The following is a 136,945-nucleotide window of genomic DNA, read 5'->3' on the forward strand; positions in this document are numbered from 1 at the left end:
CTTCTTGGTTTTCATGAATCATTTCCCATCTGGGGGCGTGTGAGAGAAATGGAAACAGCTCTGCCAGCTGGATGCCCCGGCGCCAGCCGCAGTGCAGCGCCTGTGGTGAGAGCTCTGCTTGCGTGCTTGCAGGGGTGAGGACGGGACCCCCGGGGACCCCACCAGGGGCCCCCGAGGGCTCGCTCCTTCCAGCCGTGTCCCTGTACCTTCGGGGTATCATGACTTGGAGTAAAGGAGCCCCAGCTGGTCCCGGAGCTGGAGCTGGGGCTGAATGGAAAGGAATTTGGCGTTGAGTGACCTTGCCATGACGGCCATCGAAGGTCTGTTTGGACCTCAGCAGAGAGGTGGTTAACAGAGAGCCCCCGGTGGCCTGTTTGTGATGAGCTCCAGGAGTTCGCCCGAATGCTGACTTTTCCTAGTGACAGGATACCAGAGCTGACAGGTCCTGACAAAGTCAAACCTAACCACCTTGGATGAACTGGGGCCCGGACCGGGGGAAGGAATTTGTCTCAAGTCTGTCCACTGGTGGAAGAGGTCAGGCTAGTGGTTATTTACGGACAGCTTACCCCTTCGCCCACGCAACCCTGTTTGACTATTATTATTCCCACCTTCCGGAGGGGTAGCTGAAGGCACAGAAGGGAACGTAACTCCCCACCCCCCACAATGATACACTTGTGAGCGGTGGGTAATAGTTCATGCCGAGCCGTCTCACCCCAGAGCTCACGTCCCGACTTCCAGACCACACTGCCTCTTGGAGTGGAGTTACCGGGTGGCTCACACGCGCTCGTTTGCTTCTTCCACTCCGCAAGTGTGTGTTGAGCCCCTGCCGGGTACCAGGAACGGGGGACTTGGGGGCATCCAGAGTGGACAGAGGCTGGGCGGCTGGTGAGGGCCCCCCCCCTGCGCCCCATCTCACCCGAGTCTGGGTTCTCAGAGGACAGCGTCCGCCCAGCACTGCGGTCCCAGCCACGCGGCCGTGAACTCGGATGCCGGGCTGGGCAGGGAACACGGCCGGCTGGGGCCGTGGAGAGTAGGCATTGGAGCCCATCGGAGCAGGGCCCCCACCACCCAGCTCCGGCAAATTCTCGCCACGTGGAACCACCTGCCTGCTGTTGCCAGTCCTTCTGATTTTCCAGCAAAGCTGAACATCGTGTTTTTGCAGGAGATCTTCCGTTTCTTCAGAGTTGGCAACTGGAACAAAACTACAAATTAAGAAAAAAAAAACAAACCTCAGAAAACAAGAACGAGCCACCGGTTTGTAACCTGCGGATCCTTTCTTCTGCTGCCTTTCTACAGGCCGGTTTCCGGTTGGATCAGGTTCCGATTATCCCGCCAGGGCCACCTCTCCCAGGAAGCCCCTTCACTACCTGCCATGGAAGACCATACCCCACCCCCTGACTGTAGGGTGTCACCCCCATGCTGGACTGCCACCTGGGAGTAGTGGAACTCGCATGGGCTTTGACTTGGATAGATTCCAGACGGCTGCTGTGCGGCCTTGATCAAGGCGCTGGCCCTCTCGGAGCCTCTGTTTCCCGTCTGGAAAACAAGTAAAGTAAAACTATACTCACTAGGTTTTTGAAAGGACTAAATACAGTAAGACAGAAGCTCAAGTCAATCAGGACTAGGCCAAAATGGAATTTATGGGCCTAGCAAAGTGCAGAGTCCAGGATCGTGCACGGCTTCAGGAACGGTTGGATCCAGGGCTCGCACGGTGTCCTCGGCGCTTGGTCTGTTCATCTTAACTCTGCACTCCTTTGCGCTGGCTCCTTTCAGAGGCAGGCTAGTGTTTGTGGTGCCACAGTGGCTGCTGCCAGCAGATCCGTAGTAACTCGGTTCTTTGAGCACTCGCCCTCTTCCCCGCAGGTTCCTCCAACGCCCCAAAACGGCCACTCCTGACTGGCTGGCCCTTTACCCTTCCCTGCACCATTCACTATGACTGGCAGATACGCATTCTCCGAAATCGTCTCATCCTTTGCTCCTTTGCCTGTGCCCGGATAATTGATGTCTGTCACTGTTTCGAGACTGAGCTACGTGCCTTAGTAAATGGCCACAGGGGACACACACGGAGACCCCCAAGACGTGCCTACGCATGCACACACGTAGGTCGGCGAGAACCCCACGCTTCTGGCCAAGACTCTACGAATCAGCAGGACAGGTGACTGCAGCCCAGCGAACGGCAGGGTCATTACATGGTGGCATTGGTCACTGCACCCCCCAGTCCCATGGGGTGACACAATGGGCCCAGACGGTGACCGTGCAGGCGGTGGGGTACCCAGCGCGAGAAGAACTCGGGGCTAAGGGCCCAGCACCTTCACACACACACACACACACACACACACACACACGTCTTACTTGTCTGAAACTGGGGTGCTGGCCTGGGCCACCAGCAGTTCAGACGGGCACTCTCCAAACTTACACGCGTGTGCCCGTCACCTGGGGCTGTCTCTGATGCAGGAGGTCTGGGGTGAAGCGTGGGACTCTGCCTTTCTCCTTCTCCTTCTTTTTTTAATGTTTACTTATTTATTTTGGGGAGTGGGAGGGGCAGAGAGAGGGGAGGCAGAATCCCAGGCAGGCTCCGCGCTGTCAGAGCAGAGCCGGACTCAGGGCTCAAACTCACGAACCGCGAGATCACAACCTGAGCTGAAATCAAGAGTCGGACGCTGAACCGACTGAGCCGCCCCGGGCGCCCTGGGACTCTGCATTTGTAATAAGCGCCGCGTGATGCCCTTACGGTTGGTCTGCGGACCACACATTGAGAAGTAAGGATTTAGGTGACTTTTGAGGTTTCTTTTAATTTTGAGATTCGGGGCAAGACCGGGAGAAGAGAATAAAGAGCCAGTGAGAGGGGCAGGGGCAGGAAGGAGCAGCGAGGAGGGAGGAGGAGAAGACTGCTGAGGAAATAAAGGCAGGGTGCCAGGCTTACAGGGCCCTCCCACCCATATTCCCCCAGCGACTCCCTCCACAGACCTTCCCCTCCGGTCTCACCCTGCACTGGGACCCCTTTCCTTGGAGCCAGAACACCACGTGTTGTTTCCCCGGGGTCCTACCTCCCTAAATGGAGCCTCCAGCCCCGCAAGCGGGGGAAGTGTGGGTTTGAGAATACACAGGACACCCTGGACAGGGGCCGGAGAAGGGAGGGTGAGGGGGTGCCCGGCATAGACCCGTGGCAGTGGGCTCTTATCTCCCACCACCGTCCTCCTGGAGGCTTTGAGCAGGGCAGTCCCACCTGGGCCTGACTTTTCGAGCCAGGAAAGGAGGGCCCTGGACCCAGTGGTCTGGGTGCAGGCTTTCAGCTCCGAGGGCCTGCTGGAGACAGTGGGATGGGAGAGCTCACTTTCTCCAGCCCTACACAGGGGACCTGGGTGCAGATGGCTTAAACTCCCCGCCTTCCTCATTAGCATCACGGGGGAGGGGGCGCAAGTCCCCTACCAGGGGACAGCAGGTGGCGGAGGGGAGCCCTCTCTGCCCACCCCCCTCCATCAGCAGAGGCCTCCCCTTCTGCACCGTTTTTGCTGGTTGCTCCCTGCCCGGGAGGTGGCAGGACAGCCTGCAGGTTATTTTTTAAACCATCAATACCAACACGCCTTTTAAAGCTTTTTGTTAGATAGAAGAGTGTAAGAAACTTCCGTGTACCTGTCATGCAGCCTCAACAATCAATAACTCATAGGCGTTACTAATCTATTTTTTTTTTAATGTTTAGTTTTTTATTTAGAGAGAGAGAGAGCAAGGAGGAGTACAGAGAGCGGGAGAGAGAGAATCCCAAGTAGGCTCCACGCTGTCAGCGCAGGGCCCGACGCGGGGCTCAAACTCATGAACTGCGAGATTATGACCTGAGCCAAAATCAAGAGTTGGATGCTTAACAGACTGAGCCATCCAGGTGCCTCTGCTAATCTATTTTTTAAATCCAAAATGCACGAATCCGGTGTAAAACTCTGTTGGATGTAAGACCCTTTCCTCCTCTCGCCCTCTGGCCCGGGAGCAGAGGCAACCACAGATTAAGAATATTCTCTGCATCCGTGGGCCCATGTAAATGTGCGTGTCCTTTTTATTTGTTAAAACAGGGCCTGTTTATTTTATATAAAACTTACACAGCTTACTCGCTTCGTGTCAGTTGCCATTCCAAGTATATTACAAAGATGAACTCATTTAATCCTAACAGCCTTACCAGGTAGGTGCCCCCAAGCACAGAGAGGTTAAGGAACCGCCCCCAACATCACACAGTGCTAAGTGAAGCAGCTGGGAGTCGAATCTAGGCAGCCGAGGACCAGAATCTGTGCTCTTAACCACCATTTTCTGCGGCCTCTCAACTTAGGCTATCTTGCCCTGGGTTTTGTTTTCACCACCGATTCTGTAACCCATTCAACAAACGTTTATCGTGTGCTCACTTTGCAGCAGGCACGGTTCCCCTTGCGGGGGATCCAGCACTAAACGGAAGGTCAACATCTCTCTGCCCTCCTGGAGTTTACATTCTGGCTGGGGAGACAGAGAGCAAATAATATAAATGGGCACCACGTCGATTTGGTGGTGAGTCGTGCTCAGGGCAAAAATCCAACAGGGGAGGCGGGGTAGGACCGGTCAGGAGCCGGCAACTTTACGTAGGTGGCAGAGAATGGGACACTGAGTAGAGAAAGGCCCCGACGGGAGTGAGGGAGCCCCGCGGGTCTCTGGAGGAAGAGCTTTCCAGGCAGAGGGAACAGCCGGTGCAAAAGGCAAGACAGGAGCATGGGGTGCTGCAGGCCGAGCGAGGCAGCCCTCTGGCTGGGGTGGGAGGGAGGGGGCACCCCGTAGGCGCGGAGGGCGCAGAGGGCAACGGCGTCTTGTCTGGAGAGCTTTGCTGTTTGCCGCGCGTGACACGGGGCTCCGCGGAGGGTTTGATCTGACAGGTTGTAACAGGCTCACCCGGCTGGCCGCGGGCTGGAGGATGGACAGCAGGTCAGAGTGGAAGCCGGGAGACAGTCAGGCTGCCCCTGCAGCCCTTCAGGCCGGAGGGAGACGTGGCCCCGACCACGGTGGTGGCCACGGTGGGAGCCGGACGGTTGTCCCGTCACCTCCTGCCCTGAAACAGCCGCCCGTGGACCCTGTCATTTATTCAACCAGCCTCCAGACAACTCGTTGGTTATTTCCAGTCTTTTGCTGTTCTAGACTGCGCTGCAGTGAATACTCTCACACGTGTATCTCAGTGAAATTCCTAGAAGTGAAATCGCCAGACAGAAGGTCATGTGCATGTTTTTTAAAGGTTCCCGGCATATACTGCCCTTCACAGATACACCAGCAGTGCGTGGGAGAGAGTGCTCAGGTGATAGCTGCCGGCCGTGGGCTTGGGGGACCGGGGTGCCAGCGGGGAGATGTCGTGGGCGCTCCTCATTTGCCCCTTGGGAGGCCAAGGTGCCAAGGCAGAGTCTTTTTTTTTTTTTTTTAAGTTTATTTATTTTGAGAGAGAGAGAGAGAGAGCATGGGGGTGGGACAGAGAGAGAGGGAGACAGAGAATCCCAAGCAGGCTCTGGCTGTCAGCGCCGAGCACGACGCCGGGGGCTCCCAACTGTGAGATGGTGACCTGAGCCGAAATCAAGCGCTTACCTGAGCGAGCCACCCAGGCACCCCAAACAGCGTCTTTACAGAGGCACAGCCAGAATAGGTAGGCAGGTGCCTCGTCGGGCAAGTACCAGGGGGGGATGGTGACAGCTGCACAGAATAGAGACCCGCCCTAGGGGGCTCGAGTAACAAAGAGGCATAACAGGGGGTGCAGAAGTAGGCCGATTGCAGGAGCAGTTGATCCCTTGTCCGCTGATGTCCCCGTCCCTGAGATGTTTTCCAACACCAGCCCGTTCTTTGGTTCTCTAACACCAGCTAGGTGTCCCAACGGCTCAATTCAGTTCTAAAGCCACCCAGAGTTAGCCCTGGTCCCCACAGATTGAAGACTTAGTCCCACGAGACCGTCCCCACTTCAGGGGGGGCTGGGGGGGGGCTCCGTCAGTGAAGCGTCTGATTCTTCATTTCAGCTCAGGTCCCTGAGTTCAAGCCCCGCATCTGGCTCCGTGCTGACAGCACGGAGCCTGCTTGGGATTCTCTGTCTCCCTCTCTCTCTGCTGGAGACCAGTTGCATGTCCTGGGGCACCCGTGTTCCTTCTCCTCGGCTTCTATCATTTGGTAGAATGACTCACAGGGTTGAGGAAAGTGCTTTACTTACAGTCACCGGTTTATTATAAAGGATACAACTCAGAAATAGCCAGATGGAAGAGATGCACAGGGTTAAGTACATGGGAAGGAGCGTGGAGCCTCCGTGATGTCTCCGGGTGCGCTGGCCTCCCGGCATCTCACGTGCTCGCCGACCAGGAAGCCCTCTGAATCTCGTTCGAGAATTGTTGAGGCCACTTCCTGAGTGAGAGAACATATTTGCAGATCGTGTATCTGATAAGGGATTAATATCCGAAAGATGCAAAGAACTCATGCCGTTCGATAGCAAAAAACCCAAACAATCCTATTAAAAGGTGGGCAGAGGATGTGCCCGCAGAGCACACAGGTGAATGTGGATGCAAAAATTCTCAGCGAGATACTAGCCAACCAGATCCAACGAGACATTAAAAGGATTATTCACCACGATCCAGTGGGATTTATATCTGGGATGCAAGGCTGGTTCAATATCCACAAATCAATCAGTGTGATACATCACATTAATAGAACGGCTATCATCAGAAGGGCAGCAGGTAGCGAGTGATGGCCAGGATGCGGAGAAAAGGGAACCCGGGCACTGCTCTGGGGCTGTAAGTTGGTGCCGCCACTGTGGAAGATGATATGAAGGTTCCTCAAAAAACTAAAAGTAGAAACACCATATGATCCAACATTTCCACTTCTGGGCATTTATCCAAAGAATGAAAACGTAATTGTGAAAAGATCCCTGCACTCCCATGTTTATGACAGCCAGGGCATGGAAACCACGGAAGTGTCCACGGACAGGTGATTGGGAAAGAAGATGTGATATAGATACACGACGGAATACCATTTACCCATATAAAAGAATGAATTCTTGCCGTTTGTGACAGCATGGGTGGACCTCGAGGGCATTGTGCTAAGTCACGTAAGTCAGACGCAGACAAATACTGTACGGTCTCGGGGCGCCTGGGTGGCTCAGTCGGTTAAGCGTCCGACTTCAGCTCAGGTCACGATCTCGCGGTCCGTGAGTTCGAGCCCCGCGTCGGGCTCTGGGCTGATGGCTCAGAGCCTGGAGCCTGCTTCCAATTCTGTGTCTCCCTCTCTCTCTGCCCCTCCCCCGTTCATGGTCTGTCTCTCTCTGTCTCAAAAATAAATAAACGTTAAAAAAAAAATTAAAAAAAAATACTGTACGGTCTCCCTTCTCCATGGGATCGAAACCAAAGCAGACCAAGCTCAGAGACACGGAGGACAGATTGGTGGTTGCCAGAGGGGTGGGGGGAGGGGGGAGGCGAAAAGGATGAAGGGAGACAGAAGAGACAAACTCGTAGGTGTAAAAGAAACAAGTTCTGGGGGTGAAATGCCCAGCGAGGTGACCACAGTTACCAATACTGTATTGCATATTTGAAAGGTGCCAAGGAAGTAGATCTTAAGTGTTTTCATAACAAGAAAAAGGCATTCTGTAACTACGATGAATGCTACCTGCACCTGCTCTGACGATCATTTCGAAGTGTAGACAAATACCAAGTCATTACCTTGTAGACCCAACACTAATGTCATGTTGTGAGTCAAATATGCCTCAATTTAAAAACCTAAGAATCTTTGTAGATCTCAATCTCCAGCCCCCCCCTGCCCTCCCAGGAGGTCAGTGGGTGGGGGGGCTGGAAGTTCTGACTTTCTAAACACTGGGTCTCCGGGACCCTCCCCATTTTGAGGCTATGTAGGGAGCCCACCGGAAGTCACTCATTAGCAAAAACTCAGGTGTGCTAGAAAGGGGCTCCTCATGAATAACAAAAGACGCTTCTATTACTTGGGAAGTTCCAAGGGTTTCAGGTGTTCTTTGCCAGGAACTGGGGACAAAGAACAGGTATATTACTTATTATGCCACACCTTCCCTCTGCTCTGCCTACCAGCTTCGTTCTAAAGGGTGCTTCCCGAGGAACGTGGCTGCTTTCCACAGCAATGACTGCATCCTTTCTTACTCAAGTCCTGAGATCAAAGTCCTTTTCTTCCTTTGCCTGGCCTGAGTTGGTCAGGTGTCTGACCTTGACCTCCTCCGGAGGGGAATGTCAGGTGCTGATGAAAGGCCAGGTCCATGATCCAGTAATTGGGGAGGGGGGTGGTATTGCCATAATCGGCTTAGATTCATCTGAGCCCATACCTGGAGCTGACGGCAGTCTCAGCTTCTGAATCTTACAGGTCCTGGGAGGGAGGTGTCGCACCTGAACATTGTTCGGTTCTATTAGTGGGGAGGAAAGGGGTAAGGGGATCCAGGTACCATCAGTGTCCCCTGTCAGAAGCAAACACATAAAAAAGGTGTCACTCTTGGGAACGCCTGGGTGGCCCCGTCGGTTTAGTGTCTGACTTTGGCTCAAGTCATGATCTCATGGCTCGTGAGTTCAAGCCCCGCGTCGGCCTCTGTGCTGACAGCTCGGAGCCTGGAGCCTGCTTCGGATTCTGTGTCTCCCTCTCTGTCCCTCCCCCACTCATGCTCTGTCTCTCTCTGTCTCTCTCTGTCTCAAAAAATAAACATAACACATTTTTTTTCAAAAAAAAGGTGCCACTCTTGACCGCCTTCCCCACTTGACTCAAGAAAGTTTACAGTGCTTCTCCCAACCTACTTCTTTTTACGTTTTATTTTGAGAGAGAGAGAGAGAGCACGCGCGTGCAAGCTAATGAGTGGGGGAGGGGCGGAGAGAGAGAGAGAGAGAGAGGGAGAGAGAGAATCCCAAGCAAGCTCTCGCCTCTTTGCTGTCTGTGCTGAGCCCAGCCTGAGGCTTGACCCCAGGATCCGAGAGACCGTGACCTGAGCAGAAACCAAGAGTCGGATGTCTAACCAACTGAGCCACCCAGGCGCCCCTCTCCCAACCTCTTTTTATCAAAATCTTATCCATGGTGGAGTCAACCTGTTACCTTTAAAAGGTTCAGCAGGAGGGACCTCCTGGGGAGAATGTGCTCACCTGCCCCCCAGCCAGCTGTACCGCTGATGCTCCCCCAGAAACCGCTCTGCAGACAAAGCCGGGAACCCAATCGGGAGCCTCACTGGCCGGACCCCAGTTCCTCCAGCTGCAAAATCACGGGCTGGACTGGGTTAGTTTCCCCCATGGAAGTTCTTTGCTCTTCCTCTTCAGCGCCGACTTAAAAAATAGAGCGTTACCAACATCGTCTAAGCCCCTTCCTTATCCCTTTCCAGTTATGCCCAAAGATTATCCCTGATGCGTCTTCTTTTTTTTTTTTTTTTTTTTAATGTTTATTTTTGAGTGAGAGCAGGGGAGGGGCGGGGAGAGAGGGAGACACAGAATCCGCACCAGGCTCCAGGCTCGGAGCTGTCGGCACAGAGCCCCACACGGGGCTTGAACTCATGAACCCCGAGATAACGACCTGAGCCGAAGTCGAACGCTTAACCGACTGAGCCACCCAGGCGCCCGTGCCACTAACGGGCTTCTAACACTGCAGTTTTGTCTGCTTTTTAAACTTTATAGAAATGAAATTATACAGTATGTACCCTTTGGGGCTCGTTTCTTTCCTCGGCATCGTGACTACATACTATAGCGTGTAGTTGTGGTTTGTTTATTCTCATTTCTACATAGTAATCTACCCGCTGAGCTATTTTGTAAACATAAAAAGTTTAATGAATGTTGTACGGTTCTCTGTAATCAGCAGGACAAATGAATGAGCACGCCAGATTTCTCCGCTTTTGCCTGGGATGATAGCAGCTAACCGGTTTACCCTGGTTAGTCCCGGTTATCGCACACCGGTGTATATGGGAAAAACTAGGAAAATGAACGAGTCATCACACAATGCGTGCAGGCTTTTCGGCAGATAAAATCTTTCGAAATGGGAATCGTAGAGAAAAAGAAAAACAGAAGTCTTCATGATCGAAATATCAGGGCCCTTACTGGCCAGTCAGTCGATTTGCATTCATTCATGAAATATACAGCAAGTGCCACGTATATGCCTGGTATTCAGTCTCTAATTTTGTTTTTTTTTTAAATTTTTTTTTTAATGCTTATTTATTTTTGAGACAGAGAGAGACAGAGCATGAACGGGGGAGGGTCAGAGAGAGGGAGACACAGAATCCGAAACAGGCTCCAGGCTCCGAGCTGTCAGCACAGAGCCCGACGCGGGGCTCGAACTCACGGACTGCGAGATCGTGACCTGAGCCGAAGTCGGCCGTTCAACCGTTCAGTCTCTAATTTTGAAGCCTCCTTCCTCCCGACCAGTTGGTTGGGTCTCAGCATCCGGTGACGAAGTCGGTGAGGGTGGCAGAACCTGAGACATTATTATCTTTGCTAGCAGTTCTTAAATTTAATGAGTATAAAGAGTATAAATGAGCTTTAAAGAGTTAAGTGACTTTTGTTTTTAAGTTTTTAAATTTATTTGGAGAGAGGGAGATAGACAGTGCATACACCTGTGAGCAAGAGTGGGGGTGGGGCAGAGAGAGAAGGAGAGAGAGTCCCAGTCTGCTCAGTGTAGAGCCCGACTCCGGGCTTCATCTCACGAATCATGAGACCGTGACCGGAGCTGAAATCCAGAGTTAGAAGCTTAACACACTGACCCACCCAGGTGCTCTGAGACTTTCTTTTTTCTCATAAGCGAAAGGAAGAAAAGAGAAACACTTTCCCTTTAACCCTGCTTCAACTAACCACATGGGATCTGCCAGAATATATTCTCCTAGACCTGTGTGTGCAAATCCATGTTTCTTTTTTTATATATGTATTTTAATGTTTGTTTATTTTTGAGAGAGAGAGAGAGAGAACGAGCCGGGGAGGGGCAGAGAGAGAGGGGGACAGAGGATCCAAAGCGGGCTCAGGCTCTCTCAGCAGAGAGCCCGATGTGGGGCTCGAATTCACTAACTGTGAGATGACCTGAGCCAAAGTCGGATGCTTAACCGAGTCGCCCAGGTGTCCCAATCCATATATATTTCTAAAATGGAATTATTTTATATCTCTCTTTCCACAACTTTCTTTTTTTTTAATTTTTTACTGTTTATATATTTTTTTAATTTTTTTTTAACGTTTATTTACCCTTGAGATGGAGAGACAGAGCATGAACGGGGGAGGGCCAGAGAGAGGGAGACACAGAATCCGAAACAGGCTCCAGGCTCGGAGCTGTCAGCACAGAGCCCGACGCGGGGCTCGAACTCACAGACCGCGAGATCACGACCCGAGCCGAAGTCGGCCGCCCAACCGACCGAGCCACCCAGGCACCCCCTGTTTATATATTTTTGAGAGACAGAGTGGCGGGGGGGGGGAGGGAGGGACAGAGAGAGGGAGACAGAATCCAAAGCAGGCTCCAGGCTCTGAGCTGTCGGCACAGAGCCCGATGCGGGACTCGAACCCATGAACTGGGAGATCACAACCTGAGTTGAAGTTGGACGCCTAACCGACTAAGCCACCCAGGCGTCCCAACAACCTTCATCTTTAAAAATAGATTTTATTTTCTGGAGAAGTTCTAGATTCACAATAAAACTGAGGGGAATGTGTGGAGAGCTTTCATATTCTCCCTGTCTCCGCACACCCGCCATCTCCCGGACTCCGGGAGTGCTACATTTGTTGCAACCGATGAACTTGCCCTGACACATCATCATCACCCGAAGTCCGTGGTTTACATTCAGGCTTCGTGTTGGTGTTGTACATTCTAGGGGTTTGGACAGAGGTACAATGACATGTATGCACCATTATAGTTGTCCCACAGAGTAGTTTCACTGCCCTACAAACCCTCTGTGCTCTGCCTGTTCATCCGTCCCTCCTGCTAACTCCTGGAAACCACTGAACTTTTTACTGCCTACATAGTTTTGCCTTTTCCGGAATGTCATATAGTGGGAATCACACAGCAGGGGGCCTTGCCAATTACTTTCTTTCACTTAGTAGCTTTCATTTTTCACTAACAGTATGTTGAGCATGTGTTTCCATGTCAATAAATATTCTTCGGAAGCACTGTTAGTTGCTGTCTAATATTCCACCGTATGCTACATATTAACTTCTCTCCTGTTTTCAAGGTTTACTTTTATTCTTCCGTGGTTTTTGTTTGTTTTGTTTTTGTGTGGTTCTTTTTTTTTTTTTTTTTTTTTGCTACTAAAAATAGTGTTGCAGAGGACAACCTTACGGGTAAATCTCTGACCACAACTTAATGATGCCCTTAGGAGAAATTCCTAGGTTTGGGGTTGCTCCTACAAAGGTTTTCTCATTTCAAGTCTTTTGATATGTGTTGCCAAGTTGCCCTCCAAAAAGGTCACACCAATTTATATTCCAACCAGGAGGGTGTGTAGGGTATATCCGCCACGCTCTCGCCAACCTGGAATAGGATAGAGATTTTTAATGTTCGCCAACCTAACAGAGGAAAAATGGTGTTTGTTTTCATTTATATTTATTTGGGTATTAAAGTGTTGTGGCTTTTTCATAAAGCATATCGGCCATTTGTCTTTCTTCTTTTGCAAATTGCTTTTTGAATGCTATTTCCCATTTTTCTACTGGGATGAGCATCTTTATAGTATAGACTTATTATACGTGTTTCTCTCTTAAGGGTCGTAACTGCTTGTAAAGCCCCTTTTTTTAACGTCAAAAAATTTTTTCATCGACGTGCCCCCCTGATGTCTGCTATACCTTTAAAATACTAAATAAATGAATGATAATAAGAACTAATTATTTATAGAGTGCTTATTGTATGCCAGATACTATGCTATGTAAAACGGCCCTAGGAGATGGGTCCTGACATCAGTCCCATTGGACAGGGAAAGGAAGGTAGGAGTGGTTAATTTCTCCAAGGTTATGTAGCTTGTAAGTGGCTGTGCTGGAATCCGTTGGTGAATAAAACACATGATGACATTCGGCTTCTCCGAGTTCAATAACATTTTAATATAAACTTATCGTTTGTTCATCGTAAAAGTATGTATATACATTTACAACTCTGTCTCACGTGCAAGTTCAAGGCGTATCATTTATTCTCTCTATAGGCAGTGCTTGCTGGGCATTGAATTCAACAACTCCCTTAATAATTCCATGCTCTCCCCCCATTGCCCCCGTGATTTACCGTTAAGAACCATGTTGGACCTTTTATTTCTTGAGAAGGGGAAACTGAGTCTCGGGGCAAGGCAGGAACTTGCTCAAGGTCACCTAAAAAGTTTATGGCACAGCCAGGACTGAAGCTCAGAGCGGGGGGGTGGGGGGGGGCCCAGCCCAGGTCACCGCATGACTGGGGCCAGCCCTCTAATGGCCTGTCCCTTTGTTATGGGACGGAACAACACAGGATGCTGTCAGACCTGGACAGCAGACCTGTCAGATTCTCGTGGTGCCAGCCTCTAGGGAAACCAAGTGGGCACAGATTCCCAGTCCTCAGGCCACGCTGGCTGCCGGGCATTCCAGGACCCTGGCATGCCGCCAAGGGTGAAAACAGAGCTGCTGCCTCCTGAGTTGCATTCTGCCCCCTCCTCTTGGGTTTGCATCTCATTGCTGGGTTTGCAACATGCCTAATCTCTGCGTGTGCAGACTCAGAGGAGCCAGCTGAGAGGGACCACTGCCAGCAGCGTGGAGTCCTCCGTGAGGCCTGCTGACCACCCCTCCCCCAAGCCCCTCACTGGGCAAACGGGTCCACAGCAGGCCGCGGAAACAGTTGCTGGACCTTCCACTGGTTGCAGGCTTTACAGCGCCCGCTGAGATGGGCCCAGTGAAGGACACCAACCTGTGGTGTTCTCTCTCTCTTCCCAAATGGACGGCCTGCCACACGCCATCCTCTCCCTCCCCCACCCCACTCCCACGGCCTCCGCTCCAGACACAGAAGGGACTTGTAATGCACCTCAGTCACGCAAGTGAGGCTCGGTTTTGGTCCACCAGGCGGCTGGACTCCTCTAAGAATGGAAAGAACTTAATCGTGCACTGAATAAATCAGTGTCAAATAACGAGTGCTCTGTAACCCATCACGTTTCCCTTTTTGCCGTAGCTGCCAGGAGGCTCAGAACCGAATGCGCAGCTGGATCGCTGGCCATCTTATGATAGATTCTTGGTAGAACCGGCCTCAGTCGTTCTCCATGAAATCTGTGTCCTGTTTGAGTATGTGTTTGTGTTATAAATCATCACGATTCTTTTCCCTGATGAAGGTGGGATGTAAATGAAAAGTAAGACATCCCAGGAAATGGCTAGAAGACCTCTCTACTTGGAGAGACAAATGAATGTTTTCCTCAGAGGGGATAGTTTTCCATTCAAGATGCAGGAAAATGTCTGCATGTCTCTTCCTCCCCACCCCCATGCCTGCTTTCCTCTCTTCTCTCCCTCTTCCCCTCCATCCTTGATTCTCTTACTATTTCCTTTTCCCTCCTTCCCCACCCCCTTTCTGGCCTGTCTTCCCCCCATCCCCCCTCTCTCTTCTTCCTGCTCACCCTTTGCCTCTGGGTGGCCAGTTAAATACTAATACCCTTTACAAACGCGTAGCACTTGGCCCCTCCCAAGGTCTTGCCCCAGCCTTTCTCTCATTCATTCCTTATGGGGATAACCTGGCAATTATGATGATTTCCATTTTACCAAGGAAGACGCCAAGGCCTGGTGCGTTTAAGTGATGTTCCCATGCTCACCGCATACACCTATGACTTCCTATCAGGTTCGGGTCCAGGACTCAGGAGTCCAATTCCATTCCTACTCTCCACTGTACCTACCTCACTGCCTCTCAACGCCAGCCTCACCCATCGGACCACCCACCTTGCCTAGCAGAGATCACTGAGGGAGCACCCCAAAGAGACGAGGATTCAAGACAATAACCCACCCGCCCTGTCTTCGCTTCTCAGATCTCTTTCAGAGTTGAGATTCTCCAGGGGGCCAGCAGGACACATGAGAGGGGGCTGGTGAATCGCGACATGGGTCGCCGGTCGTTAATTCCTTTGGCAAATACTGAGAATACGCTATGTGCTGGGCAAGGCTGAGGCCAGGATAAGGCAAGCCAGGCACCCAGGGCGCCAGATTCAAGGACACGCTCATTTTCAGATGCCGTTCCTGCAAGTGCATGATCCTGAGGGTGGGTGCCTCCTTAAAGTTTATGCCTTAGCGCATTGCTGGTCTTTCCCTAGCTCTTCCCTGGTGCCAGACACGGTGATGAGTGCTGGCAATTCACTGGAGAGCAAAAGTGCCTGCCTGTGTGGAACTTACCATCTGTTAGTGGGAATGAAGTATTAATTAAATAATGCTGCTGGCAAAAGACTGTTCCAAGGGTGACAAGTGCCCTAAGGAAAAGAACATGAAGCTGGAGAGGGTATTAAGTCGGTGAGGGGGCGACAGTGAGGGCTGAAGGATGGGTAGGAGTTTTCCAGGTGTCCGGCAAGCGGAGGACCCAAGTTCACAGGGTGGAGGTGGCATACAGGTGGGGCTGGCGGAGGACGGAAGGGCCGGAGCAGGAGAAATGCAAAACGGTCCCAAGCAGTCTGTTTCTAATAGAGGGCCAGACTCTGCAAATGATTGACTTAAACAACAACAACAACAACAACCCAACCCAATAGAGGGAATTCAAAGCCACCCCTTAATGAGGTCAGTCAATACCCCCCTTCCCCATCAGCTTTCTTCATGTGCAGATAACGCAGGGACTGCGCCTGGCCCCCTCCAAACTCATCTTTGTCCATTTCATACAGCAACGTCTGGGACGGAATCTAACACGGGCCACATTTTCCAGGGGAACAAATGGGCACACAGGGGAGTTGGATAACCTGCTGTCTCAGTCTATTCAGGCTGTCATAACACAATGCCATAGACGGGGTGGCCTAAAGCACCAGACATTTATTTCTCGGGTTCGGAGGCTGAGAGGTCCAAAATCAAGGTGCAAGCCGATCAGGTTCCTAGGGAGAATTCTCTTCCTGGTTTGCACACTGGTGCCTTCTCACTGTCGTCACCTGGTGGAGAGAGAGAGAGAGAGAGAGAGAGAGAGAGAGAGAGAGAGCGCACTCTGGTGTCTCTCCCTCTTCTTATAAGGGTACCAGCCCTATTAGATTCGGGTTCCACCCTTAGGACCTCATTTAACCTTTATCATCTCGCAGGCCCAGTCTCCAAAGTCATGTGAAAGGCCATGGCATCAACCCATGAATTGGGGTAGGGGAGCATACAAACTTTCAGTCCCTTACACCTGCCCAGGGTCACGTAGCCAGTCAGCGGGACTTGAACACAGGCAGTGCCCCTATGAGGACCCAGGCGTCTAACCACCAGACTTCACTACCCCGCGGTGTGTTGTGTGTGAATATCGCCCATCCGAGTGAGAAGTGCTCCTCAGGGCAGAAGTGCTCAGTGAACCTTTACCAATCCATAGGACCTTATCCTTCTGGAAGAGGCTGGGCAGAGGCCTGAAACATAACGCTTGGATCTGGGGGTTCTCCTGTTTCCCAGTTAACTCAGCAGGCCCCAGGCTCCAGTCTAGATTCCATCAGGAATGGGCCGGGCGACCTTGGGCAAGTCCCTTGGCATCTTCCCGCCCTAGGTTCCTGCCTCAGCGACCCTCAACCCCTGCCCCCTGACGGGTGGCTGAGGGCCCGCCACCAGGCATGGAGCCCCCCCCCGCCCCCCCCTCCCCCGCAGGCGCCGGGTCCCCACCCTAGGCCGCGCAGGTGGGGAAGGGGCGGCGTGCAGGGATCTGTGTCGCTCGGTTCGCCGCAGGCCGCGCCGCAGCCGCGCGGAGTCCGCGGCGGCCGCAGGGAAGGCGCGCGGGGGGCCGCCCGCGCCGGTCGCCCACCCGCTTCGCTCGCCCGCCACCTCCGCTCCCGGCCACCGCGGACGCCCGCCCGGCGTCCCCCAGCCCGCCGGGCGCTGCACCCCCTGCCGGGCGGGCCCCCGGCCGCCGCCCCTCCCGGGCGCCCGCTGCCTCCCGCTCCCCGCGCGCCCCCCTCCCGGCCGCCAGCCAACTGCGTGCCCCCGGGGCCGGCAAGAAGCCACATGCCCCCGCAAGGAATGCCGGGCCTGGCGGGCGGGGGGCGGCGCTGGGCAGGGCCGGGCCGGGCAGGGCAGGGAGCTCCCCGCCGGGAAGGTTGGTGAGAGGGAGAGAGCGGCCCGCGCCCTCCCCGGCCCCCCCGCGCCGCCCCTGCGCCCGGCCGCGGGACCTCACACTTTCCCCGCCGGACACGCGGGCGGGACGCCGCGCGGGGCCGCGGCGGCGGGCGGGGGTGGGGGGCGGCCTGGGGGCCGGGACGGGGCGGCTCGGCCCGCCCGGGCAGCCCCCGCCCCCTCGGCGCGCCCCCCCCCCCCCCCGGCCCCGCCGGCTCTGGAGGAGGGGGCAGGCCGTCGTGTTTCCCCGCACCCCTCCCAGCAGCCGCCGGCTTTGGGGCCCCGGTGGGGAGCAGGGGGCTGATTAGCGGAGGAGCAGGGGTGTGGCCAGCGGGGCCCCGGGTAGTGAGTCACACACGCCGCTTGCCCAGTCCCGGGCCGCGAGCGCGGTCCCAGCCTGAGCCGCGCACCGCCCTGGCCCGAAGAGTGTCCCCGGGCTTGGCATGAGGACCCAGGGGTGCCGAGGGAGGGGCTGAAGCCCGGCGCGGTGGTGGAGGAGGGCGGTAAGCGGCGGGCTGGGGCGACTTCCCTGGAGAGAGCGGGTGGGGCTCGGAGTCAGGGCTGGCTCGCCGGCCCACACCGGGACCCCCAGGCCCCGCCTGTACCTGCTCTGAGCTGGCAAAGCGGGCCCGGCTGCATTCCCTGGCAGCCTCTGGGTGAGGGGCTGCACAGCCAGGCGCTGGCGGCCCGGTTCATCCTCCAGCCCCACTTGGCCCCAGCTGGACTTGAGTCGATCCCTCCCCAGCCCCCCAGTGCAGACTTTTGTGCGGAGGCTCCTTCCTGTGGATTCCCCATACCCTCTGCCCCTTGGCCTTGGGGTCCGGGCTGCGCTCTCCAGTCCTGCCCCCTGGCCTGAGCTGCCCCTCGTCCTCTGACCCCATGGGGCTGGTGGCTCCAGTCTTCCCCAGGACCAGCCCGGGATAGAAATGGCATTTCCTCTTGGCCGAGCTACAGCTGTTTTTGTTGTCTGTGTTCTCCAGCGCTTCCTCTGGGGATGGCAGGGAGGGTAACCAGACTCCACGGGACCCCCCGCTTGCCCTCTGTGACACTCACCCTTCTTCCCCTGTCTCTTTGATCTTCTTCCTGTGCTGGTCCCGCCTTCGCGTCCCCAGGACAGAATGACTGAGAACATGAAGGAGTGCCTGGCGCAGACCAAGGCGGCCGTGGGGGATATGGTGACCGTGGTGAAGACAGAGGTCTGCTCCCCACTCCGCGACCAGGAGTATGGCCAGCCCTGGTGAGGCCCTGGTGTGGGGACAGGAGAGGGAGAAGTGGGGAGTCGTTGGGCTGGGTTGGTTGGAGGCCCTGGGGAAGAGTTCCCACTCCTGGCCCACCTTCCTGAGCCTGCTCTGGGCCGCTCCTTGGAGCAGAGGGGAGAGCGCAGGCTCTAGAAGGCACGCAAGCAGGGACCCTAGAAGGCCTGGCTGGGTCCAGGTCTCGGATCCTACCTTTTCGCTGTCCCTGCACTGAGTGGGCGGCCTGGCTGGGGTTCCTCGGCCCATCCCGCATGCCCGTGGCCTCCTGGCCAGGGCCACGGCTTCTCCGCCCCCCAGCCTCCCGCTCTCTGATGGCTTCTTTGCTTTCTCCACTGGCCCCTGGTCTGGCCAGCTCTAGGAGACCAGACCCCTCGTCCATGGAAGTGGAGCCCAAGAAACTGAAGGGGAAGCGTGAGCTCATCATGCCCAAAAGCTTCCAGCAAGTGGACTTCTGGTGTAAGTGGAGCTCGAGGCTGTTCCTGGGTTGCTCCTCCCTCCCCCCCGGACTCCCACCCTCCACCCCAGCTCTGCTTAGGGAGTTTGCAGCCGCAACTGACCAGAGGCGTTCGCCTGTCACGTATCAGACACGGGTCCCGGATTCAGTTTAGCCTCACCATTAACCACTGAGGTGGCTGTTATGGGTCCCATTTTCCAGGTGAAGACCCCAGGGCTTGGTGAGGGTTAAGCACCCTGCCTGGGGTCCCACAGGCCACAGAGGCATGGTTGCAGTTCAAACCCAGACCCATCTGACTCCAAAGCTGTGCTTGAAACTTGATACAAAGGGAGCTACTGGCTTCCTTCGCACTGGCAGGCGTGTCCTTTGAGCCCCCGGGGAGGGGAATGGGTTATTACCGCTGAAGACTCTGGGGCCTGTGGCTGGCTGGGGCGGAGCCAGGGCCGGGACTCCCGAGTCCCCTGCGGTGGGCTTTTCACGGCCCTGTGCCGTCCTCAGGGTGGGCTTCCCATCAGCCCCTCAGCCTCTGCCATGGAGGTCCTGCCTCCCTGCAGCAACTGAGGCTCTCTTCGCTCTTTCCGTCCCTTCAGTCTGCGAGTCCTGCCAGGAGTACTTTGTGGATGAGTGTCCGAACCACGGTCCCCCAGTGTTTGTGTCCGACACGCCGGTGCCCGTGGGCATCCCAGACAGGGCTGCCCTCACCATCCCACAGGGCATGGAGGTGGTCAAGGAAGCCAGTGGGGAGAATGACGTGCGATGCATAAATGAGGTCATCCCCAAGGGTCACATCTTCGGCCCCTATGAGGGGCAGATCTCCACCCAGGACAAATCGGCTGGCTTCTTCTCGTGGCTGGTGAGTGTCCCCTGGGCTGTGCAGTGGGAGAGGGTGCTAATGAACATGGAAGGAAGCCAGCAGGGGGAGCCATACGCTGGCCCAGCCAGGCCCAAGAGCTTTTTTTCTGCCATCACTCCGGGATGCGTGCATGATGGATCTTGCTACCCCCTGGCCCTGGCTGAGTGGTTGTGCTCCTTGGTGGCCGAGGGCCATGCCAAGGAGCCCGTCAGGCGGTAGTCCGCAGAATCAGTGGTAGGGCTCTAGGGAGCCCATGGGACCAGCCAGCCGGAGAGAATTCAGGGTGATTTTCTCATGATTCTTCATGTGTGGGTCTGGTAGACCGTTCTGTGAAATGGACCAAGGGTTCACCTCAAGCCCTCCTCCGGAGCGGGTGACTTGGGTCTGGGGGCTGTGGGAATGCAGAGCACGACATTCAGCTGAAAAAGCAGTGATGCCAGGGGCTGGACCGGGTGCCCGAGGCAACGTGGTCCCTGCCCTCGGGGAGTGGACGGTCTGGCGGGGGAGGGACAGGGATTGAACAGGTACGGGCACACGTGATCATTGCTACTGAAGGAGGGAAGATGAGACATTCTAGTTTCAGAGGGAGACGGTGGAGTTCATGGTGCTGATGGATTTGGGGCCTGGAGCCCAAGTTCATTACGCCAGCCAGCTTTGCTATTTCCTATCTGGTGTGACCTCGGATGAATCATTTCACTTCTCTGTGCCTGTCCTGTAACAGAATAATCACAGTTGACGGTGCGACACGATGGGTCAATACTATAGAGTTCTTAGGGCCGCGCCTGCCTTTAGGAAGCATGCAGTGAATATCAGCTATTATTATTGTTGTTGTTGTTGGCCTACTCGAGGGGTTTGGGCGGGATTTCCTCTAGCTTGAGACTTGAAGCATGAGTAGTAGTTAGTGGAAGGGGGGTGGGAGGATGCTGTATTCACACAGGTCGGCTGAGCGAGAGACGCATCTGGCAGGTCCGTGTGGCGACAGCGATGAGCCTGACAGGCAGAGTGGCAGGAAATCAGCAGGAGAGGGAGTCAGGGGCCAGATCACCCTACATTTCATAAGCCAGGGTAAGCGCATGCTCCTTCTGCGGGCCATGGGAACCTCTGAAGATTGTCGGGCAGAGGCGTTACGGAATGGTTAGGTCAGGTGGCAGAACGCAGAATCAGGATGGGTACGGGCGCCTTGCTGGGGAGGGGGGGGGGTTTCAGGTCAGAAAAGATGCTGGTTTCAACTTAGGTGCTACAGGCAGGCACATTTGAGAGAGACTTAGGAGGGAGAATCAAGATCTGAAGTGGAAGGGATTATTAGGGACACCTCTCAAGCATCCAGCTTGAGCAGAGTTGGAGGAAGGTGGGACCGGTAGAGAAGAGCAGGCTAGGGAGTAGGAAGATCGATTATCAGTCATGAAATAAACCGTTCCTGTGGGTCTCGTTTGTGCTAAGCCCTGAACTGGCCTCAGGGATACAGTGATGGGCCAGATCAGACACCAGTTCTGCCCTCCTAGAGCTTATTGTGGGGAAGCCGGAATGAATCAAATAATAAGGCAAATAAATGTAAAATAATGGCTCAGGTGAGGAAGAGGCAGTGAGGCTAGGAGAGAAGGGAACAACCAGAGGAAGTGATGTGGCCAGAGGTCAAGGAAGGCTTCCTGATAGTTGAGCTGTGACTGAAGAAAGAGAATGCCCACCAGATGAACAGGACAGCATGTGCAAAGGCCCTGTGGCGGGCGAGAGTATGGCATGTTTGCGCAACTAGGTCATTGTGCCCGGAGTGGAGCGAACACAGGGGCCTGGAGGGGGAGACGGTCTTGGATGTATAGGGCCCGCTGAGCCAAATTGGGACTTTTGTTCTTTATTTTAAGAACAATGAGAAGTTTATTTATGTTTTGAAAGGGTGACTTTGGCTGCAGGCTGGAGAACAGATTGGGAGCAGGGGGCATGGGTCAAGAATGGATCATTGTCTGAGTCGGGGATGGTGGAGGCTTGGGTTAGGGTGGGGCAGCAACATGAAGAAAGGGTGAACTCGTTTGTGAACTATTTCGGAGATGAGCGGGGTTGACTTGGAAGTTGATTGATTGGCCTAAGTAAGTGAGAGGGAATTGGCGAAAACGAGCCCTTCAGTGTCCTGGTCTCAGCAGGTCGGGAAGGTGTCCGTCTCTGAGAACTGGAATATAGGCGGGACCTGGGTGGAGGGCAAGAGGCAGTTTTAGACTCAATGACTTTGGAGTGACATCAAGGCACCCAGTGGCCATGGCGACTAGGCAGTTAGCAATACGGGTTCGGAGCTTGGAAAGGAGATTCGGAGATGTCACTTCACGAACCACCTGCACACAGGTATCAGCGGGGCTGGGAGTGCGGAGGGCCGCCCCCAAGGAGAACCGATGGACGAGAGGCGGAGAGGGCCTAGAATGAGCTTTGAGGAACTTCGGTGGTTCAGCCGTCCAGAAGGGGAACACGATCCTTGCAAGGGAGACTGAGGAAGTGCACCCTGAGAGGCGGGAAGGCCAGAACGGTCAACAGGGTCAAGTGTTTCTGAGAAGCCAGGCAAGAGAAGGACTTGAAATGGTCCACTGGGCTTAGTGCCAGGGAAGTCACCGGCCACTTTAGCAAGACCTGGTACTCCAAGACCGAGGTTCCCGACCCGGGGCGGTTTGCTCCCTTCCTCCCTGCCCTCCCCCCACCCCCCATCCGGGGGACATTTGGTAACGTCTGGACACATTTTGGGCCGTCACAGCTTGGGATGGGGGCTATGCTCCTGGCATCTAGAAGGTAGGGGTCAGGGGTGCTGCTAAACCTTTCGTAATGCAGAAGACAGCCTCCTACAACAAAGAGCGATCTGGTCTCGGGGGTCCAGAGTGCTGTGGTGGAGAAGCCCCGTCAGAGCACCACCCGAAGGGAACCTTGGGAGAAGCCGGGTAACCAGCATAGGCACTTCTTAGAAGCTTGATTAGAGATAAGACAAGTGGAAGAGAGACAGGAGATACGAGGGTTGGCTGCCGGCAGGCACGGGGGGCGGGGGACTTTGTTAAGAGAGAGACGTGAATGTCTTTGAAAACCCTGGTGGGAGGGTCCCACTGAAGAGACGGTTGAATATCGAGCAGAGGTGAGGCGTGATGGACAAGCTCTCCTATCTCCCGAGAACGTTCAGATGGAGACGTTGCATATGGAGGGGCGATGGGTCAACATGTCTTCTGTCACTGGAGGGGTACCCTAGAGGCTCGGAGCAGACGGAGGGAAGTGAGCATGGTAGGCCAAATAATGGCACCCTCAAGATGGCCGCATCCTCATCCCCGGATCCTGTATGGATGTCATCTTAGAGGCCAAAAGGGACTTTCCAGGCGTAATTCAATTAAGGCGCTTGAGGTGGGGAGATTATCTTGGTTTATCGGGGTGGGCCTCGTGGAATTACAAGCATTTTTATGGGAGGGAGGCAGGAGAGTCAGAGTCAGAAAGACAAGATTGGAAGATGTTATCCTGCTGGCCTTGAAGATAGAAGAAGGAGCCAGGAGCCAAGGGACTGCATGCAGACAGCTTCTAGAAGCTAACAAAAGGCAAGGAAGTAGATTCTTCCCTCAAGCCTCCAGAAGGAACTCAGCCCGCTGCCGACACCTCGATCTTAGGACTTGTGACCTCTGGAACCGTGAGATAATAAACGTGTGGTGTTCGAGAACCACCGTGTCGTGGCAGTTTGTTAAGCAGCGCTAGGAACTGAGTGCAGTGTCTGGGGGACATCTGCTAACACGTGCGGAGCTGTGGAGAGAGCTGGCCTGAGACGGGAGAGCGGCGAAGGTGAGTTCGGGGGGCGGGGGGGGGGGCGGTGAGTCGAGCCGGAGATGCCCGTGAGGTGCTCAGGTGAGCCATCCTGGGGCGCACCGACGCACATGGGTCAGCCGAGGACAGAGGCCTAGGTGTAGGGGACACCAAGCGTGTAAACGGACGCGGCTGAGGCCCCGGGAAGGGACAGGCGGCGGGGGACAGGGCTGCAGGGAAGTGTGAGGCCTGAGAGCCGCTGTGTTCGGGCAGCACGGGGGTCTTCGTGTCCTGGGCGCAGGCAGTTTCACGGCAGAAGCCACGCTGCTGGGGCCCAAGGCGTGAGTGGGAAGTGAGGAGACGGAGCCAGCAAGGGGGGCTGGCTTGTTTTCAGAGGTCTGGCCGCCTGTGAGCCACGATGGTGTGCCAGCTGTGTGCCACATTCGTCCTCACAGCAGGTTGCTGCCGTTCCGGCCCAGATGAGGGAACCCGGGACCCAAGAGGTCATTAAGTAGGCAACCCCAGCTCCCACAGCCCACGCATGGTACGCGGCGGGTTCCTTCAAAGGTAGCGCCTTTCCGCGATGCCAGGCTCTAAGTAGCTCCTCCGTGGGGACACGTGGCTGAGAAGGGAGCACTCAGGAGCTCTGGGGGCAACAGAAACGCATGAGGTTTGCCGCCTGTTCTCATGGAGCCTGGGGTCCGGCTACCAGAAGCAGGGACTAAGGTGGATGGGAGGGGAGGAGGCCTATGTCCAGCCGAGTAATACCGAGGCAGAGCATCGTTAGCGATGGTGCTACCACAGAAAGCTATAGGGCCGGGGAGAAGGGGAGCTGGTTTTGACTGGGCAGATCGGAGAGGGGTCTTGAAGGATGGGTAGAAGTTCAGCAGAGGAGAAAATCTAGGGCCATGCCCAGGGAAGGGCTGTCAGGGCCCCCACCTCCCACCATGAGAAGCTGCACTTTGGGACAGCCCGGCTGGGCAAGCTTAGCGTCTCTAAAGGAGGCAGCTTGCCCGGGTTTGTGGCCTGGCCTGGGTCTAGGGTGTGGAGAAAAGGGGGAAGAAGAGGCAGCCCTGGAGTTTGCGGGCTTGTCTTAGAGCAGCTCTAGCAGTCAGGAGTGGGCGTGGCCTGCAGCGCAGGGACCAGGGGCCGGCAGTGTTGCTCCCTTGGATGTTCCTAAGGCCTGGGAGCCGCGAGCTGTGGCATATGGATGGGTGCGGGAGGGAGTGGTTGGAGGCCGCGGGGCCATGCGGAGGCTTTGTGACCCAGTGAGGTGAGAGGTGTCGAAGGCTTGGAGGGAACAGATGTGCAAAATGGCTCAAGAAAGCAGGACCTGTGTGTGTGTGTGTGTGTGTGTGTGTGTGTGTGTGTGTGTGTCCTCAGTCGGGGCCTCAGTCAGGGAAAAGCCGGAGTGAGAAACAACTGCCAGCTCAGTTGGTGGGTTGGTTGAACGGAGGGAGGGCGGAAAAGTGGGGTGAACCACAGCACTGATTTTGGACCAGGATCTGGAAGCCCCCACATCCTAAATAAACCGCATTCATTTGTCAAATCCTGTCTCAAAGCCGTACTTGATGTCCTTTCTTGACCTCCTGCCCGCCTTCAGAAGCTCTGGCCCTCATCCAACACAACGCATTTCCGTCCACGACTCCTCAGTGTGTGCAGTGTATTCTGGTAGAAGTAACGATGGGGCTCGTGATGAGCGTGGCTGTTTGCGTTTCTTGAGCACCTATGACGTTTCTGGGCCTGTGCTCAGCACTTTACAGCAGACCTCATTTGATGCTAACGTTACCCCTTGTGAAGTGGGTATTCTACCCATTGTACCAACTGAGAAAACTGAGGCCTGGAGAGGAGAAGTTCTCCTGCACAAAACTCAACAGCTGGTGAGCGGCTGAGCTGGGCTTCCAAGCCAGTAGTCTGGGCTCCGGAACCCACCCTCTTGTTCTTCCACCTGGCCCTTCTCCGCCTTCCTTATCTCACCTGTTCCTACCTGCTGGCCTTGGTTGACTTTCTTCTTCTCATCCTTTCTGCCCAGCACTGGTTCCCTCTCCTTCTCCCCTCAACACGGAGGAAAGCTGGTCCCACTGTGCCCCGTGTGGGGACAGGGCCTGCATTCAGATGGACCCAACGTTCATTTCCACTTTGCATCTCTCCATGGCCCGGCCTCCTCTGCAGGAGTCTTGCCATCACTTCTGGCCGTTTGGGAAAGAACTGCCCTCGTCCTCTGCTTTCTCATCTCACTGGAGACGAGAAACTCCATAAATCATTGCCAGGGTTTCCAGGCTGCCCTCAGACACCGAAGGCCGGAGACGATGCTGCACGCGTGAGGTGTTTGGGAGTGCCGTGCAGCCGTGTGGTTTGGTAAAAGGCCGAAGAAAGAGGAAGCCAGCACAGCGTTTTTATTTACATTTTTCACTTAGAGCCAGTCTTGTTCCAGAAGGGATTTAAGGTAGCCTAGCAGGATACATAAAATATACCATTATAGCATGTTAAAACTGGGAGAGACAGAAGAAAGAAAAACAAGGGTGGAGACCCTCGGCGGAGCCAGGAAGGAGGCTAAAAATGCATACCACAATGACCCGTATATGCACTTTTAGCTGTATGGGGTCCGAATCTGGCAGCCGCTGGGAAAAGGCAAGCCTGGTCTGCTACCAGGGCATTCTTTCCATGTCGTGAACAGTCCCCAGATAGTTCCTGGGGAGGTCCCCCTTCTGGGTACTGATACTGGACGGCAGGTTTCCTGGCGGCCCTTAAAGAGAGGACACTGTTTGGTGACATTGCTCACCTACTGTCATGCAGCCTTTCCACCTGCCAGACCCCTACTGGACTGGCTGGGTGGGGGGGGGGGAGCAGAGGTGAAAGGGTATTTCAAGTGTTTTCCGTTTTGAGTTCCATCATAAAATGGAGAGTTATTTTGAAACTTGAAATTGGACGTGCAAAAGCTCGTGACACAGCCTCCAAAACAGAATCCGAAAAGCCCTGAGTGATGGGGACAGATGGAAGCGTTAGCAGGCGGTTGCAGTGCCTCGAGATGTCAGCGGGAGCAGGCAGGTGTTACCAAGTTTAGGGGAGCTCAGAGAAGGAAAGAATAATGGGCTTGTCCAGGAAGACAAGAAGGGACATTTGAGACAGGTTGCCTTGCGTGTGTGTGTGTGCGCGCGCGTGTGTGTATGAGCAGATGCTTTTCATGCTTGTTTGTTAATTTCTATTAACTCTTTATTTTGAAATGTTCAAGCTCTGTAGAAAAGCTGTAAGAATAGTATAATAAACACCCACACACCCAGCATCTAATTCATCCATTGCTGACATTTTATAACAATTGCTTGAATCTGTCTCTCTGTATGCCTACAGGCACACGCACACACATGCACACACATTCTGTGTTGTTTTGTTTTGTTTTTCTGACCTGTTTGAGATACGGCTATAGACCTCAGGCTTTTGGGCCATGCATTCCCCATCTCTGCCACTCAACTCCGCCACTGCAGGGCGAAAGCTGCCGTAGACGGTACATAAATGAATGTGTCTGTGCACCAATAAAACTCTATTGATGAACACTGAATGTGCATGGCGTACAATTTCCCTGAAATTGGAATTTCATATAAATTTCCTATAAATGAAATGACATGAAAAAACTTTTTTCAATCATTGAAAAATGCGAAAACCATGCTTAGCTCACAACTGTATAGAAATGGGGCCGGGGGGCACCTGGGTGGCTCACTCGGTTAAGCACCTGATTCTTGAACCCAACTCAGATCTTCATCTCAGCTCAGGTCTTGATCTTGGGGTCGTGAGTTCAAGCGCAGCATGGAGCCTACTTAAACAAAACAAAACAAAACAAACAGGTAGGGGCTGCATTTGAACTACAATCAGTGGTTTGCCAACAGACCCCTGCCCTACATAACCACAATATAATTGTTACATTCAGGAAATTTAACCATGGATACAATACAACACTCTGTCAACTGCAATCCTTATTCAGATTTTCCCAATTGCCCTGGAGAAATGGCCTTTACAGTTTGTTCCCCCATCTAGGACCCACTCATGCATTTAATTGTCATGTCTCATTAGTGTCCTTTATTCTATAACAATTCCGCTGCGTTGTTTTTTTCTTTCAGGATATTGACACTTTTGAGAAGTTCTGGACAGTTGTCAGCAGAATGTTGCACAGTTTAGATGTGTCTGATTGTTTCCTCATGATAGATTCAGATTATAGATTTTTGGCGTGAAGGATGTTGTGTCTGTCTCCCTGTAGATAGCAGGAAGCTTGTGAGGTCAGTTTGTCTTATCTTTTACCCAGTGGTTTTAGCAACTGTTGATGATTCTTGCCTTTATCAGTTATTATTTTTTTTTATTTTTTTAATCTTTATTTATTTTGAGAGAGAGACAGAGTGTGAGCAGGGGAGGAGCTGAGGGGAGGGAGACACAGAATCCGAAGCAGGCTCCAGGCTCCGAGCCGTCAGCACAGAGCCCGATGCGGGGCTCGAACTCACGAACCGTGAGATCATGACCTGAGCCGAAGTCGGACGCTTAACCGACTGAGCCACCCAGGTGCCCCCGCCTTTATCAATTATTCTCCATGGTTTAAAATGATTTGCATCCTACATTCTTTATTTACTATGTGACATCCTTCTGCAAAAAGAAAAAAAAAAAGTATTCAACTTTCTCCTCCACCCCATCGCTTGTTTTGGTTATTTTTAGTACTGGTATGGACTCATGAATCCTTTTTTTTTTCCTTCAGTGTGTTCCAGTCCATTCCTGTCATTCATTTTGATGTTTCAATTGCCCTAGATTTGGCCAGCGGGAGCCCGTGCAGACGGGCTCCTTTTTCCTATTTTAGTACTTCCCTTACTTTCCAGTGCAAAAAGATGTTCTGGCCATCTCTCCTAAGAGCCCTAATTTGTTTTAGTGGAAATCGTGTTCAGAAATCAAGATCCCTGGGCACTAAGCGTGTGTGTGTTGCTACTGGGGTCTCCTTGCTTCTAGGCCTGAGCTAGGATTAGAGGAATGAGTTGCAGGGAGTCAGGGACTGAGGCAACACGGAATCGCCAGCCGCGGGCACAACATGTACAGAGGTCCAGGGGCACGGGTCATGTGGAGGGGAAAAGGTAACAGGTTAGAGCCGAAGTACAGAGCGTGCTCAGAAGGAAAAGTGGAAGATGATGCCAGAGAGAAGTTGCTTTGCTCATGTTCTGAGATGCTATGCATCTAAAACACTATCCATTCAATATCAGCTTTTCCAGGAATAAAAGTGTGCACCTCAGTCTTAAGATTCCTCTTACTATCAGAAGCATTAAATGGGCTTGCCTTGTATGACGTTTTATAGATGCTGGTCGTTTGGTTATCGAACCACAAAGCAAACCAAAGATTCCCGCCCCCCCCCCCCAAATATGTGATCTGCCGGTGAACCCGCTTTGGCTGGAACTGTCTGTAATTCTCAAGATCTATTATTTTGGAATAAAAGTAGAACATGGAACACTGCTCTGAATAATGCACTGAAGGGCCGCCCGTGTTATTCCAAGTGGCAAGATCTCATTTCTTCTTATGGATGAGTAATATCCCATCGTATATCCACACCACATCGTCTTGAGCCCCCTATCCGTCGATGGCCACTTGGGCTCCTTCCACGTCTTGGCTCTTGTAAATCATGCGGCAACTATCTCTTCACATCAGGTGTTTTCATTTCCTTCTGGTAAATGCCCAGGAGTGGGATTGCTGGACCGCGGGGTAGTTCTCTTGTTAAGTTTTTGACGACCCTCCAGGCTGTTTTTCCATGTTGGCTGCACCTCTGTCCATTCCCAAAGCAATGCGCGGGCTCCCTTTTCTCGACTTCCTGGCCGGTCCTTGTCACCTCCCGTCTTTTTGAGCACAGTCCTTCCAACAGGCGTGAGGGGATATCACGTTGTGGTTTTGATTTGCATGTCCCCGATGGCTGGTGAAGTCGAGTACCTTTTCCTGTACCTGTCGGTCAGGTGACATTTAATGTTCGTGGGGTCCCAATGTGACCTTAATTGCACTCTGATGTTGTTTAAAAAGGTTTAAGCAGAGAGCTAGAGGAAACATTTCTTACAGCTTTGAAACAGCTGTGAATCCAACACAGACTTGCAAATATCAAACGAACAGACCTATGCAAACATGCGTAACTCAAATGAGTGAAATCATTGTTATATGTGCGATGATGTTGTTTGTTGAACCGAAATTGCTGTTGCCAGGGTGATCGTGGTAATGACTATAAACACCCAGGTTCTTTGGCGTGTGGTATGTCTGTGCTTTCGTGGGCTCTGTGACACCTTTATTGTCTTTCTTCGTCTCTGCTTGAAATGCTGGGGAATCCTTCAGTGCGGTTTGATGCCTTGACGTTTCTTACTCTTTTCTTTACCAGAATGCATCCTGTGCTCATCAAGTTGGTGCCTGTCCTTTTCTCACTAGCTCATGGCCAATAGTAATGATCGCTGTTACCTGCTCGCCTGTTACGGTGTAGCAGGCTACCTCCAAATTCGGTGGCAGAGAACTGGGGTTGCACCCTTTTTGTGTCAAGCGCCAGACCGTAAATATTTTAGCCTTTGTGGACCTCACGGTGTTTGCCACAGCCACTCGGTTCTGTCACTGTAGCCGGAGAACAGTCAGAGGTGGGGGGTATGCTAGCAGAACTTGTCACGGACGCCAAAATTTGAATTCCAGACAACTTTCGCGTGATGAAATCTTCTTCTGATTTATTTTCAACCACTGAGAAGTGGACCGCTCTTAGCTCGTGGGCCATCCAAAACAGGTGGCGGACTGGACTTAGCCTGCAGGGCCAAAGTCTGCCGACCTGTGGCGTAGAACAGCCATCATTTGTCCTTGCTCAGGTATCCTGGCTGAACTACGGGGTCTCATTTATTCTGGCGTGTCTGCCGGTGGACCGTGGGCGGGCTGATTTAGTTGGGCGCGGCTGGTCCTCTCTGCCGCAAGCCACTGGGCCACATCGTCTCCTCAAGGGGAGCCAGGTCTGCTCCAGGCGTGTTGGTTCTGGGCCCAGACTGAAGGAGCAGGTGCTCTCTGGAGAAGCTCTCCTCCTGGTGAAGGCGGAGGTGGTCCCAGAGGCAAGCCCCACCCCCACCCCCACCCCCCCCTTTCGCAAGCACATTCCCGGTCTTTGCTTGGTGTGCGGTGACATCCCACCGGCCAAATGAGTCATACAGCTGAAGCCAAGGTCAAGGAGCGAAGAAGGACAGGCCACCTGTAAGAGAGAGCCTAGTGCGGAATCACATGGCCAAGGCCGATCGAGAAGGGCGGAACCGGGGCCAAGAATTCAGTCTACCACAGGTGCCCACCCAGTTACATGCACAGCAGTCTTTGGGCTGGAACTCTCATGGCGATTCCCGTATGTTGATTTTTTGAATGAAAACACTGAATTAAACACTCTTAGAACTTTTAGATCCTGAGAGCGTATCCAAAGACCCTTGTTTGAGAGAGATGCATTTCTAGTAAACCCCCTGATTTTAACAATAGGGAACGTAGGGTTTTTTGGTGTTTGAAAATTCCTTTAGGAGCAGTCTTGTCGGAGCCTGATTCAGCACCCTTAAGCCCCAGTGGGTCCTCAGCAAAAGTTGTGAGGGAGGGTCGGGTAGATAGCAATACCTCTGACAACCCCCGCAACAGGTGCTGTTCTTCGGGCACTAAAGGATTTGTGTGACCTCATTCTGTGCCCTCACAACCTTGCTGTCAGATAAATACGCTTCAGCCCCCTTTCTACAGATTGGGAAACTGGGGCTTCAAGGGCTAAATTTCTGGTCCAAGGCCATACAGCTAATCATGGGGCCAGGACTTCAAAACTGGATCTTCTTCTTCTTTTTTTATTTTTATTTTTTTACATTTTATTTATTTTTGAGAGAGAGAGAGAGACGGAGAGACTCAGAGCACTAGTGGGGGAGGGGCAGAGAGAGAGGGAGACACAGGATCGGAAGCAGGCTCCAGGCTCCAAGCCGTCGGCACAGAGCCCTGCGCGGGGCTCCAACCCACAAACCACGAGATCATGACCTGAGCCAGAGTAGGACGTTCGACCGACTGAGCCACCCAGGCGCCCCCCAGGGAGTACTTTACAAGCAGATGGTATAAGGTGGTTTTCTTTATCTTGTCTGATGGCTGCCCGTGAGCATTTGGCGGACTTCTTACAACCGCGTCATTGAGATATGAGCACATACCGTGCAGCTCGCCCACCCAAAGTGTGTCATTTAATGGTCTTTAGTAATTAACCACTGTTTGCCTCCACTACCGCCAAGAGTTGTGCAACACTCTCATCGCCTCATAGAAGAAACTCTATCTTTAACTGTTACCCCATCTCCTCCTCTCCCACCCCCCCCCCCTTCCAGCCCTCACTAGTTTACTCTGTCTCTACGGATGTCCCTCTGTCTCTACAGATGTCCCTATTCTGGACCTTCGCATGAACGTGGTCTTTTGTGACTGGCTTCTTGCGCATAGCGTCATGTTTTCAGGGTGCCTCCGGGTTGGGGCAGATTATCACTGCGTAGCATGATCCTTCCTTTCACTGGCCTTTTTCGCCCCCGTTGCGCGGATAGGCCACATTTTGTTCATCCGCTGCCCTGTCGATGGACAGTTGGGTCGTTTCCATCGTTGGGCTATTATGAATGATGCTACCCTAAACATGGGTGCACAAGTCTCTGTGTAGACCTACGTTTTCGTGTCCCTTGGGTAATACGTAGGAATGGGACTGCTGGGTCACACGGTAACCCTATGTTTAATCCTTTGAGGATCTGCCGGACCACTTTCCGGAGCAGCGGGACCATTTTACATTCCCACCGGCAGGGTGCGAGGGCTGATTTCTCCACATCCTTGCCCACACTTGCTGTTAGCTGACTTTTTGACTCCAGCCATCCTCATGGGGGTGAAATGCTCTCTCATGGCAGAGCTTTGGTTTGTTCTCTGCTTTTTTTCTTCCTACCTCTCGTTCATGTCTCTGGTTATTGGGGGGCGAGCCGCCCACGACGGCCGTGCTGGTTGTGCTGTGGACGACCCGGTGGGTGCTTTTCACATCAGCTTCCCTCTGCCACGTTAACCTGGAAGATCCTTCACATCTGTGGTGTATTTAAAGTTTGTTTCTATTGAATCTCTCCGGCTCAGACCCATTCTAATGTGCATTTTTGCTGCCTCCAGGTTGAGCAGATTCTGGGGGGGGGGGAGGGGGGGCTCTCTCCCACTCTTGCCCCAGAGCCCCTCAACTTAAGGCATAACTAACAGGATTCAGGCCAGCCTCCCGAGGCTGTCAGTCCTTGCCCGAGGGCTCAACCCACTGGTTTTGCCGATAGCCAGATATTACCAAGAAGAGTGAGGCCAAGTGTGTTCAGGGGGTAGTTGGTCCTGAGGCTGGTAACAGGGCCGGGGGGGACTTTTACAGGCCGAGCAGAAGGACTTGGGTGGGGACGAGCTTTCTGGGTTGGTTACGGGGCTCCGGACTCAGACATTTTTCCTTGAGGGTCGTGCATCTTTGGGCTGGAGCTTGGCTTGTTGTCTCCGAGCGCTGGTTTTCTTATGCATAAAATGGGGATGCACGGTCTATCGGAACATGACCTTCTGCGTTGTGAGCCTTGATGCCCGTTGCGTGCAGGTGCACAGCAGGCAAAGAGCAGTTCACAGCTCTCTTTATTATCTCCAGTAGCGCCTCGGGGTTCGTGGGGGCGGTGAGTGGAACGATAGTATGTAAAACCTGGATGTGGAATTCGAGATTGTATGTACACATGCCCCATTTACCACATCTCCGGGGCCTTTTCTGAAATTTGATAAAAGAGAGTTTTAGAACAAGAAACGGAAGCACTAATGCTACTATCAGTTAAAAGGGGATGGGGGCAGGTTAGATCCTGGTTCTTGACCAGCCTGACTTAGGGAGTTGTACTCATGTATACCAATATTCACGGAATGCTGTGCACATTTTAAGGAATCTCCCCTTCCCCTTGCCAAAGTCCATCCGTAGGCACCAGGTTTGGAAGCCGGGGCCTGAATAATCTCAGAGGCCTCCTTGCAGCCGAAGTACTCAGGTCAAGTTCGGGTTCAGTCTGGCCTCTTTTTCGCTCTGCCACTTCAGTTTGCTAGACTGGGAAGTGGCTGGAGAAGAGAGCCGACGCTGTCTGCCTCCTGGGGTTCGGGGAGGAGCATCTGAGATGGGCAGAGTGCCTTGTCAACTGTGAATAGCTTCATAAATCATTTTTGTAACCACTTTGCTCTAAGGAGGTGCGGGGCTGAAAATCAGAATGTTTTATGGATTCCATGGGTTCCTGGAAAGTTGCAAGCAAATCAGGTTTTTGAAAATCTAATCTGGGCAGCAGCCGGTGATGACACCACTCAGAGGAGCCCAGCAGTGAACCCTTGACTTCGGCAGACCTTCTGCCACCAAGCAGAATGCTCCCCTCTAGTAAAATGCAGATCTTCACTGGGCAAATCTGCTCAAACCAGCAGCAACACTGGAAATTCAGAGGGAGCCCCCAGGACATTCCTGGCGGATTCTGATGAGGTCATTAGAGGGCATGAGGTCCATCTCGGTGCGTAAGAGGCGGGCTGTTGTTTGTTTGAACGAACTCCGGCTTCCCCACACATTTCCTTTGTGGCCACAGGCAAATCGCCTGTGAAACGGAACCTCGGTTCCCCAGTCTGCAAAATGGGGGTGATGATCGTAGTAGCTACTTCACAGAGTTGTGAGAACCCATGAAAAGGTGGGGCAGGGGTCCTTTGCACAGTGAAATTGCTTTCTGAATGACAGCCCGTGGCGTTGCGTTGCTGATGTCTTTGTTAATCGTTACCATAGTCAGAAATCGCACTCTGATCCATATCGACCATGCTTGCCCCAGGGGGCCCAAACTCTGGTTTTGTATTATTTTCTGAGGATCTGTCCACATAGAATCATACAGGCTGAGTTTTAGACGTAATTTTATTTATTTATCTATTTATTTTATTTATTTATTTTTTATTTATTTATTTATTTATTTTTAATTTTTTTTCAACGTTTATTTATTTTGGGGACAGAGAAAGACAGAGCATGAACGGGGGAGGGGCAGAGAGAGAGGGAGACACAGAATCGGAAGCAGGTTCCAGGCTCTGAGCCATCAGCCCAGAGCCCGACGCGGGGCTCGAACTCACGGACCGCGAGATCGTGACCTGGCTGAAGTCGGACGCTTAACCGACTGCGCCACCCAGGCGCCCCTATTTTATTTATTTTTGAGAGAGAGAGAGAGAGACAGAGAGACAGAGAGTGTGAACGGGGGAGGGGCAGAGAGAGAGGGAGACACAGAATCCGAAGCAGGCTCCAGGCTCTGAGCCGTCAGCACAGAGCCCGACGCGGGGCTCGAACTCACGGACCGTGAGATCATGACCTGAGCTGAAGTTGGACGCTTAACCAAGACGCCCCTAGGCAGAATTTTAGAAGCCGTTTAGGCCAGACTTCCACTCTGGGGAAAATCCTTTCTTTAGTCTTCCTAGTGGTGGGTCATCCATCTTCTCAAATACTTCTGGTAACAAGAGGTTCACCACCTCACGAGGGCGCTCGTTCTGTTGCAGGACTGTCCTGCCTGCATATTCCTTGTGCCCCGTTCAGACTTGTGCCCCTCTAAGTTGTCCTGGCCCTGCTCCCTCCAAGTGGTGGTCTTTCCCACGTTTGATGATCTCTCTTTCTCTGGCTTCTTCTTTTCCAGGCTAAGGAACCCTCTCACCATGCGGGTCACCCTTCTCTGGTCAGGTCTAGGCTACCAAGGTCCTTCTCATATCACAGTGTTCAGAGCCCGGGTGGTTCCAGGAAGTGCTGGGTTCAGAAGGGCCAAGGAGTTGACCTTGTGGGATAAGGCGAGGGAGGACACTGGGGGACCAGCCTCCTCGGGGGTTGGTCCTGAGCATCTGGCCCTGGCTGGCCATTCCTGGACCATCTCAGTGTCGGCCTGCTCTCTCCTGAGGGTGGCCTGGGCTGCTCAGTGACATGTGACACGGTCCACAAATGCTGTGTGATCCTTCCCGCTCCTGCTCCTTCCACCTAGGACACCCTTACCTTCCTCTTCTCCAAGACCTCAGCTTAGATTCGCCATTTCCCAAGAAGGGCCTCAACTGACTCCCACATCCCGACTCCAGCTCTGAGTTCTCTTTCCACAGATTTCCCCGCCACAGTGCCAACCACCGGGTATCACAGTGGCCTCCTTTCTGTATCTCCCTGGACTGTGAGTTTTGTGAGAGCAAGGACATCGTCTCCCGGGATCACCGTTTTCTCCCCCAGAGCCTGACATTGTAGCTACTCACTCAGTGATATTTGTTAAATGAATGAATGAATGCTTGGTTGGAGAAAACCCTGACTGGTGGCAGAGAGAATGCTGGAAACATCCCTCAGCAAACCTCCAGATCTGAAGCCAGCCTGAGGGGGCCTCCGGCAGTCCCCTCATCCCTCATAGCTCCCTCCGGGGGCCTCTCTGCCCAATTGAAGGCAGATCACAACAACTCCACGTTAACCCAAAGACCTCTGCCGGCCGAGAAGTAATGGTAACTAACAGTTGGGCTCTTCATTCGGAGACCGGAGACTGTGATGACAGTCACGACCAAAATGCTAATAGCGACCCTTTACTGAGTACCTCCCACATCAGTCATTACAGTAGTGCTGCAGGGTTGGGTTGTACCCCATTTTACAGATGTGGAAACTGAGGCAAAGCCAGTAGAGTTGCCTGCCCAAGACCACTCACTTGTAAATGATGAAGCTGAGATTCTAGCTGATCCCTCTGGCTCCAGGGCTCTCACGGCCCACTGGTGCCCCCGTTACTGGTTGCAAGGGCCTTGAGATGCTTTTCTTTTTCCCCCAGGAGGGAGAGGAGAGTCAGAAAATGATAACGTAGGGGGATGAGTACTATGATCACGGGCAGGGTTCTAAGAAATTCCAGGGGGAGGTCCCTGAGGACCAGGGCACCATCTGGGGAGACTCTGGGGGGCGGGGCAGGGAGGGGGAAGCCTGACCTGCGCCTTTTCTCTTTTCATCTATCTGAGGATTTGAAACCACAAAGACAGTCCAGTCTCATAGAGAAATAAAGCAAAAGCCTCATCCTGCTTTCCTCTTTCGTTTCCTCTAGAGGTAACCAGAGCTGAGAGCTTGAAATGTATTTCCCAGACTTTCCGTGCACACGCAAACACACGCGCGTGGTGTGCGCTAGGTAACGTGGGGGCAGTTGTGGTCAGGTGGGGGGAGGGGGGACGTGTGCCGATCTCCGTGGTGCAAATGCTCCCACCGTGGCCGCTTTCGAGGTACCAACATGAAGTCGCTGAACCAGGAGGTGGAAAGAGACGCAGTAGATGTCCGTTTCCCTCAAGAACCCAGGTTATGGTGAAACATAAAAATGATTAGGAAGTGGCAAGCCTTGAATATTTATTACCTTTGAAATAATATTTATTGAAGTGTACATTTCTATCGCTTAATTTCTTAATTTTTTTTTTTTAACGTTTATTTATTTTTGAGACAGAGAGAGACAGAGCATGAACGGGGGAGGGGCAGAGAGAGAGGGAGACACAGAATCGGAAGCAGGCTCCAGGCTCTGAGCCATCAGCCCAGAGCCCGACGCGGGGCTCGAACTCACGGACCGCAAGATCGTGACCTGAGCTGAAGTCGGACGCTCAACCGACTGAGCCACCCAGGCGCCCCTCTATCGCTTAATTTCTAATAATGGCTGTGGTTCACGACTGGTTCGTGAAATTCTGGAAAGTGTAACTGTCAGCTCTCGTCAGTCGGTACAAGCCAGCTCTGACACAGCACTCATTTCCTTTTTACTAAAATACTGACATTATATACTTTTTTTTTCTTTAATTCACTTTTTACTTAAAAGGCCCTTCATCCAGGGGCGCCTGGGTAGCTCAGTCGGTTGAGCGTCCGACTTTGGCCCAGGTCATGATCTCACGGTTCGTGAGTTTGAGCCCCGCATCGGGCTCTGTGCTGACAGCTCGGAGCCTGGGCCCTGCTTCGGATTCTGTGTCTCCCTCTCTCTCTGCCCCAGCCCCTGCTCGTGCTCTATCTCTCTCTCTCTCAAAAATAAATAAACATAAAAAAATTTTTTTTTTTTTAAAGGCTCTTCATCCAATCATTCATTCATTCAACGAATATTCTGCTACGTGCCATGTGCGGTGTTAGCATGTGGGGCCAGGCCACCATTAGGAACGAGATAGCCACGGGCTTTGTCTCCATTAGCTTGTGGTCTAGCGAGGGACAGAGTTCATAGCCATGCTGACAAATAAACGCCGTCGATAACAAAACCTCACCCTGCAATCAGGTCTTTAAAAGGAAGTGACAGGTGAGGTCATAGAATTAGTGCTGTGAGGGACAGGCCTGTGGAGGTCAGGAAGTGGCAGGGGAGAACCTACTTTAGGTTCAGGTCAGGAAAAGCTTCTTCTGAGGAGGTGACAGAAACTGAGACCCAAAGGATAAGAAGGGGCCAGTCGTGCAAAAATCAGTGGGAAAAAGGTACGAAAGAGTATGTTCCTTGGGTGCCATATCTGTAAACTTCACAAACATGCAAAACGGCTCTGTGCGTTGTTTCTAGAAAACTCCTTGTGTAGTGAAAATGGCAAGGCTCCCTACGCACTTCGGGACGGCGGTTAACCTTGGAGGGTGAATGAGTTGGAGGCAGAGACAGTCTTCAGCTACATCAGGTGTTTTCTCGAAGTGAACCAAGTGGGGACAGATGCGGCTGGCGGTCACTTATGTTGTCTCCAGCCGACGGGCACGCGGTTTTCAGCTGTGTTCCTCCTTATAATTTCCGAATGCTTGAAAAATTTCATGAGTATTAATTTTTTAAGAGTAGGCGGTGAACCCTACCAGTGTCAAGGCTCACTGTGGCTGTAGCTCGTGAAGGGAAGAGGGAGGTCCATGCTGGGGAGGTAGGCGGGGACCAGGTTATACGGGTCTCGAAGACCGTGGCCTCGAGTGCAAATCTTAATGTAAGTGTTAATGTGTGATACCCGCTGAGTGACGTGATGGGATTTACATCCACAAAGATTGCAGTGGCTGCTCTGAGGAGAAGTAGTGGAGAGTCGAGTCAAGGACGGCATCAGGGAGGTTAGTTAGGATCTCCTGTAGCTGTCTGGAAGAGAGCTCACGTCTCCCACCAGCATGGCCATGGGACGCCATGGAGTCAGAGGGGCGGTCTTGACATCTGCTGCCAGGATTTGCTGAGGGATTGGATGGGGGGGCATTGAGAGAGCAAGAGGTGAAAGGTGACTTTCTTTGTCCTTTTTTTTTTTTTAAACACCCTTTTCAAGGTCTAATTCACACACCAGACAGTGTACCATTCACTGCTTTTTGGTGGGTATCGCTTTCTTTTTGAAACCCGCGTGGATGGTGGTTTCAAACACAGCAAAACCTCGGATGGCAAGTAACTTGTTCTGCGAGTATTCCTCAAGATCGGCAAATGTTCCTAATTCGTTTTAACTTGATAAACAGATGATGTCTGGCGATACAAGTCATATGTGACACGGAACGTCCCCTGATCACAACTGAGCCAGTGTTCCTGAAATTTCGCTTTGATGTACGAGTGCTTTGGCTTACGAGCGTGTTTCTGGAACGAATTATGCTTGCGAACCAAGATTTAGTTGCTGTGATGACGAAAATAGGGGAGGAACGGGTTTGGGGGTGGGGCCTGGGGGGAGGGTACCTTGGGGGAGGTAAATTTGAGGTGCCTAGGAGATAGGAGATATCCAAGGAAGGGAAGTCACATGGGAAGTCAGGTATTCACACCTGGGTCTTGAGATAAAAATTGTGTGTAGTGAACAAATGAGAGTCTAGAGATAGATGTGAGTCCAGAGTGAGAGTGTAGGTGAACAAGGTGTGTGCGGAAGGGGCCGGGGGACTTCTAGTCAGATGCACTGAGAATTCACACTTTGACCAGCCTGACCCTTTTTTCCCCAAACACTACAATGAGAGTCTAAGAAAAACAAACAAAGATGAACCCCTCCCCAAGACTAAAGCTCCAAAACGAATGAAGCAATGTTAAAAAGACAGCCTCTGAATAACAAATGACTTCACACCAAAATAAAAATTATAGAGTATTCTGGAAATGAATTTAAAATAACCGTTTAGGGACGCCTGGGTGGCTCAGTCGGTGGAGCGTCCAACTTCAGCTCAGGTCATGATCTCACGGTTCGTGAGTGTGAACCCCACATCGGGCTCTGTACTGACAGCTCAGAGCCCGGATCCAGCGTCAGATTCTGTGTCTCCCTCGCTCTCTGCCCCTCTCCCACTCACACTCTCTCTCTCTCAATCTCTCAAAAATAAGTAAACATTAAAAAAGATTAAAAAAGAAAGAATAAAATAACCATTTAGGATTTGTATCAGGAATAGGCTTGACTCTGAGTAACTGAGATTCAAAATAACAGCAGCTCAAGCAAAATAGGAGTTACATTTTTCTACTATGAATACATTGAATACATTTTAGGGCCGATGCGGTGGCTCTGCCTCAGTAAGTCCCCAGGGAACCAAGCTTGATCCCAGCTCATCACTATCTCAGTGTTTGGATTATCCTCATAGTCTGGTGAGTTGGTGGCTAGAACTCCAGCCATTACGTCTGCATTCCAGGCAGTAGGATGGTGGAAAGGCACGTATCAGCTGTTTTTTGAAGTTTTCAAGAAGCTGACACATGACACTTCCAACTACATCCTATTGGCCAGAACTTAATTAATGGAGAAGCCAAGAAACGTATTCTGTTATTACACGTAGCCAAGTGCCCAGTTAGAATCCAGGGGTTCTGTTACTGCGGACGAAGGAGGCAACAGATAATGAGGGATAACAAGCAGTCTCAGCCTTCGGATCCCTGAGGAAATGAAGGATAACACCCACTAAAAAGAACAAAACAGTGGATTTTTGTTTGTGTGTTTGAATTTCAAACCTCTGCTCTTCGAAAGATATCATTAAGAGGATGAATAAACAAGCCTTCGATTAGGAGAAAACATTTGTAGGTCGTATGTCTGATGGTGGACTTGATCCAAAGTATATTTTCAAAAAACCCTCAAAACTCAATAATAAGGAAAAAACAACCAATTTCAAAAATGGGCAAAGATTCAAATAGACCCTTCACCGGAGAAGATATGCAGCTGACAAGTAAGTGCACAAAAAGATGTTCAACATCATTAGTCATCAGAGAAATAAAATTAAAACCACAAGGAGATACTGCTTCATACCTGTTAGAATGGCTGAAATAAAAAAGACTGTTCATGCCAAGTATTGGCAAGCATTGGGCCAGCTGGTGGGTCCATAGGCTGGTGTATGGAAATATAAAATGTTGCAGCCACTTTGGAAAACAGGTCAGCAATTTCTTAAAAGTTAAACGTATACTTTCCACGTGACCCAGCCATTCCACTGCTAGGTATCTGCCCACAAGAAATGTGCGTGTCTACAGAGAGATTTGTAACTGGATTCTCATAGCAGATTTATTTGTAATAGCTGAAAACTAGACACAACCCAAATGTCCATCAGTAAGTAGATACAAAGGCAAATTGTGGCACATCCAAACAATGAAATACGACTTACCAGTACAAAGGCGTGAACTCGGATGCGCCCATCAATATGGACAAATCTCAGAATTGTGCTGAGCGAAAGAAGCTAGACATGGCTGCTATTTGACTTCATTTGTGTAAAATCCTAGAGAACACAGAGTAATTTTTAGCGACAAGAAGGAGCTTGCTGGTTGCCTGTGGACTGGGGATGGGAGGTATGGAAGGGGGCAGGAGGGGAGGTTCTGGAGCACAGAGACACTTAGGGGTGATGGATATGTTTGTTTTCTTGATTGTGGCAGTGGGTGTATACATTTGTCAAAATGTATCAAATGGGTACATTATATGTCCATTATACTTCAATAAAACTGTTAGGAAAGGAGAAAAGGAATGTGACATTATGAAACAGAGGTGGAATGACCAAAAGGTGGCTACGAAGATGCTGGGAATGAAAAGTACTCATGGCATTAAAAGTTCTCATTTAGAAAGGAAGACAAAAAAGAAAGGAAGAAGCTTCATATGTGGATAAATTCTCAACTAGACACAGTCAAAGAGAGAATTAGTGAATTGGAAGAGAGTTCTAAGGAATAGTCCCAGAGCACTGCCAAAAAGAGAGAGAGAGAGAAACAGAGAAAGGTAGTTAAAAGACATGAGGAATACTCCTAAATATGTTTCCTAGAAATCCTACCCGAAGAAACTGGAGACAGTGACTCAGAAGCTGTATTCGTGAACGTAAGAGTTTTTCAAAATTTTCGAGAATTGAAGAAGTAGGTTTTCATCAAGTAATTAGCTCCTCAAGTAATGAGAATTCTAAGAAAATAAATCTCCACTTCAAAACCACAGAGGGAGACTGCAGAAAATCAAAAATGAAGGGCAAGTCTCACATTTTACCATAGATGGCCGATCCACAAAGGAACAACAATACGTTGCTGAACAGCCTAGGGGCAGCCTTTTGGGCGATCTTCCAGGTGCCGAAAGAAAATAAAACAACCTGCTTAGAATTCCATACCCAGCTGAACTCTGATTCAAACGCGATGAGGAAATAGGACATTTTCCAGGAGAAAAGAGCCCGGCCCAACCCTGAGTCTGTTGAGGATTTAGAGGCTGGCAAGAGGAGGAGCCCTCTCACATCACAGGTGCTCAGTCATCCGGTGCTGGCCTCTGTGCCTCACAGAAGCTAGAAGAGAGAAGGGGGGCTGGATCCAACTTTCATGGTGGCCGTGCGTGGCTACTGGAAATGCTGCTCGTTGGCCCTGTTGCTGGGTCTGTTATCAGCACAGGAGAGGAAGATGGGATTCCTGGCCCTAGCTAGGGTTTCATCCTACAGCAGTGGGGGCATTGTAGCAGGAGGGCAAGAGGAGGGGAGGGGAGGTAGCAGATGGGCCAGGCCCCTGACCCTGGCGTGGGGAGGAGCCCAGGGACACGAGAGCCTCTGCAGGGTGGCCCCTTCTAGACTCTCTCTCTGTCTTCCAGATTGTGGACAAGAATAACCGCTACAAGTCCATAGATGGGTCAGACGAGACTAAAGCCAACTGGATGAGGTGAGTGCTGCTCTCTGCTGCTGATTTCCCGGGAGCCTTGCCCAAACTCTGGAGAGGAAGCCAAAGGAGTGTGCTGGGCCTCTGCGGTCCCCAGCGGTGGAGGCCCCTGAAGGCCCTGGGACTGCCGTTTGCAGGGTTTGGGATGTGTCTAGTTCTGAGGGACCCTCTTGCTTCCCCGGCCTTCCATCGGGGGGCTCTGGAAGAGGCCGGTGGGTTACAAGGACCCCTAGAGGCTTCACATTTGTCCCTGTGTCTGGAGTACCCAGGGCCCCCAGCTCCGGGCAGCATTCCCACCAAGGAGGGGCCCCCCTCCACCCAGGATCCCTCTCAGAGGGCAGACTCCTGACATAGGGGTGCAGGGCTCATCCCACTACAGCTGCCAACAGTTGTTTAAATGGCCTCCGTGGGAAAGGAGGCTCCCAGCACAGTCTCAGCTCAGTTTTGGATGGCCCTTGCTGCCCAGGCGTGAGTACTTTCAAGAGTGGTTTTACAGCGGTCTGGTGTTGGGGACAGAAGTTTGTGCCAGAAGGATCCTTAATGGCCAGAGAGAGCAGGAGACTGGCCCAGGGTCACCCAGGGGCGGCTGCACCAAGCCTCTGGAACCGAGGACCCAGCTCACGGCTCTCCTTTTGGTTCCGTGCCGTTGGCCTGTGCGGTGTGCCGGGGCCCGGCCCAGAGGGGTCTGCGGGCCATGTGAGGGGTCAGACTGGTGTTGGTGCCTTGACCAGAAATGGTGACAGGATCTGGGTTGGGAGGGAAGGGAGGTCTCGGATGGCCACACGTGGGGACACAGTGGATCGGGCCTCTGTCGGCGTTTGCGCAGTTGTGTGACCCGTGGCGGCTGGGGGGTGCAAGAGAGGTTGTGTTTGGAGGGAGGGCAGTCAGAGACCTCCTGAGAGGGAGTTTGCCATATTTAAACTCTGACACCTTCGAAGCAAACAGGGAGAGAAGGTGGTTTGCTCTGGGGAGTCTATGATGAGGTCTGCTGTCCCCTTCCCTGGAGCCTTACCGCCCCGCCCACCTGTGCTCCCTACCCGGGAGCCATCGATGGCAGATGCAGGGAGGATGGCGAGAGGGGCTGCGGTTTACCCTCTTTGGAGCACAGTAGGATTTGTTCTCTTATTGTCGGAGGAGCTATTCTCATTGCCACTTAACAGGTGCAGAAGCAGAGGTGCCCCGGGGACAGGTGACCCCTGTGTCACAGTATAGGGATGCACGCTCCCTCCCTCCAGCCCCCTTTCATGTAATCGGGTCAGCCACTGCCCTGAAAGTGCTCCAAGAAGGCCCTGGACACCCTCCTAACTCCTTCTCCCCGACCACTGGGCACCGGTCAGCTCGGCACTTGCATAGGAGACCCCGTAACTGGGCGCCCTCGATGGATTTGCCCTCCCAGTCCTCCCAGGACTCACACCTTCCACCGTGGAGATTGGTTTTTACCTAATAAAGTTGTTGAATGAAGAAGGCACAGACAATATGGTGCGAGGGCCCAGATCAAAGAGGAGGGGGCCTTGGAGATGGGCCTTCAGAGGGGCCACGTTTTCATTTGAGGGCACTGTGACCAGAGACACGGAAGTGGGGACCAGACCCCTGGCCTGGGCTCCTATTCCCTATTGCTGCGTCTGGCTCTAGACAAGCAAAGGAGAGGGTGTCTGGGCGCAGTCTAGTGTCAGGCCTTTCTGCACCGCTGCTTTCGAGACTCTAGAAGCTTTGCCGACGGGCTGGTTCTGTTCCCCGCCCCCCCCCCCCCCCGCCCTGATCTTTCAGCCTGGGGGCAAGGCTTTCCCACAAGCCCCAAAGAAAGACACCATCTGAACTAACTGAGCGATCATCTGATGCCCCTGAGATTCTGACTTAATTGGGCTGGGGAGGAGCCCACAGTTATCGGTCTTTTTTAAAGCTCTCCATGGGGATTCTGATGTGCCGCTAGGGTGGAGAACCACTACCCTGTACTGATCTTCATGCTACAGTGGTAAACTGAGGCCCGGGGCAGGGGGAGATCTTACTCAAGATCACGAGGACGCTGGCAGAACCAGGACTTGAATCCGCCCCTGGACTTCTGGGCCGGTGTTCTTTCTGCTCGCGCACGGGGCCCAGCCAAAGCATGGCCTCCTGGACTCCGTGTGGGGTGGGTTCAGCTACTGCTCTCTTGCCGGCATGGGGTCTGTCCGATTCCCATTCTGTCCCAGCTGCCGGCCCTGTTGCAATGCACGATGGTGCCAGGGTAGCCACAGGTGGTGCCCCCGCCCATCTCATCTAAGACTCCAGGTGTAGGTTGAGGTTGGGTACGTGGTTTGTTGCCGTGGAGATGTCCCTCTGGTGGTGGTTGGAGGGGAAAGCCGGTTCATCCCGGGAACCTGCCTTCCCCCTTAGGGTATAGCTTCCTTCCGCTGTATAGCTCATTCCGCTTTGCAGACGCTTTCACTTGTACTGTTACAAGCTAGGGGCTCGTGGATGATTGAATGGAGTTGGTTAGTGTTTTGAAACACTTAAGTGGTGGGCCGGGAAGAGAACGGGCGTCAACGTAATGAGGGTTGACTTGGTGGCCTCCCTACGCCAGGTGCTCTACATCCGTGTCATCGGTGGTCTGGAACCGGGGGCTGTTTTGCTTGGGGGCACTTTGGGGTTGTCACATCAAGCCAGGGAGGCTGATAAACATCCTAATTAGCCAGGATGTCCGTCCCACCCACCCACAAAGAATTTTCTAGCCCCAACTGCCAATAGTGGTGAGACTGAAAAACCCCCATGACTTCCTCCTGGCTGCCCTGGGAGGTGGCGCTAGAATCACGAGCCTCATTGTCTAGACGGGGAAGGGGGTGGGCACCAGAGGCTCAGCCCCTAGTTCCAGGTCTGTCTGAGTGCAAGGCCCGGACCACGGTCCCTGTCTTGGCCGGGTAACAAAGCCCCGACCTTCCTTTCGCCTGAGCTGTGGCGTTCTGGGTAGGTGACGCGGAGAGGTAAAGGCTGAAGGATCTCTGTGCCCCTAGCCTCCTGCTGTGGTTTTGGGGGCAGCTGGAGGAGTGAACGGGGCTCCAGGTTCCCCTCCGTGTGTCGGGTTCCTCTCTTGGGTTGCTCTTGCTCAAGCGGCCCCTGGCTCCTCTGTGCACGTGGAAGCCAAGGTCACTCCTGGTCTCCATCAAAGGGGAACTTGTCTCCCGGTGGCTGCTCACGGGCCGCTCGCGTCCTACCCACGAGCTGCCCAAAGGTCACCGCAGCTCACCCCGAAACGAGCTGACCCCAGCTGGAGGGGAGCCTACACCCACATCCGGCGGAAGGCGGGGACGGGGCCTGGGGAGGACTTGGAGGCCGGGGAAGGAGACAAAGAGAGCCGCAGGGCAGAAAACGCTTTCTGTGACCACACCCTAATCGCTGGCATCGCCCGGCGAGGAGATTGAAACATCCCCCTGTTTCAGTACTCTTCCTGCGAGCCATCTGTAGCGACCTTGGCCCGGTCCGAACCCCAGTAAGGACCCTTTCTCCCTCTTCGGGGCCTTAACGCTCTTCGTCACTCTGCTTTCCCCTGTCTGGTGACAGCCCCGAAGGTGGGGTGGTTGTCCCTCCTGACCCGGCTGGGGAGACAGGCCGGGAGGGGCTGAGCCAAGCGCCCCGGCTGCCGGGGCCAGCCAGGGCCACCCAGGGCCACGGCAGGGCCCGACACCGGGCCGTCCGGCGCGGGCCGCGTTTCCACCCACTCCGCCGCACCTCTGCTGCCCGCCTGCCCTCTGAGGAGTAGTGGAAGGGGCCTCTCGCTAGGAGGAGGGTGTGGTGGTGGTGAGCAGGCCAGGGTGCCCGGGTGCCTCCTGGCTCCCCAGCTGGGGGCCGGCAGTTAGGAAGGAGGAGGACCGCCCGCGCTGACGGTCATTTACCCAATTGTGCTTTGTGGGATATTCAACCCAAGGAATGTGGCGCCCCTGACTGAGCGCAAGAGGAAGCCCAAGTTCTCCAAGGAGGAGCTGGACATTCTGGTCACGGAGGTGACCCACCACGAAGCGGTTCTCTTTGGGAGGGAGACCATGCGGCTGTCCCATGCCGACAGGGACAAGATTTGGGAAGGCATAGCTCGGAAAATCACCTCCGTCAGCCAGGTGCCCCGCTCCGTCAAGGACATTAAGCACAGATGGGATGACATGAAACGGAGGACCAAGGACAAGCTGGCCTTCATGCAGCAGTCTCTGTCGGGCCCTGGGGCCGGGGGCCGGGCCCCCGCCATCGTGCTCACTGCCCACGAGAGGGCCATCGAGTCAGCGCTGCTCACGGCCCGTTCTGGGCACAGCTTCCCCAGGGCGGAACTGGACGGCACCGACAGCCCCTCGACCAGCTGTGAGTACCACCTGCCTCCCTCCCCGGGCTCCCGCTGCCCAGCCTCCCCCTCCCCTGCCGTCCCCCCCTTCCCTGGCCTTCTCCTGTCTCTGTCCCTCTCCGTCTCGTCCAGTCTTCCCATGCACCCTTCCCTCCTTCCCCCGCTCTGTCTTCTCCACCCCTTTCCGTTCATTCATTCTAGAATATTTCCTGAACTCTGTGCCAGGAGCTGTGCTAGGAGCTGGGAAGACAGCGTTGTATATAAATCCTACACGGGCCCCGCTCTGGGGTTGTCCCTAGACTCGTGGGAATCAACAAGCTTTAAGTCATTGTACAAGGACAGTTGTAATGAAGGGATGAAGGGCGAATGCCGGAAGTCCTGAGAGCGGGGCTGACGACCCGGGCCACCTGCGCGGTGTCCCTGGGGCCCTGCGCGTGCAAGGGCACCGTGCGGGGGGTTCATGCTCTGCTGTTGGCCTCCTGAAATTCACACTGGGTTTTGAACACGGTGCCCTGTATTCAAGTGTTGCATCTGGCCGTGCCAGTTACGTGGCAGCCCTGCCTGAGAGCAAGGGGGCCGGGGAGCTGGCTGTCCTCGGGGGCCGGGGAGGGCCTCCCAGGAGTGACAGTTGCACTGACTTGCCAAGGGTGAGTAAGAGTTAACCAGGCCTCGGCATGGGGCGCCGGGAGGGGAGCGGGGAGCCTCCAGGCTGAGAACTGCATGTACGAGGCCCCCGCATCAGGAAGGCGCTTGGCACGTTCCAGGACAGAGAGGAACCAGGGAAGCCCAGTGTAGCAGGCGTGGGGGAGGGGGTGCGGGAGGAAGCCAGCCAAGTCTTCAGGGCCCAGGCCACGGAGGGGGTGGGGGGGAAGATGAGTTCCTGCTCTCTCTCTTCCTAACCTCTTCATTTCTGTGTTCTTTTCTGTGCTTCTGCGCCCACTCCTCTCTGCCCTCTGCCTCTTTCTCCCCCCCCCTCTAAGGCTCTCTCTCAGATCTCTCCGTCTCACCAGGTTCCCTCCCTGTCCTTACCGCCCCCGTGCCCTTCTCCACCCCTCTTCTGCTTTATTCACCTCTGCTTCCCGTGACCCAGGATGGACTTGGATGCAGGGGCCTGACTGTGGAATCTCCTGGCCCAGCAGGCTGTAGCTGGGGCTGTGGTTCCATCTGGGACTCCCCCAAATGGGGAGCGGTCGAGACCCTTCTGTGGTGGGACTGCACCCCCTTCTCCCCACACATCCCCCCACCTTCGGCCCACGGTCCCAATGGGAGTCTGGCCTACAATAGACGGAGCAAGGCAGGAGGACCGCAAGTCAGCGGCTGGCCAGCCCGGGGAAGGTGGTTCACAAGGACCCCGTGTTCCCTCCCGCGGCCCTCTGCTGTTGGGATGGGGATCGCACTAATTTCCTGTTTGGCTGGGGCTCCTGACAGGTGGCCCCTCAGAGTCCGTTCTTCAGGACTGGGAAAGGAACGGAGGCCGTCTACTCTGACTCCCTTGCTATGTAGATGAGGCAGATAAGTTCCAGAAACAGAGGTGCCCCCCCCCCCCAGCTAGATTCAGAACGAGGACTCGAGCCCAGGTCGGCCAGCTCCCTACGAATTGGCGTTGTGCTAAGATTCAGGGTGATTCCACCCACTTAGGAGAAAAAGACGGGGGCCTGGCAGCCGGGGCCGTCCGTTCCCTAAATCCTGCCCTGCTCTCTCTTCCATCTCCCCAAGAAGGTAATGAGGTTACCAAATGTGACCTGGGCTGGGCAGGGGGCCCGGGACCCCTCCACCGCAGACTTGGCCAGGCCCCCCTTTCCCGGCCGGTCGACCAGCTGTTACAGCACGAGGCCAGGGGCTCTGTGGAAGGAGGCCCTGGAAGGGGGGTCGGGGGGAAGCACCATCGCCTCGGCCCCGCTCACTCCTTCCAGCCCTGCCACGCCAGAACGGGTGTCCTGGGATCCCCGGGGGGCTGGCAGCTATCCCACCAAGTGCGGTTATGAATCACTGGGCTCTTCTCGTGCCAGCCCAAAGGGAGGCCCTGGGACCCTGGGGAGGCATGCATGTGTGCGGCTGGGGACGAGATGAGTCAGTCTTCTCGGTCACCTCCCCTGGGGGGTGGTTCTGAATTTAGCCCCTCTGGTGCAGGCAGGGAACCTGCATACTTTTTATTCCTGCCGTGGGAATCAGCTCATAACCTTGCTCACAAGAGAGCCAAGGTCTGGGTGTTGCAGGGGCCCGGCCCCTCCCTGTGACTGGCCGTCTGTGTGGTGGTGCCTTGCAAGCCTTCAGACGCTCCCGGGTGAGAGCCTTGCTTCTTCCCTGGGCGGCCCGCCTTGGGGGTCTCGGGGGACATCAGGACCCGCTGCAGAGGTGGCTCTCCTGCTCTGCGCCCTCCAGCCGCGTCACTCCTTTCCTGTCCCTTGCCTCCCGACTCCAGACTGCCCCGGGGCCTGTCCCCCTCCCCGTGACTTAAAACTGCAGATTCTAGCAAGGCCACGAGGTGGCCCAAGCGAGTCAGACAGAACTCCGAGTGCCTTTTGGCGGGTGTCACTCTTCCGGCTTTGCCAAGCTCCTTCGTGTCCGTTCTCTTGTTTAATTTTCTTGACAACCCTGTTAGGCGGGCAAGCGGCTGGGTAGATCAAGACAGAGCGGTTGTGATCTTTGCTCTGCAGAAACCGAGTCACAGAGGGACGAAGTGAGCGAGCGGGTTGACTTGCTGTCACTGGGACTGGTGTCTCCAAGTCCCCCGACCTGGGTCCTCCCGCAAGCGTGTTGCTGTTCCCGTGAAAGGAAGGGGGCCGGGGCAGTGCTCACCCTTGTCCCCCGGGGTGCCGGGCCCGCACACCTTCAGGGATTTGGGGAGCAGGTGTTTGTGGGTCGGTTCAGGGGAGCAGGCAGGTGCTGAATTAGGCTCGGGGGTGGCCGGGCAGGGGGATTATAGGGCGACTTGGGGGGGGGGGATGGGCCAAAGCCCAGAGCCGCCCCCTTTCTCTCTGTTGTAATCATTTGCCCTTCTTTGTTTCTATCCCGCAAGATGATGAAGATGAGGAGGCCCCGGGGCCCTCGAGGCAGCCTCTGCGGGTGCCCCGGCAGCGGTCACCAGAGGAAGAGGCCCACCTGGCCAGGCCTACCCTGCTCCGCTCATCGTCCTCTTCAGACCAGTCCGAGATGGTGGGCCCCAAGCCAGAGGCCCTATCCCGGCCCTCACCGCAGGCCCAGGCCGCCTGCAGGACCCCTCGGCCGCACCCCAGCCCGCCCGGCACGGGCCTTGACTGGCAGCTCCTCCATGCCTACGTCCGGCAGACCGAGGTCCTCCAGCAGTTCTGCCAGGAGCTGGTGACCGTGCACCGGGACATGGCGAACAGCATGCGTTCCATCGGCCAGACCGTGGCGGAGCTGACCGGCCGCGTCGGTCAGGTGTGCCAGACGCTGACGGAGATCCGAGACGGGGTCCAGGCATCTCAGCGGGGGCCAGACGGGGTAGCCCCCGCGGGCTCTACCCCTCGGGTCGAGGCCCCCCCGGCAGAGCCCCCGCAGGCTCCCCCGGCGCCAGCCCCCGCACGGACTACCAGGTCTCGGAAGAGAAAGCACAACTTCTGACCCGGCCGGTCTCCAGTAGGAGGAAGAGAGACGGGGGTGGGGGGACGGGTGCCTGGCCTTGCGACGGGAGCCAGTCTCCCGTGTCCGGGACCAATGACCCTTGTAGGATGCTGGGGAGGCGGCCACCTCCTCCCCGAGTGCAGGCCAGCTGCCCTGGGCTCCAACAGAGTGTGTACTGAGCCCCGCTCCCTCGTCTTCGGCAGATGCTGAAGATGCAGGGAAAGCGACCTGCCCGATGCTTGCTTGCCCTGGGGCGTCAGCCTCCTCTTGGTCCGCACCCACGGCGGCCGGGGAGCCTTGCGGGGAAGAGGGGAGCAAGAGGGGGGAGCGCCTGAATGGACTCCTGCTTGCCGACCGCAGGGCTGCCACGGCTGCCTCCCACGCCCTGATTCCGCTGCTTCCGAAGGGGGCGAGGCTTGAGGACGGGCAGGGGGAGCTCAGCCCTTCCGGGAGGGGTGCGTGCTCCCCTTCCCCAGGGCTCTGAGTGCGGCGGGTGGTGCCCCTGCCTTGGCCTTCCGCTTGCCCTTGCGGTGCGTGTGCTCAGCTGCTGTGCTTGCCTTTTGTGGAAGGGGATGGCGTCGGAGGAAGGCGAAGAAGACTCCCCGGAGTTCTTAGAGAGAGCACCTTATGCTTTCCCTGCATTTGCAGGTGTGTGGTCTCAGTGGGTTCTCAGGACAGCCGGAGAGGCAGCCAAGCCGGGTATCGTTGTCACCGTTATTACTGCCATCACCTGCATTTCCTAGATGATCAGTGACACGACAGTTAGTTGGCGGGGCGGGGTGGGGGGGGGGGCGCCAGGACTGGAAGCCAGGTCTGCGGATTGGTCCAGCTCCCCTGCCAGAGGCCAGATCGGGAGTCGGGAGGGGTACCGCGCCTCGCCTGCCCACGCCTCGGCTCTCCTGGGTGCCGGTGGGAGGCAACGGCAGCCTCCGGGCGGTGAATCCACCCACCCGGCTCTGGCACTAAGGCTAACGGCCGGGGCGGGCTGGGGAGAGGCAGGGCCCAAGCCTCAGCACCCACAAGGTGACTCCTCTTCTGGCGTCTATAAGAACCCAGCAAGGCTCCCGTGCCACCCAAGTTCCAGCATGCCTCGCCTCCGCTTGCTTGGGCTGCAAATGCATTAGCTACACATATCTCTAGCTTCACGTTTCATTTCGGAGTGTGTGGGGGGAGAGCCGGGTTCCTCGAGTCCCGGAGGGAAGTGGGGGAGGCAGTCACAAGCTTAGCTCTGACCCAGGTTGTAGCTCGGCTCTGTGTCCTCTTTGCTCCCTGGCCTGAGGCTGACCCTAGCAGAAGCTCCCCTCCCCCGGCCGGCCCTCCATCTATCTCCCCCACGCCTGTCCCCTAGAGCCCGAGTGGGGGCTGGGAGGACTGCCGTACCCAGTGTCTGCTGTGGCTGTACCTGGAGTGCTGCTTCTGAACCCAGACCGAGCTTGGTCCCAGGGAGAGAGCTCGGAGGGCAAACCGCTAGGTCCCCGTGTCCTCAGCCTCCATCGCCCCACTCTGTGGTCCTCTGGGGGTTCCTGCCACCCCAAGCGGAACAGTCCCCAGTCCGACAGCCCAGTGGCTTGATTATTGCCTGGCATTCCCCTGCCCTCCCAATGCTGGAATCAAAGATTGCCTTCCCAAGTATTTTTGTTAAGACGGCAATAAAAAGAAATTGATCTCACACTTGGAACACACCCAGTCTCCAGGATCTTTCTTTGGTGTATATTCTCTTTCTTCGCTTCCTGTGAAAACCTCAAGGCCCCCAGAGCAGGGGTTAGATGATGGAGGGAAAGCATGCTGGCCACAGGGGCTCGAGTGCCCCTGCCATTTCCGGGATTCCGGAAGCACTCAGATGCCCCGTACTCGGCACCAGGCTAGCCCTGTAAGGAAAAGAAAGGAACCCGTGAGCTGAGCGAGATGAACAGCCACGTCTGAGACCACTGAGCTGTATTTTCTTAAAGTCTTTGCACAGTGAGAGTGAGATGTTGCTAAGTGAATTTTTACCTTTTGTTCCCTAGAAGAAGTTAGGGGTCCTGCGGGGGGAAAAAATCACTATTTCCGGCAGGAGGCTCCAGATGGTCAGGGGCTATCCATTCGCCAGTGAACTTCAGGGACCACACTCTGAGGCGTGACCTTTTTCTTGGACACCTCCCCACAGATCCTAGTATCCGTCTGTCACAGGCAAGACCCTGCCCACAGAGATCTGAGGCTTTCAAAGTAACCAGAGTGGCTCCTCTGGGTCCCTTTGGGAGTCTCCTTAGAAGACAAGGGCCTCCTAACCTGTGAGTTGCCCTGGCTTACTGCCAGTCACACAGAGAGCTTCTCCCAAGCAGGAAACCCCCACGTCCTGACCAGGGATCTGTCCCCTCTCTGGAAAGTTCCAGCCTGCCTTTGACCTCTTGGAATCCAGGTCCTCCTCTTCTGTTCTCGGCCGAAAAGGATGACCATGGAAATCAAAATTACTCGATTTCCACAAGAGGCAAAGATCCTGTGAAACCAGGCCCAGGATCTTCTCCAGCAAGGCGTAGGTACTGACTGGCCTTTCCCTCTGGTCCTGGGGAGGGAAGAGATCAAGTTGGAAGCAAAGGGGACAGAGAGACGAAGAGCCTATGAACTTCAGATGGAATTTCATTAGAGTCTTTTTCTAGGCTTCAGTGGGGGACTGTGGGTCTAGCACATCAAAACAGGAAGGGGAAACTGAGGCCAGTGGACGGAAGGCAACGGGCAGCCAATTTCAGCTTGAGATGGGGAAGTCCCGCCTAAGAATCCGAGGCCTCCAGCCGCACTCAAGGCTGGCTGCGTGACGTTCTGTCAGCGTTTGGGTGACCATCTGGTGGGTGGGTGCATGACCCAAAGACCCGCCCAGCTCAGAGACCTAAATGCACGGGAGAAAACAGAGCCCTGCCTCTTCTCGGTCAGTCTTTCCCATTCCTGCCTCCGTGAGTGGCACATCTTCCTCTCCGTCAGAGACCTACCCCCTGAGCAGGAGTGTCTGAGCCTGGCCTTTGTCTGCCCCCACTCCAACAAAATGGATGCCCCGTGGGTTATTTTCTCTCTTCCGTTGAAACCCATAGTCATTTCCTGTCCCAGCTAGAAAATCTGGTGCATTTGATAAGGCACAGTGGGTGAGGTCGAAGAAGGGGTGTCTTAGTGCCTGTCTATCCAATTCCCAAAGCCAGCAAGGAGCTCAGAATAAAAATAATCCATTATCATCATGAAAACTTCAGTCCAGAGAGCAGCTCCCGCTCCCACCCATCCCCTCGATTGCTTCAAAGGTTGTCACCTCTGTGGGTCTGATTTGAAAAGCCATCAGATGAGCTCTTGCGTTCGTAGAGTGCCCTGTGCTAGCCATTTTCCACCCTCCTTCCGACATACTCTGTGCCTTCTCTCCAACGAGGTAGTGACCTGGAGACTCAACAGATACAGGGACCTTCACTCCCTAGAAGCTTTGTCTTCCAGGGAGGGCTCTTGCTTGTCTGCAGCCATGAGATGGGACAGGCGTGGTTCTGCATGAAGGGATTGTTGTGCGGGAACGGGATTCTGGGAGTGGATTAAACCCCTGGGTGTCACTGCAAAGTACTTAAAAGAGGGAGAGCGAATTCCAGGTAATTGGTGTTGAGGCTTAGCTGCCTCCGTTGAACACCTCGGGGGAGTGGGTTGTTACCATTCGCTGAGAGGTGCCATAGATATTATATCTCAAAACGACCAAATACAGCCAGGTGCTGAACAAATTTTGATCTGTTTTGGGAGACTGTGATTGATGCCAGAGAAAGTAATTCTGGCTTTTAGAGCTTGATGATTGTTTGCACAGCCGAACCAGAGAAGAGCGTATCTTTCCTTGTGCTCTGTGATTCAGGTGATTCTTGTGAGGAGACAGGCGAATGAGCAGTTTGCCTTCTGAATCCAGGAGTAGGAAAGTTTGGGTCTACCCCAGTTCTGTCCGATGCTAGCCACAAGCCTGATTAATTTTGGATGTCGAACCCCAGGCTCTCACTAAACTGGGGACTGGAAAATATTTTGCACATTGAGCAGACCCCTGCAGCTGGAGAGCTGCAACTCAGAAGGGTCCGTGTGGAAAGACCGCCCTGGGCCAGGGGTCCTCTTCTCCCTCCCCCACAAGTTCTTGGTTTGCGGCACGCCTGGGCGTCGTGGATATCACGGTACTGTCTTCATGGCTCAGGGAGACCGATGCTCATGTCCGATGCTGACAAGCACACAGATGCGTTGATTTAGTCTCTGGACACAAGCAGGTTCTGGGGACCTAAGCGCCATGCATCCTGCCCGTGTGACCCTGGCAGGGTGGAGCTCACGACTGCTTCTCTCAGAGCGGGGGAGGCAGCCGGCGCTCATGTTTGCACTGCTGCCTCCCTTGGCCTTAGCCCCGCAACCCCGGGGTCTGTGCTGCAGCCTGCTGTCAGGTAGATTGGTCCCTGGACTCTAGTGGTTCCCCTTATAAGGTCACGGCCTCCTCCAGGGCCGAGTAGAACGGAGGCTACAGGGGACTATCCGTGACAACGGGCACGACATGCTCCAGGGTGCTCTGCCCGAGGGGCCAGGAATGTAGACTCACAATGCAGGCGGCTACCGCGACCGCCACCAGTACTGAAAGTGGAGTTCGTGTGTCTTTTCTTGGGGGGGGGGGGAGAGGGGTAACCGTAATAATTGCTTAATAAGGAAAACTTGGAAATTACAGAAAAACTTACAAAGTAGGTCCACCTGTAACGGCCAATCACTGTTAAAGCATTGGTATATTTCCTTCAAGTAGTTTACCAAGCCTTGTTTTTAGAGCATGGTTGGAACTATAGAATAGATAGCTTTCAGCCCTCCTGTTCTCGCGTTGCATCCTATCAGGGCCCTTTTTCCGAGTCACGAAAGATCCCTTGAAAACACTTTTCTATAGATGAGCCATTCCATCGTACGAATATGCCGCGGTTCGCTAAGCTGTTGCCCCGGTATCGGACGTTTCGGTGTTTTTTGCTTTCGCGTTATTGTAAACGATGCTACAGCCAGGGCGGTGGTATGCCGAGTCGTCCACTCGGTCTGCATCTTCTGGTCCTTTTTAAAATTTTTCAAAAATTGCGACAGAATGCACATACCATAAAGTTTACCACTGTAACCATTTTTTGAAGTATGCAATTCAGCAGCATCAATTTCACTCGCGTTGCGGGGTCGTGACCACCATCCGCCTCAAGACTCTTTTCGCCTTCCCCCACTGAAACTATATACCCATTACACACGAACTCCCCGTCCCCCCACTCCCCACCCTGGCCCCTGGCAACCCCCGTTCTCCTTTCTGTCTCTGAATTTGACTGTTCCTGCAAGGACCTCATATAAATGGGATCCTACCGTATGTGTCCTTTTGTGATCGGCTCACTTCGCTTGGTATGTGTCTTCAGGGCTCATTCGCGGTACAGCGTATATCGGAATTTCCTTCCTTTTTAAAGCCAAGTAATAGCCATCGTATGTGTATTCCACATTCCTTTCATCCACGTATCCATCAGCGGGCATGGGTCGCTCCCACCTGCAGACGGTTGTGAATAGTGCTTCTGTGAACACGGGTGTACGAGGCCATATTGCCAATTTGTTTCCCCGAGGCTTGTGCCCACTTATTCTCCACCAGTAGTCTGGGAGACACTTTTCTAGCCAGTGTGGATGTTATCATTGAAAAGAGAGAGGGGGAGTCGGTTAAGCGTCCGACTTCAGCCAGGTCACGATCTCGCCGTCCGTGAGTTCGAGCCCCGCGTCGGGCTCTGGGCTGATGGCTCAGAGCCTGGAGCCTGTTTCCGATTCTGTGTCTCCCTCTCTCTCTGCCCCTCCCCCGTTCATGCTCTGTCTCTCTCTGTCCCAAAAATAAATAAACGTTGAAAAAAAAAATTTAAAAAAAAAAGAAAAGAGAGAGGGGGAGAGAGGGAGAGAAATCTGTGCCAAAGAGACAACGTGCTACTTGCCGTTTCTTTCCTTTGGAGTGATGCTGAGTGCTTTTCATTTGCTCGTGACCCATTGGGATTTTTCCCCGGGAATGATTGCGTACCCGGGACTGCCCCAAATACCGTTCTCTGGGCGATGCCGGCCAGTCCGACTTTGATTCCTATCCTGGCTTTTGAGACAAACCATAGCATGAGGAAAAGAAGTGTATTTTTTATGACGAATTTCCTGGATGCTCGCGTGGTGTGGATCCTTAAGACTCCAGTTTCCTCTTGTCCTTTTGATCTCTCCGCCTCTGCTTCTCTGTGGGTGTTACATCCTCTCAGCTTTGGAAGGGGGCAGGTTGGATGTTGGAAATGTCATTTCAGGGAGCGGGGGTAAGGGAGAGATTCTGAGGGTTTGGCAGAACTTTAAAGGTTATCTGGGCATGGCTGGTGCTTTACATGCCCACAGAGGAGCCGTGAGATCTAGTGGGAAAGACACAGACCTCAAAGCTCCATCTCCCATTTATTCGCTGTGTGACTTCAGGCGACTCACTTAGCGTCTCTGAGTCTTAGTTTCCAGTCGTTGCTAACCTCCTCTTGGGTCTTATTTCCCTTCGTCTCCTGTCAGCATCGGGCACCCACTTTTTAAAGACATTGATCTTCAGCATTTGTTAATTGGCCTTCGGGGCGCCGTTGTCACATGGGTTGTTTCTTCTAGGCTTCGTGAAATCCTGGAAACAGTCCAGGAATCCCACACTTAGCGCCATCGGAGGCCTGCAGGTGTCTGGGGGTCCCCGCGGTTAAAATTTAGCCAAGAGCGAACGACATGACCTTTCGGTTTGGTAATCGTTTTTATATCTGGTGTTGAATTTTTGTGCTTACCAGTACGTGGGAGGTAGGCAGGGCGGCTGTCATCCCTAGTCTCAGAAAACAGAGACCGTCAGAGGGTCGGAGGCTTGCTCGAGGTCGCACAAAACTGTGACGTTGGGACGAGGGACCGGCTCTAGCTGGGGTCCCGATCCCGGACAGGCAGCCGTCCTTCGACTTTTGCGCACGCCCCTTGCCTGTGGACCTCTGACCTCCACCGAGTGGCCCGTGCGTTCTCACCTGTCCCCCTCGCCCCCAGGTACGTGGTCATCTCCCGGGAAGAGAGGGAGCAGAACCTGCTGGCGTTCCAGCACAGCGAGCACATCTACTTCCGAGCCTGCCGGGACATCCGGCCCGGGGAGCGGCTCCGGGTCTGGTACAGCAAGGAATACATGAAGCGTCTGCACAGCATGTCCCAGGAGACCATCCACCGCAATCTGGCCAGAGGTGAGTCCCCACCCGAGGTGAGGGCCACGCCCGCCACCAAACACAGGGGAGGCCAGGAGTGCTTCTCTGGGAGCTTCCTGAGAAGACCGTTGGGGAATGCAGTCCAGCGGCGACGGGGAGACCCAGAGGGACGCGGGGCGGGGGACGGACGGTCTGCGTGTGAGCGGCGGCTCTGGGCGGGGCCGCAGACCCTCCAGGGTGCCGTCCTCCCTCAGAAACCCTGGCGCAGGCATCGGAGAGTATCCGGGAGAGAGACAGGGCCCCAAAGCCAAGCGCATAAGTGTAATCAAAGTTGGTCCTCTTTCTCCGACTCAAACCGACGGGAAGGTGCTACAACCCGTCCCTGTCGCAGTGATACTAACATTTGCTAAGTGCTTACCCCGTGCCCAGCGGCGGTTCTGCGGTGTTCCCCTACCTCGTAAGGGTGCGGTGGGAATTAGCTGGGTAATGCGCCCATTTGGAGCAATGCCCACCTTGAGCCCTGTAAGCCCTCGGTTGGAAACTTTTAAGGCTGACCGTCCCGTGTGGCTGATCATCCCCCAGCTCACCAATGTAGAAACTGAGCATCGGATGAATACAGCGACTCACCCGGGGTCACGGGGCTAGGAAGGGCACTGTCCAGGGTCTCAGCTCTAACCTACGACGGTATACGGCCTCCCAGACCAAACTCGCTTCTTCCCAGCTTCCTCCTGGCCTCATTCCTGAAAGTCCTAATCACACGCTGTGAATGAACCATCCCTGTTAGAAGAAGGCAGTTCTTCTCAGGGAGGGAGGTGGGAAGGTGACCTTAGGTGTGGGTGGTGGCCTGGTGGGGGAGATGTCCATCCAGCTCCATTTAAATGCGTCATTTGAAAGTGGCTTAAAATGCTCCCCAGCCCCTAGCCCTTTGCCTCTCTATTCCAGCCTCAGCCTGGCCCAGGCAAACTGGTGAATCCAGCTCCTCTCAGGGGGATATTTCTTGCATTAAGGAAAAGCATTCAAAGACCCAGAGTCCATCTGGTCTCAGGAACCAGGACTATACCCAAGCCCCACCATGTCACGCTCCTGACCGACCTACTTACTGGAAATAAATCTTCACATGGAGTATGAGTGGAGACGAGGGAAAGGGGGCAGGGTGGCCCATTGCAATTAAGCTATGTTCATTTTTTTGAAGTTTATTTATTTTGAGGGAGAGTGAGAGAGAGAGAGAGAGTGAGCACTAGCAGAGAGGGGCAGAGAGAGGGAGAGAATCCCAAGCAGGCTCCGTGCTGAGCCCAGCATGGGGCTTGATCTCATGACCATGAGACATGACCGAGCCGAAATCGAGAGTCAGACGCTCCACCAGCTGAGCCACCCAAGCGCCCCAAGGCTGTTTTTAAAAACAAAACAGAACAAAGCGGGTTGTGGACCTTGAATGCACAGCTGCTGCCTGACTTGGTAAAAGGTATCTGTGATTGGGGGGGCGGTGGGGAGACCCAGCCGACATACTCACCTCTTGTCTTCTTCGGAACCGGAGGGTGGCCACGTGCCGATCTCACTCGGGAAGGCAGGTTTCTATGACGAGATTCCCATGGTTTCCATTTGACCTCTGAAGAGACCTTGTGTAACCGTGCCTGATGCACAATACATCTTTGTTGAACGGATAAGGGAAGACACGAATGAAGACGGCCAAGAAGTCTCCAAAAGAATCGTCCTATCACCAGAAGAAAAGAAAACCAAGAGAAGTCCTAACTGAGGACACAGGTTCCATCCCTTGGCCATAATCTTCTGAAATTCTCCTGGATTTGTGATATCCTCCCCCACCCCCACCCCCACCCCCACCCCAGTGTCTTCTCCAAAGCACATCAAGCTGCGGTCATCCTCAGAGAGCCCCGAGATCCGAGGGGAACGCTCGGAGGAGGGAGTGACCTTTCGGGAGTGGTTCAAAGGAGGCGTAGCAGAGAGGCTTGCGATGGGATACGTGAAGATTTGTGAAGATACAGGAGGAAGGAGTGGCTGTTCCTGGCCAGGCTGAGCAGTAGGAAACAGGAAGGAGACTGAAAGGCACCGTGGGGCCGGGCCAGAGCAGCGGGTGGGCTTGATCCTAAAGCCCTCGGGAGCAGTCATGAGCTCAGTGGCCTTTAGCTGTGTAGACGTCTCTGTAGCATGTAGCTTTGGCAGGCTCTGAATACAGTTTAGTGGCATCTTAGATCGGTGGGCCAGCCCCGCTCCGGGAAGGGGATCCCGACACTCAGTCACCGAGGGTCTTGCGTGGAAGGAAGTTTCTTTGTAATTGGGGGCTGGAGCCCTGAGAAAGGCCAGAGCATGAATTACTGGTCCTTCTTAAGTAGGGACGTTACCTGAAGCCCAGAAACTTCTTCCTGCAGACAGCGTAAAGTATGCCTTTGTGGCGATCTTTTAAGAACGGGATGCATCGGATAGGCGTATTCAAAAAAAACCTTGTGTCATTTCATCCACTTTCAGCCACCGATTCACTCTGTGGTGTTTCCCCCCGTATTTAATGGAGGCTTTGAAATCAATTCCCCGATGCTGAAAGGTCCTTCTCGGCCTTTAGATTTTTCTGAGCGCCTTGAGTCCGAAGAAGTCCCCCACGCATCCTAGGAGATTTGAATGACCTTGTCTTTAAGCAGAGACGCATGAGGACTCCCTGCTGATGTATAGCCTTGAGCTCCCGACATAAGCTGTTTGCTGCCTGACTGGTCTGTGAGAAGTGAAAGCGTGGCCCTTGACGTTTGGAGATTCTAAATGGGCAAGTGTCATAGCTGATCTGTACCGCGAACGTGTTAGTGTTCACGTCCACCCTTTCTGCTCCTCGGTCATTATAAAAATACAGGCTGTGAGAGCCACCTGACTTTCAGGGGCCCTGAACATAACGTTCAGGCATTCGTGCGAGGACAGAAGAGGGGTGTCCTGATTAGGTTACCCCCTTTTGTGCTGTTACCCGTCGGAAGCCTGGATTCATACACGGGCCGGGGCACGGCACCCCTTGCCGGCTGCGGGGAGCCAGGGCTCGGGCATAGCATGGATCTTCTGGATTGTTCCCAGAGATCCTTTGGCCTCTGCTCTACTCAGAGGTTTTTAGCAAACACGGCTTTTGGAAATCCATCCGCAACATACATTCAGGTCAAGCCACTGCTCGGAGTCAGCTCCCAGGGCCCCGCCTCTATCTAGGAAGCCCTTTGAGATTCCCCGGCCCCACAGGCCGCCGTCAGGACCTTCTGAGGGTCCCCTGTAGCGTCTGCACCCCCGGGGAGCATACGCCCTTCTATAGCAATTTATGAGACTGTGGCGGCCGTTTCAAAGGATCAGGCTAAAATTCTTGTTGGGAGCTCGGCAACGTCTTTGAAGCCAGTCACGTGATGGAAAGAGCTAGAAAAGGGAGCGTTCTTTGTATCATCAGGTAAGGAGACACAGCTATATTTCAGGAATGCTTTGGGTCAGTGGGGTCACGCCCCTCTTTGTCATGCTGGAGGCTGCCCGCCCGGGAGCCGTCAGCCACTGCGGGGGGGCCCCCCCCCCCCCCGTCTTCCCGTTCCCCCCCATTCCCCCCTGCCTCGGTTGTGGGAGAACCACAGACGTTCAGGTCACGCTCTCTTCCGTGCACCTCGTCCTCTGATCACTGGGAGAGTTAGAAAGGATGGTTGGCTGTGGGTCGGTCTTTGCCCCGAGGGGCCGTCTCGGGGCGGCCAGGGAGAGGACTCCGTGTTTCGTGTGTACCTTTTACCAAGTCGAAGCAGCCGTCTTCCAATTGCCAGGACTGGACGAGAAGCCTGGAGGGCGGGGAGCCACACGCACTGAGCTCTGAGGTGCGCGCCCACCCGCCCGGTTTGATCGGTGGGGGTGTCATCTTCTAGGGCTACCGCACTTCCCGCTGCCCTCCCCTATAGCATTCTCTCCACTTGTGAATGTGCCGCGTGTATACATAAGGCTCCCGTGCAACGCGTGGTCTTTTTAGAGAGTTCTGCCCACGTTTCGGGATCCCACTCTAGACCCCGTGATCCGCTGAGTGACCCGCCTCTCTCTCCCTGCCGTGTCACACCTGCCCCACAAGGCCAGATCCAGAGGGATGTGTCAAGTGACTTTCCTGATAGGAGGCGTGCCTTGTTTTCTGTTGGTTTCTCCACGTCGGGGCTTTTCCCCCCTTCCTCACGCCCTGGTTTTCCTTCCTAGGAGAGAAGAGGTTGCAGAGGGAGAAGTCTGAACAGGCTCTGGATAACCCAGAAGACCTGAGGGGTCCCCTTCCGCTCCCCGTGTTGAGACAGGGCAAAAGTCCCTACAAGCGTGGCTTTGACGAGGGGGATGTGCACCCCCAGGCCAAGAAGAAGAAGATTGACCTCATTTTCAAGGACGTGCTGGAGGCTTCCCTGGAATCCGCGAAGGCGGAAGCGCACCAGCTGGCACTGAGCACCTCGCTGGTCATCAGGAAAGTCCCCAAGTACCAGGACGAGGCCTACAGTCGGTGCGCCATGACCGTGTCCCATGGCGTGCAGAATGTCGGCCGGACCCAGGGGGAAGGGGACTGGAAGATCCCCCAGGGGGTTTCCAAGGAACCAGGCCCGTTGGAGGATGAAGAAGAAGAGCCTTCGTCCTTCAAGGCCGACAGCCCCGCCGAGGCCTCCCTTGCGTCCGACCCTCACGAGCTCCCCACCACCTCCTTTTGCCCTAACTGTATTCGCCTAAAGAAGAAAGTCCGGGAGCTCCAGGCCGAACTAGATATGCTTAAGTCTGGGAAGCTTCCTGAACCCCCCGTGCTGCCCGCACAGGCCCTGGAGCTCCCGGAGCTCTCGGACCCCGCAGGTAAGTTGGCGTGGATGAGACTGTGGCCGGAGGGACGGGCGCCCGGTGGGCAGGGTGAGGGTGGCCCGGCGCTCTCTGCTGGAGCCACCTTCCCCGGGGGGACCTGAGGCGTGTCACGAGGGGGGGCGGACTCCGGTCGCGGCCCTTGCCCGCAGGTGCCTGCCCCCGACAGGCTGCTTCTCAGCTCCAGCGGGACGCCTCGCGTCATGCCCTTGTATCCCCCCCGTCAATAAAGGAAGTTCCACTGCTGGAGGGGTGTGTGCTGTGTTCTTGACCCGCTGCCTCTCTCTAGTGGGCCTACCGGTGTCTCAGCCCCACGCTCAACTTCTAAACCCAATCTCTCTCTCTCCCCAGTCCCAAGCAGGGCATCCCGTGGGGGAGAGCTCCCGGCCTTGTTGACCTCAGTCCCGGAACGCAGCCTCGTTCTTCTCTTCCCGAATCGCGCTTCAGCCGCACGCGGTCCTATCTCCCCTGCCCGGAGTGTTCTAGAAGGACTGGGATGCGGGGGCGTGTGGCTGCACGCCTCGGTGCTTTGCTGTCGGCCGCTGGGATCTTTAGACTCGGTCGACAACCGGCAAGGTTTTTTCGGAACACAGCTGCGGCTGAGTCCAGCATTTACGTAGCGTTTCCTATTTTAACCTCATCCCGTAGCGCAGAGTGAGGCGTTTCAGATACTCGAAGCATGCGTCTTGACCAAGCTGCATTCAGATCCTGAAATAGCCCCGGGGCCTTGGCAAGCTGCCTTCCCGCGAGGGCCGCACGCCGGCCCCGACCACGCTGGCCTCTGGGATAAGCGAGCCCCCGCGTCCTCGCCCCGGGGGGACTCGGGGACGCTCGACGTGCTTCGTTCTCTCCGCCAGGTCGGCTCTCGTGGTCGTGCCGCTCAGCCGGTGGGGAAGATGAGGTTCCGTGAGCACCCGCTGGTGGAGGGTGAGGGCCGGCGGCCCGGCGCGGGGCGGCCACCGGGGGGCGCCCCCCCCCCCCTCCCGCCAGAGAGGAGAAGCCACACGCGGATAGCCAGAGTGCCTGTAAAACAAATCGTAGGCCGGGGTTCGGTCCGTCGTCGCAGGTGGCTCGCGGGTCACGCAGCGCGGCGCCTTTGTTTGGGGCAGCGTGCCCGGTCGCTTTGGAGAAGTCGCTGTGTTCGCCCCCGGGCCTTCAAATGTCTCCTTCCCGTTTGTCTTGCAGCCTCTGAGAGCATGGTGTCCGGCCCCGCCATCCTGGAGGACGACGACCAGGAGGTCGACTCGGCCGACGAATCCGTCTCCAACGACATGATGACCGCCGCCGACGAGCCCTCCAAGATGTCGTCCGCCACCGGGCGCCGGATCCGGCGCTTTAAGCAGGAGTGGCTCAAGAAGTTCTGGTTCCTGCGGTACTCCCCCACCCTCAACGAGATGTGGTGCCACGTCTGCCGCCAGTACACGGTGCAGTCGTCCCGCACGTCGGCCTTCATCATCGGCTCCAAGCAGTTCAAGATCCACACCATCAAGCTGCACAGCCAGAGCAACCTGCACAAGAAGTGCCTGCAGCTGTACAAGCTGCGCATGCACCCCGAGAAGACGGAGGAGATGTGCCGCAACATGACCCTGCTCTTCAACACCGCCTACCACCTGGCCCTCGAGGGCAGGCCCTACCTGGACTTCCGGCCCCTGGCCGAGCTCCTGCGGAAGTGCGAGCTCAAGGTGGTGGACCAGTACATGAACGAGGGCGACTGCCAGATCCTCATTCACCACATCGCCCGCGCGCTGCGCGAGGACCTGGTGGAGCGCATCCGCCAGTCGCCCTGCCTCAGCATCATCCTGGACGGGCAGAGCGACGACCTGCTGGCCGACACGGTGGCCGTCTACGTCCAGTACACCAGCAGCGACGGGCCCCCGGCCACGGAGTTCCTGTCCCTGCAGGAGCTGGGCTTCTCCGGCACGGAGAGCTACCTGCAGGCCCTCGACCGGGCCTTTTCTGCCCTGGGCATCCGGCTGCAGGACGAGAAGCCCACCGTCGGCCTGGGCATAGACGGGGCCAACGTCACGGCCAGCCTGCGCGCCAGCATGTTCATGACCATCCGCAAGACGCTGCCCTGGCTGCTGTGCCTGCCCTTCATGGTGCACCGGCCCCACCTGGAGATCCTGGACGCCATCAGCGGGAAGGAGCTCCCCTGCCTGGAGGAGCTCGAGAACAACCTGAAGCAGCTGCTCAGCTTCTACCGCTACTCGCCGCGCCTCATGTGCGAGCTGCGGTCCACGGCGGCCACCCTGTGCGAGGAGACGGAGTTCCTGGGGGACATCCGCGCCGTGAGGTGGATCATCGGGGAGCAGAACGTCCTCAACGCCCTCATCAAGGACTACCTGGAGGTGGTGGCCCACCTCAAGGACGTCAGCAGCCAGACCCAGCGGGCGGACGCGTCCGCCATCGCGCTGGCCCTGCTGCAGTTCCTCATGGACTACCAGTCGGTCAAGCTCATCTACTTCCTCCTGGACGTGATCGCCGTGCTCTCACGCCTGGCCTACGTCTTCCAGGGCGAGTACCTGCTGGTGTCCCAGGTGGACGACAAGATCGAGGAGGCCATCCAGGAGATCAGCCGGCTGGCCGACTCCCCGGGGGAGTACCTGCAGGAGTTCGAGGAGAACTTCCGGGAGAGCTTCAACGGGATCGCGATGAAGAACCTCAGGGTGGCCGAGGCCAAGTTCCAGTCCGTCCGGGAGAAGATCTGCCAGAAGACCCAGGTGATCCTGGCCCAGAGGTTTGATTCCCGCAGCCGGATCTTCGTGAAAGCCTGCCAGGTGTTCGACCTGGCCGCCTGGCCCAGGAACAGCGAGGAGCTCGTGAGCTACGGCAAGGAGGACATGGTGCAGATATTCGAGCACCTGGAGGCCATCCCCACCTTTTCCCGGGACGTCTGCAGGGAGGGGCTGGACCCCCGGGGCAGCCTGTTGATGGAGTGGCGGGAGCTCAAGGCCGACTACTACACCAAAAACGGCTTCAAAGACCTGATCGGCCACATCTGCAAGTACAAACAGAGGTTCCCGCTCCTGAACAAGGTCATCCAGGTCCTCAAGGTCCTCCCCACTTCCACCGCCTGCTGCGAGAAAGGCCGCAACGCCCTGCAGCGAGTTCGCAAAAACCACCGCTCCCGCCTGACCCTGGAGCAGCTCAGCGACCTGTTGACGATCGCCGTGAACGGCCCGCCCATCGCCAGCTTCGACGCCAAGCGAGCCCTGGACAGCTGGTTTGAGGAGAAGTCTGGCAACAGTTACGCGCTGTCGGCCGAGGTCCTCAGCAGGATGTCCGCGCTGGAACAGAAGCCGGTGCTGCAGACCGTGGACCACGGGTCAGAGTTTTACCCGGACATCTAGGGGGCCGGCGTCACAGAGTTCACTAAGCTGTTGAATATTTTTTTAATCTATACTCATAAGCTTTGATATATTCTATAAATATATATTATATTATATATATATATACATACATATATATATATATATATATATATATATATAAAAACCCACACTGAAAATTTTTAAGAACCGAGGTGACGCATCCACCAGAAGCCACTGGGAGCTTTCACAAAGGAACGATGTTGGAAACCGACTCTTGTCTACAAGATCCCGCAGCCGTTTTCACTCACGGAAGCATGTGCTGGGGCCACACGCGTTCCCGCCTAACAGCCAACCAACAGCCTAAGCTAAAACGACGGGTCTCTGTCATCACCTTTAGGTGGTTTGTTTCGTTTTATGTTTTCGTTTGGGGGGGGTTGAGGGGCTGGGGTTTGGGTTTCTGTCTTGCCTTTGCTTTTCCCGTTTGGTTTACGACGGGGGTTCTTGGCCTCTTCGCTGCCGTGCTGGCGTAGCTGAGACCCATCTCTGATTTTGGAGGGGGGCAGGTGGTGTATCCGGATTGGGGTGTGTGTGTGTGTGTGACTTTCTCCCTTGTCCCACCTGATTTCAGCTTGAGAGGTTTGTGCTCGTTTCCTGTTGAGCGTTCCTTCACTGTCTTAGAAACAAACGTGTCGGTCAAACTGTGACACCCACCACTCCCCACCTCTGTCGCCTCTCCCGTCTCTGGGTTCTGGATTCCCTCCTTCCAGCCCCCTGGATCCTGAAGATATTACCTGTTGTACTGAAGGCAAAACTGCCTTACAACCGAGCTTGAAATCGTGGGGAAGGGACAAGGTGTGTGTTGGGGGGTGGGGGGTGGGGTGGGAATTTTTTTTTGCATTCCTGTTCTCCCGTGGTGTGGGGTAAAATAATACAATTCCATTCAGATCCAGGACTTTGGGGGAAATGAAGAGCCAGGAAGTCCAGACCCTCATAGGGCAGCGATTTTTGGCTAAAAGCAAGTCCGATGGAGAGTGTGGATTCAATTTACGTGAATTATTTATGCTCTGTCTTTATAATCATATGATGTGTTGGGGGCATTTTTTTGTGCATTTAATAATCAAATGCCTGCTATAGTTCAGTGGCAGGAGATGTCAATGCAGGTTGTGCCCTGGGTTGTGCGTGACTCCAAGGAGGGTCCCTAGAGATGGTGGCCTTCTTTGGTGACAAGGCTGATAATAAACCCTTCAGCCTGGCAGGAAGCAGTGGGGAGCCAGGCCTTGTATCCATGCCTGTGAATGCCTCCTTTTTTGAACAGGGTAGAGACGTCCTAAAGAAAAGGAATAAACAAGAGGTCAGACGGGACTCTCAAGGCAGCAGCCTACATACACACACACACACACACACACACACACAGACGCACACACACACGCACGTACACACACACACACACACACACACACACACACAACCACAATATAAGCTTTAGAAATAGCCACTTGCCTATTCCCTGGGGCAAGTAATGGTTTTAAGCTAGAGGAGTCTGATCGATGCTCTTTTGTTCATTTAACTACCAGTATACCTCGCAAGGGAGTTTTTTTAAACAAAATGTGCGTGAGCTGTTACAAACTTCTGTTCATGTTTCCACATCTGACTTATGCATATCTGATATGCAGAGATCCTACATTGTGGGTGCAGGTCGTGTTCGGGGGAGGAAGGAAGATCTGCGTTGTCCGTGGTCAGGTCCTCTCACTCGGCAGAGGGTGGGCAGAGAGGACGGTGTGATCGGGCCACAGGCCAGGCCCCCGTGTCTCCAACCTGCTCGGCTCAGACGTAGAACTGTGGTGGCTTCCTTCCTTCTTGGTTTAGCTTGTCTCCGAGGCCTCGTGCCGCTGTTGAGAACCGTAGTGGAAATGTCATCAACACTGAACATGTCATTCCCCTTTCCTTGTCCTGCCCGTACCTTCACTCCCCACACGTCCCCTCCCCCCACCCCTATGGTCTTGGTGCTAAGATAACTTTAGAATCATTGCTGCTAGTTGATAGCTTTTCATTATATAAATATATTATATATATATATATTATATATTATTTTTGAAACTTTTTCGTTTGTTTTCAACAGTGATGTAGCATGTTAAAAAAAAAAAAAAAAAACAAGAAACAAAAAAAAAACAAACCACCCGGTTTTCTCCAACTGTCCCACTGCCAGGCCTCATATGCTGCCTTGTTCAACAAATCAATGCACCCCTGCCTGGTGACATTCACCACCCACCCCCCCCCTCCTGGCCCCCTTCCCAGTCCCTCGTACTTCCCCACCCTCCTCTGAACAAGGAGAGAGCAGAAACTAGCAAGGAAACACCCAAAGCTCTTTCTGAGGCTTCGGAATTCCCAGCCTCAAACCATGTCCGTACTTCAAGCTGATGTGTTCCCTACCCGCCCCCCCCCGCCCCCCACCCGCCCTCCGCCGCTCCTCCCATCCGGGTCAGTATTTGTGGTCAAGTGGGATGCCTTTGCAAAGCACAAGGTTCCACCCTACCCTCCCGGACATTCTGTCCGCCACACACAAAAACTATCATGCCTGTGGGAGCTTTCTTGGAACATCACGCGGACTAAGGGAGGTGGGTCGGGGGCAGAGAAGGCTGGCAAGGGGAACCTTGGTGGGGGCCGGCAAAAGTAGGTTGGGATCCTTTCTTCGAGCCACCAGTTGCCTTAGACCTTCTCCTTTCCCCTTCTGCTCCTCTCCTCCCACTACACTGGGAGCCATCCCCTGGACCACTCATTTGAAAACCGGGAAGAGAGAATCACTGATGTCTGCCTGAGGACTGGTCAGGGCCGTGACTGTTTCAAGAGGCCATGGCCCGAATTAGCTCCGATTTTTATCCAGACGGGGGAAAAAGATCCTTCGGGCCTACGCCAGCATCTGCCGTGAGCTGGTGACATACCTCTGGGCTAGGAGCATGAGCGCGAGCTAGCAGCACGGGGACTGCGGGTGGTCTCCTGCCGGGCCAGGCTCCACGCCCGGGGCAGGTTGAGCTCTCTCGGGGGCCGGGGGTGCTCGAAGTTTGGCAAGGCGCTCTAAAACTCCGGGTGCTCATGGCTTCTGTTGAATCCAGCCAGGCCTGGGTGGTGTGAGGCACTCTGAAGGCCACTTTACCTTGGGACCGGAAGTAACCAGGGCACAATTTGGGTGACACGCCCACTGCAATTTACACAGGGTCTTTTTTTCAACCCGGATGCTCCCAGGAGGCTCAGTGCTCCCAGCCTGTGAATGTCGCGCGTGATTTCTAACATGGGAGTTGCCACTCTCCCGCCTCCTCGTGAAAGACTTTCGGGAGAACGGGCCCCCACGGGGTCTCGCCCAGGGAACCACAGGCTTAGCTAGCCTGATCTCCCTTTGATGGGTATAAAAAGCTGTGGCCGGGCAGTCCTTGTATCCCAAATATGGTCACTTCAGATGAGACAGAGCCCTTGAGCTCAGCCACTGGCTTAGAATGACATGTTTGTCTCCGGGGTTGAGACTTGTCCTAATTGGGCTGACCGATGAGTGATTTTCTTTGGCTCATAGAGGAGGGTGGGAAGTGAGTTCAGGTTCGTGGCCGTGTGTGCCCAGGAGATACACTGCACAGCCTGGGCGCCACAAGCCCTTATGATTAACATGGTTCGCTTCCTCTATTGGAGGACAAAGACACCCCCTGCCATCCAGTATCTGTGGAAGCTGAGGGTAGCCCAGCCCCGTCTACAGCTCTCGCCACATCAGAATCCCCACGTTTTGCCCACCCCGTCGGACAGGAGAGTCCAGGCATCCAAAACACCAGGTTTTTATTTTTATTTTTACTTTGTCCACGACTGCCTACGACATTCTTGTCTCCTCATCCTCACTGGAGAATGAGAGCGGGCTTGGGCTGCCGGGCGTCTGCTTGGGCGGCCGCGGTGCCGGGCCCTGAACCCAGGGCAGGTGGGGGTCTCGCCCCAGCCCCGCTACCTGTTTCCATGTTGAGTTGTCTTGCTCAGCCCCCTGTCCTTGACTTGCTTATTATGTCAACCCTCTCATTTGGAGGAAGGACCTTGTAATTATTTAAGGTAACGTTTAAATAGCTGCCATTTGGACGTGATACCGAGAAGGAGGAAACAGGGAAGGACGCATAGAATGCCGAACGTGGTCGCAGCGAGACAGAAATGGCTTATGGGATTGGCCCACCTGGGCTGTGGGGCCGCTGTTCTCCTGAGCCCCGTGGCGTCCAGGAGGTGGCCTGGGGTTGAAGTAGAACTTCTTTTCTAGATTCCTCCCCGTGTGTTTTCCCTCCCATCCCCTCTAGGGATAGGAATTCTGGATCTGGCTCTGGTGATGGCATATGGTCTGGGTTGATTTCCAACTAGAATTTGTGTTTTTCTAGGTCCTACGCCCAGTTTGTGCAGAGGGTTCCGGGGACACTGGACCTCACGCCCCCCTCACCCCTTCAAGTGGCCACCCTAGCCAGGTCAGCCTGGGACAGCCAAAGCAGGGAGGCCAGGCCTCCTTAGGTGAGAAAGGCGTGTTTGGACAGCAGGGGACCCTGGGACGGTCCCATTGCAGACACCAGCCTCCTGGGAGTGGTCATGGGTTCTGTGCTGGGTCGTGGGTTCTGGCCTTGTTTCCTCCTCATATCTTGAGGAAGGAAGATTTCCTCCAGAGACACGTGGGGCCCTTCTGCTTGGAGGGAGACCTCTCTCCTGGTCTCTGCTCACAGGGTCCTTACGCTGAGTGGATGGAGCTGTGATATTTTAAGAAGCCTTTGAGGTGATCCTTGTGCGTTAGCCAGAGGGAGGAAAAAAAGTGCCCTTTTGGGAGGAAAATGGTACAGCCCTCCTCTTCCATCTGGCTTTCCCCCCTCCGCCCTGTCCCCCCCCCCCCCCCATCCCTTCAAGTGGTGTTGCCCTGGAAATACCTATGCAATCCAGTCTCCCTAGGAGAGCGCATGGAAGCAGGGGGTATGTGCAGTGTATCATACAAATGCTACAGCATATATATTGTATATATGGACATATGCCGTACGTATACACACAGAGTAAGAGATTAAATCACGTCTATATATCTATAAATAATATCCTATATATTTATACATTTCTATGTTTTAAATAGATATAAAAATAGAGTCTATAGAGAGCTGGGAGAGCAACGGGAAAGCCTGTCGCTATGTTGTGCAAAGAGGGAGGAGGCAGGGCCTCTGCAGGGGGAGATGTGGAAGCCAGGAGGGCACTGTCTGCCGGGAATGGGGTCTCCTGCCCACAGTGCAGGACAGGAGAGTCCCCGGGCCTCTGCCCTCTCCGCGCACTTTCTCTCCTTTACCGCAGGCTTGGGCTGAGGTGGAAGGAGATACTCGCCCTCTGAGCTCCAGCCGAAGTGCCCCCCACGTCCCCCCTCACCCCCTGCAGTCCGACACTTAGGTGGTCACTGCTGCTCGGCCCTGGGACGTGGTCTCTGGGCCCTGGTGGAGGGACCACTGCACAGTTTCCCCTAATGCCCTCCCCCTACAGGAATGAGCAGCGCTGGTGGCAACCGGAAAGGTGCACATTGGACCCAGAGGGGCCCGGGGAGGATGCCCTCCTTCCCCCCTTAGGTGCTTCTGCTGACCCCTAGAGGCCAAGCCTCTGAAGTGCGGCTGCTCCCGCCTCCTTCACCCCCTCCACCGCTGTCTGCCAGGGCGCTGCAGGGGTGAAGCAGGCGGCGTGAACATCACCAGCCAGTGCTGCCCGCTACGTGGAGGCTTTCGGGCCAGGGCGGGGGGCGCCGGAGAAGGGCGGGAGCGGCAGACCCCCCGCACCCAGGGCTTCAGTGAAAACTCAAGTTCACAAGCAGGGCTTCGGCTCAGCCCGGTTTGCACAGCTGCTGTTGCTGGCTGTACTCAGGACAACGCTCTCCCCTCCCCCTCGTGGAGGCCCGTGACCCCTCCGCCCACCGCCACCGTAACAGGCAGGTTTAGTTCACGTACACTGTTCCGATTCTGTGACTCGAGGCAGCGGCTGAGCCGGATGCCCCGAGCTTATCCGCTTCCACTGGGGAGGACGCCTTCCCTGGCTTTTATCCCTGCTCCCGCCCCAGGCTGGGAAGGTGTGTCTGGGGCGTCTGGGGAGGCCGCTGGTGCAGCCGGCAGTGCCACCGAGGGCTTGCGTGGCCCCGACCAAATCAGGAGCCCGTTCGCTTCCGGGTTTCTCTCCACCGTTTCGTTTCCCTGGAGGTAGGAGAGGAGGGGCCGACAGGGCTGCAGGTGATAGGAGACAGCCAGCGGCCGCCCCCTCTCCTCCGGACCAGCCTAGGCCTTTCGGCTCTCCAAAGGCACTTACCTCTGTCCCCGAGCCTCCTCTGACCCCACGTCCTCCTCTTCCCTGCCATCTACCAACGTACCTCAGTCTCCAGCAGACCCAACCTCTACACCTATGGTCTGGGGCAGGTCTGTTTCGCCAATGCCCACCTCTTCGCCCCTCCACGTCTGCCTGGGTCTCCTTGAGCCACAGCTGGCTGCCCACTGGGTCTCGGAATCCCTTCCAGTGCCTCCAGAAAGACCAGGGCGGCCCGAGCCTTCCTGCCACGGTGGTGGGTCAGACCCGTGGCCAGGGGTGGGCATCCCCGGGTAGCAATCCACGATGCACTGTACCTCAGAGAGAGAGCATACCATGGGCCTCACGGGCACCGTGCCTCCGTCCAGGCGAGGACAGCCGGTTACAGTAAATACTGCTTGCGAGGAGACAAGGGCCAGGCTGCCCTCGGGCGCCCCTGCGTCTTCACTTTGGTCTCTCGGGAAGAGCCAGCAGGTCTGATTTGCTCTGTTTCAGCCCTGTCTCTCTCCTTCTCTCCACCCCCACGCTGCTGAACCGATTCATTTCAATCACAAAGGAAAACTAAGGTGGGGGGGGGGGATACTTAGGAGTCTATTATCACACACATATTAATATGTTAATACTTTCTTTCTTAAAAAAAAAAAAAACCTCTTGACATTATTTTGCAGACTACGCTTTATAGTACCTGTGTGACGGGACCTAGAACACTGGATACAAATAGAGCTATGTTGGTTTATCATAATATGTACGCAGAAACTTTCCTTTTGTCATATTATCCTTGTAATGTAAGAAGATTGTTAATAAAAGCATTTAAATTTACTCACCAAGGTCGAATCTCTGCCTCCTTGCCTCCATCCCAGGCCTGGGCCCTGGGCAATCCAGAATGGGTCCTATTTCAAAGGCTCCAGGGTCAGGATAGGAGCCTGCCTGCCGCTGCCAGGTTGGAAGGTACTAGAAGAGACCTCTAAGCCCCTTCCTGCCTCTCTCGCTTTTCCCCCAGTCAAGTCCATTTCCAGCAGGTAACCTACATGCCTCACCCACCTATCTGGCCAAAAGGAGGTGTAAAACCGAAACCATTTAAAATAAACCTACCTGCCCCCACATGCCTTTATCTATCCCACAGAGACTCTGGGAGGAAGCACACCCAGAGCGGTTGCAGACAGACTGTTGTTCTGATGCTCTCTCCAACTGCCTTGCACAGTTCTCCACCTGCACACCTGGTCCCTGGGGAGGGTCTTCCCCCACTGGTTCACTAACGGCACTGGCACGGGGACGGGTGTAAGCGATGCTTTGCCCAAATTGTTCTAGAGAAAAGATGGGCATAAATTCAGTAAAGACATAAAGTGTTTGTATTTCTTCTAAAGAGGATCTAAGCTCTCCTACTCTCAGCTTCGGCTCCCCGCTAATTGGCTTCCTTTCAGGGGCCGTCCTTCTCCCCTTTCCTTAATCTCTGCCTTCTTAGTACCTGCTGTCTTCCTCCCAGGCTGTGACCCTCAGGTCACTCAGGTCCCCTCAGTTGGTCACTCAGAGGCTTCCTGTTGTGAAAGCCACCCCACAGTGCCCATGGAATGTTCTGGTTCTCTTCTTTTCCCAGAAGGTGGGGGATAGGAGAGGAAGGAGCAAAGGGCCATAGCTGTCCATGCCTATCCAGCCCAGGGGAACCAGCATCAGCCCACACTCCATTGCTGGCCATCTGGATTTGACTTTCATTGGCGGTCTCATCTGGAACCTATTAATGATTTCATCACTGGAGAGCAAGGAATGGAAAGACCCTCCACCTGCACTTGGCCGTGAGATCGGTCTCCCCCGAGCCGGGCTTGGAGGATGTGGTAAGGCAATGAAGTCTAGCCCACTCCCTTCCTTCCCCCTTCTCTCCAGTTGCTCCCTAGCTTCCCTCTCCAAGAATCAAAGGACAAGTTGCATTCACCTCAGAGAGATGACGCAGGACACTGACTAGTGGCCCAAAGACCGGAGGGGATGCTATGTGACAACGTCTACAGTGATCTTTTGAAAACACAAGTCTAGTCATGGCGTCTTCTCTGCTTAAAACTCTCCGGTGGTTTCCCATTGCCCTTGAAGTTCAATCCAAGGGCCTGAGCATGACCATCGCCCTGCACAATCTAGCCCCTGCCTACCTCCTGGCCTCAGCCTGTGACCTCCTCTGCCCGGGGCTCCAGGCACACCTCCCTTCTCTGTTCCTCAGGCTCACCAAGCTTTTTTCTGCCTCAGGACCTCCCATTACCCCGGGGCCCTCTGCCTGGGATGGTTTCCCCCAGGATGGTTGTATGGCTGAGCTCTTCTCCTCTTTTAGAATCAGCTAAAATGCCACCTGCTCAGAGAGGTCTTCTGTCTCTAAATAGCCACCCTCGAGGCACCGCCCATTGTCCCTCCCGTAATTATTTTCTTTCAAGACCCTTATCTCTGTTTGCCACTGTGTCTGGGGGTGGGGGTGGCCGTGTGTGTCTGTGTGTGATTTTTCTATCTCTGGTTTTCCCCCTCTTGGTTGTAAAGCCCACAAGAAAAAGTGGAGACTTTCTAATATCACATAGTAGGCATTTAATCAATGTTTATTGAAATGACTTCACGCAGCACCTGATAAAAGTATAATCCCGTTAATGCTGTATTGGTCACAGGGGAAGTCCTGGAAGCTTCCACTTCATCTGTCCCTGTATGAGTTTCTCCATTTAATCAGGATGACTCTGCACCTGACCCCCGGCTATCTCCGGCCTTGACTCAGCCTCTTCTTTACACAAAGCTGGACGTGGCCCCTGAGGTGCCTACTTGAAGTACCCTCCACTCCCACCGGCTCTTGTCCCTTGAATAATGGTCTCTTCCAATCCAGGCAGGTGTCCCCTCTTTCCCCGAGCGAAAAGAACTTCCCAGCGCCTTTCAGCTTCGTAATTCTCAGGCCGTGGTTCCAGGTAGCATTTTAAAGCCACTGTGTGCGTATCTAAGTTACCTTTCCAATAAAGACTCTTGGCCACTGGCTGTATGTCAGAGCCTGGACTTTAGGGTTAGAGGACACCACATTGGATCCCCGCGCCACCCCACCCCCCGCCTCTTATAAGCTGTGAGACTTTAGGTAGGTCACTTATCTGAGTCTGTGCCTTCAGCGCTTAGCACAGAGCAGTGGTCCACGGCATGCTGTTTATCGTCATTATCGTCAGATCAGGATGACATAGGTGCTAGAAGGGTGTGTGCTTCCCCACTGCCATCACCTTTCACCCGGAATTACTGGGGCCACCTTGGATGAGGACAGCTGGCAGGGACTCCTCTGCCTGAATGGGGGTCACCTCTTCCTTCTCAGTCTAGAGAGCCTCAGGGAAGATTCTCCTGTTTCAAGAGCTCACCCTACCTGGCTTTCAAGGGAAAAAAGGCTGCAGAGAGATTTGTTTGTTTGGGGCTGGAAAAATGAGTTTCTCTTTGCTTGTCCCTGGCTTGAGCGCCTGGGTTTCTGAAGCAGGATTTCTGCCATCCCCCGGTTGCCACTGAGCTGTCCTGAAACACCAAGAAGGAGCTCCGGTCTGGGCTGCTTGAGGGGAGACCACACCCGACCGAAGAAGAACCATCTCAGGGCCCTGAGCACATGGTGGCCACCACTGGACCGGTTTCCGTGGCAACGCCTGGCTTCCGGCCCCAAGACTGCCTTCCTCCCACCTCCTCCCAGGCAGGTGTCTGCCTCCATTTCTAGCTTGGGGATGCTTCTGAGGTTCCGGCCAAGGAACTCAGGTGCCGGCTCACCTGCAGGAGGGAAAGGAGGGGAGGATGGGGGCAGTTCTTCAACACTGGCAACAAGAAAATGCCCAACCCCCTAAATCTATCCATAGCACATCCTGTGGCTCTAGCCTTGCCAGGTGTCTGCCCTGGAAGGGAGACAGAACAGATGCTAGGGTTCTGAGCTTCTGGAATGGTGGTGCTTCCGACTGGCTATAAAAAAGAAATAGAAAGTCTTGGGTGGAAAATTACCACCAGCACATGAGAAGAGGCTGACTCGGGAGCCTCAGGTGACATCGTATATCGTCTCGAGGAGTGGGTGGATGTCAGGAGGGACCGTTAGACGATGCTAGGCATGGGGCAGAGAGGGCAGGTACACAGGTACATGGGTTTAGCCTGTTTTATGTATGATATGGAAGACCAAAGATGTGTGTGAAAGGTACGTTGTCGCCAGTTTCGATCACAGGATCATAAAACCTTAAAGTTAGTGATCGTTTGGTCCAAATTCATTTTACAGATGGGGACACTGAGGCCCGAAGGCAAGTGACTTACCCAAGGCCACAAAGTGACATAGCCATGCTGGGTTGCTGGTTCTTAGCTCCTAAATGCAGGGCTCTAGACTTGAGTCCCTCTGCAGGGACAGAGCTTATACTTAAGGCAGTTCAGTGGAAAGCCCCGTGTAAGGCTTGTTTAACTCTATAGAGCTCTATAAGCCCTGTATAACTCTTCTTCCCTCTTCCAGACTCTCAAATATTCGTTTTGGGCTCTAGTGGGCCATATTCATAGTTACCTGGGAAACAGTCTATCTTTGGCTCTGTGGGGTAGGACCTACTTCTCCTACTCTATTACGAAAATAAACATCCAGGTTGTCATGAAAATATAATAAATATGTGTATAATATAAAATGAAGAATTATATGCGCAGCCTTAGAAAGCAAAGACATCTCATGGTTTTCTTCATGGATCATTTATCCTTTATAAGAGCTTTGCTTTTAATCAGCCCTGGCTGATTCCCTACTGACTGTGAAATTCAGGCCCCAGCCTTTGCCTGATGCCAGGGGCTCTTCCTCCAGAGGCCAGGGCCGCAGTGGCCACCAGGAGGCCCTATGGTGACGGGCCTCCGGGAGTCCTCTTGTCCCTGCCCACCTTCTGGAGCACAAGAGAACTATTGGCTGCTGCACTGATCTTCCAATGATGGGAGTGTTTCTTTTGGGGATGTTAGGGAAAGAATTCTCTAGTTCCTACCTCATTTTTTTTTCTTCTCAAGAATGAAGTCAGAGCCCCGAGAGGCCAGTACCCCTGCTTGCGTGTAGCCCCTTTGATTCAATGCTCAAGCAAAGCCATCAAGGCACACACATACACACACACATGCACACACAGAGAGCACTTTATGATTCAGCATTCTACTCACTCCTAGATACATATCTTAGAGAGACGTGTGCATGTGAACAAGGGGATATGCACAGGTGTGTCCACAGCAATCTTGTAATAGGAAAAAAAAAGGAAACATCTAAACGTACGTCAGTAAGAGAATGGGATTCTGGCATCTCCATACGATGGAATGTTATACAGCAGCAAATGCATGAATGAATGAGCGAGTGAACGAGTGAATGAATGAACTACAGCCACATGGGTCTGCATGGATCAAGCTCAAAATTTTAACGTGGGCGGGGGGCAGTGCCTGGGTGGCTCAGTCGGTTAAGCATCCGACTCCTGGTTTTGGCCCAGGTTATGATCTTGCGGCTCATGAGATGAAACCCCACGTCGGGCTCTGCATTAACAGTGCGAAGCCCGCCTGGGAGTCTCTCTCTCCCTCTCTCTCTCTGCTCCTCCCTTGCTCACTCTCTTTCTCTCTCTCAAAATAAGTAAATAAAAACCAAAACAAAACTTAAAACGATTTGGATGGGGGGCAATAGTGGGATGCGATTTAAACAAAGTTTAAAACACACAAACACACTCTGACGCTGCTCAGGGTTTACATACACGCGTAGCGAAAGGATGAAGAAATGCTTGGGGGGAGAAACATGGCGGTCTCCTGAGTGAAGGACTTGAGAGGACTTTGACTACCTTGGTCGAGTTTTATAAAACTCGGCAGCGGCTTATGAGTGTTTACCAGATTGTTTTTTGTGCATATAGGTCTAAAATGTTAAGTGAGGGGCGCCTGGGTGGCGCAGTCGGTTAGGCGTCCGACTTCAGCCAGGTCACGATCTCGCGGTCCGTGAGTTCGAGCCCCGCGTCAGGCTCTGGGCTGATGGCTCGGAGCCTGGAGCCTGTTTCAGATTCTGTGTCTCCCTCTCTCTCTGCCCCTCCCCCGTTCATGCTCTGTCTCTCTCTGTCCCAAAAATAAAAAAAAAAAATAAAAAAAATAAAAGTTGAGAAAAAAAAAAATGTTAAGTGAAAACAAAGAAACAAGACACCAGGCACCTGACCTGGTTGGAAATTATTTATTTACCATTGAAAGGTCGGTGTTCCCCAATGTGACACCAGACGTATGACTACAACGTCTCATGCGTCTTTTTGTACTTCAGTTCATGACTGCGAAACAGACACACGCTTAGCACTGAAAACAGCAAACACAGGCGGCAGAAACAAATCACGAAGACTAGGTCTGTCTTTGGGGGGGGTCCTCGCCTCGATCTGGCTCGGGCTGGGACTACCTCCCTCCAGGACTCCTTTACACCCCAAAGGAACTGCCCCCGGGGAGCCTCTCTTCCAACCCTACCCTCTCTACCCAGCCTCATCTGGAGCGCTATGTCACTTAACCCACACCCAGAGTCATATCTCAAATTGAAATGGACGGACACGCACAAGGACTCGAGCAATAGACACTCAGCAAATACACACTGATTTGATGTAAGCAGAGTCACAGATGAACACGGGCAGACTCCCATCGCCATCCAGGTCACCTTGGGGGCCACAGGCCAGTCTGCGATAGGTTCTCGCCTTATTTCCATCTCGCTCCATGCCCTTCTTCGAAAATGCTCCCTGGCCAAGCACAAGGTGTTCCTTTCAGAAACGATCGGGCGAAGTCACACGGGCCCAATTACTCTAATGGGGGGGGAGTGAGTTGCACGTGTGTCTGCTACAAGGTACGCGGAGGCGAAGATCACCGAAGTCTGTCGATGTGGCGGTCTGGGACCTCTGGGCGATTGAAAATGCACCAAGACGGAATTTTGTTGGAAAAGCACGGCCGTTACAGTCTCTTCTGTCACTAGGTACATGTACAGGTGGCTGGGATTTGTCATTAGGTGATGGTAGCACTTACATGTGAATGTTCAGGCCGGCGGCTGAGGGGTCTGCTGCTTTTGCCATTGAGAACTCAGGACAGACGGACTTTTGGGCCACTCGCAGGGTCTCTTCCTGCCAACCCCCTATCCATCCTTCATTCATTAATTCACGCAACAGATACTCATCGGGGGCCCGTGAGCTAGCTTAATTCTGGGTCCTCGGAACACACAGGTGAAAAACCTCCCGCAAAAACCCATCTCGTTCTGCGCAGGCCTGCTCCGTGAGGTGGTGGGTGACACTACGATGTGCTACGGTGGCGTCTGACTCTTACTGGGGCAGCCTTTGGATTGGATTCTGGAAAGCGCAACGCTTGAGGTACAAAGAACGGATGCCTCGTGATGGAATGACCAGAGGCAGAGTTGATCTTTCTGGCGTCCGAGGCCCTCTCCGGCCCACCTCAAACATCCTTCAGTGCGACTGTGAGGCAGGTGCATAGATTTATAAGGAAGTAGAACCCGTGTTTCCTGATTTTAAGTCTAGAATCCAGAGTGTTGTCCGTTGGAGTAGCAGATGTTGCCAAGAAGAGAATACTGGTCAACTCGCGTAGGAAATGTTTTGTTTCCTTGTGGCTATGCCAACCCCAACAGGCAGACCAGGGCGTGAGGGGAGCCTCAACAACGTGTTAATAGGAAATCACTAGCAAATGCTTTGCCTAAAAAGCACTTGGCAGGGGGGTGGTCCACCTTAATGAGCAAGACCTCCAATTCTGAAAGCCTTTCCAATTAAACAGGGATTCGATATTTTTTTCTGTTTCTTCGGATGCTTTTCTACTTCTGCACGGGACGGGCAGATCGTGACAGAAGGTGATAAGGCCCCTGCTCAGATTCTCAGGGAGAGGCCAAGCATGGCCTGGCTTGTTGCGGGAAAGGAGCACGGCCCTTACCCATCTCGCCTCGGGGTCCCTTGTGGGTCATAGGACCGGGTGACATTTGAAAGCCCAGAGTTTGGATGTCCCGTAGCAGAGTTCAGATGCAGAATCCATGGTTCTGGAAGTGCCTGGGATGGTTCTGGCGCTTTCCAGTCATTGTCAGCTGCCATCTTGAAGTGTCAAGATGATCTGTGGGTGGCCTGAGGGTTTGTTTTTTTGGCCACAGAATGCCGATGGCTTCGGAGCACTATTTCATCTACCACCTCATTCACAGATACAGAACCGCCATGTTGCTGGTCCTGTTTTACAGATGGCCAACCACGGAACCCAGGGATCCTGGTTCACGGGCAAATATCCCACCCCCTCGGCAAGACGCATCCTTTAACTGACGATGTGGACAGCTATTTGGAATAAGAAGGTAGGCATTTGAAACCCAGGCTGCTGGTTACTTACTGATTCAAGCGACAGGCCCTGAAAATTCAGGAAGGGAGGCACACTCTCAAAAGACTCTCTCTCCTCTTTCAAGTTACCTTCCTTCTCCACATCTACGGAGCTAGACATAATAGACTAAGTTAATATGTGCCCCCCCCCCCCCCCCCCCCCCGAATTCCTCCTGGAAGGGCTGGCATGCTGAGAGATGCATCTGTCTCAGAGGGTCACTTGGGTGATGTCGGTGGATGTGACAACTAGTCCCTCGTGACGAACAGGCTCGTCACGGAAGATCTCCCCAAGTATAACATGAACCGAGTTTGAGATAAAACGATGGGGAGTTATTGAACAAAAAGCACAGAATTCAGCCCCAGAACAGGATCTGAAGGGCACAGATGAAAACATTAAGCATTAAAAATAGTCAAATGAAAGAAACGGACAGGCCTCCCACATTTCACACTGCCCGTTGAGATGTCCTGCACTGGAACTGGCTGCCCCTGGGGACTGCAGCCCCGACAAGGACTGCGAAAAACCTGTCCGGAATGCTGTAGAAGGGATTTCTCCAAATGCAGTGCTCCAACCTCGGCATCAAAACCCCTCGGTGCTGGTTAAAAATGCAGGTGCCTGGGTTTCGGCCCGGAAGATCGGCTTGGAATGTCGACGGGTGGGCCCGGGGAATGTGCTGGTGATTCTTTACACACTAAGGTTTGAGAACTGGGTTCCTGCCCGCGACCGGGTCGGGGGCGTGATTTAATGCTGATTTCATCCCATCCCGACAATCCCTAATTCTCCGAGTTGATCCAGGATACTTTATTTCCTCCATCATTTTTGAAACGCCTCTTTTTAAAGAGCCACCTTCTGCACGCACGTTATTCCCCACCTTAAGCTTTCTCTGCATCTGGCCGGACCCCACCGGCCAAACCTGCCCGTGGGCTGTATTTGACAGGCGTCTCTTCAACAGCACAGAGGAGCCAAACGCATTCCTCAGTGGGACCCAAATGTCCCGTGTCCACCCCCGGCCCTGCCTCGCTCATGTTTTAGAAATGAGAGTGTAAGAAGAGAGGGGCGGGGTCCTGGCCTTCGCAAACACATCTGTCCCCCGGGTGTCGGGATGAGGATGGGGCACAAAGACGACGTCGCGGAGGACAGCGGGGCTGGAGGGGCGGGGCTGTGCCCGACAAGGGAGGAGCCCAGGCAGCTGGCTACAGACGCAGCTGGTGCCACATGGCGATCTGCCTCCGGGGGTTTTTGAGCATTTCCTCCCAGTGGCTGCGCTCGGAGCCCGAGGCGTGCAGGCCCAGGCTGCAGCGGCCAAGCGCACAGCTCTGCCCCTCCTCGTCCTGGCCCAGCACCTCCAGCTCCACGCTGGAGGCCTGCAACAGGCCATCCGGCAGCTCGAACATGATCATCTCATTCCACACGGGGTTGATCTTGTGCTTGGCCCGTTTGGTCTGCTTCTTCTTCAGCTTCTGAGCCTGGTGCTTTAAGGTGACCTTGACAGAGACATCTGGGGGAAAGAGACAGACAGAAGGGTTAGCTGGTGGGGGTGGAGGGTAGCGGGCCCAGGATGAGGCTCCCCCTCGGGGCTGGAGAGACGGGGTCTCCGGCTCAAGATGTGCATCGAGGCTCCCTCTGGGCACGCCCCGCTCTCACCGGGCCCTGCGCTCATTCAATTGTTAAATGGCCCCCGTGTGGCACTAGACCGGGGGATACGGCAGAAGTTCCTGCCTCCACAGAACTTAGGCTGTGGTGTGGAAAGCACCCAATAGCATAGTACATCCAGGGTGGTCACCTGGTGGCCCAGGCTTGGGTCAAGATAGAACCACCACCTGCCCTGAGCCCTTCCACGCGTCTTCAGGTCCCACATCAAACCAGGCCCAGGATAATGGCTCAGCTTGATTTTTAAACTCGGACCAGACAAACTAAGCCACCCCCATGGCTTCACCCCATTGGTCTGTCCACGCGAGCGTTCTGGCTGATTATGAAGATAGAAGGTCTTCTCCTCCGTTGTTTTATAAATTTCACTTGAGGGCCCCGGCTTCACGTGGAGGACGAGGGCACACTGCCTTGGCCCCCCAGGGGCACTGCACCGATGGAACTGTCCCCCAAGACAGCGGCACAGGTCACTGGACAAGCTCTCACGGAACATCACAAGGCTCAGGACCCGGACGATGTTTTCATTTGTCAAGGTTCCCGAAGCTAATGTGAGAATAATTGCTACTCGGTATTCATTGCTATAATTATCATCCCCGGGTGGCTAGTTTGTTATTTCAGCCGATAGATTTGAGAGACAAAGTGTTGTGCTGTAATTGTCCTGACAGCAGCTGTAAAAATAAATAAATAAATAAATAAATACAAATTAAAAAAGAGTAGGGGGCAAAGAATTGTCTGGAGGGGAGGAGAGGAAGCACTGAACTCTGGCCTTTGGCTCAGGAATCTGTTGGCGAAACCAGTTCTGATTTCTTTTGCCCCAAATCGTTTGCTCAAAGGTAATGAATGCGGTGGCAATTCTCAGTTTGTGTCCTGCTATAAATATCTATTTATTTATCCCCTGCCATGAGCACTTGGCTCTGGGTCCAAGCAGCACACTGCTACGTTTCCGGCCCTGACAAGAGAGCCCATTTCAGTCCCCAGACTCGGGGTCTGTGCTGGGATATCCAGAAGCAAAACCTGAGGCTTCCAGAATGCTGAAGAGATGCTTATTTGGGTATATGGGGCACAGATGCCCGAAGCTTCAGGCCGCCTCAGCCCAGGCACCCACACACCTTCTGCCAGCATCCGCACTCAGCTGGTGTGGGGGTGGCAGGTTGACAAAGACTGAGAAGAGAGAAGAGGCTGGCGGGGGGGGGGGGGCGTGGGGCACAGGGTGACGGCCAGCTGAGACAGGAGGACCTAGCCTTCCAGACACCAGTTGGTGAGGTGAGTCCAGGTGGGTGTGGGTGATGGGCTAAGCTAAGTTTCTTCTTAGCCCAGATGCTCCAGTCCGTGGCTACGGTCCTATCCTTGGCTTCCTCTGACCCGTGGGTAAGACGGGTTCCTCTCATGGATGGATCTGGAAGGTAGGAAGCTCCAGGCAGCTCACACCTGAGCCCGATGGAGGGATCGGCCCAGGAGTAAACGGATATGAATTTAAAGAAGGGAGTGTGTTCTCACTCACCCTTCCCCAGGAGCGCCTTGGGCTGGTTGGAGTGGAGGTTCTTGGCCTTAATGAGCACGACCAGGAGGCGGTTGGCAGCTGGGAGATAGCTGATGGATAAAAGGACCTCTCCAGTTCCTGCCGATGGTTCCTGAAACAGAAGAGAGGATACAGGAGGGGAACCCATCAACTAAATGCTCAGCCTGGGGTCACACTGGACCTGTATCCAATAGGCATCCTAGAAACCATGTACCCATCAAGGCTGCTTTCTTACAGAGGGAGGAGGGCACTGAGGAATTCTAAGTCGCGTGTGCCTCCATAAGAACTTTTCAGTTGCCACAAATTGTGATTTTCCAAATTATCATATGTTCAAACCCAACTTCTAAAACACATCAAAGAGATGCCACTTAGGATGTGGCAGGAGCAGAGGGTCAGGACCCCTTCTCAGCCTTCGCCATCCCCCACAAGCTCTTGGGGTATCTTTATAGAACACTAGGGTTCTCGGGGACACAGTTCGAGAACCGCTGCATCGACCCGTCAGGTTCCTGCGGCAGTGGGGAGTTGCGATTCCTTACTCTGTTTGAAAAGATAATTCCTTCCAGCCCCTGGAGGGCTGAGAGTCAATAATATGATGTACGAATGCGGAGCAGGGCCTTGCCTGGTCAACAGAACGGCCAACTGTGTCAACAAAAAAGCCGGGCATGCGACGTTAGGAGGGGCACCAGAGACCTCCGGCAATAACCTCGCTTTGCAGGAGGTGCTGACGCCCCCTGTCAAACAGCCAGCACGCCTTTCCTCCGTCTGTGGCTCTACAGAGTGTCTCCGCTGAAATTCCTACAAGAATCTGTTTGGAATTTCAACAAATCGACTGAGGGACAAAAATGACCCAAAAAAGGCCCCCACAGGAGGCAGACAGACGCGTGCCACGGTCGAAAGGTGGTGTGACAGATTTCAGCACCAGACCATCCGGGGCTGAACACCATTTACTAGCTGGGTGCCCTCCGGTCCATCACGTCACTCCCCACCCCTCCGTTTCCTCATCTGTGGAATGGGAACCGTTGGCTGGGGTTATCGCCACCGGTCATCCAGGAAGGACAGCCACCACTTTTTGAGATTGTGAAGCAGGCATATTGTTGATGAAGAGGAGACAGTTTGGGCTTTGGGAGTGAGGCTGGAGGAGGCGGGCTGGGCCCTCTGCCCCCGTCACCCCTTTCCTCCAGGAAAAATGTCTTTGACGTGACTGCCTCGATTCCACCAGCCCTAAGTAGCCAGTCACACGACAGAATGATTTGGGAGCTGCCAGGAACGTTGGCAATGACATGAGTAACCGCAGCGAAGACTAATTAAACACTTATTATGGGCGAGGCGCGATTACGTTATCTATCCCACTAGGATGCAAGGTCCGTAAAGCGGCTCCCGGGACCCGGCCTACGGTTGACACACTGTCAACTATTTGTGAGTGCAAGAAGTAAGAGAGAGGGTTCATTTTCAGAAATGCCAGATGAAAGTTGTGCCGTCTCGTTAACAGTAGGTCTACAACCTATTGGAAATATGTATGAACCCCAGCCCCCCACAGCGGAGCCCCAAACGCTTAGACACTTCACTTCCTGGTTCTTCTTCCCCTCTCCGTTTCTCGGGCTTATTTTCGTGGGCTTTGCGATGAGCGTGTGCCAAAGAACAAAGGGAGGAGGGACTGAGAGTCCCTGCGTCACCTCAGGGAATGTACATCTGCTCCAATGAGACTGATTTTTGCCTTACATGGGCATAGACGTCATCTGAGTGAGGCTGTAACCTCTGTAGTCCTCAGCCAATGAGGAACCAGGGGCGGGACTTCACGCTAGGAGATAAATCGTCTGCTGTAACTGCCCCGGGTGCTCCTGTCCCTCAGACACCCGCTCTTGCAAGAACGTTGATTAAAGCCTCACTCCACTGTACTCTGAGTTTCGGTGTCCCTCCTCTGATGGGGCCGGTGGACTTATTTCTCACAGTGAGATAGAAGGGTGAGACGTCTTACTGAATCTTGACAACAGTCCTAGAGATACGAATCTTGTCTCCATTTAAAAAAAAATTTTTTTTTAACATTGATTCATTTTGGAGAGACAGAGAGAGACAGAGCATGAGCGGGGGAGGGGCAGAGAGAGAGGGAGACACAGAATCCGAAGCAGGCTCCAGGCTCCGGGCTGTCGGCGCAGAGCCCGACGCGGGGCTCGAACCCACGAACCGCGAGATCGTGACCTGAGCCGAAGTCGGACGCTCAACCGACTGAGCCACCCAGGCGAATCTTGTCCCCATTTTAAGCATAAGATCTTGATGCTTCAGAGAGCACGTCCCCACCCGAGGTCATGTAGCCAAAGTAAGAGGAGTAGCAACACTGAGCCTTGAATGGAGGTCTGGTCTGATACCGAAGACCAGGTCCTAAGCCAGGGCTCTTCAGACCTCTCGTCCCACGGTGAAGGAGCCGGGCCCAGGGACTTGTCCGGGCACCCAGAGGGGCAGCAACAGACTAGGGTGGACCACAGCCTCCCGATTCAAGGCTGCTTCTTGGAGGCCCATGGGTGACCTGTGCTGTAGCCACAGGATGATCCGGCTTAAACATCCTGCTCCCCTCGGACCAGGCAAGAGGAGCTTGGTCCCATCAGCCCAGGAAGGGCTCGTCACCTTTGTGATGAGCCCGGATGAGCCCGGCCGGCTGCAGCCCAGCCAGACAATTTTAGCAGCACCTGCCAGCTCAACTCTGCTGCTCCAAGTACCTGCTGACAAAAATAACCTTCTTCACCCACACCCTGCCCCCCACCTTTCTCTTGGGCTCTCAGCGAATCACGCGAGGTGCCCTCGGAGTGGGTCGCTCTATGATCCCTGATGACGCACACGCCACATTCGGGCTGAATGTCTTCCGGCAAGAACTGGCTGGCCCCTCCGTTAACCCGTTCTAGCCCACAGAGGAGCGAAGCAGCCACTGAAGGCTCTGCCCGCCTTGTTCACGTCAGCCCACACCCTCGAGCGGGGGCCAGGGCCACCCGCACCTGCCGCGGGGCGCCAGCTCCTAGGTCGGACGGCATGCCGCAGTCATTGCTCACGTGTGTGGAGGCAGGCCAGGGGGCCACGAGGATGTGAGAGCGTCCTTGAGGCACAGTGGCCCCTCTGAGCATGATGAGGATTAGAATGCGTGCACTGTGAGGGCAGGGCCCGGTGCTAATTTCTGCTGTGTCCCCAGCTCCTGGCGCTGTGCCTGGCACAGGCTGGAAACCGGGCAAGGTGTTTGTGGGATGAACAGACGTGTCTTGCTCTTCTAGGGGGAAGGCTAGAAGGTCTGAGACTTCCAGAGAGATAGGCTCCCTCGGCCCTGGCGGCACCAAAGTCTCCAAAGCCCTAGGGGAGCCCCTCCACCTCCAGAGAAAGCTGCTCTACCAGCCGAATAAACCAAAGTGTGCGATCTTCTTCCCAGGCCCCCCGGGCTGTGATTCCGCACAAATCCCAAACCACGCGCTAATTAGGGACTGTGCTTCAGAACAGCCTGGTTCCAGCTGAGAGTGGCTGCAAATTTTTGTCCATTTTCTGAGGCTGGGAAAGAAAGAAAAATAAGGCAAGGAAGAGATTATAGCAAAAAGGGAGGCAGGTGGGGACTGAAGGCGTCCGTCAGGGAAGGCTCTAGCTGATGGAGCCTCATACACCATCGGGCACTCAGACGGCATTTAAGTGGCACGGTGGTGAGGGGACAGCACAGGACTCACAGCCAGACCAACCCGGACCCGAGGTCCCGCTTGCAATGTTCCGGCTGGGTGACCCTGCAAGGGTCACCCAGCTACTCTAAGCCCCAGGCTCTATGTCTGTAAATGAGTCACAGCGTCACCCTTACCAGGCTGCTCCGGGAAAGAACTGGGGTAGAGTTCCAAGCACAGCAGCTGATAGATATGTACCCCCAAATAAATGTGCTTTTTTAGTATTTTATCACTCTAGCATGGGAGTCAGCAAACTTCTTCTGTAAAGTCAGGTAGTAAATACTTAGGACTCTGTAGGCCACCCAGTCTCCCCGAGAAGGCGCCGGCCAGCAGGTTGAGACTGGTCTTCCAGAAGGTTCTCTCTAGGCTCCACTGTGGCAGCCCTTGGATAAGGCCTTGACCCCAGAGCCTAAATAATCACACACCGTCCTACAGCCCTGATGTCTCCGACCCCTCGCTGCCCTGACCTGGGAAGATCGATGGTTTGCTCTCCAAGAGACCCCTCTCTGAGCAGTGCAGCCTTTCAGCAGACCTTCCTCTCACACCCTCGGCTTCCCTGACAGCAGAGGGCTGGGGAGAACCATGCCAGGGCTGGTGACAACAGAGAGCACCGGGCTCTGGGGCTGTCCCTAGCCCAGTCCATCCTCCAAATCCCAGTACAAATGCCATTTCACACCAGGCCTTCTAGAACTCTCCATCAGAGTTAGGTTAGGCCTTTCTTCCATGTCTTAGGATTCAATGCATATCCAATATCGTCGTTGTCCTTGTCAATGTCACTCGTCTGCTCCAATTTATGCCTCTGGCCTGTAAGTTCTGGGTAGAAGGATTCCACACGGTGCTCATCTCCCCAGCAGTGCCTGGCACACAGCAGGGACACAGGGAATATACGTGAATATAAATGGGGCCATTGCTGGGGCGCCTGGAGGGCTCAGTTGGTTGAGCATCTGCCTCCTGATTTCAGCTCAGGTCACGATCTCACGGTCATGAGATCGAGTCCCACGTCGGGCTCCATGCTGGGTGTGGAGCCTGCTTAGGATTCTCTCTCCCCCCCCCCCCCGCTCCTCCCCCACTTACTCTCCCCCCTCCCCCCGAGCATCAGAGCCAAATCACACATAATGTGTTTTCCATGATGGCAGGGGGATCTCACATGGCAAGCTAGAAGCAAAACCAGACTCCAGAAATTCCACAGCCTGGGCTGAGTCCGCTCCAGCCCTCCACCCTGTTCACGACACCGAGCGTCCTCGCACACACGCACACGCACACGCGGGGAAGGTCCGTGACGCTCGTTTCGCGAGCCCTGGCCCAGTCCTGCCGCCGCATGCTCCCCTAACAGGCTTCAACCTTCCTGGTGCGAGGTCACCCTACCTTAACTGAAGTCTTCAGCTCACCCCACTGGGCGGCCCCCAGAGGCACAGACACCCCGTCCAGGCCCAGGCGGAGCTCCCCGACCACGCTGTGGCGGGAGAAGCGGTCGCAGGTCCGCAGGGTCAGCAGCAGGGTGGCTGTGGAGAGCTCCTCCTCCGCCAGGGGGAGCGCCAGGCCTTCCTCCCACATGGTGTGCAGCTGCCGCTTCTTCAGGGCCGTCTGGGCCTCTGCGGTGCCCGTCCTGTTGGCCACGCTGCCTTGGACATAGCAGTCACAGCCTCCATCGTGGCCACTGGTCACAGCTGCAGCCAAGGAGATAGCAACACGGACGTGGGACTTTTTCAAGGACAAGGGTAGAGGAGAAACACAGGCCTGCTTGGAGCTGCCGCATCCAGCTGAATGGCCATGACCTCAGGGGTACGAAAGCCCCAGGGCTGACCACCTTGGCTTTGCGGAATCGCCTTTCAGTAAGACACTCAGCAATGGGAGACCCTCCCAGGTGGCCAATGTCAGCACACGCTGGTCTTCCCCTGGAGAACAGGGACGTGACTGGCTGCTTCCCGGAGCCCTTCCCACCTCATGACTCTGAGGTTTCCCCAAGATGCCGGGGCCCGCAAACTGCTGAGGGCTTTTATGCTCTGATACTGTAATTTTTAATTTTTTTTTAATGTTTACCTTATTTTTGAGGCAGAGTGCAAGTGGGGGAGGGGCAGAGAGAGAGGGAGCCTCACAGAATGGCCCACTGTCAGCCCCAACTCCTTTGCAAAGTCTTAGCTCTGTTTGCTGATGGCAAAATTGTTGGGGCAGAGAGACCAGGGGCATCCTGACCCCTTGGACCAGTTCTTGGATTACAGAAATTTTGCTGACCATTCAGAACACCCTCTTTATCCCCCACAAAGCCCCGTTCAATGTCAAAGGCACCTGTGGCAGAGACAGCTAGCCGTTCACCAAAAACCCGTTTCCTCTTTTTGCTGAGCACCTGCTAAGCCACATTTCCCATGCTCCTTTGCATTCAGTGGCCATGTGACTGGGTTACAGCCAATGGCGTCTGAGCAGGAGTGATGCATGTTCTGTGTGGTCATGGCTTTCAAGGGGTGGTTGTGCTCCCTCCCTCTTCTCCCTCTCTCTCCACCTGCTAGATACAGATGACAAGGGGGCCTGAGAGGATAACGGGGACCCTGACGGAAGGAACCTGGTCCCTGAATCACCATTTGGAGGAAAGAGGTTTGAATCACCATTTGGAAGAGAAAGAGGCCAACCAGGATTCTCCACTTTGAATGTTATATGAGAGGGGAGTGGATTCCGGCCCCCACCCCCCACCACACACACACTTCAGGGTCCGTTCTTTACCGAGTGCTAATCCAGCACTGAGTGCTCCCTCCAGCCTCAGGTGCTCCCATTCCTCCTATACAGCTCCTCCAGGGGAGACGCACCCACGGAAGCCCATGAAAGTCAAATACAAGTAATACCTTCCAGGCGAGTCACAAACAGTTCCGCCTTCTGCTGGTCATAGTCCAAGCGGTAGTGGAGTTTGGGGGCTTGGTTCCAACTGGCGGCCTTCTCTGGGTTCCAGGCCTCTATGACACACACATCCTCTACCACACCTGTCCAAAGAGGTAAGGCCGTCACTGCCACCCGCACTATGGTCCTTGTTTTCCTAGATCCTCTCTTTCCCATGTGCTACCCATGCCACGAATGGAAACCAAAAGCGCTCTAGCCGGGGGCCAAGTCATGGTGGCCACCCCAGGGTGACACCTGCGGTCCTGGGATTACATGTTAAGGGACCGTCACAGCCCAGTGCTCAAGACATGGCCTTTGGTGTCACACACGAGCTGCCACTTAAGAGTTATGTGACCTTGGACAAGCTACTTGACTTCTTCGAACCTCAGTTTCCTCATCTTTGTAATGGGAATGATAACAGTGTCTCCTTCCTAGAGTTACTTGCATTAAATGATTCAGAAGTTCCCCCCACACCACAAATATCGCTCACTCTGCCCCTCACTGGAACAGGAGTCAAACATCTGGAAGATTCTCGTTAGTCAAACATAATACGAGAATTAAAGGATCCAGCAGCTGTAGCCAACTCCACTTCGAGCAAATTGGAACTGAAAAAGTTTTGATTCTCAGAACAACTTTAGAGGGTAGAAATTTAAAGGCCTATTTAATTTCCAAAATGGCTTGTTGTGGGGTTCCTGCGCGTGGGGAAAAATTCCTCCGGTGCGTCTAAGTAAGGAACAGACTGACCAGGATGTGAGCAATGCGTAAAGCGAGACCGTCCTGAACACAGGACTCAGGTGGCTCTCAGGGGCACCACAGGGATGATCACAGCAGGGTCAGTGCCAGAAGGGTCCTGCCTGGCACCCACAGCTCTCCCCTCTCAGGCTACCTCAGCCTTCAAATTCAAAACCAAATCAAAGCCAGACCAAAGCTGGCACGGCTTGGCAATGCAAGAATGGATTCTGCTTCCAGAAACGGAATTCTGAGCTCCCGGGGGGGGCTGAGGATCAACACTGGTGGGAGCAGGACACGTTGGCCATCACGGGAACAGTGTCCGACGAATTTGGCATCCTCGTCGCCTGCACTCCCTTGCCTCTGGTCAATATTTGCTGAAGAATCAACTCCTGATAGATGTCTATGGAACCAGCGTTCTGGGGTGGGGAGCAATGACGAACGATGACAAAGAGAAGACAAACTAATGTGTTCCGAATTCTTTAAAGTTCCAGACTCTGACACGCTGCCCTGTTCTTCCTGGTGGGCAGCATCCAATCCTGGCTCCCCCCGAGCTTTGGGAAACCTGGGGTTCCCGAGAAAGGGGAGCCCTCTTGTGATTATGATTACTACCCCCAACGCTCCGCGTGCAAGCTTTTCCTCACCCTCGGATCTTAAGCTGTCGGGTCCTCAGTGGGTCCATTTGACATCTTTTTAAAATGCGGGGCTAAGAGCTGGGCAGATGCGTTCCTGCCACAGGCACCTTGCAAATTGTTCTTGAAGAAACGCCAGGCTAATCGCTGTGGTTCTGGGTGGGGGGCGGGGGCACCGGCTCACCGGCCAGCATGCGCTCCAGTTGGACCCAGGCCAGGAGATGCGTAAAAATTGGGGTCAACGTCAGAGCCAGTTACGCTGCCTCCCCTTGTCCCGTCTGCCTCTCCGACCACACAAATAAAACCCCAGACCACACAAGAATCCGTTCTCCTGGATGTGTTTCTTGCCTCCTTAGGACAGCCTGCATGCTCTTTGGGGTAGGGGCTGTGCCTGCTTCGCGTACCTGCCCCAGCGCCCAGCACAGCCCTGTACCCCGAAAGGTTGCTGCATCTCGAAGTGGACGCTGATGAGAAGCAGGATAGAAACAACAATGATAACAACACGCTTGAAGCAGGATAGAAACAACAATGATAACAACACGCTTTGGTTACACCTTTGCTGCCACGCCCTGGGCTAAGCACTTTATATGCGTTATTTTATTTACACTTTGCAACAGCCCTCCCGGGAAGACAACAGTAAAATCCCATTTCAGGTACGAGGAAACTGAGGTCCGGAGAGGTTAGCCACGTGACCAAGGCCCCACGAGGAGTACGTAAAAGGGCAGAGAATTGGCCCCGGGACTCTGGAAGCCCATGCTTCAATCATGGCCCCTCCACGTGAGTTGAAAAGGACTCTCCACTCCCCAGTCGGAAGCTGGAGGCCTCAGAGAGAAGCCGGGTAGCAATAGGTCCGCAGGAATAAAGGACTGTAATTCCCAGGCCCTGTGCCCCCGTGTTTGCCCAGCGTCAAATGCTGGGGCTGGCCATGAGACGCCGGGAGCCCCCCTGAGTACTGCCCGTGGAAGAACGAGGGGCAGGAGACCCCTACCATTCTGAGGAAGGATGAACAGTTCCTCTGTGACCTGCCTCTTGAGGCGGCTGTCATTCGGGGCCTGGGGGCTGGCAGGTGCAACAGGTTCCTCCGTGGTCCTCAGGGTATAGTCCGCATAGTTGATGACCTCCGGGGCTGTCACAGCCGGCCTGGGTCCGTAGATGTCTGGCAACTTGAGGAGGGCTCGGGGCTGGACGGGCTCCGTGGACTTTTTAACATTGAACTGCAAACACACGTCACTCTGATTAGTCCGCGAGAAGACCTCCCGCCTGTTTTCTACCCACAGAAAGGAGAAGCCGTGACCCGCCCTTTCACGGGAGGCAGAGGGAGGGCTGGGGTCCCTTTATGCTCCGAGAGGCACCACCCAAGCAGCCAGAATGTCACTTTCAAACACACCAGAATCCACAACACCGCGGTTGCGATGACATCTGGGCCCTGTTCATCCACCCCCTTCCTCCCCCTGCCCAGTGGTCTTCTGCTGTGTCCCCTGGGGTTATTCGGGCCCATCACCTGTGCCACCTGCTTCTTGTTCTCTCACCGCCCCTCCCCCTCCTTCAAGAGACCTACAAGCACTGGCCCAACCCGGCCCTACTCACCTTTCTGACATTGTCCCAGAATCTTCCCTTTGCACGGCTCCCGTCACTGGGCTCCCTGCTTCTCAAACAGGGCTGAACTCTTTCTGAGTCTGATTTCTGGACCCCAACCCCTCCCCCCAAACCACCCCCCCCACCTCCACCTGCTGTAAATTAAGTCCCTCCCCCAAGTCTGTCCCTCCCTTTCACCACATCCTGCTCTTTGCTTTATAGCTTTGAGCTCGCCCCTATATTGTTATTTTTTTTCCATAGGTTGGCCTGTTTGTGTCCAGTCTTGTGTGAGCTCCATAAGCACAGGGATTATGTCTTATCTTGCTCCTTCTGTATCCCTGGTGCCTGCACAGCGTCTGCTCACAGGGAGGATGCAATATAAACCCGTGGCTAGGGCTGCCGTGTTCAGTTGTATGGTTTGTGCACTGCACAAAGGAGCCCCGATGAGGGGCAAGTGAGGGTTGAAATGCAGTGTGTGCACCACATGCCCAGCTGTGTGCCCTGAGGTAGGGTCTTAGTCCACCTGGAGGAAAGGGCATCTTTTTCTCTACACAAAGGCCTGCTTGCTTGTGAAGCTTTAAGTATGCAGGGCTGCGTCACACAGACCAGTGGAATCTTCTGTCTTTCCCTCCACTAGGGACTGAGATCTCTTCTACCTAAGGGATTCCAACTCATATACCAGGCAGCAATATCAGGGGTCTGCCTCGTCCCCGGGAAGTCAGGGACTGATGGCCAGACCTAGAACTCAAAATGCTCGGTGGGTAGCCCATAAAATAACCCTCAAATTGGGGCAGGTGCAGACCCACAATAGAGTCCCCCAAGCAGCCTCCTGCCCTCCTCGCTGGCCCTGCTGTCTCTCCCTTCTCTGTGGCTGCTGGAGGGGCTGGCCAGGGGTCAAGGCTGCTCTCTGACCCAGGGACTGGGGAGTGTCGGGCAGGGGTGGCAGTGGGGGTGATGCAGTCCTGGAGGGGGACAGCACTCAGAAGTTCACGTGGTTTCCAAGTGCGTGTTTAGAGTGCTTCCACAGTCTACGTTTCACTCTCCCGGGATAAATCCCAGACATTCTGCTCTCCTTGACCCTCTGTCTCCGACCGTCCCCGAGGGAGGCTGGGCCTCAGTGACCTTAATTATCCAGGAATGCACTGGGGCTCAAAGGGGCCACAGACGGCCGCCGTGCAGGTGGCCTGCTGCTGCTTTACCTCCTCTTCTTCTCAAGTCCCTAAAGGGCTTAGAGGGGATAAAACACTTCCTTCCTCTCTCGGAAACACCGCCCAGCAGACTGCAGCGCAACCGAGACTGTCCCGGTCTCTGCTGAGTGTGCCCGGCTCGCACAGGCTGGAAAAGCACTTCTGACTTAAATGGAACACAGCCACCCAGGAGCAGACAGCGGGGTGGCCGCACATTTACTTCTAGATCGGCCTGACCCCAAAGCCCGCTGCCACCGCGGCTCCCGACGCCCTTCCCGCCTTCAAGCCTTTGCCTGGCACAACACCCACTCATCAGAAACGTTTGTCACCGCTACGCACAGCAACCACCCGCAGAGGGACCTGTGCGATTTGCACACTCAGGTCCCCTCTGCGCCCTCACTCCATCGACGGTGTCCCCGGGCATCGAGGGACCTGGCCTCCAATACTGACCGTGCCACCGGAGCTGAGCAACTTTTGGCAGAGGTCATCGCACCTCTCTGAGTGTGTCACCTCAAGTGACACGTGATTTTCAAGGCTTGCTCCACTCCTGCATTCTGAGCTACAGAGAGGTGAGAGACACAGCTCTTTATCTGCAGGTACAGGGGAGCTGGGGAGTCAATCACACGCCGGAGAGTAAACAGCAGGCATATTTGGCAGTTTGGGGCCACAGTACAGAAGCAGGCATCGGGCAGTCTGTATAAACAGCCCTGGGGGGAGAGCGGATGGTGCGTGCAGGGGGCAAGCAGGAGTCTGGGAGGGCCTCAGGGAGGGGCCAGGGCGTGAGCCAGACCTTGAAGGAGGGGTGGATGAGAAAGCAGGGCAGCGAGCTGGGGGAGGAAGGCTGTGCCCCTGACTGGAGCCCGGGGCCCCCAACGGACACACACATAGACAGCAATGACATGTCTCCACGTCTTTTCATCCTCCACAAAGTGGTGCCCACCTCCGATATTTCACCCAAGCCCGAGTTACAATTATTACACTATCAGGGCGCCTGGGTGGCTCAGGGCGTTAAGTGGGCACACTTAACGGGGCGCCCTTCCCGCCTTCAAGCCTTTGCCTGGCACAACACCCACTCATCAGAAACATTTGTCACCGCTACGCACAGCAACCACCCGCAGAGGGACCTGTGCAATTTGCACACTCAGGTCCCCTTGATTTCGGCTCAGGTCTTGATCTCATGGTTCATGAGATCGAGCCCCACGTCGGGCTCTGCACTGACCGCGTGGAGCCCGCTTGGGGTTCTCTCTCTCCCTCGATCTCTGCCCCTCCCCTGCTCACACGCACGCACGCACGCACACACCTCTCTCTGTCAAAATAAATAAATTAAAAAAAACATTACGTTTATTATATTATCACACAAGGAATCAGAAGCTCGAGCAAGTTGAAGGTCATACAACTGACAAGTGATATATAACTGAGCCTTCAGACATTTTGACTCCAAATTTGTGTCATTTCCATTGCCCTGCACCTGCTTCTCAAAAACACAGTCCCTGTTCGTCTGGGATGCTGGACGCAAAGAGAGAACGACGGGGCTCAGTTCTGAGTGAGGTTCACTCCGTGTTGCTTCAAGCCTCCGCAGAGCCTGGGTCGCTGCTCCTTCCTACTCGCTGGCTCTGAATTTGTGAGCCCCTTGATAAGCTCAAGAGCCTGTGACACGAGCTTAAAATGCATCGCCAGAGCACAAAGTTGGGGTGTTCCTGGCTGTCCTCCAACATCCGTTCCCTCTCTATTCTGCCTTTCCTCCAGATCCCCTGGCTTTCGGGATCCCTCCCCGGCCCCAGCTCTGGGTTGGGGCAGGGGGACCTGCTTAACGTGATCCCATGGGCTCCTGGGTACTGTTTTGAGCACAGGGGTGGGCACCTGTCCCGGAAAGCGAACCCAGACAGGCAGAATGGAAGGACTTGCATGGCACGGAAGTAGAAGAGATCCTCTCCCCTGCCGGACAGGTAGCCTGTGGCCCCATCTGGTGACTGCAAGACGAGCCAATCTTGGGACAAAGTTGACATGGTGGACAGCAGGGTGGGGACAACAAAGGAAGCTGTGTTCTCTGGTCTCAGTGTTATGGAACCTCCGAATCAACCAAGCCCGGTATCCCCGCTCGGCACTTCTGAGTTGCACGAGCAATGTGGTCCTTCCTGTGCGAGCCGGTTTGGGTTGGGGTCTTTGTGGTTGGCAGTGGGAGCACCCTGAACTGAGACACTGCCTTTGTCACGAGCACACAGGATGCCATGACTGGTGGAGAGAAACCGCCTGGGGTGAGACGCCTCTCCCACCTCCTGAACGTCTCTGCATCCGGCCGAAGGCATCCTCATTTGCGGTCTATCCTTGCCCTGCCCTGGTAAGGTCCTGTGTGGCAATGGTTCCCTGAGGTGGAGAGCGATTTGTCGCCCTTCACTGGGGGCGGGGTCTGACGCCTGCTACACTACTCCCTTCAAGTAGCGAAAGCAGCCAGCTGCTGGTTCCCTGTCTCGTTCTCTTCTACAACCGTATTTATTGCATTTCAAAACCCTGGTTCCTCCGCATCTTTCTTTTTTTTTTTTCAATTTTTTTTAACGTTTATTTATTTTTGAGACAGAGAGAGACAGAGCATGAACGGGGGAGGGGCAGAGAAAGAGGGAGACACAGAATCGGAAACAGGCTCCAGGCCCTGAGCTGTCAGCACAGAGCCCGACGCGGGGCTCGAACTCGTGGACCGCGAGATCATGACCTGAGCCGAAGTCGTATGCTTAACCGACGGAGCCACCCAGGCGCCCCACCACTGCATCTTTCAAACGCATCTATGTTTCCACTTAAACAGCTGGAACTTCAGTGCCCCAGGAGCAGAAAAGAGGTTTGGGAGTGGGGGGGGCGCTGGGAAAGAATTATGAGTGGGGCACAAGCGAGAGCGCCTGGGAGGAGGGAGGCACCAGGGGAGCGGACCTCTGGAGAAGGACCTGAGCTCCAGCCTAGCACCACAGTGTGCGAGGGGCGGGATTTGGAAGTGGGGACTGTCTCTCCAAATGTCCCTTGAACCCATGGGAAGGGCCTGGCAATGTCGATGCAGAAGGAGTCAGGGAAGGTTCCCGGTGGGGCGGACATTCAACGATTAACGCACCCCCAATTGTGCTGGCATGGCAGATACAGAGAGGGGAGACCCCTCTGTTGAGTCTCTGCAGATTGTCCCTGCCTCTCACCTGTCCCCTTGGGCCCCTGGCTCCTGCCGAGAGTGTGGACCCCGAGCAGCTTCATGTGGCACAGCCCCACGGCGCCTTGGGTCACGCCCCTCCCCTCTTGCCACCTGCCCGGGGGCTTCTCAGTGGCTGCTGAGGTGCGTGGGACATCCAGGGACACTGTGGGTCGGCCCAAGGGCAACCCAGATGTGCCAAGACTTAACACTCCACGGGATGGGGGGGGGGGGGGAGGGACTTGACCACTGTCAGCTGGAAGCCAGACCTGAATTCTTCTCCTTTCCTCCTTCCTACCCGTCCCCAAAGTATCTTCAGTCACCCCTTGGAAGATGACACCTCCAGCAACTGTCCTTGGTGCCAGGTGGTAGCCGGCTCAGTAACACCTCTGTGTGTCCCCTCCCCCCCCTTCCCGGCTGCATCCCATCCCAAGATGGCACTTCCTGCCTAAGAGCAGCTCCGTGGCCTCAGGGTGGGCTCAGCCTTCCCCAACCCAGGCTGAGACAGATGGCATGGGGGGAGGGACAACCCTTCAGCTAACGAACAAATATTTATTGAGCCCTACTAGAGGCCAGGTCCTATGCTAAGTGTTAGGAACACAGAAGTGAACAAGACAGATGCTGCCCTTCCCTTAGGGGGCTGGTGTCGGAAAAAGAGAAATTAATTATGCAGCTAATGATCTGTAAACAAACGCTTAACCTTACCAGAGGCGTCAGGCGACCCCTAACGTCACAAACGTGATTAAGTTTTTCACCTAAAGACTGTTTATTAAATTGGGCTCTCGTGCTAGGGCATCCATATTAAAGCATCACGTCACCCTGGGAGCTACGGAGGAGCCAAGCAGACTCGGCTGGAAAGGGGGACAGATGGCTCTATCCCTTATACTTGACCTTTAGAAAGCAGAGGGCAGAGGAGAGAGATTCAAACACAGAGTGTTTGGATGTCAAGCACAGGCCACTGCAGCTAAGCTCAGCAAAGCCCCCGCCTCGGAGGGGAGCTGGGCTGGAGCAAGGGACCTGCCAACTTCTGTCACTCTGGACTCCAGTACCCGTAACCACGCACACCAACTCGTGTACAAGAGTTTGAAATGTAGCCCGGTGGTCAGGCGTTCAAAGTCCGGAACAAGACAGCGTGGTTGGAGTCCAGGTTCCGCCAATTACGTGCTGTGTGATCTTGGGACCGGTTAATTAGCCTCTCTGTGCCCCCCAGTTTCTCCATTTGCAAATGCTAACAACACCTCTTTCCTGGGCTTGGATTGAGGATGAGCTAAGCAAACCAGCGTCAAGCCCTTGGTACCGAGGCTAGCATGACAAACCCTCAACAGATGTTGGAAATACTTGTTTGAACCTGAGGTCTAGAGCAGTGCTGTGCAAAGTGGGGTTCGTGCATTGAGTTCCTGTCCGTGAATTTGCGTGTGAGAAGGTATGTAGATGCTAAAGCCAAACCGAACAGGTTTTTTTCTCCCACGGATGGTGTGAGAAGCTCTGGTGTAGACCGCACTTCTCCCACAAGAGCTGCTGGGGCAGGTGGTTCTTCAATGGCTCCCAGGGCCCCTCACCTCCTGGCGTGCACCCCTTTGTGTAATTCTCTTCCCCTGAGTGTGGGCTGGACCTCGTGACTTGCTCCCGATGAAAAGAGTATGCGATGAGCTGTCACTTGTGCGATTAGGTTACAAAAGAATTAAATTTCCTCTTGTCCGCTCCCTCTGGCAAGCAGCCTGTGATGTTGAGGGTGCCCTACGGGGGGACCCGTGTGACAAGGGAGGGAGGGCAGCCCATGGGGAACCGAATCTTGCCCATAACTTGGCAGTAAATCCTTCCCCAGTCACGCCTCAAGATGACCACAGCCCTGGGCAGCACGACCCTGAGCCGGAGGACCCAGCTATGCTAGGACCAGATTCCTGACCCCCAGAAACGGTGAGCTCATGTTATTTTAAGCCACCAATTTTGGGGAGAATTTGTTACGCGGCACTATATAACTAATACACCTGTTCAGGAGAATTAAAGTATGAAAAACATAGAAACTACCACGCATGCACCGGAATGGCTAAAACTAAAAAGAATGACAACATTGGGGCAGCTGGGTGGCTCAGACGGGTAAGCGTCTGCCTCTTGATGTTGGCTCAAGTCATGAAGTCGTGGTTTGTGAGATCGAGCCCCGAGTCAGGCTCTGCGCGGATAGCGTGAAGCCTGCTTAGAATTCTCTCTCTCTCTCTCTCTCTCTCTCTCTCTCTCTCTGCCCCTCCCCCACTCACTCACGCACACCCTCCCTTTCTCTCTCTCTCTCTCTCAAAATAAACAAACATTTTTTTTTAATTTTTTTTTTCAACGTTTATTTATTTTTGGGACAGAGAGAGACAGAGCATGAACGGGGGAGGGGCAGAGAGAGAGGGAGACACAGAATCGGAAACAGGCTCCAGGCTCCGAGCCATCAGCCCAGAGCCCGACGCGGGGCTCGAACCCCCGGACCGCGAGATCGTGACCTGGCCGAAGTCGGACGCTTAACCGACTGCGCCACCCAGGCGCCCCTAAACAAACATTTTTAAAATAAAGAACGACAACCATAAGTGTCGGCAAGGATGGGAAACAATGGGAAGGTTCATACGTTGCTTGGAAGGGAAAATAGTAAACCACTTTGGACAACTGGTAGTTTCTTACAAGTTAAACTCAAGGAAAATGAAAATACACGTTTACACAAAGACTCACACATGAATACTGATAGTAACTTTACTCATAGTAGCTCCCCACTGGGAGCCACCCAGGTGTCCATCAACAGGAAAATGAATAAGTAAATGGTGGCTTCTTTTCATGATGGAATACTCCTCAAAAGCGAAAAGAAATGAATGACGGGTACACCGACAGCACAGAAAAAAAATCACAAGAACGTGCTGAGCAAGAGAAGGCACGATGCAGAAGAACATATCCTGCAGCATTCAACGGATATCTTAACTCAGGGGACATTTGCAAGGTCGGGAGACATTTTGCTGGCGGGCGGAGGCTGTTCCTGGGTAGAGGCCGGGGATGCCGCTAACCATCCTCCAGTGCACAGCTCCCTGCAACAAAGAATTATCCAACCCAGAATGGCAGCGGTGCAGAGGTTGAGAAACATCGATTTGCGTGTGGTTTTAGAACACGGAAAATGCATCGATGGGGATGGAAATCAAAACAGTGGTTGCCTCTGGGGGAACGGCATGGTCAGAGGCACGTCAGAGGGTGCGGTTACAGCCTATGGTATAAATATTTGCCAAAATTAATTAAGCTATACGCTTAGAATATGTGCATTTCACTGCATGCAAACTGTACCCCACTAATAATTTAGATAGAAAGACCGAGATGGATATAGATACACACACACACACACACACACACACACACACACGCTCTCCCCTAGTAGACATTAGAGTCCCTAATGTCTGGACAACGGGCAGTAAGTCCATTAGGTCAAGCTAGAAGTTAATGGGCAGAAATAGTCTTTTTGTCTCCAGGAAAGGACTACTCCTAGAGGCTGAGTCGGTGAGTGGGAATGGCCCTCTGTCTGGGCTTTCCTTCCAATCATATAGAGAACTCTCCCAGAGAGAATTTGGGGTGCAGCCACAGAGGCTCTTCACCAACCCAAAGGCTTGATCCCCACGGCCCATTCCCTGCAGAGGGCATCCTTGCACACACCCACAACTGGTTGAAGCTTCACGGCTGACGGGCTACTTGTTACCAGCCCTGTATTAGTCAGGCAAGGCCGACTGCCGTGTAACAAACAGGCCCCACACATAAATGGCTGAACATAACAAAAGCTGATTTCTTACAGTCTTAAAGGGTCTACTAGCTCTTCTCCAAACCTGGAGTCCCAGCCTCTTCCACCTTGTGGTTGTGCCCACCTGCGCCCAGCACTGTTCAGATATGAGCTCACTGAGTCCCCATATAACCTTATTAGGAAGTGCTACTAGGATCAATCCCATTTTCCAGATGAGGTTGCACTGCCAACTAGTGAGCCCTGGGGGCTCCATTCAAACCCAGGGTGACTCACTCCAGAGCCCAGCGCTGAGCCGCTCTGCCCTGCTTCCAGCCCCTTTCTCCATCTCCTTGCATCTCCAGCCATACTTTACTGCTCACTGGTGTCTTCCTGCCACATAGACTCATGCCCAGGCCACTGGATGGCCCCACTACCCAGCCCCTTCCCCCGCCCCTGCCCCTGCGTACCCTTCAGTCAGAGGAACGGGGTTGTTACGACTGCTTCCCACACTTGGGTGCGTCTAATTCCCACCTGCGGAAGTGAAAAATTCAGATTTTTCTGAAACCCCAAGGCCCAGAGGTTTGACTGAGAGGTCTTAGGTAGAGCCTGGGGAACATGCATGTCTAACAAGCTTCCCAGCCTGACTCCGATGTGGGGGGGTCCCTGTGGCCCCTGGGGGGACACCCCGGTTTTGGAACCCCCCCCCCCCAGAGATCCAGGTAGGATAGGTGTAGAAATGTCCTCCTGTGCGGTGAGCTGCTCCCTGGGCACAAACTCCCCGTTTCTCAACGAGGTCCCTCGGCTCCCACAGTTACTTGTGGTAGATCTCCCACTCCACGAAAACCGCTGGTACCAAATCTCTACGTCTTAGAGGCTTACGGGCAAGTCCACAGGGTCGGGCCCCGGGGGAGCATGTACTTCCAAGCTGCAAAGTTGAAATTCACTTTGAAGCAGCAGCTTGTCTTCCGGTCCAGGCGCCACACAGCGTTTCCATGGTGACCCAGCCACTGCTGGTCTCTCATTATCCCTTCCAATACATCCTCTTCGGTGCCCCAATCCCTTTTCAAATCCCCTTCCCTTGGGACTCGCCCGCTACCTTTCTTTCCCCTCCTTTGTTATTTTAAAATCAAGAAAGCTTAGTTTGTGGTTAACCGGGACACTCCCTGTCTCCTCCCTGGTATCTAAGGTAACAGACCAGGAGGTTTGTCCGGGAACCAGCCTTGCGGTCAGTTGGGTAAATGTGCCTCTCAACCGGGGAAGAATGAGACACAACTGAAAATAGCAGCCAGCCCTGGGCAAACCCTTTCTCTGCTGGTGGTCACTCATTCAGTCATTTGTTAAATCTCTAGATGCCGGTCAACTGCAGGAACAACACCATCCAATCATTTCCCTTGTGGAGTGAGCATCGCCAGCGGGGCAGAAAGCAAGAAACCACTAGATGCGGAAAAAAGCAATCTCAGGGACAGATGGTGGGGGGGGGGGGGGGGTGGGAGGGGAAGTGGTGTCCACTAAAAATGTGAGGGTCAGGAAAGGTTTTCTGAGCTAAAATTTGGGGGCAAAAATCGTATCGAACGTTAGTCATGTGCTGGATAGAGGTGTAAGCATTTTACCTCCATTTAAACCTCACAACCTCATGAAGGAGGGGCTGTTATTGTACCCACTTTACAGAGGAGGACACTGAGGCACAGAGGACTTACGGCTGAAGTCACACAGTTAACTGGATACAGAGCTGGGATTCGAACCCAAGCGCATGCCCACCTCTGCCCTCTGACGCCAGCTATCCATTCATTCATTCGACCAATCGCTATCTCGGGGTGGGTTGTGTGCATTGAAGGGAGATTTTCAGGAAGATGCAGAGGCTCTGACTTTGAGTTGGGCGCTCCCTGAAGTAGGGACAGCAGTTTGATGGAGGAGAGATGGGAGAAGGGCATTCCGGACCAAGGCTGTGGCTTGAAAGTCTGAGTGTGGTCAGAGACCAGTGGATACAGCTAAGGCTTAAAACCCCGCGAGAAGAGGAGGGACAATGACTACTGCCAATCTCCCAACATTTCCAGAGTAAACAGAATTCACAAAACAAAACCAATCGGTGGGACTGGAAGCCGCCACATGGCAAGATCCTGCCTAGAGATGTAGTTCTCAGGGGTGGTCCCTGCATTGACTACATTAGTCACATCACAATGCCCAAAAGGGCAATATGGCTGCCGCCTCTTGACCATTGCCTACGTACCAGATGCTTCTCGAAGCACTACAGACTTCACTGTATTTGAGTCTCACACAACCCTATAGGGAAGTGCCCAATAGTTTCTCTATTCTACACCCGAATTTTAATAAATAAAAACAGCCCAGTTCTTTACAAAGGAGGAAACTGGGGCTCAGAGAATTCGCAACTTGTCCAGGATCCTACAGCCAGTATATGACCGCCCTGGACTTGGAAGCCAAGTGCACCCAAAGCCAGTGCTGCTATCACGACACTACATGACATGGTTCCCTGGGTCTCTGGATGCCACCCATCAACAGGTGGAAGTGGAAATGCCCAGCTAGTTGCTTTTGATTTGCCGGCACATTCCCTATCGTTAGACTGATAATAACCCCACTCCCCATCCCCACGCGGTTGTCTGGGTTTTTTTTACTGAACCGTCCGGACGTTTGGGCATCCGCTTTGTTACTGCTCTCAGTTTTGAGTCTGGGCTTGACATTCTTTGTGCAGAAAATGTGTTTCATTTGTGCCATGAGCCAAGACAACGGCAAGACTATGTTGTAAGCTCATGTAATCGACATCGGTCATAAGTGTTATTTCAAAGCCAGGATGTTTTATTTTTTTTTTTTATTTTTTTTTAAATTTTTTTTTTCCAACGTTTTTATTTATTTTTGGGACAGAGAGAGACAGAGCATGAACGGGGAGGGGCAGAGAGAGAGGGAGACACAGAATCGGAAACAGGCTCCAGGCTCTGAGCCATCAGCCCAGAGCCTGACGCGGGGCTCAAACTCACGGACCGCGAGATCGTGACCTGGCTGAAGTCGGACGCCCAGGATGTTTTAAAGGTCAGAGAAAAGCCCTCTAGTCTGGGGCTCAAACTCAGTCTTGCCACCCCATCCACTCCATCCTATCCTCTATTTTGCAGCCGCCATAGCAGGGCTGTTGGCAATGGGTTTGACTCAGAGCACAATCTCAGCCAGCCTTTATCTTTCAGAATTTCCACCTGCTCCCCCACCACTGTATTGGTTTCCCAGGGGCTTCAGCGGCCAACTTTGGCTCAGGTCATGATCTCATGGTTCGTGAGTTTGGATCCCACCTCGGGCTCTGTGCTGACAGCTCAGAGCTTGGAGCCTGCTTCGGATTCTGTCTTCCTCTCTCTCTGCCCCTCCCATGCTCATGCTCTCTCTCTCTCTCTCTCTCTCTCTCTCTCTCTCAAAAATAAATAAACATTAAAAAAATTTTTTTAAGTCTGAGAAATCTGGTTATATGCAATTTCTTGACATTGAATTCAAAATCTTCTTTGTGAACAGCTATAGGATGTTTTGATTCTATCCTGCTTGACAATTGATGAAACTATGGACAAAGGCAACAATTTTTAACCTTGTCGTTAAGCCAATATATTACAAACAAAAGCTAAGGTACTAAAATTTGATGCTTGTTTTGTTTTTTTGTTTTTTTTTTTTTACCCATTTAAAAAATCAGAGCACATTCAAGGTTATTCTTATAATGATACCTCCTTCACGCATCTGCATTCTGATAAGCTTTTCTTAGTGGGAGAGAAAGGAGGTAAATTCGGTAGAACCCCTGAGCATGTGAATATCATCCATCAAAAGTGATACAGCGTGGAATAGAAGTAGAGAGAGCCACTAACTGAAGACATCCACCCACTTCTGTGCAGACACTTGGAAAGCACATCATTTTCCAACCTGGTAGTTTAAACGACAGCCAAGTTTTAAAGCGTGCCTTCAAAACAGGACAGGGACCGTTTTACTAGATTATCCTTATATTTTGGTTTTAAGCCCAAACCCTCCAATTTCTACCCAATAAAACAGAAATCAGCACACACCTGTCACCCACTATGTATTTACCCACCCTTAAAACCATGGGAGATCCACGAATAAGTCCCTGCCCTCAGGAAGTTTACCATGCCATGGTGGAGATGAGATATTCCATAAACAGGAATATGAATTGCCTATCCTAGAAGAACTCTCCTGTCCCCACGGCAGACATGACTAATCAGTTAAAGCATTATTTCCTGCTCTGCTCAGGGCTCTAGGAAGCGACTACAAATTAGTAGAAATTGGTATACGAGGGGAAAGCTATATGCTTTCCCTGACGCACAGTTATACAAAGATAACTAAGTATAAAAGGTAATCTTAAAGGGCCATATGTCTAGACTATGTGCTATATAAAAGACTATGGAAGAGGTCCTTATCATTAGTGAGGCCAGAGAAGGCTTCCTGAAGGAGGGATAGTCATGGATAGGAGAGGCAGGGGGAGTTCAAACAGACAGAGCAGAGCAGCGGGCACAGAGGGGTGCACACTCGAGGCATGGGGTACCTAGCAAACCAGCCAAAGAGAAACACTGGGATTGGAGAAATGGATTTGCAAAGGAATGGTGAGGCCAGGTCATGAAGGGTCTCGAATACCCGGCAAAAGATTCCGAACCCTAGTTTATAAACAGTGGAGAGACTCGGGCAGCTTGTGAACAGGACAAGGACAGGAGCATTATTTTCAGTAAATCAGAGGAGCAGGGGCATGCGGGAGGGACCGGAGGCGAGAAGGCCAGCTCGGAGCTACGTGAGAGGAAGCGAGGGGCCGGGCCAGGGTATACCTGTCTCAAGGGAAAAATGAAAGCAGCATGCGGGACAAGTCCCCAAGGAAGATTCCACAGTCCTCCCGGGTGGAGCCACGTGTAGGGATGAGGAGTCTAAGAGAGCTGCGGCAAGGGGAAGGTACGTCCATCACTGCCTCTCGGGTCTCCTTTCTTAACAGGGCATCGTTCCTGAGCGTCACTGAATATCCACAGCCGTGGAAGTGTTTAGGCAACAGGTTGACCCTCCTGTGCGACTTTTGTGAGAGATGGCAAAGGACAGGGCGAGAGGGCTGCTTCTGACATTGCTCTCCCCGCGGTCATCCGGGCAGACTCCAAGCCGGGGAGTATCAGCCGCAGCCGTTAACTTTCAAACGGGACGCTAACCTATTGGCCCTCCCTCCGGTGTCACATGGGCCCACATTCCAGCGGTCTACCAACGGTCACGAAAATATGATTGGACCGCGGAAGGTCAGTGATATCAGATATTTGGCTCTAAGTTACTACACATGTCAAACAGTTCTGCTCAGCTCGTTGCAAGCTTTTGGAAATGAGAAAAACAGCTGAACTTTCCTACCCACGGATGTGTCTGTTTGACCAAGCACGTCTCAGACGCCTCAAGATGTGCAGAGCACCCTGCTGGAGGGTGGACCAAAGGGAAACCCTGCTAGAGGCTAATGAAAGCAGTTTCTAAACATCAAGCCTTGTGCAAACCGGGCTTTATCATCATTGCCCCTGACCTTCGCCCATTTGTACACCCTCCCTCTGATGCAGACTCTACCTCTCTTCTTATTCATTACTAGGTTTGGTAATAATAGCGAACATTTACTGAGTACCCTATCAGTAAGGGTTTGGGCGGGAACAGAAGTCACGAACTAGGTCATCGAGGAGAGTGTGGGAGGTTAAGGAAAACACCTGGGGATGGAGAATATGCTGGAGCCAGGAGTAGCCGGGCATGGGGAGGGGAGGTTGGGAAATGGGGACGGGTTTGGGCGGGAGTGGCAGGTAGGGGAGGAGGGTGCAAAGAGTGGTCTGGATGCAAAGGGACGATTTCCAGCCCGGCACTTCAGTTCCGGGCACTGCCCTACCTGGATTATGTGATTTAATCCCCACAATTCAGTGACAATGACACAGTTAACAGATGGCCACACTGGGGCACAGACAGGCGAGGTCAGGAGCGTGCCATCCCACAGCAGGCCAGGGGCGGACTGGATATGGAAGCCCAGCACTTCCCGTCCTCACTCATCTAGCAAGTGACATCAAATATTTTACTAGAGTCATTTCAATGACAACTGAATTATTAATACCCCTTGTTCATCCAAGAGTCATTTCGTGCACTGTTGCAACTCGTGCAGCCCCCCCAAAGGCCGCCTGGGGGAGTTATAGGAGCTTGGTTTCCAGTGGTGGCCACAGTCAGAATCACCATCCTCCTCTGTTCCCGAGGAGGCGGGGGGCCCCGATGTGACTCCGCCGGGGACAACCTGTGCAGCTGTGTTCATTGCCCGGAGCTCACGCAGTGGCCCAGGGAACTACAAACACAGCAGCGGCCTCAACCCTGCCTTCCGGACACCAAGCCACAGTTTCAGCTCACCGCGGCAAGTGCCCTGCCCGGTCCCTCTGGTGGCCCTTCGAGGTAATGGATTCGAGGCGCTCCTTTCTTAGAGTCTCACGTTTCCCCGAAGTGAAGAATTCCAGAAACACCACAGGGCAGGCAACTGCTGACTTCACCAGCTGCCGACTCGTCCGGTCTTCTTAACAATTGAAGGCCGTCAATGACTCACTCTACCACTTGGCCCTCATCGGCCCCCTGCCGGCCTCGTGAGGGCACTAAGGATCTGTCTGGCACCTTTGACCCTGTTGGGCACATGGCCCTCACTCTGCAACCTTCCTAATTTGATTCTGTGGTCCATCATTTCAACAACACCTTTTGGCGTCTAAAGACCCCCCGCCCCCCGTCTTCCCGTCCTTCCCTGATGCCGTGTGGTAAAACCCCACCATTGGTGAACTCACTACAGCACAATGCCTGCCCCCAACCGTCCTGCACCTGGGGAGGTTCCATGAACAATTCATGGTCAACAACCTCAAAATGGCTCCCGGCCCTGCCTGGCAATCCTACTGTTTCCCTAACTCCTGCCCCGAGCCCACATTTTGGAATCTCTCTGTTGCCTTGGGCTTCTTCTACAGACAAAAAGGAAGCCAAGAGAATGGAGATCCATTCACATAAACCCTGGCTGGACACATGCTGTGGCTTCCCTGTCCTGTTACGCCTTGGGAGGTGCACCTCTCGCTCTCCCCCTCCAAGACCAGTCCTTCCTTCCGAGCCTTGCCCCCGTCCCCGTGCTATTTGCGGGAGCCCGGCCTCAGCTATTTTCCATCTCTCTCTCCTCCTCTCTCTTGAATGCTCACCTTTCTCTTCCAGCGTGCCCCTCCCCGCCTGTTTTTTTTTTTTTCAACGTTTATTTATTTTTGGGACAGAGAGAGACAGAGCATGAACGGGGAAGGGGCAGAGAGAGAGGGAGACACAGAATCGGAAACAGGCTCCCGGCTCCGAGCCGTCAGCCCAGAGCCCGACGCGGGGCTCGAACTCGCGGACCGTGAGATCGTGACCTGAGCCGAAGTCGGACGCTTAACCGACTGAGCCACCCAGGCGCCCCCCGCCCCCCCGCCTGTTTTTAAATGCGCTCAACACTGCACTGACTTCTTGTCCCCTGATCGGCCACTGTCCTCACCCTCTCTGCCCGGCCAGGCGTCTCAAAAGAATCGCCTGTGCTTGGTACCCTCCTCATTTCCTCACTCTCCATCCGCGCAGCAAGCCACTCCCAAAGGGTCCCATCAGCCACTGAAGGTCACTGTTAGTCTCCGAGGTCACTGATGACCTTCACCCTCTGATTCCTATGGATTTTTTCAGTCTTATCTGACTTGACTTTCCGGTGGCAGGTTCTCAGTGGATGATTGCCTTCCTCTTAAAAAGCTTTTTCTCTTGTTCTTCTTCTTCTTCTTCTGACATTCCATTCTCCAGGCTCTCCTCTTTCCTCTCTGGCCACTCCTCTGGCAAACGAAATGCTGATGTCCGTCAGGACTTCCCAGGCGCTTTTCCCCCTCATTCTGCTCTCTTCCTGGGTGGTCTCAACCATGCTCCTGGCTGTGACTGCTGCTTACGACAGACGACTCCCCAGCACACATCTTCGGCTCCCCGGTATACGTCACAGCCGTACTGTGAGCTCCGGACGTGCCCAGCCACTGGCACCATGGACATCTCCGTGCAGAAAGCACAAAGACTCCTCGTGCTCTCCCTGCACACAAGTGAGCTCGTGACTTCAAGCCCATGACCTCATTTTTGTTGAGGGTTCCCTGTTTTGCTAATTGCTACCACCACCCAGTGGGGTAAGTGAAAACCTCAGGTGTCACCACGAACTCCTCCCTCTTCCTGAAACCCACACCCAACTGATAGGCAAAGCCTGTCGATCTATTTCCTAAACATCTGCCACCATCATAGCGGCCCAAACCAACGTAGTTTTTCTCCAAGGCTTCCCTTGGTCTCTCTTTCCACTCTTCCCCATCTGGAAGGATGGTTTCACAGCCCTAATATGGCCATTAGGCCATATTCACCTTACTGAAGATCTTTCCATAGCTTCCACTGCTCTTGGTATAAACATCCAAACAGTCCTGGTGGCCCAGAAGACTCTGGGTAGCCCTGCCCTAGTCTGACTGCCTCCTTCACTCTACTCCCTCCCGTGAGCTTTACACTCTACCCACTTCGACCTTCATCCAGTCCCTCCTGAGTGGTATTTCTTCTTTCCACAGGGCCTTTGCACATGCCCCATGCCTAGAAGACTTCAAATGTCATCCCCAACACCTTCAACTAGTAAAAATACCACTAACTGTCACAGGGATGTGCAAGGCCGTTCATTTGGGGTATGCGAAGAAAATAACAGAATTTCATTTCATAATTTATTTTTATTTCATTGTTTTGAAAGGTCCATCTTGTGCATGTTTTATTAGGCACATGATATGTTGGTAGAGTAACATATGTTTAAGTATATATATGCTTATAAAGAATTAAATATGCACGTATAATGTACACGCTCAAAATTTTTTTTTTTACTGAAAGGAGTCCAAAAATCTTGACGATCAGAGCAGTAATCAGCTCTCACTTCTTGGGAAGACTCCTGCCACCCTTGGCACACCTAACACAGCTGTAGACAACTGGTGTGATGAACATCTCTACTGCTAGACTCTGAGCTACAGGTCAAGGACGTTGTCTGTCTGGTTCCTGCAGTGTCGTCCCCAGGGCTCAGTGCCTTATGTATAGTGAGTGATCCAGAGGTACGTTTAGAATGAATGAGTATCCTAGAAGTGGAACGTTCGTGCTCTCCTTCCCATCCTCACAGAAGCCTTTTCATGTCTCACATCTGGAATGTTTTTAACGGACTCTCTCTTTCCTACATGGTAAGCCTACACTCCAGTCACTGCTTTCGTAAAAGATAAATAAGAAAACGACTTGGAGATACTTAAAATATACCCTGAGTAGCTCCACGTGCTCAGTCTGTCGGGTGCTTTCAAAAGTCATCTCATTTAGTCTTGAATATGACCTGAGAGAACCTTATCACCATCCCTGCTTGTTGAGGAGAAAAGCGGGAATCAGGACGGTCGAGGTCATTGAGCCCAAAAAATGGTGGAGGAGGAATTCAAATTCAGGTTTGGGGTCTCTGCCTAATCGGCTGCCTATTCTATCTCAGCAGCTTGCTCATAAAGTGAACATTTTGATCCAAAGAGGCAATTTCCTCTTTCAAGTGATCTCAAAACCCTGGATCGTTACGAAGCCCGCTAATTCCGGTGGCCGTCCAGAATCAAATGCAAGTCTACCGGGGAGCGGTTCTGCGGATGTTCATTCCTTCCTGTTCTCTGTTTCCGCGTGTTTGGCGATGAGGCTGTCGAACAAAGGGCAGCTCAAGTCACGGTGCTACTTAAAGGGTCCGTCCACTTGCAAGGTAAGAGCCGTGCTTGTTTCTCTTCATAATTTTTTTAGCAGCACGTCCAAAACTGTGGTATATGATGCTTTTTCAAGTAAAACGCAGTCTTCGTGGGCATTAGCGCATTGGCTTCGCAGCTGAAGGCTTTTAAACTGTCTCCGGTATTAGCCAAGAGAATGGAGACCATCCATCCATCCATCCATCCATCCATCCATCCATCCTCTGACTCAGGCAGCCATTCAACATTTCTCCTCACATCTCTGGCCATCTGCCAGTCTTGCTCAGTTTTCTCTACAAAGAAGCAGTCCATCTTGGACTTAATGAATGGGGGGCAGGGAGCAGGGTGCCCATGAAATACATCAAAGTACCCTGACGTCTACGCCAGACGGAGGGAGATTCAACTTCGCAAAATTCCCATAGGCTGCTCCTCCCCTTTGTATCTATTCGTATTCGTATTCATGTATGCAACGACTAACTATTTGACTCTAATCTGTTCATGAAAACACGCTGGCCAGCCATTTTCAGAGAGCAGTCACTCGTACTCTGTTAAATGAGACAAGTTTTAATGCATTCCAAATCCACCCAAAAACCTCAATCCACGTCCCAAAATACCACTGTAACACCCTTAAACACCATGTAAAAAAAAAAAAATCTCTCAGGAATTTTCTATACTATAAATCAATTAAAACACCCTTCACTTAATTAGCACTCAGGAAACTCCTCGGTGGGAAGGTTTGCACGTGTGTGTAGCCAATTAATACCGTAGGGGACCAAGGCCCCTCCTCCTGGAATCGCACTGGCCTTGATAACATGAATACATAAGGAGATGATATTGAAAGATAGTAAATACCACCTCGATTGGACCTGGGTTTGTAGGACCCCCCAGGGACGTGAGTGAAGCCGACTGGGACCCATGAAGGGCTAAAGTTCCCGGGGGGGAAAGGGTGGGGGGGCATGACAGTGATCACACGCAGTGTATTTAAAGGGTGGGCAGCAGGTGCAAACAGGCTAGTACAAGAAGGGAGCCAAGGGCTGCCACACCCAGCACTCCTCGCAGAAGACTCATGAGCAACGAAATGTTTTTATAGGTGTGCCCTTGTAGGTTCACTGTAATGGCCATTCCACACAGAGAGGGCCAGGCGTCCACCAGCTGGGGATATCCATATCACGGGACATTATTCAGCCACAAAAAAGAAGGTTCTGATACAGGTCACAACATGGATGAACCTTGAGCACATTATACAAAGTGAAAAAAGCCAGACACAAAAGGTCGCATGTTTGAACAATTCTAAATATGTCGGACGTCCCAAATAGGCGAATGCATGAAGACAGAAAGCAGATTGGTGGTTGCCAGGGACTGGAGAAGAGAGAGAAATAGAGAGCGCGTCTGCTTAATGGGTGCAGAGTTTTCTTCAGGGGCGAGGAAGATGCTTTAGAGCTGGATGAAGGTGAGAACAACGTTGATAGTGTGATTTGTACTCTTTAAACTAGTTCGTGAATTTCACCTCTATTTAAAAAAAAAAAAGCTTTGAAAACGACTGTGACGTTCCTATCACCAGCGCCCCTCACATGGGCATTGATCACTGTTTGATACACGAATGAATAAATGAAAGAGTGAACCCTGGTCTCTAGTGCCCTGCTTGCCTCAGGCCACTCTCCAGCCTCATTGTACATCGGGCCCCACCTTGCTCTCGCTTTTCGGGCACCCTGACCTTTTGCTAGGTCCTCCTAAGCACTAAGTAAGGTTTCTGTCACAGGACCTTTGCACGGCTGCATTCTTCCGGAGCCCCTCACCTCCCTCCCCATTGCCCTGATTAACTTCCTTTCTAGTCCAGCTCTCAGCTTGGCCATTACTCTCTCCAGAAAAGCCTTCCCTGACCTTCCTGACTGGGTCAGTTCCACCTTACCCTCTCCTAGCACTAGAACTTTCTCCTCAGGTCACTTGCCACAACCACATCTTCATTTATCTGGGCTCTTCTTCTAACTCTGGTCTCCTTTACCACAACATAAATTTCATGAGGGATAAGAATGGGTCACTGTGTTGTTGAGGAGGGAGCAGCTACCACTGTATCCCCATCTCCAAGCACGGTACCTGGCACATAGTATGTGCTCAATAAACATAATCAAGGGAGGGAGAGAAGGACGGAGGCAAGAGGGAGGAATATATCCACCCTTTTCATCTGTTTTCCTTTAGAAACCTACAAACACCGGACAGCCTGGGCGGCTCAGTCAGTTGAGCGCCTGACTCTTGATGTCATCTCAGGTCACGATCTCACGGTTTGTGAGATCGAGCCCCGCATCCGTGTCTGTGCTGACACCACATTTCCTGCTTGGGATTCTCTCTCTCCCTCTCCCTCTCTTTTTCCCTCTCTCAAAATAAAGACAGAAACTTAAAAAGAAAAGAAATTTACTAAGACTTGATTTCTTAACAGATCGGCTACAAAGAGCCCTTTGTATGCAAGTGTATGTTGATTCTGACATGTCCCTATAGAATTCCTTAGTTCTTAAAACCTATCCCTGTGAAGCTATTCTCCTCCACCTCAAAGCGACGTTTCCCAGTGTTTGTTAGCAAGAAATCAGCTGTGGACATAGTGAATGCAGTAACACCGGGGAAGAAGTGAGAGACGAACTGTTAGCGGTCACTGGGAGATTGGAAGGTCAAATAGCGTGGATCGTCTATGGGATTCGGATTTCTCCTGCCGGTCTCCGACTCTGGGACGGCCAGTCACCCTTTATCTTGCCTCCTCTTTGTCTTCTGGCTCTGCTGCTTTCCCATCTGACCGGTCCCTCCCCTTCCTTCTGACTTTGCCTTACACCCCTCCGATTTCTCATTTGGGTGTTTCTTCCATGGGGTTCTGATGGCCTGTCTATTCCCCCTTCTTACGACCCAGGTACTCGATGGTAACCGGGGCCAGTGTCTGAAAACCTGAAAATGTCTAAAGATATACAGCAATCTTCACTCCTAGAGTTAACGCGAAGAGAAGAGCCGGGCACCTGAATTATTTATACGCTCCGGCAGAGGAGAAATGAGGAAGGGAGGGGGATGGGATGGTCTGGGACCTGACCCCAGGGAAGGGAATGGGGACAGAGACCTAGGGTCCACATCGTATCAGGAAGGGCCTGGTGTCTCCTGTGGCTGTATGCTCATCTATCTCAAATAATCTATGCTAATTTCTTGATGAAAGATTCATCCTGTCTTCCATGTTGCTAAGCAACCAGCCCAAACATGTTTACTGTGTAAATCTCTCTGGAGGGCCCTGGGCTGCACCCAGTGCCTGAAGCGTGATGGACGTAAGAGGAGACAAAGCAGCCCAAGGCTCGGGGAAAGGTTTCTCAAGCTGACCTGCAAAAATGCGTATTTTTGACACTTTTATGCCATATCTGGGGAAACACAGTGGCCCAAGTATAACTGTGACTAGCCCTTTTCTGCTAATCTCCAGCCTCCTGCTCAAAAGTGTGGGCTCAGGAGCCAGGCTTCCTAAATTTGATTCCCAACTCTGCCACCAAGTGTGACTTCAGAGTGCTGTGTTCTGTTTTTCCCATCTGTAAAATGGAAACAATAATGACGCATATTTCACAGGGCTACGGTGAGGACAAAATTAACATGACTCAAGGCGGCCCGGCACGCACCCAAAGAGCCCGCAAAACGTTGGTTATGCCATCGTTAGTGCTTATTCCTCTAGGGAGATGCTTCTAAGTTTTTTGTCTGTGTATTGACACGAATTGGAGAGTCTGCCAGACAGGCGATCAGCTGAGAAACGAATCCTTTAAAAGGGTGAGGATGCATGGGGGGCAGACCGTGGAGCGGCCCGGAATCACACCAGTTCACGGGGCCTCTTCTGACCACCGAGGCACAGGGGAGACCTTGGCAAGGCAGCGAGCCGGAACAGGAGAAAGCTCTTTGGGCTGAAGGTGGGGGTGCCGCCCTCCAAGGGCTTCCCAAGCCCCTGCACCTGCCTATCCCAACAGAAGCGTAACACGATTCATGGCGATTTGCTGGCTGGCTTCGTTGTCTGTCTCCTCACTTATCAGGAAGAGCACACACCCGTCTCCTCCTTGCTGTATCCCAGGGCCTAGCGTGTGCTCGTTAACTTTTAATGAATGAACTTATTAGCTAATGAATGCAGCATATGGGTTCTGGTTCATCCTCGCTCTCAATAAGTATGAATTTAGATTCGGGATCTGAGAGGACTTGCTCCGGTGGTCTAAGGAAGAGGAGGGCAAGGCAGGAGGGTTGACACGGCCACACCGATGGTCTCGAGGCCCCAGTCCCAAGAAGGAGGCGGCCACAGGAGTAACAGCAGAAAACAGATGGGGCCAGGGAGGTAGTATCTGATGGATCACAAGAAAAGGAGGGCCATGCCTCTTGTTCACAGCCTGGAAGTCCTCCTGGTGATGAAACTTGTGACTTGATACTAAATTGATGTTTACAAACTGTGTATGACAACATGAAAACTTTTAATGACAACTTTACCGGAGTGTAACCATACAAAGAAAAGTGCATAAATTAGAAAAGGAGTGGGGCGCCTGGGTGGCTCAGTCAGTTAAGCGTCCGACTTCAGCTCACGTCATGACCCTGTGTTCACAAGTTCGATCCCCGCGTCGGGCTCTGTGCTGACAGCTCAGAGCCTAGAGCCTGCTTCGGACTCTGTGTCTCCCTCTCTCTCTCTCTGCCCCTCCCCCACACATGCGCGCGCGCGCGCGCGCTCTCTCTCTCTCTCTCTCAAAAATAAATAAACATTAAAAAAATTGTTTTAAAGAATGCAACAAGGCAATACCATGTGGGGAGCAAAATCAGACACTAAAACCAAACTTTTCTAAAAACAGGACCCCAACTCCTGCTAAGTGACAGGTGTCAGGGGTTCTGAGCCACGGTAGAAGGCACTTCTCCCTGCTCACTCTTTATTACTTAGGTTAGCCAAAAACAGGGTTTCTTCTGAAGGGACCCAGAAGTAAGGGGGAGTGAAAGCCTGTGCAGACCAGCGTGAGGAGGAAACTCAGGGGGAGGGAACCAAGGGGTCTGGCCACCTTTCACTGAGTAGATTCTGAAGCAGCGGTGAAGGGAAGATACGCACACGCACACACGCACACACACACACTGCTTGCCACTCTGTCTCCTCACGCAAGCTGCCGGGTCACTGCATAATCACCAACCTTCGGAAGCTGGGCTGACAACAGTGAGGGAGGTCCCCGGGTGACCCTGCCGGACCACGAACGGACAATGTAGTGAGACTGAACCTCCCGCGTCCCCCAAAGGACTGCACCTGGGGGGGAAGGGAAGGGATTGTCTCAGGAGGCAGGACAAAGGGTCCAGAGTGTGTATTTTGGAAAAGCGAAGAAAAACCATGAATTGAAGCCAGCTGGAGGCATGAAAGCTGATGACTGAGGGTTTCTGCCCTCTCTCTCCTCCCACTTAGCAGAGATTCGGGGCCTTTTTTTTTGTTCCATGGATTCCTTCAGCTCTCCAGAGAGGCCCCGTGGACACTTCCTCAGAATGTGTGCAAATAAAAGACATCGGCCCACAGAGGAACGTCTAACCACATCGGCTCGTGAAACGGCTGTACGGGTGCCTCTTCGTCCACTCGTTCCCTAATGGGATCCGGCAGGGGGTTTAATAAGCACCATGATTTAGACCTGGCGATAAACGTACATGATGCTACAGCTGTAGTTGCCTTGAAACTACCTGTGATTTCCCTCGGGGACCAAGTCACGGATACCGTCAACCCTCCTGTAGAGTGTTGCCAATATTCCTACTAAGGGGAGATGCTACGTGTCTGTCACCGAGGTTAGTTAGGAAATGAAGATGTACTTTTTTCCTGTCCGAGACCATGAACCTCTGAATGTCTCTCCACACACCCCGTGGGGAGGTCTGGGGAGCCTCAGGTTAAGAACCCCCAGGGGAAACATCCAAGTTCTTCTCAAAATCACTACAACCTTCAACTTCATCCAACCATTCGGGGCCCGACCGTCCAAGAGACTTTTCCGGCAACCACAACCAGTGACTTACAGAGTCACGGGCAGTCCCTCCGCATCCTACAGACATCCGGTTCAGTGTATGGGCGTCTGAAGCCCAGTTCCCCAGCCCTGCGCCCTCCTTTCAGAGAACGCCTTCCGAGAGCCTTCCCCAACTCCGCCCCTCCTTGTCAACGTGTGCCACTTTGATCACCCCGCTGTCATCTGTCACCCCTCACACCACCTCCTTCACTTATTTGGAAATGTCAATTGTGCCGTGTTTTCTCTGTTGACTCTATCTGGGTCAGTGCTGAATCTGAGCACAACGGCAGCCAAACCAACGTCGTGAGATGCCTCCTGCGCCACATCCGGCTTGCCCAAATCCTTGTCACCGAGAGAACCAGATGAGGGAATGTGGAGGAAGGGGTCTCGTGTGTCAGTAAATGTTTACTGTGCCCCTACAGAGCGAGCGCAGGGTTACAAAGGCACGGTGCATATGCACTCACATGTGCAGAAATGACTCAAGCTAGAGTCCCAAGTCGCTGGACACGGCGATACCTTTGTTTGTCCACCGTTTCTTACTGGACACCTAGTCGGTTCTAGCCACTGAGCAGGTGCTGGGAATAAATAACCTACAAGTAAGCGGGTATTGGGGCGCCTGGGTGGCTCGGTCGGCTAACCGGCCGACTTCGGCTCAGGTCGTGATCTCACGGGCTGTGAGTTCGAGCCCCGCATTGGGCTCTGTGCTGACAGCTCAGAGCCTGGAGCCTGCTTCCGATTGTGTGTCTGCCTCTCTCTCTGCCCCTTCCCTGCTTGCTTTCTCTCTCTCTCTCTCTCAAAAATAATAAACAATAAAAAAATTTTTTTAAACAGAAAGAAGCCTGAGGGATGGGGAGGAGCTCTGTGTGAAAAGCCAGAGGAAAATGGCCATGGGGGCTGGGGGGGGGGGTCTTTAAGAAGGATCGGAAATCCAGGGAGGGTGAGATTTCAGATGATTGGGAGAAGGGCATGAACCTTGGCCTGGAGAAGGAGACATCTGCCAGGTCAAGCACGTGAGGGAGTTGAGTGGCTAAAAGCACGGATTCCAGAAGCAGACCAGCTTGGCTAGAATCCATCCAGCTCTAAAACTTCTCTAGCTGCGCGGCCACAGGCAAGTCACTTAGCCTCTCTGAGCCTTAGCTTCCTCATCTTTAAGTAGGGATCATCAAATACATCCTTCATTGAGTTGTTCAATGCATTAAGAATAAAGCACTTAGCACGGTTCCTGACACAGAGCACATGTCAGGTAATGGTTTGCTATGACTTGTTCCATGCTCATTGAGAAGTTGTGGGGGGGTTTGAGCCAAGGAGACGGTTGTCTTTAACAGGTTCTTGGCCATTGTATGGGCTACTGGTCATGACTAAAACAGAGTTGGAAGGGATCCCAAAGGTCATGTACACCCAGTCCTTCTCCAGTGCTTTTCTCTGGGGAGGTGAGGGGACAGCGCCTGAAGAGCCACCTCTGTGACAGGCAGAATGGTCTTCCCCTAACGCTGGGTGGGAGAGAAGGTTGAGAGGCAGCCGGCTACAACTTCTGAAGGGTTCCCCCACCCCCTCAACTCCCGGTGGGTGGAGAGCCCGCTACTCCCACCTCAGATGGTTCTGGGTCTCATGTCTCGATGCCCAGCTGGCTCCCATTCCTGCCAGTGTCAATGTCACTTTTCTTGGATTGTAAGTGCCTCAAGGACAGCAGCCATTTCCTTCCATTCTCACTAGCCGGTGACTGACACAAGGCCCCGGAGCAAGCGCTGAGTCTCAGAGCTTTTGAATAATTGATTGGAAAAAGGAAGGTGGAATCATAGCATTCTTGTGCCTCTCCCAGACCTACAAGCTCTATGAAGAATCTAGAGGGTCTTGGGAAGTCATCGAGACAAGCCCCTGACCCAGGGCCAGCCTCCCTCAAACACCCAGCAGGACTTTCTCTGGTTCTCTCCAGAGGGCATTTTGCACTCCCCACCACTGGGAATGCTTCCTGGAGAGCACAGCCCGTCTGGGGCTCCTTCCAGACCTCTTCCCTAGACCCCCTGGGTCACACTGTACAATGGGGACACCACCCATTTCCTGCCCAAAGGGCTCTGGGTACAAGCCAATGCATGGGATAAAGCCCTCCTGGGTCCAGGGCCATCTTCGGAGCTATCCTAGGGGAGGGCACAGCAAAGCCCCCCTGGCTGGCTGGCTGGAGCTGAGGGCTGCTGCGAGGGGGCCCCTCCAGATTCACCAGCCTCTCTCCAGACCCCAGGCACCCCCGCCGACTCCCAGGGGTCCAGCAACCACCTCCCCTCTCGTTTTCCCGTGGCTTTCCCCCTTCTCAGCTAAGCCGGTGCTTTTCCAGACACCCCCCCCCACACACACACCTCTCTCTCCGGTCCCCATTTCTCCCCCCCCCCCAATTCTGCACGCTTCTAACCCTCCAGCCCCCTCCCGCGGTTTCCTCCCAGCCACTCCACTCTCCTCCCGGCCCCTGTTCCTACCCAAGTCCCCTTCCCATTCCGTCCCCACCCCTCCCCTTTAGCGCTAGGCTCCCCATTCCTCTCGCGCCCCCACCCAGCCTGCCTCCCCTAACTATTCTCCCCGACCCTTCCCCCCGCGCCCAAGCCTTCCGGACCCCTAGCCGGGTGCTCCAGCACGTCCTCCGCCCTCCTCCCCGCCACGCTCGGTGGCGCAAAGAAGGCGACCGCTCCCCCCCCCTCCTCCCCAACCCGTTCCCCCGCGGCTGCGGCCGCCGAGACCCCGCCGCGCCCGGGAGAGGCCGAGGCGCCGCCCCCGCTCACCTGTTGTGCGGACCGGAGCACGCCGGGTCTCGCCTTCTCCGGATCCGGGTCCCGCTCCCGCTGCACCCCCTTCTTGGGATGCATGTGCCGGCACAGGCAGGTGACCCCGCACAGCGCGAGGATGCTGGTGGCCGTGCCCAGCGTGGCGCCCAGCGCGATCACGGGCACCGACAGCACCATGGTGCCCGCGTCCCCGCCGCCGCCGCCGCCACCGCGGCCGCCGCGCACCTACTCCGGCCGGGCCCGCCGCCCGCCGCCGCCCGGGCCGCTCCTGGGATCGGGGCGCGCCGGCTGCTCTCCCGCCGCCGGAGGTGGTTGGGGGGGGGCGGGGAGGGGGGACGGCTGCGAGGACGTCAGAGGAGGAGGCCGGCCCGGAGCAGGCTGGTGCGCCCGCACTCAGCTCCACGTCAACCCGCACCCCCTCCCGCCGGCACGTGACCGGACCCCCACCCCAACCGCAGCCCAGCGTCCAGAGGGATGCGAGCTTAGGGTTGTGCCAGGCCAGTCTTCACGCTTTCTGTTGGCGGGCACTTGCCCCGATAAGGGCGGGAGCTCGCCGAGGCCACACCGTGTGAGCTGGCGAACCAGGGCTCCATCTGGGTACAGATTTTGCCAGACTACCAGCCCTTCCTTCCCCACCTTCTCTGGCCCAGCAGGCTGTGAACTTGGGTCCTCCAGGAGGTTTTCAAACACACAAAAGCTGGAGATTTCCGGTCTGCCGAATTTGCCAGGTGTTGGCTTGCCCTGAGGGTGAGGGGCAGGCGACGGGGAGAAGGGAATTGGTCTCTGTCTGGCGTGGAGACTGCGCCCGTGTCCTGGCGAAGGGGTTCTGCTGCTTTCCGCATCTCCTTTAGGGTTCTCTATGACCTCATCTGATCTGCGGATCTCCGCTTACAGACGAGGAAGCTGTGGCTGGCAGGGGATGGGGGGCAGCTAGAAAAATCCGGTCATCCCGAGCCCAGACTCAGGCCGGCAGATTCCAAGTCCGTGTGTCACACTCAGAGAAAGAACTTATCTTGGATGAACAAAGACTGTCACCTGCAGTAGCCAGGAGCCCACAGCTGGTCCGGAGAGGGGGGGAATAAAAGCACTGTGCTTGGAGTGAAGGGAAATTAGAATTCCAGGCATGAGGAAGACCGTCTTAGAGCAGAAAACAACGGTTTTCAGTGCGTTGCATTGTGTGGAGTGTTTCGTTGAATTCAGCAAGCGTTTGCCGTGTCTGCAGTTCTCTACGCGTGCTGGGCACGTGTGACAAGGAGTGGGGACGATTTCGTCCACAACCGGGCTTTCAAATTCCCGTGGCGCCGATGACTCCTAAATCTATGATGGCTCTGGCCAGGCCTTCTGTGCTGACCTGCAGAAGTGACCACCGCCTGGTGCGTGGCTTATCTCCCCCGTGTAACAAACCGCCCATGACTCAGTGGTTGCTTCTCATGATCTTGCAGGTTGACTGGGCTCAGCTGGGTGTACTTCCTGCTCCAAGGGATGTCTCCCGCGACTGCACTCGGCTGGGCCGGGCCGTGCAAGATGGCATACCACATGGCACTGGCTGCCGCGGGGGGCACAGCTGGCTGTCCCCCAGGGGGGTGCCCTTTGGTTCTCCCCCACGTGGCTGGAGCTGCACGGCAGCCAGGTTCCAAGAGGAAGGAAGCGGGCGCGGCCACTTCTCTTTAGGCCTGGCTTCAGAAGTTCTAGAACGTTGCTTCTTTGGTCAAGCAATAGTCTCTCTCTAATTCTTTCCCTACAAGGCATTAGAAAGGATGTTTCTGAAATGCAGAGCTGATCCTGACACTCACATGCATAAAATCCTTCAGAGTTTCTCCAGTGATGAATCCAAAGACTCCAGTTAGATCCAAAGTCCTAGTGGCGCCTGGGTGGCTCAGTTGGTTAAGTGCCTGACTCTTGTTTTCAGCTCAGGACACGATCTCAAGGTTGGCGAATTCTAGCCATGAGCCTGCTCTGCCCATCCTGTCTCTGCCCGTCCCCCGTTTGCTCTCTCTCTCTTTAAAAAAAAAAAAAAAAAAAAAAGAAAAAGAATCCAAAGCCCTTTGTGATGTGGTTCCTGCCAATCCCTTCAGACTCACCTCTGTACACTTCCCAACATGCCTTTGATCCCCCAATACTCTCAGGAACTTGGGATTCATTCGAGAAGCTAATCTCTTTGGAGCCTTCATACCATCACCCATGGGTGCAAACAGCAGGTGCTCAGTAACTGTTGAAAGAGGGAACGGTTCACCTGATTATCTCATGGAGGACTTCCAGTGGCTTGGAGGGAATCCCATTTGCTAAATGAGCTCCATGTGATTAAACTGACTCTTCCACAAATATTTATTTTGTGCCTGCTGTATGCCAGGCACATTTTCTTACTGAGCTCCATTCGCTGCCAATCGCGGAGCTCAAGTCCCTCCGGGAGACTCGGTATTCTCTCTCATAAGAGCTTCCCTGGGAGGTTTTCTTGGCTCCTGGACCTGGCAACGCAAAATGTTCTGGGGAAATCAAAGGTTTAATTAATGATGTCAGCCCAGATCTCCCATGCCTGAGCCGCTCCCCTGGGAGACCCTTAACACCATCTAGCAGGATCTGGGGTGGGGGGAGAGGGGAAGGATGAGCACTTAATTTTAGACATTGTCTGATGGAGATCGTACACCTGTCATGTGGTTCATTGTTACTATGGTTACCGGGATGACAGCAGCTGCAGTGACCTTCATTTTCAATGGGAAGAGGGACCCCAGCCTGAGAACTGCTTGTCTTTGGCTTCTTTCGCACACAGGGAACCCGTGGCAGGGCTAGGGTAGACCTCAGGGAATTTGAAACCCAGTGATCAGAACTCCGTGTCACCTTTGCTACATCCTGCCCAGGATGCGATTTTGGCTTCTCGGTTCCTGATACCCAGGCAGTAGCCTTTAGCTACAACTTTCTTTTTTTTTTTTAACGTTTATTTATTTCTGAGACAGAGAGAGACAGAGCATGAATGGGGGAGGGGCAGAGAGAGAGGGAGACACAGAATCGGAAGCAGGCTCCAGGCTCTGAGCCATCAGCCCAGAGCCCGACGCGGGGCTCGAACTCGCGGACCGCGAGATTGTGACCTGAGCTGAAGTCGGACGCTTAACCGACTGAGCCACCCAGGCGCCCCAGCGACAACTTTCTAAGAAAAGGCATTAGTGGATTCCTTTGAAAAATGGGGCCATGTCTGTTGAGAAAGGCGGTTGAGATGGTCAGCCAGGTGGGGCAGTTGAGATGGTCTAAGGAGGAGATCCACAAATAATTGGAGATTCTGGGGCCGCCAGACTGCCAAGAACAGGGCAAGATGCTCGGGGGTTGGAGGGAGCTTCTGGAAGGCCGAGGCGTAGATCTCAGGAGGTTCCCTAGCCTCTTGATGAAATGTCACCATTGTTATTTTGATCGATATTTTACTCATTGGATGATTAAATATTCTGAGCATCCACTCTGAATCTCTAAGGTATTAAAATGCTTTTATCTGGGAAGAAAGGCTTTCCAATATAGAAGGTTCTCTTCCTTGCAAGTATTTGTTTTGTCTGCATATAGTGCTGAGCAGGAGGGAGGAAAATAAACAGGCAGAACAACCGAATTTTAACATTGGAAGGATAGCAGGGATCCCCTTGTGGAATCCTTCCATTGGACCAGTAAGGAAACCGAGGCCCAGAGAGATTGTGGCTTGCCATAGGGGAGTTACTGACAGAGCTGAGGTCTTTTAGGTCAGGGTAGGTTAGGTCCTGCTGTAGCAACAAATGACCTCAAAACCTCAGGGATTAACACAACAAAGTTACCCCTTGCTCCTATCATAGTTCAAGGTGGGTCAGGCGCCTCAAGCGGGAAGTACATCTCCAGGCAGTGACTCGGGAGTCTGGGCTCTTGCTTCCCACCATGCAGATGGAGGAAAGAGACCACTGGGGACCGCGTGTGCCATTTGCAGAGGCCACGGCTGGAAACGCAGTCCATAGCTCTCACCGCATTGCATTGGCCAGGATCTGATAACGCGACAAAGCTAACAACAGAAGAGACTGGGAAATATAGACGGGGCAGCGACAGTAAGGAAAATCAGGCATGGTCCTTCTCACCGTGGCGTTTACATTCACGTGGAGAAGATGAACATTATGATTCATCGCACGAATACCTGTGAAATTACAACTATACTACGAGCTCAGAAGGACAGGTTCGAGGTTGGGACTTGACATGTTCTGAGACACTTGTGGAAGCCTTCCCAGAGGCAGTGACAGTTGGACCGAGGCCTGAAAGAGTAAAGTTAACTTAGCAAAGAAGGAAGAGGGGGTGTTCTGGGCAGAGACACGGACGGGGCAAGGACCCCGTGGTGGAACCGCACAGTGGGCATGGGCAGTGTGCCCGTCAGCCAGCGCTCCGGGGCAAAATCGATGCTCAGCGTTTGTTGATTTCTCTGGTGTAAAAGAAACCCACTATCGTGAGGTTCCGGCTACCAACGAAGTCCTGAATATTTCCCAGCTGGCTCTGTGAACGGTGGGAGCCAGCTCCAGGGCAGACCCGGGGAAAATCCTGAAAGGAGATGGGGCGCCTGGGTGGCTCAGGTCGTGATCTCACGGTTTGTGGGTTCGAGCCCTGTGTCCGGCCCTGTGCTGGCAGCTTGGAGCCTGGAACCTGTTTCGGATTCTGTGTCTCCCTCTCTCTCTCTCTCTCTGCCCCTCCCCTATTCACGCTCTGTCTCTTTCTCTCAAGAATACAATAAACATTAAAAAAAAAAAAAAAAAAAAAAGAAATCCTGAAAGGAGAGGCAGGGGCCAGACATCAGGACTGGTAGGCCACCCTGGAAGGCCATTGGGTATTTTTAGGCAGAGGAGCGTGATATGAGCAGATCCGTGTTTTGAAAAGATACTTCTGGCTGCAGTATTGAGAACAGAGCAGAGAGGGACAAAGTGAATACTGGTAGGCAGACACGTTGCCATAGCGGGCATCCAGGAGAGGGATGCTAAGCTTCCCTAGGACGTGTGTAGTCATTTGGTGGGCTGAGGTTGTTGATGGTGTGAGGAGAGGGCAGTATGGTGGGTAAGTCCCTTTTCTACTGGTCCCACTTTACTCTCTTTGATGACTGTGGTTCTCCATGCTGGACAGCAGCTACTTCGAGGCTCCCCAGCCCTGGGCCCTGATGAAGGTGGGATGTGCAGGAGGAAACTGCCTGGGACAAAGGGTGTGGAGATCCTGGGCCCCACCACAGGGTAATGCAAAATCTGCAGAGCTGACCGGCAGCCGGGCGAGAAGGTAAGGTGCTCCATCGAGGCTCAGGAGTGGGTCCACTCCCAGGACTCCTGCTCTGGCCCCGAGCAATTCTGGGACCACATCTTAAGGCAGAAGGGAAAAAAGGGGTTGGGCCTGGGATCCCCTGATACAGAAACCCAAGTCCGTAAAAGGTAGAAGAGTATTCTAGAGTTGGAGCAAATCCGGCACGCTAGTGACCACGGCTAGTGACCGCCAGCCCGGCAGATCATCTCCAACAACCCGGCGTGCGTTCACACGGCTGATGCCATCTCAACACCAGTGGAGGCGACACATTCTGATTCTCAGAGCTCCTCAGTTCCATCTGATTTTTCTTGGGCCTCGCCTAAAGGCTCCCTTTCTCTCTCTGTTTCTAGAATATGCAAAGATTATGGGACTTTGTCTGAAGGGTTTCGCCTGCCTCATTGGGAGGAAGTATAGCACCCATGCAGAGATGCGGTGCTTAACTTCGCGGGGGACACAGAGCCCTCTGAGAAGCTAACGACAGCTGTTTCCTTTTTTTTTTTCCAGAAAAATGCTTGAGTGCAATATTTTTGGAATTTTGTATATAAGCCTAGATGGTTCAAGGGCCATGTGACACCTTCTAGAAGTTCGTGGGCCCCAGATAGGTAGTCTTTTATGTGATGGAAAGAAGAGTGGGCCTGAAGTCAGAAGAAATAGGTTCGAATCCCTGTCTTTTTTTTTTTTAATTTTTTTTCAACGTTTTTTATTTATTTTTGGGACAGAGAGAGACAGAGCATGAACGGGGGAGGGGCAGAGAGAGAGGGAGACACAGAATCGGAAACAGGCTCCAGGCTCCGAGCCATCAGCCCAGAGCCTGACGCGGGGCTCGAACTCACGGACCACGAGATCGTGACCTGGCTGAAGTCGGACGCTTAACCGACTGCGCCACCCAGGCGCCCCTCGAATCCCTGTCTTTAGGTGCACTAGGGTTGCGTGATGCACCGGCGAGTAACCTTTCTTGAGCCTTAATTTCCTTATCTGTAAAATGGGGATGATCATCTCTACTTTGCGGAGGTGCTGTGAGGATGACCCGAAGCCTAGTGCCGTATAAATAAGAGAGGATGCTCGACTCATTGTAATCTGAGAATTAAAATGATCATTTGCGCCAGACCCTTTAATTTCTTAATTAAGCCACTTAGCCCAGGGAAAGAGTGCATATTGAAGTCCCACGGGTGTGTGTTATTCTAGCTCTGTTGCTTATTAGCTGAGAGACCCTGGGTAGATTAGTAAGCCTAACCCGCTTGAACCTTAGGGTCTTCGTGTATAAAGCCTCGGGTATATTGTTTGCAAAGGTGGCTACAATTATTCCCCCGCCCGTGCCCTTACCCCTTTGCAATACAACTTTGCAAAAAGGTGGCCGTCTATCACTTCGCTCCTTAATCTGGGCTAGCTTCGTGAGTTGACCTGGCTGATAGATTATGCTGGAAATGACATCGTGCCAGTTCTAAGCCTCGGCTTCAAGAGACCTCGGAAGCTTCCTCTCTCTGTCGTGGGCCCCTGCCCAGTCCCTAGGTGGAGAAGCCCGGGCTAGTCTGCTGGAAGGTGAGACACCAAGTGGCCCAGGGGTCTCTGTCACCCCAGCCTGCAGCTAGCCGGTTCCCAGGAGCAGAGCTCCACACAAACACGTGACTGAGACCGGCTGAAATTCGAAGAGCGACCCAGCCGAGCCCCCACAAAGCGCCAGTCACAGAATTACAAACTAAATTCAGATTGGGTTATGTTAAGCTGCTGCTAAGTTTTTCAGTGTTTCTGACACATCAAGATCGACAGATTCAGCCTGGGTGGCTCAGTCGATAAAGCGTCTGACTCTTGATTTCGGCTCAGGTCATGATCTCCCAGTGGTGGGATCGAGCCCCGCGTTGGGCGCTGCCCTGGGCACGGAGCCTGCTTGAAATTCTCTCTCTCCCTCTCCCTCTGCTCCTCCCTGCCTGCACTTTCTCTCTCTCTCAAGAAAAATAAATAAATAAATAAATAAATAAATAAATAGGTAAACAGATTCAAGTGTTAAATGATATCTAACCCTCGTAAGATTACTGTCAGGGTATGTAAGGCACGAAGCACAGGGCCTGCTACACAGTACATGGCTGGATTATTACTCCAGCTTCCCCAAGACAGCCTGACCGAATACTTCCAGTAACGCTCAGTGGGTGCACCAGCCTAATAGTGATTGTGTAAGAATCGATCTCGGGGACCCCGACACTTAAGAAGGGGGCAACAGTAGCCCTCCGACTCAACCTCCCCTGGACCAACTTTCCAGATTGGCCCAGGCCGTCCACTCCTTCTGGAGCTCTTGCTGTCTGATGCCCACTGATACAAGTCTCACGGCCGGCAGTCCCCTCTCTACTTGACCTCAGCCTTCTCTCCCCTTCCAACTGGGTTGTATACTCACTCGGGGTTAGTTGTGCTTGTCTCCAAATCCTTTAACGCCAGCTGACCTCATTTTTGAATTATATACTTTAACTAATATGTCAACGGCTGAAATAGAAGTATGAAGGAGAGTTAGTTCCACGAAAACCAAGGTGAGTCCTTTGGAAAGACCCATGAAGCTAAGTGCCGTTTAGAAGTTCTCTTGAAATAGGTATGGGCGAGTTACCTGGGAAAGGTGGGGAAACATCATAAAATTCTGGGATTCTGCCATTAGACTTCTAGGCAAGTTTTTCTGAGTTCTTCCTCCACCGCAAAGAGAGCAAGAGTGGTCTCACAGAGGAAGCATTGCGGCGTGTACAAAAGGAAATGGTGTTAATACGAAAAGCCTCCTGCATGTCAGGCATGGGTCTGAACATCTTATCTGTTCTAATGTATTTGCTAAACTGTTGGGGACGCTTGGGTGGCTCAGTCGGTTGAGCATCCGACTCTTGGTTTTGGCTCAGGTCATGATCCTAAGGTCGTGGGATCGAGCCCCCTGTCAGGCTCTGCACTGAGCGTGGGGCCTGCCTGGGATTCTCTCTTCTCTCTCCCTCTCCCTCTTCCCCCTGCTTGTGCTCTCTCTCTCTCTCTCAAATAAAAAAATAAAAATGAAGAAATAAATAATAAACTTTAAAAATGATGGCATAGACCTCTAATCAGCAAGGGATGCACAAAATAATTGAAACTATGATTTGGTTGAGAAGCAAATGCTTGAGCTGTGTGTGTCATGTTTAACTTTATTGAAGTGTAACCCTAGGCAGTTAGTGCACAGATCACAACCTAGTGGATTTTTGCAACGTGAACACATCTGTCTATCCGGCACCCAGATCAAGGAACAGAACATACTCATATCCCAGGGATTGTTCATGCATTGTTTTCCAGGATTCATCATTTTAACCAGAATTTGTAGATGGCGGGCCCAGCAGCCTTGGTTCCCACAGAGTCAGACTCAAGCAGGTTTCCGAGGGGATACTCCCCAGGGCTGGGAAGGCTCCGGCTATGCTGCCGCATGGATGGGGGGATGCTGCCCCCTAGAGGATGTAGGGGGAAGTGGACCCTCCCCTCCAGGTTTTTACTTCCTGCTTCCTTCCCAGCATCACCTTCCCTAAGAGGCCTTCTCTGCCCACCTTATGTGAAATGACCAGCATTCTGTCCTTCACCTCATCACCCCCCGTTCCCCCTTTCTGCCTTACTTTTAACATTATTTAAGAGTCCATATAATCTAATCTTCCTTGCCTGTCATGTTTGCCTTGCTGATGGCCTGAGTCTCCCTTTTAGAATATAGGCTCCAGGAAGGCAGGGATATGGATCTGTGTGACCCCCAGCCCTAGAATAGTGCCTGACACATAATAGCACCTCAGTAAATGTGTTGAGTGGACAGAGAGGAGCCCTGTCCCTGCCCACCACCCACCCCTAGTCCCACCCAACAGGGGAGCCTGGAAACACCAGAGCTGGGGAGAATGGGAGCAGCTGTGACCGGGACGCCCGGTCATAGCCTGGGCCAGTGAGTGGCCAGATGAGCTGGACAGTTGTACCATGTGGTGGTCTAGCCGGAGGGCTGTGGCACCAGTCTGCCCCGAGTGAATCCGGGTTCTAGCCGGGGAACCGAACGGGTGGCCTCCGCCAAAGCACTTCATCTTAGTGAGGTTCCCTGACCGTGACTTCTATAAATGGAGAGAATAAAGTAATACTAATGGGTGTGAACGGCTTGGCCCAACGCCTGACACGTGGGTAATGCTGGGCTGTGGGAAATGATTAGCATTACATCGAAATGTGAGGACGGACAGGAAAACTAGAGGTCATACGGTCCAGGAGAAACATTGTTTATTGCTGTTATTGAAGATACCCCCCCCCTTCCCTATAGTTTTTTGTGGACATTCAACTTGTAAACAGAAGACAAGCCGTTCTGGTGGAGGGATGAGGAGAATCACCTGCGACCCCTCATCACCAGGCCTCCCTCTCCCCACCTGACACACCCACAAGGCGTTTCAAAGCCACTCCTGTGAAGTCTCTGATGGTAGTCGACACCCTCCTTTTACAGCCAGGGACACGAGGTCCAGAGAGAAGCAGGCCTTGCCCAGGCCACACCTGTTTTAGCTAAGCTGGGCCGAGCTCCCAGACTTTCTGACTCCACGACCAGGGTTCACTCCAGGCTCTCTGCGATCCCCTAAACCTCTCAACGTTTTTTCTAGGCTGGTCAGTAAAGCTCCCCAGGGGATCTCAGGAGGGGTGATCTCCCTTCCCCTCATTTACATCACAGCTTCCAGTGGAGCGGGAGGAATTAGGGAGGTTTTTGAAGAAGATTTGATGGCGTGCGAGAGAGGAAGTCTCAGAAGCAAAAGCAAGTTGGTGGATTTGAGAGGCTCCATAGGCGAAGCCAGGGTCAATCTGGTGTCAGGGAGCAAAGACACCAGAGGAGGCTGGGGGATGATTATGAAAACAGAATCGAAGCATCAGCGACAAGTACTTTGTAGATTGCTAAGTGCTAAGTAAATGACAAGATGTTTATTGTCATCAATATCATCATTACCCTTCACGTTAATCAACAGGCCTGTAAGTGATTCTAATTAGCAGGAGAAGAATTAACGCCTGGATGAAAGTTACAAAATGCCAATTTCTGGGCCCCACCTGGAGAGAGGCTGATTCGGGGTCACTGGTAGGCGCGGTGTTGGAGAGCAATGAGATCTGTGCCCCACATCCCTGCTCCTAAGTAAAATCCCTTCCTTCCTTTGCCCCATTTCTTAGGGTTCAGAGTTGCTCGTTGATTTCTTATAACACTAATTACATCCCAGGTCTCACTCTCAAAACGGGAAGGGTTCATAATTAACAAAAGTATCTCAGAAACCAATGAAAGTGATGACCCCTCTTCCATACCTATTATTAGGGCAAGGTCTTTTTTTTTTTATTATTCCAAATAATCTGATTTGATGCTCTGCGAAATTGAGATCATTCGTGAGAATATCAGTCTTGGTGGGATGTGGTTGATAATCTCCAAAGATGCCCATTGATTCCTTTCCTCCCCATAAATATGCAAATGCGTGCATTTCCCACACCGTAGAAGCAGGCTGGTCTTGGTCGTTTGCGGCACAACAGAATGCACAGAAGTGATGCCCAGCGCTAAACCTCCCAGCTTCTGCCTGGGCCTCTTGGAACACTCACAGGTGATGGGCTTCCAAATTCTGGGAGGACCAAGGACATGGGCCACCAGACTTCAACGCGATTGCTGCCGCGTCCTGCGGAAATAACCTTTAAGAGAGAAACCTGCCATTTGGACCAGCCGTTTCTCTGATGGTAAGGCTGTGATGGGCGTCTCTGTATTTGCAAAGAGCATAAATATTTGTCAGATGCTCTTGCTATTGGGCGTTCTTCTTCTCCCACATATACAATGGGGACAAAATAAAAGCCCATGATTCCATTAGATTTCTTATTTTAATAAGTAAGTGAAGAGTCCTTTGTCATTTAAATTCACATGGGAAGTACTGTACATATCTCTCAAGTCCTCATATACGGCACTGGGGTGGGTGGTCCGCGGACAATAATTTGGGAGACATCATGACCTTGGCTGTGCCTCAGGGGCAGAGCAGGGCCTTGGGTTGTTTTTTGTTGTCTCCCTACATGCCACCAACTTTCTAGTTACATATTCGCACACCACGCTGGGGAGCTGCCTGCATCTTTCTCCAGCCTTTTACAACCCGCCCCTAAGGAAACTCACCTGGGTTCAGGAGAGAATCAAGGACCAGATTCACCTCTCCCCACCCCCCCAACTGCCTGCTGCTACCACTGCCCTTGGCTCAATTCCGGGCATCTTACCACGCTGTCTATCCATAGCCACCTGCTGAACTCAGAGCCTGAACTAGCCCTGTCTCTGTGGGTCAGTCTCACTGTGGGACCTCAGGCAAAGTCATTTCTCCTCTCCAAGCCCTTTCCTTAGTCAACCCCACAGCGCTTTTTAAAAAGAAACATAGTATTTTATTTATAGTTAAATAACTACAATCACACAGTCATGAGACATGTGTATCTGTTGGACACTGCACAACTGCTTACCCCTCATTTCTTTTTTACAGCATAATTGAGGTATAATTGATATACAAAAAAACTTGCACGAATTTAATGGGCTCTGTTAAGGATTAAATGAATTAACACAAGTAAAGGGCAGTCGCTGCTACGAAGGGGCTCATGAATACTAGCTGTTACGACTATTGTTGTTATGATTATGAATCAGCGTTTCTCCAGCTTTCCCCCCATCCCTAGTATCGGCCTGAAGGATGGAAGTAATAGCAGCAAACATGCATTTTCTTGGAAGCCTTTATAGTTTTACCATAAAAAAGTTATGTGCTTTTGCATTCTTGTCCACCGTAGATTTTTATTGGCTCCGAAATAAAGTGTTTTGCATTGCACCAGAAGGAGAAACAAAAGTTGGCCCCAGGTTCCTTCTGTCATGGCTAGCCCGGCCCCCTAATTTGAAAAGCTCAGCTTTGCCTTGCACCTCGCTCCCTAACATTTTCCCTATGCTTTCTTAACCGTGATGTCCTTGAGGCTTCTCGGTGTCCTGGGGCCGCCGCTCAGGCGAACACGCCGCTATTTACAGAGTGTCTGGAGCTTAACGAGGTCAGTGTGGAGTCAGACTGCCAGGGTCAAATCTCAGCGGCTCCGCTTAAGAGCCATGACTAGGTGCTTACCTACCTTTAAGCCTCAGTTTCCTCATGTGTAGTATGGGGGGAGGATGGTTAATATGGGGGTTGTCATGTCGTAAGGAACAGATTAGGTAATCCTCTGTATGGTGAGCCTCATGCTAGATGTATTGTTAGGTGTGTGTGTGTGTGTGTGTGTGTGTGTGTGTGTGTTTCCAACTCAGTGCTTCTCAACTGGAACGATTTTGCCCTCCAGGGGACATTTGGCAGAGTCTGGGGACATTTTTGGTGGTTGCAGTTGGGAGGGGCGGGGAGAGTGGCTACTGTCATCTAATTGGTGGCAACGGGGCTGAACAGCCTACAATGCACAGGACAGCCCCCACTCTCCAACAGACTTCCTGTGCCCAAAATGTCGAAAGTGCCTAAGTTGAGGAACCCCGTCCCAGTTAGAATCTAAGCTCCATGTGGGCACGGACTGCTGCTTGTGCTCAACTGCTGTATCCCCACACCACAGCAGACAACTTGGTCCTCAATAAATACTCGTTGAATGAATGGGTGACAGTCAAGTTTCTCAGGGGGCGGAGTGTCTGTGGAGTTGGATGGACTCATGTTTGGGTGCAGACCTATTTCCCCGCCTGAGGAGTCTCCAAACTCCTGAGAAAGGATCCCAAGGCTGGGCGGGGGTGGAGGGCAGGGTGGAGCGGCCAGTAGATGGAAGGTTCTTTAGTCCACCTCAGGCATCCCATTCCAGAAAAGCAGTCAGAAGACACACACACAGTGGCCATCCTGAGCAGCGATTTCCCTCAGGGCTCATGGAAGCCTTCTGGGCTGCAGACCCCTAGGAGCCCTCAGCAGTTTTGGGTTGTCCTAGTGGGGGCTGGAGATGGTGCGAGGGTAGCTTTGCAAAACGCTCAGGGCAAATCCTCTGGAGTCTGCTGATTCTAGCAGTTCCCTGGTTCTTCTTTTTCTTTTCTTCTTCTTCTTTTTTTAATGTAGTGATTACTTCCTGCCCTGGAAAGTGCTACCTCCCTAGTATTTCTGCAATTTTAAAAGAAGAAAAGAATCCACATCAGCAAATTCCAGCAATCCCCTAACTCTGGCCTAGCATCCCTTTCGTGGATCCAAGCCAGCAGAGAGCCTGGGGTGCTCCCCCTCTCAACTTCTCCCTTTGACACGGACTGTTCCTTCTCACAGGGCAGTGAAACCCAGGACGCGGGGAGGGTGCAGGGCAGAGACCCGGGGTGCTGTCCTTGGAAAGCACCGCCATGAACCCCCTCGTGAGCCCACAGTGCAGCGACTGATGGAGAGGCCTTGGAAGTGGAGCCCAGAGCATGGTCCAGCCAAGCCATGGCTGACGGATTTCCATGTTGCTAATGGGGTCCCGCTCGGGCTTTCCCAGGGTGCAGGTCTGCGCTGGTCCTTACTTCCAGGCTCTGGGAAAGGCAAAGTAAGCTTTGCCATCAAGCTATGCACTCATTTAAAGAACTGTCAAGTGCTAAATTTCATTTTACTCGAATTTAACAAAAGGAAATGTATCTGAAGTTCAGAATATCTTCTTCTCTAGAAGATAGAGAAGCTCTTCTAGCTCTTCTAGCTCTTCTCTAGAAGATACTAACTTAAACTATTCTTTTATGGTGAAAAAATAGAGTGTGGAAAGTTTAGGAGATTAGAGTCATTATAGTTGTTGTGAGTTTAACATAAATTTTTGTTTTAATGTTTATTTACTTTTGATAAAGAGAGAGGCAGAGTGTGAGCCAGGGAGGGGCAGAGAGAGAAGAGAGGGAGACACTGAATCTGAAGCAGGCTCCAGGCTCTAACCTGTCAGCACAGAGCCCCACGCGGGGCTCGAACTCACGAACCGTGAGATCATGACCTGAGCCGAAGTCGGACGCTCAACCGACTGAGCCACCCAGGCGCCCCTATAGTTGTTTTTTAACACCATATTTTTATTTGGAGCAGCAGACTGGTGCCCTGCTAAGAAAGAGGAAGAAATTAATAACCCTTGATAATGTTCCCACCTTCCTTCCTCATCGCTGAATACTGTTATTATTTACTTTGTCCAAGTTTATAGCACTGACGTTGTGTTCTGGCGCCGCAAAGCCTTTTGTAACACAAGCCGTTGCTCTGCCTTTGTTCCCGCACACGGACGGACTACAGTCCCCAGCCTCCTCTGCGACCAGACGCGCCTGCGCTCTAGACGATGGTCCGGGAGCCGCAGAGCGGAGTGCCGCTGGCTGGCGTGGCCAGTGAAAGCCTCCGTGGGCCATCCTGTGTGCTCCTTCCTGTCCCGCTGGCTGGATGCGTGGGAACCCGGTACACGTGAGTACTGACCGGCCACAGGATGACAGACCCGTGGAGCCCTGACTCCCCGCTGAGAGGAGAGCTGCCTGCCAATCAGAAAACAACTATGTTGGCGTTAAATGACCCAGAAATAATGTTGCATCATGTTTGAGCCCTTATATATTTGGGGTGTGCTTGTTAAGGTAGTTAGCGTGACCTCAATCAGTATCTGTTTTTTCCCCTACAATTAAATGGGCGCCATAATCACTACAGTTTTTCCACTTCTGTGGGTTTTTTTTTTTTTAATGTTTAGTTTTATCCACAAGTAGACTGTTTCAGAAAAGCCCACAATAATAACGGCTAAGATCTACTGAGCTCTTGCTATGTGACAGACACGTCGCTAATTGCTCTGCGTGTATTAATCCATGTAATTTTTGCAACAATCCAAAATGCATTAATGTCATCCCCATTATACAGATGAGTAGGCTGAGGCACAGAGAGGTTATGTAAGATCACACAACTGAGAAGTTCCAAACTGGATTTTACAAGTTCAGACAGTCTGGCTCTGAGCTCGTTTGCCTCTGGTCTATATTAAACATCTCAGGGTTTTATATTCCTAAAGTTTTTAATTTTTTTCATGTTTATTTATTTATTTTGAGAGAGAGAGAGAGAGAGAGAGAGAGGCAGAGAAAGAATCTGAAGCAGGCTCCACACCGTCAGTGCAGAGCCAGACTTGGGGCTTGATCTCATCAACCCTGAGTTCATGACCTGAGCCAAATAAAGAGTCGGACGCTTAACCGACTCAGCCACCCAGGTGCCCCTATTCCTAAAGTTCATTGCCTTACTTCTTACTGTATACTGATTACTTGTCATATTCTCTTTGATGTGGCACCAAATTCTCGGGATATATACAATCTCTCCAATCCCTGCTTTTCCAGGTACCCGAGCTTCCTCTCATCCCTCTTGTAGTTCATGCACCACATTTTCTCCTTTCTTTGTTTAGTCCAAGAAAGAGGATGCAATTTGCTGGAGCACATCCTCTAAGTAACTTCCTCAGAAAAATGTGTGTGGGAGCCTCAAAGGTCAGAGTCCTGGTAAATCTGAAAATGTCTTTTTTTATTTTGTTTTTTTAACTTCTGACTTTATTAAACTCTGCTGATAACTTGGACTTGGAATTCCAGATCGAAAGTCATTTTCTCTCACAATTTTAAAGGCTTGCTCCATTTTATTCGTAGCGTTCAGGTTTTTGATGCTAGTCTGAGTTTCATTCCTTTTTGTTTGTTTCTCTCTAGAAGTTTTCCAGGGTGTACTCTTTTTACCTGGTGTTTGGAAATTTCACCACAACATGTGTGGGTCTCTTTCCACTCACTCTGCTGGCCATTCTAGGGGCACTTACAATCTAAATACTTGTGTCCTTAGCCCTGGGGAATGCTTTTATTCTCTTCACTTGTCCAGTTCTCCTTCTGGAACTCTTATCGGTCAGATGTTATACTTCTTCCATCAGTCTTTCATGTCTGTTATTTTTCTCGTATTTTCCATCTCTGTTTTTTGGTGGTATCTTCTGGGAGATTTTCTTGATCCAATGTACAGAATTTTCTCTCTTTTCTCCCTGAGGCCTTACTCATTTTTTTTTTAATTAAAAAAAATTTTTTTAATGTTTATTTAGTTTTGAGAGAGAGGGAGAGGAAGAGAGAGTGTGAGCAGGGCAGGGGCAGAGAGAGAGGGAGACACAGACTCCGAAGCGGGCTCCAGGCTCCGAGCTGTCAGCACAGAGCCCGACGCGGGGTTTGAACCCACGAACCTCGAGATTATGACCCGAGCCAAAGTCGGACGCTTAACCGACTGAACCACCCAGGTGCCCCAGGGCTTACTCGTTTTTTAGGATGAAGCAACTCTTGAGGAGCTATATACATAACTTATTGATGGGTGAACCTGGTCTCACTGTCCTAGATCAAGGACTTTCGGCAAATCCCTCCACCGTTTACAACCCAGTCTCCTCATCTGTAAAATGAGGGTGATGAGTTCCTCAAGGGTACCGATGAGGGGCTGAGGGTGATGACCCCATGAAACACTGTAAAATCCCATAAAATGTAAGCAATCGTAAGGATTCATCCTTTTATTTGAACCTTGTGGTGGGGTAGGGGTTTCTTTTTCTTTTCGAAGCAAAAGCATCGCGTGATCTTTGTTTCTTTGGGAAACAAAAACGAACCGAACCTAACTAAACCGACTCGAGCCTTCCGGCTCCCACGGGAAGGAGGAAGGCTTAGCTTCAGAGAACTTGGCAGAGGTGTTTTTTCTAGGTGGGAGGTAGAACACATGACTTTCTTGCTTAGCGTTTGTCTAGTGCTTCAGACCCGTGAAGGGCCATGGAGTTTCTGAGATTAATCGCTATTGATGCTTAGTGAACCATAAAACCCCAATTTCCTGCCTGCACCCCCAGCCATGAAATGACTTTTACTGCAACCTATAAACAACCCTTGGTCACCAGACACCCTCCCCCCCATGCCTGTGGGCTGGTTAATGAGCATAAAGCCAGGGCCTCCAGGAGGGCATTTCCCTCCCCTCCATCCTCCCTCAGGGCTCCTCTGACTTGCTCCCAGGTTGTGGAGTAGGAGGGGAGCTCCAACTGGATGCAGGCCGCCATGCTGACCAGAAGTCTCTCTAATCACTTCCCCATGGGCAGGCCAGAGTGGGGTTTTTTCTTTCTTGGCTTGGCTTGGCTTGGATTTCTTTCTTCCTTCCTTCCTTTCTCTTCCTTCCTTCCTTTCTCTGTCTTCCTTCCTTCCTTCCTTCCTCTCTCTCTTTTCCTTCCATCCTTTCCTTC

At 53.3% G+C, this 136,945-nt stretch overlaps 3 protein-coding genes and 2 long non-coding RNA genes across 16 annotated transcripts in view; 3 read left to right on the plus strand and 2 right to left on the minus strand.

Annotated features, from left to right (window-relative positions):
• LOC115524896 (nascent polypeptide-associated complex subunit alpha, muscle-specific form-like) overlaps positions 1–371 on the minus strand; it is an 8,337-nt gene extending 7,966 nt beyond the window's left edge. The window contains exon 1 of one of the 8 annotated variants that reach the window (XR_003972250.1): positions 1–371. This exon is cut by the window's left edge and continues 349 nt beyond it. Coding sequence is in view for 1 of the 8 variants with exons in the window: in XM_030331668.1 (XP_030187528.1) it covers positions 1–15 (15 nt within the window). In the remaining 7 variants the exon portion in view is untranslated. The other 7 variants (XR_003972249.1, XR_003972254.1, XR_003972251.1 and 4 more) reach the window with 7 other exon arrangements.
• A 17,197-nt stretch (positions 372–17,568) lies between these two features.
• PRDM11 (PR/SET domain 11) lies at positions 17,569–65,777 on the plus strand. 3 transcript variants are annotated; one of them, XM_030331664.1, is made up of 8 exons: positions 17,569–17,656; positions 18,266–18,390; positions 18,762–18,865; positions 19,454–19,716; positions 42,418–42,485; positions 57,391–57,578; positions 61,728–62,354; positions 63,543–65,777. In XM_030331664.1, the coding sequence occupies exons 2-8, from the start codon at positions 18,272–18,274 to the stop codon at positions 65,705–65,707; spliced, it is 3,534 nt and encodes a 1,177-aa protein (XP_030187524.1). In that variant the 5' UTR covers positions 17,569–17,656; positions 18,266–18,271; the 3' UTR covers positions 65,708–65,777. The 3 variants fall into 3 exon arrangements, with proteins under 3 accessions (XP_030187524.1, XP_030187527.1, XP_035920195.1); XM_030331667.1 differs by lacking the exon at positions 61,728–62,354; XM_036064302.1 differs by lacking the exons at positions 57,391–57,578; positions 61,728–62,354; positions 63,543–65,777 and adding exons at positions 46,381–46,802; positions 49,802–52,280.
• A 782-nt stretch (positions 65,778–66,559) lies between these two features.
• On the plus strand, positions 66,560–72,799 carry LOC115525665. Of its 2 annotated transcripts, XR_003972424.1 has the most exons (3): positions 66,560–68,283; positions 69,344–69,480; positions 70,060–72,799. It is a non-coding gene; the product is annotated as an uncharacterized LOC115525665 (long non-coding RNA). The 2 variants fall into 2 exon arrangements; XR_003972423.1 differs by lacking the exon at positions 66,560–68,283 and having other exon boundaries at positions 68,292–69,480.
• Positions 72,800–78,114: 5,315 nt separating this feature from the next.
• Positions 78,115–119,720, minus strand: SYT13 (synaptotagmin 13). Of its 2 annotated transcripts, none has more exons than XM_030333210.1 (6): positions 119,537–119,720; positions 92,348–92,573; positions 89,968–90,102; positions 88,499–88,800; positions 83,436–83,565; positions 78,115–81,785 (listed from the first exon to the last, which is right to left on the minus strand). In XM_030333210.1, the coding sequence occupies exons 1-6, from the start codon at positions 119,714–119,716 to the stop codon at positions 81,481–81,483; spliced, it is 1,278 nt and encodes a 425-aa protein (XP_030189070.1). In that variant the 5' UTR covers positions 119,717–119,720; the 3' UTR covers positions 78,115–81,480. The 2 variants fall into 2 exon arrangements, with proteins under 2 accessions (XP_030189070.1, XP_030189072.1); XM_030333212.1 differs by lacking the exon at positions 78,115–81,785 and adding an exon at positions 81,793–82,602.
• A 14,347-nt stretch (positions 119,721–134,067) lies between these two features.
• Positions 134,068–136,945, plus strand: part of LOC115524898 — a 22,400-nt gene continuing 19,522 nt past the window's right edge. Inside the window, exon 1 of the long non-coding RNA XR_003972262.1 lies at positions 134,068–134,160. This is a non-coding gene — a long non-coding RNA (uncharacterized LOC115524898). The remainder of the gene's footprint in view (positions 134,161–136,945) is intronic.

This window comes from Lynx canadensis, chromosome D1 (genome assembly GCF_007474595.2).
Source record: "Lynx canadensis isolate LIC74 chromosome D1, mLynCan4.pri.v2, whole genome shotgun sequence".
Lineage (NCBI taxonomy): Eukaryota > Metazoa > Chordata > Mammalia > Carnivora > Felidae > Lynx > Lynx canadensis.

What these genes read in the sequence shown, in the direction of transcription:
- PRDM11 (XM_030331664.1), top strand. Translation starts at nt 18,272, where the DNA reads ATGACTGAGAACATGAAGGAGTGCCTGGCGCAGACCAAGGCGGCCGTG. An exon ending in CCACCGCAATCTGGCCAGAG is followed by an intron (nt 57,579 to 61,727) that starts GTGAGTCCCCAC and finishes TTTCCTTCCTAG; the next exon opens with GAGAGAAGAGGTTGCAGAGG. An exon ending in GGAGCTCTCGGACCCCGCAG is followed by an intron (nt 62,355 to 63,542) that starts GTAAGTTGGCGT and finishes TTTGTCTTGCAG; the next exon opens with CCTCTGAGAGCATGGTGTCC.
- SYT13 (XM_030333210.1), bottom strand. Translation starts at nt 119,716, where the DNA reads ATGGTGCTGTCGGTGCCCGTGATCGCGCTGGGCGCCACGCTGGGCACG. An exon ending in TGCTCCGGTCCGCACAACAG is followed by an intron (nt 92,574 to 119,536) that starts GTGAGCGGGGGC and finishes GTGTGTTTGCAG; the next exon opens with TTCAATGTTAAAAAGTCCAC. An exon ending in CAAGGCGCTCCTGGGGAAGG is followed by an intron (nt 81,786 to 83,435) that starts GTGAGTGAGAAC and finishes TCTTTCCCCCAG; the next exon opens with ATGTCTCTGTCAAGGTCACC.